Source organism: Leopardus geoffroyi, chromosome B2 (assembly GCF_018350155.1).
Source record: "Leopardus geoffroyi isolate Oge1 chromosome B2, O.geoffroyi_Oge1_pat1.0, whole genome shotgun sequence".
Taxonomy (NCBI): domain Eukaryota; kingdom Metazoa; phylum Chordata; class Mammalia; order Carnivora; family Felidae; genus Leopardus; species Leopardus geoffroyi.
The window spans coordinates 12231186-12375364 of NC_059332.1; the positions used below are offsets into that span (position 1 = coordinate 12231186).

The 144179-nt window shown below is 43.5% G+C and overlaps 2 protein-coding genes, 2 long non-coding RNA genes and 2 other non-coding genes across 15 annotated transcripts in view; 3 read left to right on the forward strand and 3 right to left on the reverse strand.

The window, feature by feature from the left end:
* Positions 1–49851: 49851 nt before the first annotated feature.
* Positions 49852–73686, reverse strand: LOC123608000. Its single transcript, XR_006717030.1, has 3 exons — positions 72578–73686; positions 65703–65837; positions 49852–50812 (listed from the first exon to the last, which is right to left on the reverse strand). It is a non-coding gene; the product is annotated as an uncharacterized LOC123608000 (long non-coding RNA).
* LOC123607999 lies at positions 68520–70602 on the forward strand. The gene is made up of 3 exons (XR_006717029.1): positions 68520–68762; positions 68879–69016; positions 70369–70602. It is a non-coding gene; the product is annotated as an uncharacterized LOC123607999 (long non-coding RNA).
* Positions 73687–96865: 23179 nt separating the features above from the next.
* LOC123610048 lies at positions 96866–96928 on the reverse strand. Its single transcript, XR_006718075.1, has one exon. It is a non-coding gene; the product is annotated as a U7 small nuclear RNA (small nuclear RNA).
* Positions 96929–117862: 20934 nt separating this feature from the next.
* Positions 117863–117966, forward strand: LOC123610030. The gene has a single exon (XR_006718065.1). It is a non-coding gene; the product is annotated as a U6 spliceosomal RNA (small nuclear RNA).
* Positions 117967–136851: 18885 nt separating this feature from the next.
* The window catches only part of LOC123609610 (translation initiation factor IF-2-like), a 9950-nt gene continuing 2622 nt past the window's right edge, over positions 136852–144179 (reverse strand). The window contains exons 2-3 of the mRNA XM_045500734.1: positions 138743–139861; positions 136852–137521 (exon numbers count right to left, since the gene is read on the reverse strand). Of these exons, the coding sequence (XP_045356690.1) occupies positions 137444–137521; positions 138743–139861 (1197 nt within the window). The 3' untranslated portion in view covers positions 136852–137443. The remainder of the gene's footprint in view (positions 137522–138742; positions 139862–144179) is intronic.
* Positions 138412–144179, forward strand: part of ATXN1 (ataxin 1) — a 424117-nt gene continuing 418349 nt past the window's right edge. For 6 of the 10 annotated variants that reach the window (XR_006717031.1, XM_045497312.1, XM_045497308.1 and 3 more), the window contains exon 1: positions 138412–138654. The gene's annotated coding sequence lies outside the window, so the exon portion shown is untranslated. Of the gene's footprint in view, positions 138655–139590; positions 139920–144179 lie in introns of those variants that run through there. The other 4 variants (XM_045497313.1, XM_045497311.1, XM_045497314.1 and 1 more) reach the window with 2 other exon arrangements.

The following is a 144179-nucleotide window of genomic DNA, read 5'->3' on the forward strand; positions in this document are numbered from 1 at the left end:
TCCAGCTTTGTTCTTCTTTCTTAGGATTGCCCTGACTATTTGAGGTCTTTGGTGGTTCCATATGAATTTCAGGACTATTCTTTCTATTTCTGTAAAAAATGGTATAGAGATTTTTTTAATGTTTTTATTTTTGACGGGGGGGTGGGGGAGAGAGAGAGCACATGCATGAGCCTGGAAGGGGCAGAGACAGAGAAGGAGACACAGAATCGGAAGCAGGCTCCAGGCTCAGAGCTGTCAGCACAGAGCCTGATGCAGGGCTCAAACTCACAAACTATGAGATCATGACCTGAGCCGAAGTCTGACACTTAACCACTCAGGTGCCACTGCCCTAGGGATTCTGATAGGGATGGCACTGAATCTGTAGACTGCTTTGGGTAGTATGGATATTTTAAAGATATTAAGTCTTCTGGGGCACTTGGAATGAACATAGAATATCTTCCCACTTATTTGTACTTTTAAAAAAATTCTTTCACCCTTGTACATTGCTAGTGGAAATGTAAAATGGTGCAGTCACTATAGAAACTAGTATAAAGGTTTTTTTCAAAAAATAAAAAATAGAACAAAAATCTCACTTCTGGATTTTTACCAAAAGCATTGAAATCAGAACTACCTGTACTCTGATGTTCATTGCAACATTATTCACAATAGCCAGGATAGGGAAACAACCCAAATGTACATCAATAGAGAAGTGGAAAAAGAAAATGTGGTGTATATATATACAATGGAATATTATTTAGCCTTTAAAAAGAAGGAAACCCTGCCATACGTGACAAAATGAATAAAACTAAAGGACATTACACTAAATGAAATAGGCCCGTGATAAGACACGTACTGCATGATTCCATTCATACGAGGCATCTAAGATCCTCAAGACTGACAGAAGCAGAGAGGAGAATGTTGTTTGTCAGCAGTTGGGTGGAGAGGAGCTGGGATTTTGTTCAACAGGTATAAAGTTTCAATTATGCAAAATGAATGGTTTCTGGAGATCTGCTGCACAACTTGGTGCCTGTAGGGAACAAACTGGCATTGTACACTTAGGAATTTGCTAGAGCGTAGATCGAATGATAAATTTCTTATCAAAATTTTTTCAATGAAAAAATAGTATTGAGATACTTTACCTCGTTTTTCTTGTTTGTTTTCTTTTGTTTTGTTTTTTTCTACAAGGACTTCAAAATCCAGGGTATAGCACATCTCAGTTTGGACTAGTACATTTCCAGTGCTCGAGAGCACATGTGACTAGTGTCTCTAACATTAAACAGTACATACCTAGGTGAGTATATACGTGTGTGTGCGTGCAATCCTATGTTTGGATATTAGTTTCAAATATTTCTGTTATTAAGGGTGATTTAGCAGTTCTTTCAAACTATATAGTTATATAGTTATGCATATTATATAGAGTTTATAGTTATAACTATACAGTTATATATGTACATATATAATATGAATATAGTTTCATGAATTTGGAGGAAATCATGACATAACTTTTAATTTAATTTTTATTTTCTACTCAGCTCCACTAACCCCCACTTGTGAGTTCTGCTGTCTTGTGGAGATAACTACTTTCAACTCTTCTGTTTCTTTTTATATTTACCACAATATTTTTATTATGTATTTTTTTAAGAGAGAGAGAGAAAGAAAGAGACAGAAAGAGACAGAAAAAGAGATAGCACGCACACATGAACCAGGAAGGGGCAGAAAGAGAGGGAGACAAAGAATCCCAAGCAGGTTCCATGCTCAGCTTGGAGCCCAACGTGGGGCTATGAGATCATGAGTGAGTAGCAATCAAGAGTCGGATGCTTGGGGCGCCTGGGTGGCTCAGTCGGTTAAGCGGCCGACTTCGGCTCGGGTCATGATCTCGCAGTCCGTGAGTTCGAGCCCCGTGTCGGGCTCTGTGCTGACGGCTCAGAGCCTGGAGCCTGTTTCAGATTCTGTGTCTCCCTCTCTCTCTGCCCCTCCCCTACTCACACTCTGTGTGTGTGTCTCTCTCTCTCCCAAAAATAAATAAACATAAAAAAAAAAAAAAAAAAAGAGTCGGATGCTCATCTGACTGAGCCACCCAGGCAGCCCCAAAATATTTTTAAACAATAGGTGCATACTATTATTTTATGTTTTTTACATTGAACTACTAATTGTTGTCTTTCTTTTCTGGAGATGAAAATTTAGCTCTCTTACACTTTCTCTCTTATACACGTACACATACATACTTTCCTTTTCTTCATGTTCCCAGTAATCACGATTATGTTTGTATTTAAATTATTCAAATTGAGATTCAAAATGTGATTTATTTACTTTCTTACACAAAGTTTTAGTTTTCTAAAATTTATCATTGTCTTAGTATTTTCCTGTACTTTTCTATCTACCATGACTTTTTCGCCCTTAGTGTTCCTCTATCGATGCAAAATAAGTGATCTTAGCATGAGCAAAACATAAGGAATCGTAATGGTTTTATTTTTTCCTCATCAGTATCTCTCCTGGAACTTTCTAACTTCCTGATATCAATGTGAAGTCTGGGCCCCTAGGCCTCAAATGTAGCTTTCATCCTGGATCTTCTTTTCATCACCACACTAGGAAGTCCCTTTGATCCTGTTTTCATCTCCTGTTGCCCAGATCTACTAGTGTCTTCCTCTTTATTGGTTTACTCTCTTGCTTGGGTGGAGCATATCCTTCCGTCGCTTCATGAGAAAGGATATGTGGAAAGTAGACTTTTGAGATCTTGTGGTCAGAAAGCATTTTTTTTTTCTTCTGATACTTGATTAATAATAGCTTTGTTGTGTGGAATTCTAGGTTGGACCAATTTTTTCCTCAGAATTTTCAAAGCACCATTTTGTTGTTATAGCTGCTGATTTTGCTGTTCAAAAGCCCAGCTCCATATGATTAGTAATCCTTGGTCTTTCCCTCTCTTTCCCATAGCAGTCTTTATGCTTACCTCCAATTCCAGGTTCTAAAATTTCACTATTACATGAGTCGATGTGAACTTTTTCTTCACTCGTTTTAGCTGTCAGTTGGGCCCTTTAAAGCTATAAACACATGTTTTTCAGGTCTTGAAAGTTTTCTTGAATAATTTGGTTCATAATATCCCCCTTTCATTTATTTTTCTTGATTACTAGAACTTTTATTAATCTATTTAGATCCGTTAATTTACTTTTCTATTTTCCGTATCAATGTCTCCTTATTATACTTCCTGAGAAATTTCCTCAAATTTACCTTTCAAGCCTTATATTGAATATTTAACTTCTGTTACTGAACGCTACACTTTCAAAGAAATCAGCTCCACTAACATTTGCGGGAGTGTTTCTTATATGTAAGTTACTGTATTGGGGGCTGGTTGTGGGGAAAAATAAGAATAAAAATATCTCAAAAATCTTATGATATATACATATATCATATTATATATATATATAATATATAATATATATATAATATATATAAATATATATATATATATTATATATATATATATATAATAAAAGCTACATTGATTGGATTCAACAAATCTGAAGTAGAGAAGGAAGAAATGTCATCAGGTTCTCATTTTTAAACCAGAAGTGCAACTAATGAGCATATCAGCAAGTTAATTAAAATATGTTACTCGTAACCACATGAAGGAAGTGGACAAATTTTCCATTCAGATAGACGCTACTCAAGATAAAACTTTGACATTAGTTCAGTAATTCTAATATATGTCTCGTAGCCCATAATAGATATAATGAACATAAAGTTAAATTCTGAAGAAAATATATTCCATCCTGTTACGGAATATTTTAAGATCAAATAGTAAAGCTCTTTAAAAGTATGTAGGATATTCAACTACTTGCACACCCTACATGAAGAGATCACTCAATTGGTTTTTGTCCTGGTTAAAAAAAGAATCCTCTAACCAAGGTCACATATGGGATTATTCACAAGTCTTAAATCTAGTAATAGAATGGATAATGGGAAGGCAAGAAGGGATACTTCACAGTTTTGACTCAAAATGTCTGAGCGGCATTTATAATGGAGCAACTTAAAAGAACTGCTGTTTGACACCAACAGCAGGGGACTCCAATCCACTTTCCAAGCACTATGGGAGCAAGACAGGGTTCTAGAAAAGGAAGTTGGAAGACAGTGCTGTATTGCTCTGAGAGAACCCACTCAGATAAACAGTAGCTTTTCTTCACCGTATTCCCAGCCTTATTAACACATACTTGACATATAACATTGTGTAGGTTTAAGGTGTGTGGTGTGTTGATTTAATACACTTACATATTGCAAAAGGATTACCAGCGTAAAGTAGCTAACACCCCCATCCTGTCACATAATTGCCATTCCTTTTTTGTGTTGAGCGCATTTAAGATCTATCCTCTAAACAACTATCAATACTACCTATAATGCAGTATTATTAACTATAATCACCATGCTGTACATTAGATCCCCAGAACTTATTCATCTTATCACTGGAAGTTTGTACCCATTGGCCAACATCTCCCCATTCCCTCCCACCTTCCACGGCTCCATTTTACTCTCTGGTTCTATGAGTTGAGCTGTTTAATTCATGTATAAGTTATACAGTATTTGTCTTTCTCTGACTTATTTCACTTAACATAGTGCCTATATATATATAATCTTCTTTATCCAATCATCCGCTGATGGATACTTCGGTTGTTTCCATATTTGGTTATTGCGAATAATGCTGCAATGAACATGGGAATGTGGATATCTCTTCAGTATCCTGTTTTCATTTCCTTTGGATAGATACCCAGAAGTAGGATTGCTGGATCATATGGTAGTTCTATTTTTAACTTTCTAAAGAACCTCCATAATGTTTTTGACTGTGACTGCACCAGTTTACATTCCTATCAACAGCGCAGAAAGGTTCCCTTTGCTCCACATCCTTGCTAACACTTTCTTCTCTTGTCTTCTGGGTAATAGCTATTCTAACAAGTGTGAGGTGATATTTCACTGTGGTTTTGATTTGCATTTCCCTGGTAAGTAGTAATGTTGGGCACCTTTTCATATACATGTGGAACGTTTGTATGTTTTCTTTGGAAAAACGTCTTTTAAAAAAATTTTTTTAATGTTTATTTATTTTTGAGGGGGGTGGGGAGAAGCAGAGAGAGAGAGAGAGGAGACACAGAATCCAAAACAGGCTCCAGGCTCTGAGCTGTCGGCACAGAGCCCAACACGGGGCTCGAGGCCACAGACCACAAGATCATGACCTGAGCAGAAGTCAGACACTTAACCAATTGAGCACCCAGGCAACCCTCTTTGGAAAAATGTCTCATCAAGACGTTTGCCCACTTTTAAATTGGATTATTTGGATTTTTTTGTTATTAAGTCGTACAAGTTCTTGTTATATTTTAGATATTAACCCCTTATCAGAGATATGATTTGCAGCCATTTTCTCCCTTTCCATAGATTGCCTTTTCATTTTATTGATTCTGTCTTTTGCTGTACACAAGCAAAAGATGTAGTTTTGATGTAATTTTTCCTGTGTGTGTGTGTGCGTGTGTGTGTGTATGTGTGCGTGTGTGTGCCTTTGCTGTCATATCCAAAAAATCATTGCCATGACCAAGGTCAGGGAGCTTTGTCCCTGTTTTCTTCTAGAAGTTCTATGTATATGTATATATATGTATATGAATATATATATATATATATACATATATATATATATATATATATATATATATCTTATATTTAAGTCTTTCCAGGTGTGTGTGTGTGTGTGTGTGTGTGTGTGTGTGTGTGTGTTCCACACCACCAAGCAATTTTCTGACACCAGCTGGGTATCCTACAATTCAACTCAATTTAATTCTGACACTGTCTACTTGGAGGTAACTCACAGGTTGAGAGGTCAGCCCTCTAACACGGTCCCTCTCCTACTACACCCTTCAGGGACCAATCCCAGACCCAGGTTGTCCCCTCAGCTTCTGACCAACTGTCTGTAGATCAAAGATTCCAGCAACCCCTTCCTTGGGTTAAAGTAATTTGCTAGAGTAGCTCCCAAAACTTGGAGAAATATTTTACTTACTAGCTTACTGGGTTATTCTAAAAACACACAACTCAGGAACAGCCCGGGAAGAGATGCTCAGGGCAAGGTATGGCTCACAGCTCCATACCCTCTCCAGGTGTGCCGTTCTCTGAGCTCCCCCACCTGTCCACCAACCTGGAAGCTCTCTGAACCCTCTCTCTTTAGGTTTTCATGGAGGATCTGTCACATAGAATTGATTACATTGACTATTCAAGACAACTCAATCTATAGCCTGTCTCCCCTCCCCAGATCTAGGGGTGGGACTGAAAATTCCAGCTCTCTAACCATGTGGTTGGGCCCTTTGACAACCAGCCTTCATTTTTAGGCTAGCTAAGGGGCTTTCCAAAGGCCAGCATTTACATCACAGTGGACACCTGTATGTCTCTCCTAAGGAAATTTCAAGGGTTTTTGGAGCTGTAGGCTAGAGACAGGACAAAGGTCAAATATGTATTTCTTATTATAAGTCACAATATCAGAGCTTTTAATCCATTTCAAGTTAATTTTCATGGATGGTGTAAGATAAGGGTCCAATTTCATTCTTTTGCCTGTGGTTGTCCTGTTTTCCCAACACCATTTATTGAAGAGACTATCCTTTCCCCATTGAATATTCTTGGCTCCTAAATAACAGTTTTTCAGGCCATGAGGCCCAGAAGGGAAAGCCAACTGAAGTTGGTGGATGGGGACATTGTTTCGTCTGCAAATATAAAAGATGCTTCCCAAGGGATGTGCCGGCATTTGACATTGCTACAGAAAGCTTAACTGTTCTGTGTACTGTTTTTCTTACTTGGACCCTTCATGTGCAAGGACCCTTCATTACTGGGCCCAGGTCTTGGGACTAGCTGTGAGTAAGTGATTCAGCATCTAACATAACTTTATACAACTCGTGTGGCCATGACCCATAGCACTGCGTCTGTATTACAGCAAACCCAAGTTCTGTCCAGGAATAAACCTGCAATAGGGCTGTAGACAGCAAAAGGAAGGGTGTTCCTGCATGCCTGAAATAAACAGATTGTAACAACCCATTTCATTGGTATAACAGATTCAGACATCTATAAGGCTGATCCAATCTGCTGTGTGGTGTTAAAAAAAAAAATTCCATTTGAGGATCTAATTGGCTTTATTAAACGATTCATGAATCAGAAGTATCACATCTAGTGAGTAGGGGTGAGCTCCAAAGGGCTATAGAAAGGGAAAGGTTTTTTAAAGGCAGGTCAAGGAAGTCATAAACAGAAAAAGGGATTATTTCAGGTGAGGCTGCCTTCATTTGGGGACCGAAGGGTCTTAGTAGGTGGATTACCTCATCGTCCTTTGGGGGATGGAGAAGGCCCAGGTGGCCGGTTACATTATTGGCATTGACCAGAAAATTCCTGACTGATCAGTAAAGGCTACACAGTTCTTGGCGAGGTTGAAAGTGCCATCAGTTTTCTGCATTAAGCCTTGGTTTGGTGACTTGGCCTATACCATTTTGGGCCCGTGGCATTCTTTTTAATCGTGTCAATTGGCTGGTTGCATGCCATGAAAAACCAAGTGGTTCATGTGCTTAATAGGTCTCTTCCTTGAAAATGTTATCTTTGCATCTCAAGAGCCTGACACAGTGTTTGGCATAGCATGGGTGCTCCGTAAATATTTGTTGAATGAATGCGCTCTAAGAAGTCTTAGACTAAGCGATTTCGTTCTCTCCTCACTGCCTGCTGTGCCAAAAATCTCCTTGGCTGAGTCTATATGACACTTAGCAGACCTTTCTTGTTTTTGTTTTTTTTTTTTTTTTTGTATTTCATTTCAATAGTTTCTATTTGACTCAAAGAAAAAAGTTGAACAGTACTTGAGCAAATATTGATGGAACACCTACCATGTTCAAGGCACCGCTGGGGAAGCAAAATTCTAAGGCAATGTTTTCCCTGCCATAGCTTAAAGCCTCGAAGAAGAAAGGAGATAGGTATACACAAATATTCTCAGAATTACATATTTATAACTAATAAATGCATCTGTATGCAATTGGTATGCCCCAAATATTATATATGGGGTACAAAATAAGTCCCCCTTGCGTTAAATACTTAACATTGTTGAACGTTTGAGACTAACACTGAGCCATCCCCGGCCATGAGCAACAGTCTTTTTTTTTTTTTTCCAGGATTTTCCTTACTAGACACAGGTATCCCCCACTCTTCGAAAGTTTGCATTCCACCGCTTTGCTCTTACAACAGACCTACACTGGTATCTGCTTCCACTAACCAAAAGAAATCTGAAGAATGTCTCGCTTATATGAAAAAAGGCAAAAAGTGAAAATAGCATTTGGCATCTTTTGCAGGGAGCCATTATGGACGCAGTGTGCCCTGGGAGCAACAAGAATGGGCCCACTAAGCAACTTCTCCTCCTACCCTCCGCATCTCAGCATCAAACCTCCATAGCTTTCAACTGTGTCTGTGAACATCTACCTTTATCTCCATCTATTCTGCGCATCTATTAGCAAGATGCGTCCTAAGATATCAGGAAAGGATAAGAGATATTATTTGGGAGGCCTAGAAATGCTTGAATTTTTTTACATATAAATTAATGGCAATTGCGTCTTCATTTTATGCCATTTTAGCTTTCAAAAGTTTTCATGGAAACTCTACTTTCAGACAGCAGGGGAAACCTTTACTTCCAAAAAAAAAAAAAAAATCTGTGACATTGCCGAGTCTGGAAATCTCCATTTGCCCCTCCCCCCAAACTATTCTCTTTTGTCTGCCTGCTCTGAGCCCCAGGAGGCTGACCTCTCTCCAGAGCACTGACTCAGATTCCATGGTCCATGGGCTTTTGGTTGGGTTGGGCCATTGGGAGGCGCTGGCAGAGGATGAGGGGTACAGAGAGAAAGATCAGGGTGTTCATTCACCTCTCTTCTTCCCTGCCTGGGAGTTGTTCTGATAGAAGCTGGATATCTCTCTCGATTCCAGATCCTTTCTTGAGGCCTGCTACACCAGCTCACAACAGTAACACTATTCGTCCTTTGCCCCTGTGATGGGTAATTGCATATGCCAACTTGACTGGCCCATGGGGTGCCCAAACATTTGATTAACGTTATTTCTGAGTGCGTCCATGAGGATGTTTATAGATGAGATAGACATTTGACACAGTAGACTGTGTAAAGGAGATTGTTCACCCCACTGTGGGTGGGTCTCATCCAATCAGTTGAAGGGCCTGAGTAAACTAAAAGAATGAATAAAAAAGAATTCTTTCTCTCTACCTGACTGCCTTCGAGCCAAGACTTCAGTCTTCTCCTACTTTTGGACACAGACTAGGACTGGAATGACACCATCAGCTCTCTGGCTTCTCAAGCCTTCAGTCTCAGACTGACTCAGATGAAAACCCATTGGTTCTTCTGGGTATCCAGGTCGCCAACTGTAGATCTTAGGACTTCTTGGCCTCCAAAACTGCATGAACCAATATTCCTTATAATACATGTATAAGTGCATCCATCCATCCATCCATCCATCCACACGTACATACATATTTTACTGGTTCTTTTCCTCTGGAGAACCCTGACTAATACTCCCTTGCAGACCCAGATATGTAATAGCTTCCCAGTACTGTCAGCCTCTGAGTGCCTCAACATTGCTTGTTGGTTCCTGTAGCCCTGCTCACACCTCTGTAAATAGTTTCTTCTATAACGTTTCTCAAAATCCCAGTGGACCGTGCCATCTGTCTCCCGCCAGAAGGCTGACTGAAGCAGTTTCCCATAACCATCTTCTTGTTTACTATACCAGCTGGGATGACGCTGGAGTTCACATACTCTGAGCTCAGAGGTACCCTGACACCCACTTCCAAAACTGCCAGCCTCCAGACACTCCCACTCGAGGATCTAGGTTTGCTCAACAAAGGCCAGTTTCCCTCACTCAAGCAAAGGCTGGGCGCCACCTGGAAAATAATTTGCACAGCTCATTTATTACAATGGAGTCCTCCAATACGGAAGCGCTGGAGAAGCAAGTGATATGTACAGATTTTATTTTATTTAAATATAGAATGATAACAGATTACTCATGCTTAGGACTGCCTACTTTGCCTTAATCTTTTGTGAAGACGAGAGAGTAAGATAAAAGTAAGATGTAGCTGAAATAATCCCTTTTCACCGTGGTTTAGATACGTTATGGATCAGACAGGCTTTGGCCCATCGGTTTTATATTCCAGCCATTTTTAATAACTTTATTTATTAAGGAACGCATGTTCTTTGTTCCAAACAACTGACTTTCATACTTTTGTTATGAGATCTCTCTTGTATCACATTTATTTGTTTATATATCAGGAGTAGTATACCTGTTCTCATGGCAAGACCTTTATCTTATTTATCATTTTACCTCCAAAGCTGTAACCATGCTAGTATACGAGGCAATATAAGCACTTATTAGAGGAATAAATGGCAATGAACTTGAAGTGTGACTCATTTATAAATTGAGAATCATTGAAACGAATCAATGTTTCTCCCATGGCACAGAGGAGTCCTCTCTCCTTCTGTAAAGACTCCTGCCCCTCACCTCTTTCCAGTCTTCTTATCCATTGTATGTTGCAGTCCTTTGAAATTGATTATCAGCCTGTGAAATTGCCCCCCAATTCCCTAGTAAGCTGTTCCTTCCCTTCCTATGGCCTGCAGACTGCCTTTTACCAACATAAATAAAAGTAAATAAAAGTCGGCAGCTTTCTTTCTTTTTTTAAGTTTATTTATTTTGAGAGAGAGAGAGCAGAGTAGGGGCAGAGAGAGAGGAAGAGAGAATCCCAAGCAGGCTTCTTCTGAGCTGAAATCCAGAGTTGGACACTTAAATGAGCCACCCAGGCGCCCCAAAGTTGGCAGTTTTCCAACCCTTACTTACAAACACATGAATCACAATACATCCCCTCAATTCTTCAAACTGGCTTGTCTACACAGAATAATTAACAGTTTCTGTAACCACAGAGAAATCAGAGGGTTTTTTTTCTCACTCTGATGATTTATTATTTAGCAAATGGGTGACTCAGTGGTAAACCTAAGAATTTTAAACTCACAAGCAAATTTTCAAAATGGTCTTCATTACTCTTTGCAATGCAGTGCTACTCCTGCAAAAAACACATATATTGTATATAATATATATATAGTATATAACATATATTGTATATAATATATATAGTATGCAATTATTATATTATATTATATTATATTATATTATATTATATATAATATATTATATATGCTATATAGTACATTATATATATAATTTATTCCTTTGTTTTGGAGGGAAGCATGGAGGCAACTTCTTTCCTGATTTTTGTGTTTCCCTAGGAACAAGGATCACAGTAATTAACCCTGCTGAACAAAGTATACACAATCATTTGCCACTCCATTGGCGTATAGAGTTCAGCAGAAATGGATGTTCCTTCTTGGGTGGAGACACAGGGAATTCTAACAATTCTCTGAAGCTTGCATTAGAAGAATTTTGAAGTATTAGTAGTCATAAGTGAATTATAAAACATCAGTGGCTTAGCACAACAGGAGTTAATTTATAGTCATTTAACAATCCAGTGAAGGTTTCCCGGTGGGTGGGCAGATTTCCTCCAGTGGTGATGAAGGGTCCCAGGCTCCTTCCATATCATAGTCCTTCCGTAAAGTAGGGCCTGAATCCTTGGAAACCAACAGCCAACTGGAGAAGAGCGTGGAGTGTCCCATGAGAAGTTCTAATTGACCTCATCCATTCACATTTCATTATGGAGAGCCCGGCCATGTGGCTGCACCTAAATCCAAAGAAGCTGGAAAACTTGGGCAGTTACCAGGTGAGCAGCTACTTCCCAGTCATGATGTAGCCTGGAAAAAAACCACAGATTTCTCTTTGAGCAGAAGGTGACTCTACCACAGGAAGCATGGGCACGAGGGGTATAATCCCCAGTAGAATTAGCATCAGAAGAGGCAGGAGTTGAATCTGAAACGAGGAATGTGGAGATATATCTTCAGCACCTGGCCCTTTTATTCTACACCACAAGACCTGGTGTTGGTGTTGTTCTCTCTCATTTGAGTGGGAAGTCCAGATGTCCTCCTCCCAAGATATGGAAGACATCTACTGGGGAATACCAGTCCTTTCCTCCCTGCACCCACACTTCCTTCTTAGGGAACTACCCACCCCTTCCTTCTAACGGTCTCACCATATAGACCCAGCTGAGTGCAATGGATCCCCAAGCCTTATTCCTTTCACTCTTGGTCACAGTTGAGTAGAACAGAGTTAGACACCAACCCAGGCTGAGGCAGTCAGGCACTGTCTCCCAGAAACCAAGAGTTGGGATTCAAAGATACCCAGTTGGTCTGTGTTGAACTCCCAGGTGAGAAAAAGCTGGTATTAGCCATTTGTGTCTCAGCCTGTGTTACAGCTGCTCAGAAAGTCAATCTGGGGTCAGGGCACAGAGAAACTGAGAGACAGAGAGACGGTAACATTGAACCCGAACATAGTCCCTGGTTCTCTCAGGGTAGCAGTTTCCATAAGTGTCTTTCCAAAAGATATCCTGAGTTCGAGCTAGCTTGGATGAGCCTAACTCCTTGTAGTCAATTAGTCCCTAATATTCTTTCCTACTTGGTTGCAGAACTTTACCTCCGTGGTGACAAGAATGGAGTATAACCATAAGGTAAAGCCCATCCGTGGAACTTACCACTACACCACGGAAATAGGACCCATTCTATGCCCAAACCTTCAGAACATTTCAGGGAAGGCATAGAAAAATAGAGGCAAAGACAAGCACAGTGCCAGTTCCAAGCCAAATACCGAGTCCTGTGAGCTTTCTCTGGATGATATGGAAAACCAGATAAAGTGAAATTACGGATTCCCAGAAAAGACTGAAAAGCCTAGAATGCTCTTCATCCTAGTGTGTTTAGACAGAAAATGACCCCCAAAGATGTATGCGTCTTAATCCTCACACCTGTGAATGCTACTTTATGTAGCAAAAGGCATTTTGAAGATGCAATTAAGTTAAGGATTGTGATGCTGTCGGGTTATTCTGGATTATCTGAGTGGTCCTGATATAATTACAAAAGTCTTTATAAGAGGGAGGCAGGAGGCAAAGAATAAGAAAGAGATAGGACTTAAGACCCATTTCAGGGGCACCTGAGGGGCTCTGTTTGTTAAGCAGCCAACTCTTGATTTTGGCTCAGGTCATGATCTCATGGTTTTTGGGATCAAGGCCCACATCAGGCTCTGCACTGACTGAGTGGAGGCTACTTAGGATTCTCTCTCCCTCTCTCTCTGCCCCTCTCTGGCTCTGTCTCTCTCTCTCTCTCTCTCTCAAAACAAATAAATAAAAATTTAAAAACAAAATTTAAAGGCCAATTTCAAACCTCTGACCTTGAGAAATGTAAGAGATTAAATTTGTGTTGTTTTAAGCAATTAAAACTGTGGTAACTCTAGTTTTTGTAGCACCAATAGGAAACTAGTACATCTAGTCAGTAGCTCCTTGAATACCGTTTTAGAATGAGCTCAGCAAAGGTATGAAAGAATGGACCCTACTTTTGCTGGCATTTCATAGAGGAAGGAGAGAAAGCTCCCTTACCAAATGGTTCTTTCAGAAACAGGTTGGAGGGGTGGTTTAAGCAGGAAGATAGAGAGGAGGTCTCTATCTGCAAATCCAAAAACATGGAGTCAGGAAGAGAAGTAGGTCTCACAGAGATCGTTCATTTTTTACAGACAAGTGGGTTTAGAGGCAGGCATGACCTCTTAATCGGGTGTATCAACCATCTAGAATAAACAAAGCTCTCCCCTTGAGCTCTTTAACCACTTTTGTAGAGCACATATATGGGTTACTATTCCTGTCTTTATCTCCTTCTCTTTGATGACAAAATCCACTTCTTGACACCCAGTTGTTGGTAGGGGCTCATGCTTGGAGAAGACGTGATTACTATCTTTCATAACTTTTTGGTTGACCTATTAGAACTTTTTTAGTTTCTGAGCATCTAAGCTTTGAAAATTGAGATGAAAGAAAGAAAAGGAAGGAAGGAAGGAAGGAAGGAAGGAAGGAAGGAAGGAAAGGAGGGAGGGAGGGAGGGAGGGAGGGAAGGAAGGAAGGAAGGAAGGAAGGAAGGAAGGAAGGAAGGAAGGAAAGAAGGAAGGAAGGAAGGAAAGGAGGAAGGGAAGGAGAAAAATATTCGGATCAACCATAGCTTCTCTTTCAGACAATTCTCTTGCGGTAGACACTGGTAATTATTGGTTTCTAACCTCCCAACAAGATATCCCCCCTCATTCTCTTCCTCTCAGAGCCTGCCTACCCACTACAGGGGTAGCCATGTGAACAAAGCTTGGCAAATCGGAGTCCCTTGCTGGGCCCGATACACAGACATTGGAATTGCTGAACAAGACAATACCAATGTGGGGCTATTTTCCCACCACAATGGTGGCACTGTCCTTAGAATGATTCTAAGCAGAGTGCAGTGTATATGAGAGAAAGAATGGGGCAAAGGTCTATGACATCAAGGCCTAAATGTTAATCCCTATGTTCCTGTCGTATAGATTTCTCTTCAGCTTTGTGAGCTACCCCAAACTTCTTTTCAGCCACATAAGCCAATTCATTCCCTTTTTGCTTCAGTTAGTTTGAATTGTGTTTCTGATTTTTTTGACAACTAAATGAGTAGTTTGGGTTATATTAGAAAATATGTCAGTATATAAAGGTTAAATTTTATTTCAGTGAATTCCAAAATCTATTTTGTAGTCAGAGGACATATTTTGTATGATTCCAATCTTTTTAAGATTTAATAAGAGTTGTGTGATAGCCCAGACTATGGTATATCTTGATGAATGTTCCCTATGCCGTCTATAGGAATGTTGATTCTGCTCATGTAGAATCACATATTCCATAAATGTCAATTAGGTCAATCTGGTTAATAGTGTTGTTCAAGTTTTCTAAACTCTTACAGATTTTCTGCTTAGTGGGTCTGTCATTGAGAGACAGGTGTTGGAAACACTGACTATAATTGTGGATTTGCCTATTTCCTCTTTCAGCTCTATCAATCTTAACTTTGTGTGTTTTGCTGTGTTGTGAAGTGCATACATATTTAGGATTCTTATGTCTTCCTCCTTGAAATGATCCATTTGCCATTATGAAATATTTCTCTTGGGGCGCCTGGGTGGCGCAGTCGGTTAAGTGTCTGACTTCAGCCAGGTCACGATCTCGCGGTCTGTGAGTTCGAGCCCCGCGTCGGGCTCTGGGCTGATGGCTCAGAGCCTGGAGCCTGCTTCTGATTCTGTGTCTCCCTCTCTCTCTGCCCCTGCCCCATTCATGCTCTGTCTCTCTCTGTCTCAAAAATAAATAAACGTTGAAAAAAAAATTTTTTTTTTAAAAAAGAAATATTTCTCTTTACCCTTCATAATATTTCTTGTTCCGAAGTCTACTGTTTGGACATTAATATAACTCATCAGTATAGCTTTCTTTAGTTGGTATTTTCATGATCTGTCCCATGCTTTCACTTTTAACCTATATGCATTTTTAAATTCAAAATGAGTTTTTCATACATAGTGTACAGTCAGGTCTTCCTTTGTGATCTAGTCTGACAATCTCTGCCTGTTAATTGGAATGTGTAGACCATTTGAATTTGATATAATTTCTTATTTTATTGGGATTAAATCTATCGCCTTGCTAGTTATTTTCTATTCCGTATATTCTTGGTAACCTTTCCCCTTTCCCGCCTTCTTTTGGATTAACTATTTTTCAGGATTCCATTTCATCTCCACTATTGCTACCTTCTCTTGTTTTATTTTCAGTGCTTTCCCCCAAGGTTTATAATATACATCTTTCATTCACCATAGTCTATCTTCAAGTAGAATTATATCACTTCATGTATAATGTAAGAGTTTCAAATTTTATTTCCACTCTCCTGTCTTTTATAATACTGTTGTCAAATATTTGACTTTGATATATGTTATCAACCCCAAAATAGATTTCTATTAATTTTGCTTTAAAAATTTGTCATCTCTTAAAGACACTTTAAAATAATGAGACATTGTCTTTTACCCACATATTTTTCTTGTACTGTTTGTTTCTTCATTTTTGAATATACATCCAAATTTCCATCTAAGTAATGTCCTCTACCTAAAGAATGTTATTTAAAATTCTTGTGGTGCAGTTCTGTTGGCAAAAAAGTCCCTCAGCTTTTATTTGTCTGAAAAGTCTTTATTTTGCCTTTATTTTTGAAGGATATTTTTCTGAGTATAGAATTCTAGGTTGACAGGTTTCCTCCCTGTCAACTTTAAAGATGTTGCCCCACTGTTGTCTAGCTTGAATTGTTTCTGACAGGAAGTCTGTTATCATCTTTATTTTGTTCTTCGGCACATAATGTTTCTCCCCCACCCATCCCCCCACCCCCACCCACTGCTTTCAGGGTTTCCTTTTTATTACTGGTTTTATTGTTTATTTTTTAAAAATTTTATGTTTGTTTTTTTTATTTGAGAAAGAGAGTGAGCACAAGTGGGGGAGAGGTAGAGAGAAGGAGGGATAGAATCCCAAGAAGGTTTTGCACCATCAGCACAGAGCTGGATGTGGGGCTTGAACTCACATTCTGGGAGATCATGACCTGAGCTGAGATCAAGAGTCAGATGCTTAACCAACTGAGCCACCCAGGCATCCCTTTGTTCCCGGTTTTAAACAACTTGTTTATAATGTGCTCTCATATAGTTGTCTCCATGCTTGGGTTCAGTAGGCTTCTTGGAGCTGTACGTTTGTACTTTTCATCAAGTTTAAAAAATATTTAGGCAAGGTTTCTTCAAATATTTTCTTATTCCTTCTTTCTTTCCTCTGTTTTGGGATTCCAATTATGTTTGTCAAACGTCTTGATATTTCTCACAGGGCACTGATTCTCTTTTCACTTTTTCTAGGCTTTAAAAAAATTCTGTTTTATTTTAGGAGTTTCTATTGCTGTGTTTCCAAGTTCACTGCAATATCCAATCTGCTGTTAATCCTATTCACTATAATTTTCATTTCAAGTACAGTGTTTTTCATTTCTAAAATTTCCATTTTGTTCTTTTTTTAATCTTTCCTTTCTCACCTCATCATGTGCATGTTTTCCTTAATATCCTTGACCATATTTATAAGATTTATAATAGCTGCCTCGATGTCCTTGTCTGTTGATCCCATCATCTCTATTATTTCTAGGTTGGTTCTATTGATTATTATTTTTTCTTGAGTCATATTCCCCTGCTACTTGGAATGCGTCTTAATATTTTTGTTAGATACTGGGCATTGTAAACATTATTGGGTGCTGCATTGTGTTGTGTTCACTTAGTGTGGGACTTTGTTCTGACATTGACATGTAGGTAAGTAGCTTCAGATCAGTTCATTCCTTTTAAGGCTTTTTTTTTTTTAACCTTTGCTAGGGCAAAGGCACAGAGGCTGTTAGTCTAGGGCTAATTTAGCTCCACTTCTAGGTACGGCAACCTCTGAGCTCTGTACCCAATGCCCACTTATTATTAGGTTTCTCCCTTCTGATTGGTGGGAATGTGGTCTATTCTCAGTCCTATGTGATCTTGGGAGTTGTTCAGCATTCTCTCTGATGGCTCTTTCCCAACATTTTTCTGCCAAAAAGTTGAAGGGATCTCTATGTACATATCTGGATCTCTCTTGCTCTTTTACTTTCTCTCTCTCCCTTTTCCACATACACACAAACATACACACATGTGCACACATCACTTTAAGACCGCAGAAATAGCCTGCTTCTCAAATTTTCCTATGAAATGTATCATTCAGTAATGCTTCTTGCCTGATTCAATTTTTACCATGATGCTTGCAAAATGACTTTTGAACTTTTACTAGTTGGTCTCTGGCATTCATCTGTAAGCAAGCGTCCTCTCTTCTTTCTGAATTATTTATTTATCTATTTATTACCAGCATGGATGCATGATTTCTTATTTTTTCAATGGTTTACATTTCATTACTATACTTAATTATTTTTTGTTTAACTTTTCCAAGACCAGACTATTGAGAGCCCCTTCAATTTGAGACGTATCTCTTGACATTCAACTGTTTATATTCAACAAGATTAAGATGCAGGGACTAAGATTCCTAAGCTCGACTCACCAGCCTGTCCTAGAAGCTACCATCATTTTCTCATTGTACTTTTCCCCATAGCCAGGATAGACATTAGACGTCAATCTATTGAGTTCATTCTATATTTTTTTCAAATCTTCCTGATGACATATTCTTTTCTATACTGATTGCTACAAGATTCTATATATATGCACCCATGTCTGAATTAAAGTAATCTGTGGATACAACTCACATTTGTTTGTTAGATCACAATAAAGCAAGATCTGACGTATTGTACATACGTTCCAATGTGCTTATGCAAGTATCCATCTAAAAGTATGAACCTCATGCCTGCATAGTCTGATGATGATGGTGGTGGTGTCCCTGTGTGTCCACTGTTGTTAAAAACTATCTTAGGAACAGGCTGTCACTTATTAAAACCACTGTGAAGGCAGTATTGGGTACAGTTGGTTATCAAAACCAGACTAACTTTGATGCTTGCAAGCAGTTGTTACTGAGATCGATGACATCCAGCAAAATGCAGATGAGGGTGGACGCTGGAATTAGCACTCCAGCCAAGTCCAAAGTACAGGCTTGTTGTGAGTCACAAAACAGAAGGCTCTGGTGTCCAGGTCAGGAAGAAGCAGAGGTGGAAGCAGCCTAGTACCCTGGATAGCTCCCTGAGCAGGACAATTTCACTAGGCAAACTGAGGCTTATCTTTAGAACGCCATTTTGATTCTTTGCTCTGTCTGAAATTCTCAAGTTTCTGAAAACTTTTATCCCTGCATGTTCCCACTCCTCATATGTCCAAAATTTTACTGGTTTTCTTTCTTGTGATGCTTGGTTTTTGTGTCAACTTGACTGGGCCATGGAGTGGCTACTTAGTCAAGCATTAGTCCAAGTGTTTCTGTGAGGATGTTTCTGGATGAAATTAACACTTGAATCTGTAGACTGAGTAAAGCAGATTGCCATCTCCAATGTGGATGAGAGTCATTCAGTCAGCTGGGGACCTGAATAGAACAAAATGACTAAGAGGGACAAACTAACTGCCTTCAGCTGGACATCAATTTTTTCCCTGCCTTCAGACTCAAACTGAAACATTGGCTCTTCTTGGGTCTTGAGCCTGCCAGCTTTTGGACTAGAACTTACACCATTGGCTCTCCTAGGTCCCCAGCTTGCTGATGGTAGATCTTGGGGCTTCTTTGCTTCTATGATTGCATGAGGCAATTCCTTATAATAAATCAATAGGTAGATAAATAACGAGATAGAAATAGATGATAGATAGATAGATAGCTTATTGGTTCTATTTCTCTGGAGAACGCGAGCTAATACAATCTTCCTAAGAGTTTTTGCAATTTTTACATGGAGTGGAGAGGCTTTAATGGAATATTCATACCTTTAGGCCTACAAAACCCAGAAACCCAAAATAAAGACCTTGGAACATAGCGTTAAACAAACCAACAAACAAAGGAATGGCGTTTCCCCCTTTACCTCTCTGTGAGTGTGTCGACTGAGTGTAGTCTCTTGAGACCTATTCCTGCATGTATGTGCAGCATGTGAATGCCTCAGAGGCCATGAGCCAAGAGCCCACAAACCCATCTTTTAACCCTTTCCTGCCATTCAGCCTATGACACACAGCATTCAGCTTGAGACAGCACTGAGTTCCACGGCTCTCTCTTCCCAGCAAAGCTGCCACATGTCACCAAGCACTGCAGTTCTCTCTCACACATTTTGCATAATCAGTTTCTATTCTGTCGTGTTCCCTCACACATGGTGTTCAGAGACTTTCTGGAAAATAGAGAATATTTTTCAGCTCAGATGAGTAGCATGATTTTACGTTGCTCAGACTGTTTGGTAAATGAAGTCAATTACTCATCTATCTGTCAGATGAAAAGAAAGACACATGGATGAGTAGAACCTACTTTTAGGTCTAGAGACCACCCCCTTTGCCTACATGGCTACTGCATGAGTCTCCGCAATGGTTTCTAAATATTTCCCTCCTTTTCATATATTTTACACTCTACAAGCCACTCTTTGATCAAACGTACCATTTAGTAAAAGTACCATTTACTATTTAGCCTGGAGACCCCATTTCATCATTGATTGGATACCTAATCTAGTCACATCACCTCTTCTCTAAGCCTCACCTTTCCAAAATGTAAAGGTGTGACAATAATGTTGTACCTTCCTTGAAGGATCGTTGGGAGCATTCCCTGAGAGACTGTACTTGAAGAGCTTTGTGAACGTGTGTATTTGTCTTAGCAGGTGTTCATTATTTTTCAAAATCTTCCTATGGCTTCTCATTACTTAAAGTTCAAACACTACCCTGGCATTTAAACAACTCTAAAACCAAATCCACCCAAACACCTTTTTATTGCTTTTACTTTCTATTACTCTCAGATATGAACCTTCTTTCCAAGCTAGACGTGTATACCCAAGTTCTCACTGGCTGTGCCTGATGTGGAATAATAAAGTCTGGAGAAATTCAGAACATTGAGGAAATGTGACAGAAACACCAGATGAGCTGGCAAAACTTAGATTTAAATAAACATTTAGACATAGGTGGTTTTTTTCCCCCGCCCATATCAGAATGGGAGAGTGCACCAATCAGTGTCCTTAACTTGGCAAAAATGACCAGGGTTTGATTTCTGGCTGTGCTCTTTTCCAAGTGTGTGTGTGGCCTTAGGATGTTTGCTTTAGCTTCTTCAGATTTCCTTTTTTTCCCTGTTAAAAAGTTTGAACCTTACCAGATTGTCAGGAGGAGTGGAGAGACAATGCATGAAAGAAAGAAAGAAGAAGAAAGAAAGAAAGAAAGAAAGAAAGAAAGAAAGAAAGAAGAAAGGAAGGAAGAAAGAAAGAAAGAAAGAGGAGAGAAAGTTTCAGAATGTTAAGGGATTATGCAAATGTTGGTTTGCCATTACGGGGTCAGTTTGAGGACTAGTGAATTCTTAGTGCTTGACACATTTCTGCAGAGCAATTCTATCGATCAACAAATCCTTGTATAATCCCTGTGGTACATGATTCCATTATTCCCTCAAGAGGTCTACCCTCAAATTTATAAGCAGTGCCACTCTAAGGGCAGAGGAAGAGCAGTTGAACAATCTAAAAGTACTAATTTTTCCTAAATTTAGAAAAGCAGATATTATCTGCACAGGCAGTCACCTTGCCTCAAAGCACTCATGGGTGATTCAAACCTCTTTCCATTTACAGCCAGTTTTTGATCATTCGGGGACTGTTGACACTTGGGGCTTTGTTTTTTCTTCCTCTTCCCGCCCACTGCCTCCTTCTCAATCATCCCCTACCCATTAGCACACCTCCCCGTTGGAGGACCAGGAAAGAAACTATTGATGAACTCAAATAAGTCAATATGCATACTTTTTAAGCAGGTTGAGCTGGTGAAAAAGCAGGTCAGATAAGATGTGGTTTGTGAGTACTCTGTGAACTTCATTCATCTATGACTATTCTCTCCTCTTAATATAACCACAAATAACTAGGGACAGGCTATCCTGGAGCTCCTGTGATAAAAATTCAGCTTGTAGGGGTGGTTTTGGGTGTTTGTGTGGTTTGGGGTTTTCTTTTTTCCTTTTACATATAATGAAATGCTCCTTGCCTACTTAGAGCTCCTTGGACATTTAAGGTCATCAGGCCAGGGCGCAAGATTCATCCAGAGTGTGGCTGCTCAGAGCAATTGCCTTCATAATAGGAGTGAGCAGGACTGAAGGGAACGTGTGAGCCTCCTTCGGCCAAATGCTGATAGAGAGAGTGTATTCCTCACCTGAGCTGCATTCAGTAAGCACATTTCCAAGACATATTCGCTCCCCTGAAAACAAGCTGCCTGAACATCTGTGGGGAGACAAAGGAAAACGTGGGGAAGGAACCCAGAGATGAATATTTCAGCAGAAACGTGGGAAGAAGTACATTGCAACTTGCAAACAGCCTTCTGTACTGCATGCCATAAATTAACACAATATAAATTTATACATATTTACACCACATAGTCTCTAACTATATAAATCCTCAATACTCAGACTTGTGGGGTAGGTGTAAGAGAACAGTCCATATGTTTATTCATGTTCTGTGGAGCTCTAGGGAACTCAGTAATTTTACACACACATGCGCGCACACACACACACAGACTATATGACTAAAGGTGATTCTAAATGTTTAAATCAACTTAGTGCCTAACAGCAAAACTCTATTTTTTAAAAATGCTGCCATTTTCAAAGATATGCACAGCCGAAGAGAATTTTAATTCTATTTAACTATTTATCTGGTTGCCTTATGTGTCCCAAAACTTCAGTAGTTACCGATGTACACACAAAGATGGTGTGAAGTAAACTTTTCACTAATGAAAAAGACAATATAAGTGATTTTCCCTGGGCTCTCCTATGGCATGAGAGGAAGCGGGATCAAAACACAAGATCTCATCATTTCTAGTGGCAAGCTCCTCGCCGGATGGGAGACATTATGATGTCTGGAGTAGGGGTGGGAAGCTGCTGAAATCGGAATCAGAAGAGCCGGGTGAATTTTGGTCCTGGCTCTGCCATTTGCCGGCATATTCTCCTTGGACAAGTCCCTCAACCTCTTGGAGACCCATATCCTTGGGACGATAGTAACATCCGCCCTGAGTACTCAAAAAATGGCAAAAGTCAAGACACAGAGTCAGTGTGAAAGTTCTTGGCAACTGCGACGGTTTTGCGTGCACGTCAAGTCATTGTTATGGGTTCTTTCATACTTTGCTGCTAAGCAAACAAAATGCATTCAGTTTCTTTTACATCTTTCTTGGAAGAAATCTACAGCTGAGTTGTTGTTGACACCCTTTGTTTCAGAAGAATGCCATCCGCAACGGTCAGAGAAGCATATCGCGGCACCGATTGCCAACTTTCTTTGGCACACGCACGTGTGTGGGCAGGGACTGTCCATGTGTTTGGACATCGCCCAATACCCAGTGGGCATTTATTAAATTTGGAATAACAGTGAGTATTTTAGGGGTAAATGGCTGTCTGACACAAACAAGACAGCAATTTCCCCACATGTCACTACTTAAAGGTGCAGCAGATGTAAAGCGGATGTCCTGGCTGGCGGGCACCGTCGAATAACAATGGAATAGAATTACGCTCATTATAGCCAGAGTCACAACTGCTACACAATGGAGGGTAGAAACTTCATCTCTGCTTTGCTTAGCACTGATGGTAAATAGAAGCCTTTTCAGAGTGCACCGTGTTTCTATTTCAGTATGGTTTGTTTCTCCCATTTTGCATCTGAGACTGTATTAGTAATACATCACTTGAAGACTAGAGAGCAGAAACCTTCTCTGCTGCTCCCTGCCCACATCCTTACAGGCATGGGAAAGGGCTACACGTCATATACTCTATGTAACAGCCAAGATGTCATCCGAAGGGCACACAGAGTCACTGAGTGATGCTCTGCTCCCACGGACACTTCTGTCCACACCACCATCGCCACCATTGCCACCGTGCCTGGCAGAGCGGTGAGGGGCACTGCAGAATCACCCAGCCCCTGCTCAGTGACGTCATTGATAGCTAGGGTTTCCTTCTGAGGGGTAGACTTTGGCTCGCGTGAGAAACAAGAGCGTCCCCTCCGGGACACGTGAGAGCGCCAGCCCAGAGAAAAACCCCACCAAGCCTCATCCCCAGGAGTGGAGGAAGGACCACCTACGAAGGAGCAAAGATATGTTAAGAGTTCTCTTCCTCACATTTTTCTTTTACTCCAGCCACAGCCTGCTGGGGGTTAAGATGTGAAGTCGGAACTGCCCAATCAAGGGCAACACTTAAAATTTTGAGCTCGCAGATCGCTTTGCTAATCTGAGGAAATCTATGGATTCCTTTCCCAGAGAAATGCACGTGACACCAAATTGTGAGTACAGTTTTGGAAGGCTGGCTGCCACTTCTAGCCCAGTTGCAGAGCTCTGCTCTGAAGCACCAAGGGGAAGATGGCAAGGAGTGATGGCTCATTAGGCTGATTCTTTCTGTAGGGCCAAAATGGGGAAGGAGCGTAATGTTCCTTTCTTATTGCTGCTGTAACAAATCATCATAAACGTGGTGCCTCAGCACAAAACAATTTAATTATCTGGAGATCAGAAGCCTAAAATGGTGCCACAGTGCTCTGTTCCTTCTAGAGGTTCTAGGGGAGGATCTATTTCCTTGACTATTCCAGCTTTTGGAGAGTGCTACAGTTCCTTGATTCACAGTCCCACTCCACTCCTACCTCACTTTTCATCATTGTATCTCCTTCTCTGACTCTACTGCACCCTGTCCCCATACCACCTCCTACAAAGACCCTGGGGTGATGGTGGACCCAGCCACCATCCATCCAAGATAATCCAAGATAATCTCATCTCAAAATCTTTACCTGAATCACATCTGCAAAGTTCCTTTCTCCATGGAAGATTACTTATTCACCTGTTCCCAGGTTGAAAGAATGGACATTTCTGGGGACTGTTAGCCCATCACAGGGTGCTTTGAATGTTTTACTTCACACACGACCATTTGATGTTTGGGCTTCAGGGCAGAAAAACTAGACAGCAATTGAAAATGGGCATGTAATTATTATGTTTTCTCTAATGTTTTATCCTCAGGAAAGTTACTGAATGGGGGCCAAATCTGGGCAATGGGAGGAAATTATTCTACCACGATGCTTGAGAAAGCAAAGATTCTCTTTCAAACCATAGCTTCAGAGAAAATCGCTTGGGCTCACTGTACCTTGAGTGAAATCTATGAAGACTAGATCACTGATCATTTTAATGGTAACAGCACAAAGAGAAAACAGAATGAGAAGGTGTTCAAGCTAAACTGAGATTGGGTACTTAAAATAATTTACATCACTCTCCCCTTAATTGTCCAGATCTTTGAAAGTCATTTTTCCCTAAATTTCTATCTTACTAGATAATCTCCACAACTATCCCCTTCATTTTGTTTAAGTAGATAGGATAATGCATAAGCTAGCGTCTGAATGTGTAGGAAAAGAAGTGAACACGGGCCATAATGTGTTAGGACTTCACAATTACCTGGAGAAACTTGTGCAGACGTCACGTAACACTGAGAGTGCTATTCTTAGCAAAATTCACACTTGGTACGCTCCGTTTCAATATGAACTCAATATTTGAGGAAAATGAAATTTAAAGCAGCATTTGGGTGGTTGTTTTCTTTTCTGATCTACACCAGACTGGTGTGTCTGGATCCTGTGATCAAGATAGATTTTCCTTATCCTGGGTTTTGTCTGTGACCTGTCAGAATGGACGATCGGGTTTGAACTGAAAGGCAGCACGTACGCTTCTGAAACGCTTAATTGTAGCAACACAGAAACATTGAATAAGCCTCCCATTGAAAGTGTTGTCGGTTCCCTTCCTAAGCCCCTCAGTGTTAAAACTGGGCAAAAAATAGATGGTTGAGCAAAGGCTGTTGTTTCCCTGATGTTCTCAGAAGCCAGTTCTCAGTTCTTGGCTTAGCCTCAGTGCCGAGTTTGAACTGAGGCTGGTGAGCAGAAAACTGCCATACAATCTCCCACAATGGAAATCAATCCTAGGCTTTGCATCTTTCTGGGGCATTTGCACTACAGCGCTGTCGATCTGGTTCTTTTGCTTTAAATGGAAAACCCTCCAGGGAAGTTTTGTGTACTCTAAACAAGGTCTCTGTAGGATCAGATAATAGGATCTGTGTGAATGTAATACAAAAGAGAGAGGGAGGCGCATGCTAATACAGATTAGAAATTATTCAGCTGAGACTTTCATTTACCGAGGCACATAATATAAAAATGCCACTCTCTCAACTGCTATTTTATTGTGATTTCTCAAAAGCTTTGGGGAAGATTATTTTTTAAACAAAACCAACTTAACTCTCAAGAAGTCAGGTTGAAAAACAGAACTTAGTATGTGTTGCCCACTTGTCTACACTATTTATATTTTAATATAAATTACACATGCTTTGAAAGTAACACTTGAAATAAACACCAATAATGGATATGATTATCACTGATTTCTTTTGGGTAATCGAGGAGTAATTGATTTGGAAAGGGGTCTTTTTTTTTTTTTTAAAGAGAAATATAATTAGATATCCTAACTTAATGATCCAAAGGAAATAATGCATATAGTGAAGATGCTACTTTTAGTACTATGATAACCAAAGAGACTGTGTCATGAAATTCCATAAGTGCCAAGAATGTTAATCTTGGCATATCTAAATATGTCAAAAAATGTTAGTTCTTGGCATATTCCTTCCTGAATTAGTCAGGGTTCTCCAGAGATACAGACTAATGGGAGATGGATAGACAGAGAGATACATAGATAAAGGATGGATGGATGGATGGATAGATAAAGTTTACTATAAAAAATTGGCTCATGCAGTTATGGAGGCAGACTAGTCCTAAGATCTGAAATCAGCAAGCTAGAAGTCCAGGAAAGCCAGCTGCCATCAACAGCTTGAGTTGGAAAGCCTAAGAACAAGGATAGATAATGGAGTTCCAGTCTGAAGATGGGTAGGCTCAAGACCCAGGAAGAGCCCATGTTTCAGTTTCAATTAGAAGGCAGAAAAAAGCAATATCCCAGTTCAAAGACAGATAGACAGGGAGAACTCCCTCTTACTTGACAAAGGGTCAACTTTTGTGTTCTACTCAGGACTCCAACTGATTGTATGAGGCCCGCCACGTTAGGCATCTGTTGACTGACTCAAATGTTAATCTCATCCAGAAACACATTTACAGATACACAAAGATACACATACAATTAACAATCCCACTTCCTGGTTATCATCACTCATCCACCTATCCATCTATCCATCCATCCATTTGTTCAATATACAGTGTAAGCACATACTATATGCCAAATTCAGGGGTAGGGACTAGGGATCTGTTTTTGGCATGAGAACACAAAGAGCTCTATGAACCTGCTCCCCAATGAAACTGGTCAAAGTTATTTTAAACAATAAAATAAAAACAACAAAAGAATCACTGAAAGTCTTTGGAAAGCGTTGTAAGGGTTTACAGCAAACCAAGAAACATTAAGGCAGAAAATCTAATAAACTCAGTGAAAACAGTGACAGTCTGATCTGTGAACCAACATCACTTCCTCCTCCCCTCTTCCCAAGCTCAGTGAGATGAAAACTGTGCTGTAGACAGGTGCAGCCAAGAACACAAGGATCCCTCTCTCCCCAGTTCCTAGTCAGAGGGGGATGCCAGCATCTCTCATCCTGTCCCCACCTCCCTATTGCTGAGGTTGAGAAGTGAGGGTAGCCAAGAGGTGGGAGAAGTCCTTTCTTCCAGCCAGCCTGCACTTTGGGGATGGAGTCTCCACCTTGGGTATACAGTGCTACTGAGTGGACCACATCCCTGATCACCCTTGTAACAATTCATAAGGTCTAAGGCTACTGGCCCCATCATCCTTCACCAATCACTCAACCCCCAAAATGGGTGAGGTGTCACTCAAAAAGAAGCACATCATTCTTCCCGTTTCTATCCCCAGAGATTTTAGCCAGATAGAGAAGCAGACCACAAAGCAAGAAGCTCCAATCTCTTCCTAAAGGAGCAGATTTCTTTTGCAACAGAGTGTGGGGAAGTTTAAGCCTAAGAACATTCTCAAAAACAATGGATTTTTGGTGAAAGGCAGTTGAGAGACCATTGGTAGTTTCTCTAAAGATAGAGAGTTAACTCCAGACCTGTTAGTTTGCTGAAGAGAACTAGGGAGAGAATCCTGGAAGTTGGTGGGGCTTAAAAGCTGGCTGTGTCTAGTGAAAGAGATAGCTAAAGAAAACCCTGCCACTTTGCCAAAACCACTTTCATTTCAAAGTGACCGTAGGCTTACCCAAAGCTACATCCTGTGAAGAACACTAGAGTCTTAACATTGGGGACAGAGAGGAGAATAGACTTTACTGAAAGAATCAAGCCGTTGCTAAACAAATAAACAAGAATTAGCCAGCCTGGGAGGATGAGAAGTACAATATGCAGAATTGCCACAACATATTGCTTAAAATGTCCAGTTTCAAACAAAAGATTATGAGGCCTGAAGAGAAACAGGAAAGTGTAAACCATGCGTTGGAAAAACAATGAGGCAACAGAAACTGCCTATGAGAGCAACACGATGTTGGATTTCACAAAGGCCTCAAAGTAACCATTACAAATGTGTTCAGAAAACTAAAGGAAACCATAGTTAAAGAAGTAAAGGAAGGTATGATGATAATGTCACATCAAATATTAGTAAAGAGATAGAAATTACAAAAAAGGAACCAAGCACAAATGATGGAAGTTGAAAACTACAATGGACCAACATGAAATTTCACTAGAGGGACTCAAGAGTAGATTTGAACTGACAGAAGAAAGAATTACCTAACTTGAAGATAGAGCAATAGAGAGTATGTAATTCAAAGAACAGAGAGGGGGAAAAACGAAGACAAGTGAACAGAGCCTCTGAGAAATAGGGAACACTACTAAGGGCACCAACATATGTGCAATGGGAGTACTAGAGAAAGAGAAAAGAAAGGAGAAGAAAAAATATCTGGAAAATAATGTCCCCCCAACTCCCCAAATTTATTGAAAAACATTAATCAGTACATTCAGAAAGTTCAGTGAAGTCTAAGTAGTTAAAACGAAAAAAAAAAAAATTCACAGACAGACACATTATAGTAAAAATGCTGAAGACCAAAGACCGAAGACACAAATCTTGAAAGCAGCAAGAGAAAAATTGTCTTGTCACTTTCAAGGGAACCTCAACAAGATTTATAGTTAACTTCTCATCAGAAACAGCAAAGGTTAAAAGGTAATGAAGTAATATATGCAAAGTGCTCAAAGAAAAAAATTGTCAATCAAGAATCCAATATCTAGCCACGCTATCTTTCAAAAATGAATGTGAAATAAAGAAATTCCCAGATAAATAAAATCAAAAAAGTTTAGCTGGAAGACAGAATACTAAGGGGAATTTAGTATTTTGTTAATACTAAAAAAACAAACAAAAAAACCCAAGTAACTTCAGGCTGAAAGCAAGTACCCAGATGGTAATTTGAAACCACACAAATAAACAAAGAGCACCAATAAATATCATTGTGTAATTATAAAAGACCATCTCCTCCTTTCCAATGTCTGCAAATGTCTTCTCCTTTCTTCTCTGTACTGATTTTAAAAGCAATTTTTTTGGTTTACACATAATATGTATATGATGTATTGTTGGCCCTATAACACATAGAAATGTAACATCTTTGCCAATAAAAGCACAAAGGAAGTGGGTGGAAACAAAGCTGTGTTGAACTAAAGGAAGTGAGTCCAGATGGTAATTTGAATTCATAAGAACAAATGAAAAGAATCAGAAGTAATAAATAAGAATGCTAATATTTTTAAAAGCTATAACTATGTAATTTTCTCTCCTTTATTTTCCTTTTAAAAAGATATAAAATTTTTTAAAGTAATCATTATAATAATGTATTTGGTGGGTTGTAACATTTACCTATGTAATATGTATAGCAATAATACCACAAAAGCAGGCATGGGAAAAGAGCAGGCATGGGAAAATATAGGAGTAATATTTGTATATCTCACTGGAATTTAGTATAAACCTGGAAACTGATTCTGATGAGTTAAGGTGTATAGAGTAAGTTGTAGAGCAATCACAAGGAAAAAACTCAAAAAGTATGGTGAAAAAAATCATTACAGGAATTAAATGGTACATTAGGAAATAGTCAGTTAATACAAGAGAAAACAAGAAAGGCAAAACAGAGGCACAACAAAGATATACGAATATATGGCAAATAAACAGTGAAAGGGCAGATGATAATATTCAATGTGAAAGAATTAAACAATGTAGTCCAAAGGTGGAGATCGTCAGACTGGATGAAAATACAAGATACAACTATATGCAATCTACAGGAAACACAATTTAAATTCAAGGATGCAAATAGATCTAAAACGAAGGATAGAAAAAGATAGTCCACGAAAATAGTAAACAAAAGAGAGCTGGGATGGCTGTACTAATATCAGACAAAATGGACTTTAGTTAAGAAAAAAAATTGTTACAAGAGCCAAAAAAAGATATATATTGCCATAAAGGTTAATCCATCAAGGAGCTGTAACAACTGTAAACATATCAGTACATCACAACAGAGCTCCAAATTACATAAAGCAAATGTTGACTGGATTGAGAGAGGAATATACAATTCTATAGCAATAGTCGAAAACTTCAATACCCCGTTTTCAATAATGGATAAAACAACCAAGCAGAAGGTCAATAGGAAATAACCGTCATGAACAACAGCATAAACCAACTCAAGTTAACAGACATTTATGGAACATTCCATCCGCAAACAGGAGCATACACATTTTCACAAGTACACATGTAATCCTCTATAGTATAGACTGTATCTTAGGCCATAAGACTAGCCTTCGTTAATGTCAAAAGATTGACAAAAAAAAAAAAAAAAAAATACAAAGTCTCAACTCCAACCACAATGGACTGAAACTAGAAATGAAAACAAGAGATCAATAACAAAAGGAAAATTTAGGAGTATATTACAGAAAAAAGGAACCTCTTGAGGCTTGCGAAATATGGAAATTAGAGAACTAAAGTTAAGTATTAAAAGTCCTTGAAGAAGGAGAGGAGCCCAAGGTGGACTCCTCTTTATGTCTCCGGCACCATCAACAACCCCTTCTTAACTCAGGCATTTAGTATCCAATGCAGGTAATTGCACTCATTGTGCTATTTCCCACCTCCATGACATTGCTACAGCTACCCCTCTCTGTCTGGAAGGCCCTTCTTTCCTCTTCCACTGCCCATACACACGCCCGAGCTTTCCCGGACTTTCCTCTCCTACTTATCCGCAATCGGCCCGTTGTTACCATGTTTTCTTTCACTATTGGGCATCAAATACTCTGTTATGAGTGGTGACCCGGCATTAAACTAAGCAGACAAGATCCCTACCTTCACAAAACACACTCGGACGGAGGGAACCAATGTAACAAGAAAGGAAATCAATAAACTAGATGATGGCAGGTCTGAAGCAAGGGCCACAGAGGGAATGGTGAGATGATGTGACGTGAGTTAATGGGGAGGGGTACACAGTAGCATTCACACAACTGCCCTAACAGGTCTTCACGTGTCTCTTTTCCTCTTTTTCCTATGCACACAACTAGACTACATTTCTCAGCCTCTTTTCACATCCAGGCCTGGCCATTTTAGGCAATAGAATACAACTGGAAGAGATACGTGTCATTTCTGGGTCAAAGTTTTCAAGACATGGGTATGTCCCCTCCATTCTGCCAGGTGGATGAGGCTCAAGGAGATAGCATGGCCACAAGATGGCTCTTTGAATCCTTGCATCAGGAGAGCCACTTGCCAGCTATGAACACCCACCTTGGATTATTGCAGAAGTGACAATTAAACTTCACTGTACTTAAGCCAGTCTACACTTTGGAGTTTATTTGTGACCACAGCCTGACCAATCTGAACAAACGCACAACACTTTAGCTAGGGTGCTGGGGAAAGGCCTGTCCAAGGAGGTGGTGCTGGATGTGAATACATAATGGGAAGGAAACAGTCAAGCCAAGGGCAGGAAGAGTCCTAGAAAAGGGAACAGCAAGGGGAAGGATGCTGAGCTGGGAAAGAGCATAGCATGTTCGAAGAACAAAAAGAGAAGCCATTAGGGCTGCAGTGTAGTGAATAGGGAAAGAATGGAATTGGATGAATTGAAGAAGTAAACAGGCGTCAGGTCGTTCTTAGCTCTCTTCTCCTCCTGGAAACCATCATCTCGTTCACCAGGATCACTACCAGCTCAGTTGAGTGATCTTTTTGGAGCTCCCACAGTAACCAAAAGTCTGCCTCTTTCACCACCTTTTATCCCTTTATGATTATCTGTTTATGTGTTGGTTACCCTCTAGACAATGAGCTTCTTTGGAAAAAAAAAAAAGTCATTCATCTTTTTATCTCCAGCAGTCGTGTCAACATGTATCGGGAGACAATAAATGTTTCTGGTATACATGGATTGAACAATTGCAGCTCTCCCCATGACAATTACTGGGACTCATGTGACGACAGTTGCGTTAGGGAGCGAAGAAAGATTCTGAGGGACAACTCATCTCCATACTGCTAGTTTTACCAGTGTGATTTGACCTCCTTTCTCGAAGTTCTTCCCTCCTCCCACCCACCCCTCCTTCAGATTCTTTCTAAGGATGACCCATTTCTAACTAAGATTTCTTCGAGATAACAGGTTGTTGGGAGCCTTCATTAAAGAGGAAGGTTTCCCCTTCAATGAAAATGACTGGGAACAGTGAAAAGACACAGTTTGAAACTGAAGGCCCCCTGCCAATACAATGACCCAGTTAGGAACCAAAACAAAGAACAGATAAATCGAGGGAATAAAAGTCTCCCCATCGCACGCTTCCATCTTCTACTCACTGCAGTGGTTTCTATGAAGTTTGAAACTTGAGGAGCTAATTTGATTCCCCAGAATTGGAAAACGCCATCCCCTACCTTAAAAGTTCTTCCCAGAGAAGTAGAGATGTAATTTTACTCACTCTAATGATGTGAGGAGGTCAGTGTTTATTCACACTGCTCGGAGGGCACAGTTCCCTCCATTATTTCACATTCTTTCCCCTTCTCCTGCCCTGTCCCCTCATACACCTTGCAAAACTCATCTTCACCTTGTGGCTCTCAAAACAACTCAGCAACAACTCTCCACTTACTAATATTGGGGTGGGTGGAGTGTTTGAGGGTATAGCAGAGGGCTGGTATGGTGGGGGGAAGCAAATTATATTCTTTTGGGAAGTGGGTTTTAAATATTTCTACTGAAGTATCCCCTAATGGCAAAGAAGAATGAACGAATACATCTTAGGGTCCGAGATCAGAACTTGAAGCAGTCACAGGTAAGCCTGAAACATTTTTAAGTTTCTTGTTTTATCTTTAAAATTGCTACAAGATTTTTATCGCACATGGGCATGTACGTGCATGTGCGCGCGCGCGCACACACACACACACACACACACACACACACACTATGTTTGTATTAAAATTAAAATATTCTGTCAATCAGGGGCGCCTGGGTGGCTTACTTCGTTGAACGTCTGACTTCGGCTCAGGTCATGATCTCGCAGCTCGTGGGTTCGAGCCCCGCGTCGGGCTCTGTGCTGACAGCTCAGAGCCTGGAGCCTGCTTCAGATTCTGTGTTTCCCCCCCCCCCCCGCCTCTTTCTGCCCCTAACCCACTTGCATTCTGTCTCTGTCTCTCTCAAAAATAAATAAACATTTAAAAATATATATTTTGTCAATCAAATCTTTGGAGAAAACTGGCAAAACAAACACCATGAAGTTTATCCCGCGCCTTCAGATGCTAATATCTCCTAGGACCATCATTACCCCTTGAATGTTGCCCTAGTTTACAGGTTTGTGCCCAGGGCATTCATCTTCGCAAATTCCAGACAGGCATGCGTAGGGGGTTGAGGATACCTGTAGGTTTTGATGAGACAATGGAACAACGGATTCTCAAACACCTGTATGTTAATGAAATGACAGTTGAGCATTTTTAGAAATCTGTTAGGAAAGATGCCAGAGGTAGAAGAGGACAGAATTTACCCTGATGCCACTGTTTGTAGCCACTGATGGCTAAGCATAAATTTACAGAAGTGTTATTGCTTATTTCCCTGTGATCCATGGTAGGTAGTTAAGATATGAGCACAGAAAACTGACAGCTTGGCAGAGGTTGTTCAAGATGGCTCCTAGCTCGCTGGGCTTAATTTCTTGTGAGCCTCACTCATTGCCTCTATTCTACTGCCTTATTTGTTTCCTCCTTCTTGCCCTCAGGACTCCAGAATGGGACACGACTAGTTATTCTTACATCACCTGAAATTCCTGGGTGTGACAGACCACAGGATAAGTGTAGCTTGGGTTATATATTTTTTTCCAACTGAAATGTGATTTTGTCTTTTCGTTGCTCTAGCAAGTTGTCATTTTCATTGCAAAAAAAATGTTATGCAATAGATATTTTTCCTGTCTTGTCAATGCATTAATGAAACAAAAGCCTTATAGCACAGTAGGGCTCCATGCTATAGAAAAATATTTTATAATTTCCATATTTCTTTTGATTTTATTTTCTTCCATTATATTTACCCAAAGACCTGCCAACCTGTTGACACTCAGCCTTGAGTTCAATGATTTTTCTTTTCTAGGAAACAGCAGGGAGAGCGTCCTCTATGTCCTATATGGTGACAAGTGCTAAAGAGAATGCTCCTGGCCGAGAAATACATATCTTTGTTATTAAATGACAGCAAAGTTGCTTTTTTACTTCTCAGGAGTGTCACATCGATTTTATCCTGAGGACTACCACTCAACAGCTCTCTATCTTGTTTTCACTTTATATACAGAAAGACTGAAGTTCCTGCAGCTTATAGACTTTTAGCAATCTAAGGAATACAATTTATCGGTCCAATATTGTATCCATTAGAACGGTTTCCAAAATGGGGGTGCCTGGATGGTTCAGTCAGTAGAACATATGACGCTTGATCTCAGGGTCGTGAGTTCAAGCCTCACGTTAGGCATGGAGCTTACCTTAAAAAAGAGAAAGGTTTTCAAAATGCGTGATAGAATCCCAATGTTCTAAAACCATTTGCCTTGAAATTTTTTAACAATAGTGTCCATTTCTGACCCATCTTTATGTCTTCACAGCAGAAGGTGGAGAGTCTAACCATGCTGCCATGTAGTATATTTTTAATGAATGCAAGAATAAAAATCCATCAGTACATGAAACCGTTAGCTTTGTCCTTTCATCACAGAGCTATGGCGATATCATGGAATAACATTCTTAGGAAATGATGACAAGAAGTTACCACTATATTTGTAACTTCCAAGGTTGAAGATGTTCCTGAAAACATTCTTTTGGTAACCTATTGAGTTTCGTCTTCAGTGAATCCAGCTAAATCTCTTAAAATCATATAAAATAATATCCTGGATTTTCTGTTGAATGAAACTGTTACCATATTTGTCGCATTTCCTATTCAAAGGTACCCTAAACCAAGGTCATCCATCCACCATTCAAGTGATGTGAGTTTGTACCTCTCTTGGGAACAGTGGCCACCCCTGGGAGGTGATCTATATGCACGTTCATGTCTCCTCTGGGGGCAAGGCACTATAAAGAGGACTTGGAAGGAGTTACTTACTGCGTTAGAGTCAGATAAAGGAGGGGGGGAGGGAGGGAAGAGGACGCAGAAGGAATGGAACATCCTGAGATGTCACCCAGACCTGCTTTTCAACTGCAGCTCTCAGGATGTTTTATAATCCTGAGATTATAATTTCTGGTTATAATTTCTGGTCAATAATTTCTGGTTGACCAGCTAATGAGGGATTCCGGGAAGAAGAAGTGAGGCAGCATTTCTTGAACATTTTCTTTGCCAGGCACTTTACTAGATATTTTGCATATGCTGTCAAGGTAGTACTCACAACTGTATAGAGTATTATTCCCAACTTACTGGTATAGAAATTGAGGCTCAAAGAGGGTAAAATAACTTGCTTAAGTTCACACCATGTGTCAATGATAGACGTGGAACTCAAGCTCCAGGCTCTTTCATTCCAAGGTTTGTGTTCTTTCTACCACAGTTGGCATTGTCCGCAGGCAACCTTTGGGGTGTGGCCAACAGCAGCAAGAGCTGTGAAGATCTCAAGGAAAGAAAGGCATTCCATCTGGAAGTTGCCCTGTGGAGTCCCCATGGTCAGAGCCATCACAAATAGGAGATGCTGTGGAGAGTCCTCCATGTTGGATATTGTGGTGGGTAGAGATGCGGGGGTCTTCACAGACCCTTGGAGCCCTGCTGCGAACTGGCTAGGTACATTCTCAGAGACCTCCCACCACCCTGCGTCCTTTAAGGAGCGTGGGGTAGGCAATCAGTGACCACAGTCCACTTATTCTCTACCCTAGGCAGAGAAAGTGCAAAGAGGTTAAGAATTTCTCTCCAGAAAACCCATAACCCCAAATCCAGAAACCCAGATTTTAAGCTGGAGCACGTTGCAAGGCCATCCACAGTGTCCTAGCCCTCAGATTCTCAGTTACAGGGGAAAGTTAAATTTCTTTTCTGTTTATTTGTCTTAAGTTTTCCTATTTTGAGCTTAAAGAATTGTTTTTAGGGAAAAAAAAAAAAAGATGAGTAATTGGTCTGCGTTTACTTTCCTCATGTAAATCTTATTTCTCCCTGACTTCATCTGTTCAGACCAAAACAGTCCTGATGGTGTCTTAGTCTGCCTCAGACAGACACATCAAGAACACCGTCTAGCTCAGTCCCCATTCTGTTAACCATTGGTCAGGTTGGTTGCTCTGGACGGAGTGGAACCACCACAGACTCCAAGCTCCATGGCCATGGGAACCATGTGTCAATGTTCTATTCCTGGTGCCTGAGAAAATGCCTGAAATATAAGTGCTTTTACCAGTACTGTTGAATTTGATGAATTTTTATAAAGAAATTGTTTCGAGCTGGGAAGAATCTACTGAAGATGTAACTCAAACACCTCATTCTACAGAAGACAAGCAGAAGAATCAGATGGACTGTCACGTACAGGTAGTTGGTGGCAGAACCAGGGCTAGAAGCCACATCTGGTCCATGGTTCTGTGCCACATAGCCTCCAAATTGAAGCAGTCTCAATATTTTTAAACGGACTCTTTTCAATAGCTTGTTTCTGCTTTTAGAATCCTATAGAATCAAATGTGATTTGTAAACTAGCTTGCAGATAAGGAAATCGCCCCCACTTGAAGGACTATATTAAATAAAATGCTTTTGGCTGCAAGCGACAGAAAATCCAAGGTAACTGGCTTAATAAAGAATTTTATTGGCTCCCTTGATTGGAAGTCTAGAGGTCAGCCAGGTCTGACATATGACTTGTTGCAGATCCTAGCCTATCTCCTTATGATCCCACAGCTCTGTCCTGCTCCCTGCTCCTTATGCTGAAGCAGGCAGTAAAATGGTTATAATAGTATCAGTTCTCATGTCAGTGCACTACAAGACCAGAGGGAAGGAACGGTAGCTCTTCTGCACATCTCTGTTAGAGGCAAGGAAACTTATACGAAGCTCCTAGTAAACTTTCTCTTACCACTTGTGATGGGTCATTTATTGTCAATTTGAATGGGCTAAGGGATGCCCAGGTAGCTGGAAGAATGTTCTTTCTGAGTTTGTCTGTGGGGGTGTTTCTAGAAGACATTATTTTTTTTAATATGAAATTTATTGTCAAATTGGTTTCCATACAACACCCAGTGCTCATCCCAAAAGGTGCCCTCCTCAATACCCATCACCCACCCTCCCCTCCCGCCCCCCCACCTCAACCCTCAGTTTGTTCTCAGTTTTAAAGAGTCTCTTATGTTTTGGCTCCCTCCCTCTCTAACCTTTTTTTTTTTTTCTCCCCCTGCCCCATGGTCTTCTGTTAAGTTTCTCAGGATCCACATGAGAGTGAAAACATATGGTATCTGTCTTTCTCTGTATGGCTTATCTCACTTAGCATAACACTCTCCAGTTCCATCCACATTGCTACAAAGGGCCATATTTCATTCTTTCTCATTGCCATGTAGTATTCCATTCTGTATATAAACCACAATTTCTTTATCCATTTATCAGTTGGTGGACATTTAGGGTCTTTCCATAATTTGGCTATTGTTGAAAGTGCTGCTATAAACATTGGGGTACAAATGCCCCTATTCATCAGCACTCCTGTATCCCTTGGGTAAATTCCTAGCAGTGCTGTTGCTGGGTCGTAGGGTAGATCTATTTTTAATTTTTTGAGGAAATTCCACACTGTTTTCCAGAGCGGCTGCACCAGTTTGCATTCCCACCAACAGTGCAAGAGGGTTCCCATTTCTCCACATCCTCTCCAGCATCTATAGTCTCCTGATTTGTTCATTTTAGCCACTCCTACTGGTGTGAGGTGGTATCTCAGTGTGGTTTTGATTTGTATTTCCCTGATGAGGAGTGACGTTGAGCATCTTTTCATGTGCCTGTTGGCCATCTGGATGTCTTCTTTAGAGAAGTGTCTATTCATGTTTTCTGCCCATTTCTTCATTGGATTATTTGTTTTTCGGGTGTGGAGTTTGGTGAGTTCTTTATAGATTTTGGATACTAGCCCTTTGTCCGATATGTCATTTGCAAATATCTTTTCCCATTCTGTCGGTTGTCTTTTAGTTTTGTTGATTGTTTCCTTTGCAGTGCAGAAGGTTTTTATCTTCATGAGGTCCCAATAGTTCATTTTTGCTTTTAATTCCCTCGTCTTTGGAGATGTGTCAAGTAAGAAATTGCTGCGGCTGGGGTCAGAGAGGTTTTTTTCCTGCTTTCTCCTCTAGGGTTTTGATGGTTTCCTCTCTCACATTCAGGTCCTCTATCCATTTTGAGTTTATTTTTGTGAATGGTGTAAGTTGTCTAGTTTCATTCTTCTGCATGTTGCTGTCAGTTCTCCCAGCACCATTTGTTAAAAAGACTGTCTTTTTTCCATGGGATATTCTTTTCTGCTTTGTCAAAGATTAGTTGGCCATACTTTTGTGGGTCTAATTCTGGAGTTTCTATTCTATTCCATTGGTCTATGTGTCTGTTTTTGTGCCAATATCATGCTGTCTTGATGATTACAGCTTTGTAGTAGAGGCTAAAGTCTGGGATTGTGATGCCTCCTGCTTTGGTTTTCTTCAAAATTACTTTGGCTATTCGGGGTGTTTTGTGGTTCCATACAAATTTCAGGATTGTTTTTTCGAGCTTCGAGAAGAATGCTGGTGCAATTTTGATTGGGATTGCATTGAATGTGTAGATAGCTTTGGGTAATATTGACATTTTAACAATATTTATTCTTCCAATCCATGAGCATGGAATATTTTCCCATTTCTTTATATCTTCTTCAATTTCCTTCATAAGCTTTCTATAGTTTTCAACATACAGATCTTTTACATCTTTGATTAGGTTTATTCCTAGGTATTTTATGACTCTTGGTGCAATTGTGCATGGGATCAGTTTCTTTATTTGTCTTTCTGTTGCTTCATTATTAGTGTATAAGAATGCAACTGATTTCCGTACATTGATTTTTTATCCTGTGATTTTGCTGAATTCACGTATCAGTTCTAGCAGACTTTTGTGGAGTCTATCGGGTTTTCCATGTATAATATCATGTCATCTGCAAAAAGTGAAAGCTTGACTTCATCTTTGCCAATTTTGATGCCTTTGATTTCCTTTTGTTGTCTGATTGCTGATGCTAGAACTTCCAACACTATGTTAAACCACAGCAGTGAGAGTGGACATCCCTGCCGTGTTCCTGATCTCGGGGGGAAAGCTCTCAGTTTTTTCTCATTGAGGATGATATTTGCTGTGGGATTTTCATAAATGGCTTTTATGATGTTTAAGTATGTTCTTTCTATCCCGACTTTCTTGAGGGTTTTTATTAAGAAAGGATGCTGGATTTTGTCAAAGGCTTTTTCTGCATCGATTGACAGGATCATATGGTTCTTTTTTTTTTATTAATGTGATGCATCACATTGATTGATTTGTGAATGTTGAACCAGCCCCACGGCCCAGGAATGAATCCCACTTGATCATGGTGAATAATTCTTTTTACATACTGTTGAATTCGATTTGCTAGTATCTTATTGAGAATTTTTGCATCCATATTCATCAGGGATACTGGCCTGTAGTTCTCTTTTTTTTGCTGGGTCTCTGTCTGGTTTAGGAATCAAAGTAATGCTGGCTTCATAGAATGAGTCCAGAAGTTTTCCTTCCATTTCAATTTTTTGGAAAAGCTTGAGAAGGATAGGTATTATCTCTGCTTTAAATGTCTGGTAGAATTCCCTAGGGAAGCCATCTGGTCCTGGACTCTTATTTGTTTGGAGATTTTTGATAACTGATTCAATTTCTTCACTGGTTATGGGTCTGTTCAAATTTTCTATTTCTTCCTGTTTGAGTTTTGGAAGTGTGTAAGTGCTTAGGAATTTGTCCGTTTCTTCCATGTTGTCCAGTTTGTTGGCATATAATTTTTCATAGTATTCCCTGATAATTGCTTGTATTTCTGAAGGATTGGTTGTAATAATTCCATTTTCATTAATGATTTTATCTATTTGGGTCCTCTCTCTTTTCTTTTTGAGAAGCCTGGCTAGAGGTTTATCAATTTTGTTTATTTTTCAAAAAACCAACTCTTGGTTTCATTGATCTGCTCTACAGTTTCTTTAGATTCTATATTGTTTATTTCTGCTCTGATCTTTATTGTCTCTCTTCTTCTGCTGGGTTTGGTGTATCTTTGCTGTTCTGCTTCTATTTCCTTTAGGTGTGCTATTAGAATTTGTATTTGGGATTTTTCTTGTTTCTTGAGATAGGCCTGGATTGCAATGTGTTTTCCTCTCAGGACTGCCTTTGCTGCATCCCAAAGTATTTTCATTGTTGTATTTTCATTTTCACTGGCTTCCATATATTTTATAATTTCTTCTCTAATTGCCTGTTGACCCATTCATTATTTAGTAGGGTGTTCTTTAACCTCCCTCCCTTTGGAGGTTTTCCAGACTTTTTCCTGTGGTTGATTTCAAGTTTCATAGCATTGTGGTCTGAAAGTGTGCATGGTATGATCTCAATTCTTGTATACTTACGAAGGCTGTTTTGTGACCCACTATGTGATCTATCATGGAGAATGTTCTATGTGCACTTGAGAAAAAATTATATTATGTTGCTTTGGGATGCAGAGTTCTAAATATATCTGTCAAGTCCATCTGATCCAATGTATCATTCAGGGCCCTTGTTTCTTTATTGATCCTGTGTCTAGATGATCTATCCATTGCTATAAGTGGAGTATTAAAGTCCCCTGCAATTACCACATTCTTGTCAATAAGGTTGCTTATGTTTGTGATTAATTGTTTTATATATTTGGAGGCTCCTGTATTTGGTGCATAGACATTCATAACTGTTAGCTCTTCCTGAGGGATAGACCCTGTAATTATTATATAATGCCTTTCTTCATCTCTTGTTTTAGCCTTTAACTTAAAGTCTAGTTCGTCTGATATAAGTATGGCTACTCCAGCTTTCTTTTGATTTCCAGTAGCATGATAGATAGTTTTCTATCCCCTCACTTTCAATCTAAAGGTGTCCTCAGGTCTAAAAGGAGTCTCTTGTAGACAGCAAATAGATGGATCTTGTTTTTTTATCCATTCTGATACCCCATGTCTTTTGGTTGGAGCATTTAGCCCATTTACATTCAGTGTTATTATAGAAAGATATGGGTTTAGAGTCATTGTGATGTCTGTAGGTTTCATGCTTGCAATGATGTCTCTGGTCCTTTGTGGTACTTGCAACATTTCACTCACAGACCCCCTTAGGGTCTCTTGTAGGGCTGGTTTAGTGGTGATGAATTCCTTCAGTTTTTGTTCGTTTGGGAAGACCTTTATCTCTCCTTCTATTCTGAATGACAGACTTGCTGGATAAAGGACTCTCGGCTGCATATTTTTTTCTGTTCATCACATTGAAGATTTCCTGCCATTCTTTCCTGGTCTGCCAAGTTTCAGTAGATAGGTCTGCCACTAGTCTTATGGGTCTCCCTTTGTAAGTTAGAACCTGTTTATCCCTAGCTGCTTTCAGAATTTTCTCTTATCCTTGTATTTTGCCAGTTTCACTATGCTATGTTGTGCAGAAGACCAACTCAAGTTACATCTGAAGGGAGTTCTCAGCTATGATTTGTTCAAGTACACCTTCAGCCCCTTTCTCTCTCTCTTCCTCTTCTGGAATTCCTATTATACAGATATTGTTCCATTTCATTGTATCACTTAGTTCTCTAATTGTCCCCTCATACTCCTGGATTTTTTTTATCTCTTTTTCTCAGCTTCCTCTTTTTCCATAATTTTACCTTCTAACTCACCTATTCTTTCCTCTGTCTCTTCAATCCGAGCTGTGGTCGCCTCCGTTTTATTTTGCACCTCATTTATAGCATTTTTTAGCTCCTCATGACTGTTTCTTAGTCCCCTGATCTCTGTAGCAATAGATTCTCTGCTGTCCTCTATACTTTTTTCAAGCCCAGCGATTAATTTTATGACTATTATTTTAAATTCATTTTCTGTTACATTGCTTAAATCGTTTTTGATCAATTCATTAGCTGTCTCTACTTCCTGGAGCTTCTTTTGAGGAGAGTTCTTCCATTTCGTCATTTTGGGTAGTTCCTGGGGTGGCGTGGAACTGCAGGGCACTTCCCCTGTGCTGTTCGGAGTAACTTGTGTTGGTGGGCAGGGTCACAGTCAGGCCCAATGTCTGTCCCCAGCCCACCGCTGGGGCCACAGTCAGACTGGTGTGTACCTCATCTTTCCCTCTCCCAGGCACAGGACTCACTGTGAGTGGTGTGGCCCCTGTCTGGGCTGCTTGCACACTTCCAGGCTGGTGGTGCTGCTTTGATGGGATCTGGCGTATTAGCCCGGGTGGATCCACAAGGTGCACAGGGGCGGGAGGGGCAGGCTCAGCTTGCTTTGCCATCGGTGGTCCCCTGTGGGAGGGGCCCTGCAGCACCGGGAGGGAGGTAGACCCATCAGAGGGATGGATCCACAGAAGCACAGCATTGGGTGTTTGCGCGGTCCAAGCAAATTTGGTGATGGGAACTGGTTCCCTTTGGGATTTCGGCTGGGGGGTGGGAGAGGGAGATGGCGCTGGCCAGTGCCTTTGTTGCCTGCCGAGCTGAGCTCTGGCTTCCAGGGCTCAGCACCTCTCCCCCCGGTGTCCTCTCACCCTCCCACTCTCTGAGCAGAGCTGTTGACTTTTAACATTCCAGATGTTAAGTCCCGCTGGCTGTCAGATCTCATGCAGTCCGCCCCCTCTGCTTTTGCAAGTCAGACTCGGGGGCTCTACCTTGCCAGGCAGGCTGCCCCGCCACAGCCCCGGTTCCCTCCCGCCAGCCCATGGAGCACGCACCACCTCTCCACCCCTCCGCCCTTCCTACCTTCTTCCGTGGGCCTCTTGTCTACACTTGGCTCCGGAGAGTCCGTTCGGCTAGTCTTCTGGCAGTTTTCTGGGCTGTTTAGGCACATGTGGGTGGAATCAAAGCGATCAGCAGGACGAGGTGAGCCCAGCATCCTCCTATGCTGCCATCTTTCATCCCAACCACCTAGAAGATGTTAGCATCTGGACTGGTACATTGAGTAAAGAACGTTGCCTTCATCCATGGGGATGGGTATCATCCAATCCATTGAGGGCCCAAATAGGATAAAAAGGAGGAAGAAGGGTAAATTTTCTCTCTCTGCCTGAGATGGGACATCTATTTTCTTCTGCCTTCAGGCATTGGCTTTCCTGGTTCTCAGGCCTTTGGACTTGGACTGAATTATACTACCAGCTTCCCTGGTTCTCCAGTTTGCCAATTCCTATAATCTCTCTCAATCTCTCCCCCCCACTCTCCCATCTGCTGCCTCGTGTGTGCGTGCGCGTGTGCATGTCCGTGTGTAGCGGGGCCGGGGGGGCGGGGCACGAAGCCCCTTTCAGAAGCTGTAAGCTTTTTTCTTTTTCTGATAACCTTCTTCCATATCAGTTACTTGTCTGCTCTGTCTTGCTTGTCTGTGTCTCCCGCTCTGAATTTTTGACGCAGAGTTGGCCAATTATTGGGGTGCTTGGCCATCTCTTTTTGGATTCCCCACTCACAACTACTTGCCTGGATGGTGAGCTTCATTTTCCAACCCCACTCCCTGACCCCACATGGAGACCCAGTGCTGCCTCCTGTTAACCCTTACTGTCTCTACCACAAAGTTTGTAAGGATCATGACCCATTCCTGATATGATCAATCTGTTCATTAGTCAATAATTTCTTAAGACAGAAAGTCAGAAAGAGTAAAATTGTCTTCCTAGTCAAGACAATGTTGGTATAGCATTATAAAGCTCAGAAAGACCTTACAAGATGTTCAAGCTTCTAAACTCCTATTGTACTTGGTTTTGCCACTCTATAATCTGACTTTGTAAATATCTTCTCTCTCCCTCTTAGAGGCTAGTAACTTCAAGTTCCAAGAGCACTGGGTCTCTGTCTCATGAATCCTCTATCCAGACTGGTGCCTTGAACACCCTACTAAATTCTGATGGACTGAATGAGCCAGATGAGGAACACATAAAGTCCAGGGTCACACAGCTAGTCAACGGGTGGCAGCCAGAACTCAGGTTTTTGGGTTCCTCGGATTTTCTGTGTTTCAAAAGCCAGTATATAATATTGGCTTTACACTACCTGTATGTGGTTTTTTTTATTGTAACTTCCTTCAAAGCATTCTAAAGGATTTTGCAGATTTCTCCCTTCCATTCATATTCCAGTGGGAAAAAAAATCACTATTTAAAAAAAAAAAAAAAAGTACTTCCCAAAGGACTCACTGAGGTAAAGAAATCACCTCTTCACACAGCTATATTCAATTTCAAACATTTGTCCCACCTGCTTTTCAGATTAGTAGTTAGATTTCCTTAGTCCCACTCCAAGGCAAAGAAAATGCTGCGGGCTTTGTCATCAGCAAAGAAAACACAGGTGACTACTTCACAGGCAGTTGGTGTGCTTATCTTTCGGCATCTATTATGAATCTATTATGAATCAAGCTATACTGGGCATATCTGTGAAAGAGCGTGTGAAGCTTTCTTGCAGAACAAAAAACAATAACACCCATATTCATGGATTGTGATATTCTGGGATAGCCATATGTGACTTTTGTGTCTTCAAAATATTTTATTCTGTTGATACATAAAAGGTTTGAAAATGTTGTTTGCTCGGCCTCTGCTGTTCGGGGAGGCTAGCTGGCAGGCTGGATTTTTTTTTTTTTTTCTGCTTCATATGCAATAGCTATATGGGAAACCCCCTTCCTACATAAGTTAATCATCTCTTTGAGAGGGAAAATGTGTGTGCCCTGCTTTCTAGGGCCACAAAAGGCACGGGGCTTTAACAGAAAGTGACTGTTCGGAAATTACAAACCTAACAGGGCTTTGCCAGTGCCCAGTGAGTGACTTTTAATGGCACCATTGAATCGAAGAGGGTTCTCCTGCCTCTGCCCTGAGTCTTGCATATCAACATAAGAATATGTTGTATCATAAAGAGAAGGAAGAGGGGTGCCTGGGTGGCTCAGTCGGTTGAGCGTCCGACTTCGGCTCGGGTCATGATCTCGAGGTTCGTGAGTTCGAGCCCCGCATCTGGCTCTGTGCTGACACCTCGGAGCCTGGAGCCTGCTTCCGATTCTGTGTCTCGCTCTCTCTGCTCCTCCCCCACTCATGCTCTGTCTCTCTCTGTCTCAAAAATAAATAAAACATTCAAAAAATTTTAAAAAAATAAAGAGAAGGAAGATAAATGGTTATATTTTGTTTAGTAATATCTCATCTAGACACAGAAAGGATTTAGGGCACGTTATACAGAGGCTTACAGTATAAGGAGAGAAAAAGTAAAACAGGTGAAATGAATGGGAAAAGTGATGTGAAAGGAAAATGAGGGCGGTATATGAAATTTATATGGAATTTGAGACGCAAAGTCTTAAGTCAGTGCCAGATTTTTTCAACTAAGAAATATGCATAGCTATGGCTTACTTTTGGAGTACCAAACACACACAAACCCAGGCTTTTAAGCCAGAGAACTTATGAAGCTAATATTAACATTTCAAAAGCACTTTTCAGTTTACCAAAGAATTCATCGCTACAGACATACCTCCTTTTATTGCATTTGGGTTTATTGTGCTTTACAGACAGTGGGTTGTTGTTGTTGTGGTTGTTTACAGATTAAAGGTTTGTGACAACCCTGCATCAAGCAAGTCTTTTTGTGTCATTTTTCCAACAAGATTCGCTCACTTTGTGTCTCTGTGTCACATTTGTGCAACTCTCACAATATTTCAAACTGTTTCATTATTATTATATTTGTTATCATCATCTCTGATCAGCGATCCTTGAAGTGACTATTGGTAATTGTTTGGGGGCCCATGAACCACACCCATACAAGATGGCGGACTTAAAACATGTCGTGTGCACTCTGACGGCTCCACTGACTGGTTGTTTCCCCATCTCTCTCCCTCTCCTGGAACGTCCCTATCTTCTAAGACATGAAAATATTGAAATGAGGCCAATTAATAACATTATGATGGTCTCTAAGTGTTCAAGTGGAAGAAAGGGCCACTCATCTCTCACACTAAATCAAAGGCTAGAAGTGGTTACACTCAGTGAGGAAGGCGTGTCTAAAGCCAAGATGGGCCAGGGGCGCCTGGGTGGCTCAGTCGGCTGAGGGTCCGACCGCGGCTCAAGTCATGATCTCACAGCTCGTGGGTTTGAGCCCCACGTCGGACTCTATGCTGACAGCTCGGAGCCTGGAGCCCGCTTGCAATTCTGTGTTCCCTCTCCCTCTCTGCCCCTCTCTTGCTCGCACTCTGTCTGTCTGTCTCTCTCTCAAAATAAACATTAAAAAAACTTTTTTTAATAAAAAATAAAGCCAACATGGGCCAAAAGCTAGGCTTCTTGTGCCAAACAGTCAGCCAAGTTGTGTGTGGAGAGGAAAAGTTCTTAAAAGTGCCACTCCAGTGAACACACAAATGATAAGAGAGCAAAATAGACCCTGTTGCTCATACGGAGAAGGTTCGAGTGGTCTGGACAGATAATCAAACCAGCCACAACATTCCCTTGAGTCAAAGCCTAACCCAGAGCAAGGCCCTCACTGTCTTCACTTCTATGAAAGCTGAGACAGGTAAGGAAGCTGCGGAAGGAACGTTTGAAGCCAGCAGAGGTTGGTTCATGAGGTTTAAGAAAGAAGCCGTCTCCACGACATCAAAGTACAAGGTGAAGCAGCCAGTGCTGATGTGGAAGCTACGGCAAATTATCCAGAAGATCCAGCTAAGGTGGTTAATGAAGGTGGCTACACTGAACAGATTTTCAATGTAAACAAAACAGCCTTTTATTGGCAGAAGATGCCATGGAGGCTTTCCTGACTAGAGAGGAGTAATTGGCTGGTTTCAAAGCTTCAAAGCCCAGGCTGAGGCTGACTCTCTCGTTAGGGGCTAATGAGCTGGTGACTTAAAGTTGACGCCAATGCTTATTTACCATAACAAACATCCTAGGGCCCTTAAGAATGGTGCTAAATTTACTCTGCCTGTGCTCTAGAAACGGAACAACAAGGCCGGATGACAGCACATCTGTTTACAACATGGTTTGCTGAATAGTTTAAGCCCATTGCTGAGACCTACTGCTCAGGAAAAAAGAATCCTTTCAAAAGATCACTGCTCATTGACAGGGTGCCTGGTCACCCAAGAACTCAGATGGAGGTGGACAAGGAGATTAATGTGCCTATTAACACAACATCCATTCTGCAGCCCAAGGATCAGGGAGCCATTTTGACTCGCAAGTCTCATTATTTAAGAAATACATTTTGTAAGGCTCCAGCTACCATAGACAGTGAGTGCTCTGATGTATCTGGCAAAGTCCATTGAAAACCTTCCGGAAAGGATTCACCATGCTAGATGTCATTCAGAACACTCATCATTCATTGGAAGAGGTTAAAATATCAACATGAACAGGAATTTTGGAAGAAGTTGATTCCAACCCTCATGGATGACTTTGAGGGGTTTGGGGCTTCAGGGGAGGAAGTGGCTGAATTCAGTGAATTCAGTGACCTGAATTCAGCTCAACACCTTGAATAGAGTAGGCAGATGTGGTGGAAACAGCAAGAAAACTAGAGTTAGAAGTGAAGCCTGACGATGGGGCGGAATGGCAGCCACCTCATGATCAAACTTGAAGGGATGCGGATGTGCTTCTTGGGGATGAAAAAGAATGTGATTTCTTGCAATTGAATCTACTCCTGGTGACGATGCTGCGAAGACTGTTGCAAGGACAACAAGGGATTAGACTATTCCATAAACTCGGTTGGAGAAAGCAGCAACAGGGTCTGAGAGGATGAACTCCAATTCCGAAAGAAGTTCTACCGTAGGTACGATGCTATCAAACGGCATCACAAGCTACAGAGAGATTGTGAAAGGAAAAGTAAAGAATGGACGTGGCACACTTCACTGTTGTCTTATTTTAAGAACTCGGAACAGCCACCCTGACCAGTCAGTACCCGTCAACACTGAGGCAAGACCTCTCACCGGCAGAGAGATTGTGACCTGCTGAAAGTTCAGATGATATTTAGCATTTTTTAGCAGTAAAGTATTTTTTAATACGTACATTTTTTAGAGACGATGCTATTGCACACTTAATAGACTACAGTATAGTGTGAACAGAACTTTTATGTGCACTGGGAAACCAAAAAGTTCATCCCACTTGCTTTACTGCAATATTGGCTTCATTGCAGTGGTCTGGAACCCAACCCACAGTATCTCTGAGGCGTGCCTGTATATTCCTATTTAGTGGTGCTTTTGCATTTATAATACGTTCATGTTGGGGGCCTGGGTGGCTAAATCGGTTGGGTGCCTGACTCTTGATTTTAGCTCGGGTCACGATCTCAGGGTTCGTGGGATGGAACACCATGTCAGGCTCTGCACTGACGCGTGGAGCCTGCCTGGGATTCTCTCTCTCTCCCTCTCTCTCTCTCTACCTGTCCCCTCCCCAAAATAAATAAATAAACATTAAAAAAATGCATTCATGTCGATGTAGATAAAAGTTCAGTTTATCTGTATATGCCATTTCGAATCCTTTCTAGGACAAATGTGAGTAAATCATTTCTATTGCAAAGGACACGAGTGTACCATATGTATCCACAACTACCTTAGAGATATTTAACCAAAAACATGTATGATATGCAAGCAACAGTGATAACAACAGCATATACCTCACGCGTAAGGCCAGGATCCCGTGTTCCAATCGACTTCAAGAGGAAATCACACATCTGTAGGTTCTCATCTTAGCTCCTTTATCATCCCCTAAAAAATTCCCATTATATTGCTTACTAAGCTATAACCTCCTAGAGGTTTCAAGGAGCCATTATTATCTATTTATCTGTTTGACCAGATAGCACCCAGCTCAACACCTTGAATAGAGTAGGCACCTAAAATATGTCCTGAATGTCGCATGGGGGAAGGAGGGAACAAATTTCTTACTGATTTCTCAAGCCACAGTCCTTACAGATCAGAACAAGATTCAGATTCTTTCACACATTTCAGCCCAGCGGTAGATTCATGTCGGGCTCCTGCTCTGGGGCAGCTCGGCTGTGGCTTGTAAGGGCAGGGACAGGTGAAAAGGGTAGGGAGATGGGGCAAAAAAAAAGAGGCAGTGGCTGGGTAAGAAAGAGGTGACACAGCCGGTCCTGAACTAAAAAAGAGAAGAGGGTCAGATACAAACAATAAACCATAGTCACTGCCACGAATGGTCTCAAGGCAAGTGGGAGCTGCTGCCCTTTGACCCTTCCATCTTTATATCTCCAGAAGCCATACTCTGTGGGGTTTCTCCCCCTTCAGGACTGCTGTTGACATTCATTCTAATCATGAATTTCAGAGCTGTTGCCAAAGATTGATTAAAGAGACCTAACACAGAAGTTTCCAGAATCGTCCTGGATACTAAAACCCCCTGAGGTCAGTCCTCCTATGTATTCCCTTCTAGCTATTTTTTACCATCTGATTTGCCAGTCATTTCCTTGACGCTGTGTGTGTGTGTGTGTGTGTGTGTGTGTCTGTGTGCGTGTGAAAACAACCTTCTTCAACTAAAAGAAAGCTTCCTTTTTGAGTTTTTACAAAGTCCAAATAAATTCTGAATTTGAGAGTCAGATCTTTAAGAACGCTCTGGGCTATTCTTCAAAGGTAGTTCTTAAAATAGACTGAAAATAATGTGGTCAAGTTGAAAGGAAAGCACTAACGTTTTGCTTTTAAAATAACTAGCATGCTCTTGAGTCACTTCTTAGTTTTCATGTAAAATCCTTGAACGGCTAAATCCAAAAAAAAAAAAAAAAAAAAAAACCAAACAAACAAAAACCTGTGCCTTTAAATTTTTTCCTGCTTGAAGTTTGGGTTGTTTTTTTTTTTTTTTTTTTGTAATTTATTTTTGCATTTATTGTTGGATAATGATGTACTACAGAAATATATAAAACACAAGCTGTCTCTTATTCTGTTTGGTGATAAAATGCTCAATTAAAAACAGGTTATGTTGCTTGCCCTTGGCATCCTGCGCTGATATCGTATTGTTCAGAATAGCACATGTCACCCTAAATAATTTCACATGCATCTGTTTTATTAGTAGGTGCTAATTAAACATGCATCTTGTGGAGTGACTTTACATAAGATCATTTTGCAGTTTCCTGTGTTATTTATGCAACACTTTGGGATCTGTGGGTCACAAATCCTACTATAAACTTTTTCTCCTAAAATTATTAATGAAAAGTAAAGTCCCTCTCTAATAGTATTCTTCCAGACATGCTTGGAAATATATTCCAGCGCAAAATTTAAAACAAACAAAAGCGTGTTACTAATAGACACCGTGTTATCTATCTCCCAGAAGATTTACAAGCCACCACAAATGTTCATTATTAGAGAATAACGCTCTCTTTTCAGTGAAGGTCCACGACTCCTTCCTGATATCCATCCAGTCTTCTCGTTGGGGCCAAAATATCCACGCAAGTCATGGTCAATACGAAGATGGCCGAAGGTGAGCTTGTGTGGTGCGGGAGCTGCTTCGGCCAGGGCTCTGCGTCAGCCGACAGATCATATGCACTGATCCAGTCTGGCCAGCATACTTCCTCTGTCTCTGGCCTCTTTCCAGATGTGTGTCAAAACTTCAAATCCGTAGCCATTAATTTTTTCAGAAATGGTCACCGTCTTTGTCCTTCTGTTTTCCAATATGTGTGACACCTCCATGGTGGTCTATCATTCGAGTGAATCATTCTAGAGCTATTTGCATGTAGGAGGGTTTGAGAACTTTAGGCAAAGCCCTGGACCGCTCTGGGGCTTGCTGGCTTTTCTGAAAAGAAAACAAATCAGCCTCTCTCAGAACTCTATGTCCATAAACTGGAAAAAAAAAAATGTGTCAGGGACATGTGCCTGTGACCCTCTTGATTCATAACCTGTATTAGTATATAAAAGGTTCTAAGAAGTCCTACAGCAAAGAAACCCTTTTGGCTTTGCTTACTTAACGTCCCACAAATCATTCGGTCTCAGAACCTTTCTTCTGATAATACGTGTGCCAGCTTCAGAACCAGCGAGAAAACGTGTTGAGAATGCCACGCGAGGCCATCTTTAGAAGACTGTTCTAACCGTAAGGAACACTCTATGATTCCCTTCTGTTATTCGGCTCTTCCTCTTACAAAAGATTTGAATGCTTAGGTCTCAGCTCAATTAAACTAAATGTTAACTCTGTAGAGCCAGCAGTGGGAAAAAAAAAAATGTTTTTAAGTGGCTTGAGCTTGAATCTGGGCAATGGATCTGCCCACCAGTCCTATAGTTCACAGCATTGACCATACTCACATTGCAGAATACAGCGCGTTAAATCTCTCAAAGAGTGACTAATACGCCACTGTGATAGGACAGACGCTTGGGGTTTTAGCCAAATCTTGTAAATTTCGCGAAGAATATCAGAGCAACTCCTTCTGTTACCCTAAATGTCACGGACTCTTACATTTTCATGAAGAACACGCAGGTCTTGGTTTTAAAGGTCTTACATGAGCACTTTCATTGAAAATCATAAGGTCTGCCTACATTGAGGAAATGAATACTGTAGTTAGCCTATCCAGAAAGTTCCAGCAGGCACTGGGTATTTCAGCGGGGGATAAGGGGGGCTGATTAGATCAAACCTCAGCACTCTGAGACCTCCAGTTTGCAGATTTCAGAACCAATATGACTTCTTTCCCCCACAACCAATTTTTAAATATAACATGTATTTTCTTGCTCTGCTGTTTGGAATTGACCTCCGTAAACTATGAGACCCCAAAAGCACAACCGAGCGTGAAGGTTGTTCTCCATGTTTTGCCCCAAATACTTCACTACACCAGCATCATCTAATTACTTCCTCTTCTAAGTAATCATTCCCTATTTCGGAATCGAGACTATTTAATTCTTGCCATAGTTTTATTCCAATGTTAAGTCCGTGAGACAGTTCTGCGGAAGGCGAACTTCGTTTTGAGGAGTCCATATGCCTAGCACCTCATGTCTCCCTGATTGTTGGTGCCTTGATCCACCTGGTTCCAGTTTATTCGTTGAGTTCTATCCTCTTGCCTTTGTTTTGATTTCTAACTGTGTTGTGCTCCTGGCAACTCAACTCTTTTCAGAGAAACAAGCTTCCATGATTGTTTCTCCCTTGCCTCGGCTCACCTAGATCTGGCCTCCCATCCTGAATCCAACTACAGTGACAGCACAATACTATACCAATGGGTCCATTTAGGTGCTCTGGGGCATAGACAGAGAACAAAGAGTGTTGAGTGCCCACAAATAACTAAGTATGTAGCAGCTGGGCTGCGTCATTTTGCAATTAAATGGCCACATTTGAGTAACACTTGTGCAAGCCTCTTGGGTACAGTTTCATGAACTTGCCTTCAGTGTGAACTTGAGCCACCATGGATTGCTCAGCTCAGTGCTCATCTTCAGGAAGCCTTGCCTGACTGCCGGAGCCCAAAGAGGCTCTCTTTTTTTGAATTTATACAGCTCTAATGGTCTGCGCCAAGTGCCGGGAACTTACCATTGTCTGGCACTGAATTATCTGCTCGTCTCTTTGGCTCTCCCTTTACACAGGTATAGGCTTCTTAACTGGATGAGGAGTGTATCGAAAAAATTTTTATATCTCCCACATTACGTCGTATAAAAGAACGAGATAATCCCATAGTTCCATCAATTAGTGCGATATGGGGCAATGAGATATCTATCTGAGTAAACTGGAAGTTGAGAAAGAACATGTCTGTTGCGCGGGATTAATGGAAAAGGAAGAAGAAGGCATTTAGAGGCAGAGTGAAGAAGCTAAAAGGGAAGTTCCACTTTCTGTTCCTGAGAGTCTTGTTTAAATTTTTTTTTTTTCAATGTTTATTTATTTTTGGGACAGAGAGAGACAGAGCATGAACGGGGTAGGGGCAGAGAGAGAGGGAGACACAGAATCGGAAACAGGCTCCAGGCTCTGAGCCATCAGCCCAGAGCCTGACACGGGGCTCGAACTCCCGGACTGCGAGATCGTGACCTGGCTGAAGTCGGACGCTTAACCGACTGCGCCACCCAGGCGCCCCCTGAGAGTCTTGTTTAAACTGAACTTTCCATTGTCTTTGTCCCACAAGGTTTTCAGAATTGCCTTCCTCTTTACATAATTACCTATACTAAACAGATTAAACAATAACAGACTTCCAAGACTTCCTAACGCCCCCATAAAACAAGCACAACAGGGGTCCCCGGAATTAAGATTTAGAGCCTCCTTCCCCTCTGACAGCTCATGAAATGCTCAACTAAGGTGAGAAGAAAACTTTGCCAAAAAAATCCTGCCTCGTTTCCCTAATTCAACGCAAGCCTCAACAGTCTTTGGGAAGCAAAGACTCGTGTTCCAAGGAGCACAATGCCCCACTTAGAATGGTTGCAAAGTCAGGGGTGCCTGGGTGGCTCAGTCGGCTTAGCGTCCGACTTCAGCTCAGGTCACCATCTCATGGTTCGTGAGTTTGGGCCCCGCGTCGGGCTCTGTGCTGACAGTGTGGAGCCTGCTTGGGATTCTCTCCCTCTCAAAATAAATAAATTCACTTAAGAAAAAAAAAAAGAGGGGCGCCTGGGTGGCTCAGTCGGTTAAGCATCTGATTTCAGCTCAGGTCATGATCTCATGGTTCGTGAGTTTGAGCCCCGCGTCAGGCTCTGTGCTGACAGCTCAGGACCTGGACCCTGCTTCGGATTCTGGGTCTCCCTCTCTCTCTGCCCCTTCCCTGTTCATGCTCTGTCTCTCTCTGTCTCAAAAATAAATAAATATTAGAAAAAAAAAAAAAGAATGGCTGCAAAGTCAAAAATGCTCTTCTCATTATCACACACAGTCATTTGGTTTTTCTTTGAAATAATTTATGCCTCGGAGTGATTAGTTTGCCTTCTTTACATATTCATATCTTTTTGTTAATCTATTATTGTGTAGCTCTGCCTTTACCGGTTTGAAAAAAAAATCATTTTTAGGAGGACAAGTGCTGGTTTCTTAGTGGCAATATTTGATTAACCGCAATAAATGATTCAGCAGATTGTTTGCCTTTCAAGATAGAAATGTAAATGTGGGGGAGAGTTTTCTTTCCAAAATAATTACAGTGGTGCCCAGGCAATTTAGTAAGCCAAAATACTCCCAAACAGCCAGGCCCAGCCTCCATTGGGGATCTGGTTGCGGACTAATAAAGAACTCATCAGCTTACTTTTAGACTGATAGCTGTATGCTGTCTAATTGCAAATGAGTAACTGTAAATGTCCCACTCCTCAGAAGCTAGGACAATTTCCTTTAGTCTGTAATTATAAACAGGGGCAAATGAAGGTCCATCTAATATGATATTAAGAAAGAATCCAAGAAAAGAGCTGGCAGCAAGACGAACTCAACTCAAAACCGTATCAGATAGGTAGGCCTACGGGGGTCGGAGGGGAGGGGGGATCCAAAGACCTCTAAGGATTTACAGTTACCTATGGCAGCAGAAATTATCGAATTCAACACAAGAGGATGCCCCGGAGGTAAGATACATTTTTCTGTAATTGTTGGTCTGCTATCTGTGTCCTCACACCTACTGCAGAATAATTGTACATTATTCTGAGGTTCTTATTCTGAACAACACAAGTGTGTTCCCCGTCCACCCAGAAACATAGCCGTGAGGAGGACGTGTGATAATGTTGCAACTGTCTCTGGGTCCCGAAGAGCTGTCTGCCATTGACAAGACAAGTCTAAGGAAGACCTCCCTCAAGGTTTCCTGCCTCTGTTCACACACGTTGCCGTAGACTTCTGTCCGTCCCTGCATTCCACGCTAGCCGTGTGCCGCCCAAACCCAGTTACAGACTCTGCTTCTGATGAGGCCCTCCCCCTGTCCTTTCAACATGATCTTTTCCAGAGTACTTTGGAACTCCCCAAGATGGCCTTCGTCCGAAATGTAGTGTCCAGTTCCTTTTCGAACCACGCCCAGGAGTCCTAGACTAGACCAGTACAACGCATGCTCGACCCCTCGTCCTAAAACTCTGACAAGGACACAGCCTCAGGCTTTGGCTTGCCTAGAAGGGAGTTAAGAGCCGGTGATATGTAAAGGGGATGAAGACCGTATGATTCTAATCTGTTGTAAAGTAGCCACTGCCAAGGTCATTTTCCTTGATTATCCATGCGGTCCTTATGGCTTGTGCAATAATGGAGTATTCACTGAACCTTCTGAGGCAACCTGTTCTAACTTTGGATAGCTCCATTGATTGAACTAGAACGTGAGTCCCAATGTGGCCCAAGTGCTACTCCATGCTGCCATACAGAAGTCTCAACACTGTTCTGCATAATAATTATATATATATTTAAAGACATTTCCAGGGTGCCTGGGTGTCTCAGTTGGTTGAGTGTCCAACTCTTGATTTCAGCTCAGGTCATGATCCCAGGGTCGTGGGATCAAAGATTCCCTCTCTCTCCCTCTACCCTTCTCCCCACTCACATTCTCCCTCTCTCTCTGTCTTTAAAATAAAATTAAAAAAAATAAAGACATTTCCTGTTCTGCCACAAAAAATCTGCTTTGCCCTATTGTTTCTTGTAGATATATTGCCTAATTCTGCACTGCCTGGTTTTCTTCTCTCTAAATACGTTCAGTTTTCTTGGCTTGATTGTAATACGAATAATAATGGCTAATATCAATATTCAGCTAATAATCTGCCAACTCCTCAACAAGATTATGATGAGTGATTTTGTGAAGGTCCAAATACAGACTAAGAATGAAAGTCCAAAAGTCTATCTTATTTCCTTATCTGCAAGCCTAATACATTATCAACGAGAGAAATCAATGGTCTTTGCCATGATTTGTTCTCGGTGAATCAGTGCTAGTTCCTGGTGATCACAGCTTCTTCTGTAAATAACCTATTTTAGCATCTTGGCCAGAATTCACTTTCATTCCCTTTCTGGAAATCAGAACGGCTTCCCAGTCTTTGAACATTCCTTGTTCTCTCTAATTCTTCACGGATTAATGACAATGTCCCAGCGATCTCTTTCACAACATTGCTCATTTAAATCTCTCGATAAGACATGAAGGGAGGAACACCACTTGGGTTGAAGAATACATTCATCTAACTATGTCCAGTCTGGCATAGGCACTTCTTTCTGTGTGTGCACACCTGCTATTTCTGAGGTCCCAGAATTCTCTCCAGAGGGAGGCCGGTGAGTTGAGACAGTAGCTTCTACTCTCATGGAAAAGCCAGAATCCACAACCCTCTTTGTTCATGCAAGGTCCAAAAGAGCGTGCACTATTTCCTGGTAGACTCGGGTCCACAGCAGGTGTAGAAGGGGAAAAAAATCATGGGCAGAATCAAGAGGGATAAGCAAGTAAACGGGGGATGAAATGAATGAAAATTAGAACCTGTGCTTTAAAAATTTCCCACTGTGCCTCTAAAAAGAGAACTGTATTTGTCTCCGTATTTCTCCACTTCGGTTTGGCGTAACCTGCAACATCTCTTCTCCGAGGGAGAAGACAAGTGTCTGCTTGTCTGGATTAAGACGCATTAACAGGGGAAGCATATGGTCATTTACACAGTGCTCGTTCCCACACCGTGCCAAGGTTAACAAATTAATAAAGAGGAACCGCGCTGCATGAATGTTGAACCTTATTAAGCATGAGATCATCCCTCCGAGCCATCTTTATTTTACAAGAATCTCAGCGAAAGAAATTCAAGCCCCGCTTCCATACATACGCACTGAAAATCATTCCTATAATAGCTGATCATACTTTTGTGGACACACAGCAACAGTTTTGTTTGGGGGTGGGGGGTTGTTTTTTTTGTTTTGTTTTGTTGGTTTTTTTTTTGGTTTTTTTTTTTTTTGTTTTTTGTTTTTTTTTTTTTTACTGGGCGGTTGGAAAGACAGATTCTGTTCTCAAAGAGTTTTATTGAGATGGTATTGGAAGGAACAGTGTTATTTATTTAAGTACTGCATTGCATTTTCCTTTGTTCTTCCAACAGGTTAGTAATTACAGAAATAGCGATTAGCGTTGACAGAGAGTACACAAAACGATAAATGGATACTGTGCGCGGTGGAGGGGCTCTGTGGTGGCAAGCTTATAATTTTCAGTCGGAGCTAATTATCTTTATTATACTGCATGACTCTCTTTTCGTGAATTATGAGTGGAAAAGTGCTGAATAGAAATTTTTTTCCAAAGTGCCCCGAACTGTTCAGGGAAATGGAAATCGCAAACAATGAAAAGCTTGTTAGACAATGAGGGCGATCATCTATAAAGGGATTCTGAAGGAACTTCCCTTTTCCTGCACTATAGAAATGTAAAGTGCTTATCAGAAAATGATCTGGGGTTTGTTGTTGTTGTCGTTGTTGTTGTTGTTCCCGTTTTGCCAAGGGGACGATAAAAGAGAATGAGGGGGACTCGGTCCCAGCCTCAAGCAAACCAGCAGGAAGGAAGAAAGATGGAAAGGCTTGAATATTTGCACAGGACCAGGAAAGGGGTAGGTAGGAGGCTGTGTGTAGACGCACAGGGGCACAATGAATTTGAGGTAACCTGCCTATCCAGGCAGTTCAGTCCCCAGAGGCCGGAGGGCTCAGCGTGAGGAAAGGCACAGAGATTCTGCCTGGTCCCAGCGCCACCTGGGAACAGACCTGAGCCGAGAGACTTTTAATTTTCAATGCAGTTACTACAATCCTTTCTCTGTTTTCCCTTCTCCATTGCCCCCCTCCATTATAGGGATGCATATGAGCAAAATTCCACAGATGGTGCATGCTTTTATGAGCTCAGTCCTGAAATTTGGTTTGAAATTTCCCCAGTGTCCTCTGTGCTTCTGTCTTTGCAACAGATGCACTTAAATGTTAGCAATTTATTTGTGGCCTGTGCTACAACCAGAGCTGAAGAGGGGAGAAAGGACTGTCACAGGAGGAGAAGCTGAGGGACCAGCACGGCGTGGTGATCCGTAGCCCAACTGCCGCAGAGGCAGGAGGAGGGCTTGGTTTCTGCGGGCACAGCCAGTAAGCCACACAAAAATCAATTTCGTCTTCCCCTCCGCTTCGAGTCTGTTCTATGAATAAGACGTTCAATCCAATTATTCTCGAGGAAGTTCTCTGCTTTCTTTAGTCTATCTTGCTTCATTTTCCCACATGACAACGTCTCATTTTCTGTTGTTACCATTTAGCATGCCTCCAGATTTCAGACGGACAGGATGGAGAGAAGTTCATGGGAGTCCAGGAGGAGGCAGATTCTTTTTAAGGACAACGGGAGCTCTGTAAGGTGACACCATCTAAGAATACAACGCTGGTTCCAGGGTAACATGTGAGTCAACCCTTTTATTTAGTATGTCAACAGTTCTATGCTCATTTAGCGGCACTGAAATATTCTCCAGCAGAAAGTTATGGGCTTTCTGTGTGGGTTTAGAAATGTCAGCCCAGATAAGCAGGCAATTAACAAGAGCATAATGTTATCTTCCGCTAAAGCAATCATCTCACATGTGGTTAGGAAGGTGATACACAATCTCCCAAATAGGAACATGCACTAGTAAAACGTAATTAAGGCTGGTAGAATATACTGCGGAAGAAGCCACTTCCGTTGTGTCACTGGGATAAAATTCCACGTATGCTTGTTATACTATTACATAGGTCAGATATGCCACCGGCCGAACTGGCCAGATTCCGTTCCCGGTCGAACGGTAGTGGGAAAGCCGCTCACCACCTGCCATCCCCGATACAAAGCGAATCTTGTCACCCTCTTTGTAGGTTTAGTTCACCTTTTCCAAAAGGCTCTTCACTAAAATGAAGACATTCCGATGTCCCGAAGTCCACGTTTTTAATTCTCGTTCCCTCTGATGAGCTAGGTTGGGTGGGACGTTCCTCTAATTTAACAGCCGGCGCTGCGACTTTGCCCCTGCCCTTGGCTTCTCTGATGACCTACGAGAGTGATTTAAATCTAACCCTCCACACCCTCCTCCATAAAACGGGGACACGAATAGGACTTCATTTAAAGTTCCTGAAACCACCGGGCTGAAATGTGGCACACACGCCTTCAGCAAGAAACGACACTGGCATCCAGTGTCTACGTACAACAAACTAGGCGGCCTTAGTTGCCTGACATGTCTGGCCTCCAGTGGCCCGGTTGCTAAGCACGAAGTTTTAGAGCACGCACGCACTCACTCGATCAAGCTGGAGAAAATTACTTTCCAAAGGAATTCCATTAGATAATTAATAAAAAGCTTAGTCGCTGGCATTCTAAGAGCTCCTAATAAATGTTATTTATACTATGGATAATAATTTGTATTATTATCACTATTGTTTTACATAACTAATAACATTTATACTTAAATAACTAATATATATTCAGCGAATGTGTATTTAAATAATTACGTAATAAATAATTATATGCAAAGAATCAAATATATGCTTAAATAGTAATTTAATCATGTTATTTATAATTATTATGGTTTTATATGCACCACGGTCATTTACAGCATAACAACGTGCATTACGGAATCATGCCAATATTACACTCCCGTACTATAAGAAGATAATGCACCCAGCTCTAGTCCTCATCGTCTGCAAAATGTTAAGTAGAGAGCGTCGATAGGACCATCCGCATGCAGTAAGTTCCACACGGAGAATGACTTTTCTAAAATCCAGATCTGAACAGATCACTCAGCTGCTTAAAACCTTCAATGGCTCCCACCGTTCTTTCGTTAAACCCCAAACCTCCCAGTGAGACTTCAGGAGGCCCTTGTGACTAACCGCTAACCGGGCCTTGCCTCCAAGCATGGGCTCCCTGAGCGCAACATCCTTCCTTCCCCTCGGACACCCCAACAGCTAACACCCACACAGCCTTCTGATAGGACTTTTCTCCCGGCAGTCTTCCCAGTTCTGCACACCAGAGTTGGGTATACCTCTGGTCTGATCTTACAGCACTGTGGAAGGTTTTTAGGTTTGCGTTTGCTGTTTGCGGTCAAAGAATTCTGTAGAATCGCCTCTTCTCCCTCACTAGCCTTAGAGCTCTGTGAGGGACTGTGAGCATTGAGTTCACCACCGTGTGCGGGCTGTGCACTTACATTTCATTTACATAACAAATTTTCTTGAGTCTCTACATATGCAACGCTAAATCCTGCCTCCCCTGTAATGTGAGCTGTGTGGCTCAACTGGATTAGTAATTTAAAATTAGATTTAGCCTAATACACATACATACCATTCTGCTCGGACTGGCTTATTCTATTACCTTATGGCATTAGGAAATTCTAGGTGGAGGTCAAGGTTTGGGACATCTGCCAATAACTTCACACAAGTCAGTTTCTACCATGAGCCGCAACGTGCCTTTGTGGGTGGGGCCAATGAGACACAATCTGGTGAGGGCTGTGGGAGTCATCCTAATGCTCATTAATTCATTGGGGCGCTATGGGAGGAGAATGAAACCCCTCCCACCAAGCCACCGGGCTGGGGCCTTCTGCCCCGGCGGGGGGGGGGGGGGGTGGGGGGTGGGGGGTGGGATATCTCTGACCGGCTTTGCGGGTTGACAGGTGTCAGCTTTAAGCTTCCACGCTGGCCCCCCCCAGACATCCCACCCTCACTTCCCAGTTAAGTGTGGGAAGCCAGCTTCCTGGAAATTCCAGAACGCAGGAGCAAAGAGAGCTGGGCCTCCATACAGATTTTGCAAGGCTGCTGATCCTCAGAGGGTGTTCTGGGTTGTCAGGCAGTTCTGGCAGATGGGTGCCGTTCCCCACTACATTTCAACACCTGAAGTTCAGATTTTCTGATCAAGGGAAGGAGGCTTTGTGTTACTTGTTGACAGTTATGAGCTATAATCGTATTTAAATCTCCCTGCAAACTGTATCTGTTATGCCAAAATAACTCTGCAAAGGTTTACAGCCTGCTCTTGAAGAGTAACTCCTGACGTTACTAGATTTTTAAACAGCTGTGATGTGGTGCTCATAGATGTAGGGCACATAAATCCGCAGACATTCATAGATTTTGCTAAGTATGCACCTCAACTGTGAAAATGAGAGGGACCAATCTTGTTTATGCTCCTAGCTTATTGTTTGCTTGGCTAAAAGTCAGGTTGCCATCAACCGAGAGGACAGAACATGAGTCAATGACTAAGAAAACTTAAAAGGCTTAGATATAGCTGCTTTTAGCTTTCTAAATTGCTGGCGCCCACTTAAAATAACAGATACGCTAATATTTCCCCTGTGTTCCACAAATGCTAAGGGCAGTGGAAAGCTGATCTTCTCATATTTCTTAACAGTTTTAGTTCAATTATGACCCTGCCTTGCAAATGCTAAGGTCTGCTGGAGCTTTTTACTATAATTATTTTGCTACTGGTCGAAACAGACACGAAATCAGTCAATGGAAGAAGCCTGCCCTCCGTTTCCAAGACTGGGAGGCGTCTGCTAATTTCTCCAACAGGGCAGATTAATTATATTAATGTGTCAACGTAATTATGATAAGGATATGAATAAAATGAATGTATAGGAATAAAATGTATTTGCCTGTGTAACTGTTGAATTCTGCCCTCGGGGAAAAGAAGTCTGGTGTTTATGTTTAGTGATTTTTTTAAACTCCAATCTGTCAGAAGCAATGATCATACTGTTACAGTTAAAATGCTATTCCCTTTCAGACAGACAAGCAGAAAAGCCATGTATGCCCCAGAATATCTCCACCAGGGGCGTGTCCACGTTGGCAGGAAAGGTCAAAGAGATAGCGTTAAGGTCATTAGTAGGGTTATAAAATCACAAGCTTCTCCAGATCTTCTCCATGATCTTACTCTTCGGGCAAGTGCCCGATCAATGCCCCATGGTGAGACAGCCACACAGGACTGGAAGAGTGTGGTTAGATTGTAAACTTGGCTGCCTCTGGGTAGTAGCAAAGGCGAGCAAAGGTCTGCCTGCTGGAGGAGTGAGTGCCCCGCCTTGTAGATCCCCCCAGTGACTTGAGTGACTTTAGCTCTCTGAATGGAGTCATTACTCTCAGGCAATGCCCTGATACCTGCCTTGAACGTTCTTTTTTACGTCCTTTTAGTTACTGGTCTTCCTGACATTTTTCCTATTCGATCTGCTCTCACGTCCCTTTTTAAAAAAGATTTTTATTTTACTGTGATAAGAATACTCAACGTGAGACCTACCCTCTTGACAGATTTTTAAGTGTATGATGCTCACACTGCTAGGCACAGAGTCATAGGGCAAATCTCCACAATTCATTCACCTTGCATTACTGAAGCTTTACGCCCACCGATTACCACCTTCCCGTGTCCTTCTCCACTTCGCCCCCAGCATCCACACTTCGCTCTCTGCTTCTCCGGGTTGGACCAGCTCATTTTATTTTTATTTATTTATTGTTTTCACTCTTTCACTTTGATAGAGAGCGTGAGCGGGGATGGGGCAAGATAGAGGGAGGTGGGGGAACTGAGGGGGGCTCCACGCTGACAGCAGCGAGCCCGACGCGGGGCTCGAACTCACGGATGCCGAGATCGTGACCTGAGCTGAAGTCGGACGCTCAACTGACTGAGCCACCCCAGGCGCCCCTGGGTTTGACTATTTTAGTTACCTTATATGAGTGCAATTACACAGTATTTGTCCTCCTTGGTGGCTTTCCTCCTCCTTCTGACCCAACAATCTTAAGTCCGTAGTTGAGAGAGGTAGCAGACAGTAAGGTGAGCTCCAAAGTCTGAGAGGCACTCGAGCAGTGATTTGCTGTGGGGAGCTGGGTTCTACATTCCTCTCTGAAACACGCGTCACCATCTCCTGAAGCAGCTATTCCAGTGAGCACCGGCTTTTGCTGACCCAGGATTCTGCGTGACCAAAGGGTCTTTGAACCTTAAAACCAGGGTTGTCTATGGAACTATTAAAGACTTCCGAGACTTCTTTACAAGACCGAAATTACATCCTTGGTTCTCTAAATTGCTCTGTTTTGTTGGCTAGAAAATAGTTCCGTGATGGATCTGTTGTTGGGATCAAACACAGGTCTCTTCCTAGCAAAACTCTGGTTCCATTACAGGGGGACTTCATTATGTATCTCCATATTCTGGAAATAGAGGGCTTAGTTTTGTTTGTTGGTCTTGCTGTGTTTTGACTGAGTGATAGCCTTTTACCTGAAGTTCCAGATTTACTTGAAGATTTTGAAATAAAATTAAAATAAATTTGCATGAGACTTTTGGTTTGGTTTTGTAATTTTCGGTCTGGTGAATTTTTTTTTTTTTCTAACTTGCCATGACCAACAGCCTCAGTCAATTATGGCTGTTGGTTTGTGTGGTGGGGTGTGGTTTGGGAGTGAGTCCTTTGGACTTTTACTTTACATACATCTCACTAAAACCATGACAAATAAGCCATTGGTTAAGTTATAAACATCTTGAACCACAATATTCTGAAATTAATAAAATACTAATTCATAAAAATGTATATTACAAACATCAAATTAACTTTTTTTATATAGCACCATAGATTTATTAACTTGGAAAAAGCACCTAAGCGTTGTTTTGTTTTTATTGAGGTACAACTGACATAGAACATAATATTAGTACAATATAATGATTTGATATTTGTATTTGATATTATATTGCAGATGTAATGAATCAATATTATATTACCAAATAATTACCACAATAAGTCCAGCTGACATTTATCACCATACATAGTTACCAAAAAAAAAAAAAAATCTTTTTCTTGTAATGAGGACTTTAAAGATCTACTCTCTTAGTGACTTTCAAAAACGCAGGGGAACATTATTTCCCACAGAAATGGGTAAATGCTGGCCATTTCAAAGTGATCCCAGTTGAAGAAATAGATTCAGTAAATGGGATACTGTTTATCCTGTAATAATATTAACGTAATACTTATGTGTATTTTAAGCACTGAGTAAAATAATCTTCTGGTCTCTCATCATCACAGAAAATCAGCTGAGTCCCTGAGGGGAAAGTATTATAACCACCGCACCCCACCCCCACCGCCCGACACACACACACACACACACACACACACACACACACAGTGCATCTCTGGACAGTAGCCCAAAGGCATCTCTAAAGGTACTTAGCGCTAATTAGCAGTTTCTATAAAGATCCTTATTTATGGAATTACTTACAGGGAGTCAGGCGTGTCTTAAAAGGGTGCTGAGTATTCTTTAGTAGCTCATAGAGAAATGTTAGCTGCCTTTTAAAGATAACTGCTATTTTAAAAGAAACAAACAGGTATACCTGGGTGGCTCAGGCAGTTACGTGTGGGACTGTTGGTTTCGGCTCAAGTCGTAATCTCACTGTTCTGTGAGTTCAAGCCCTGCGTCTGGCTCTGTGCTGGCAGCGTGGAGCATGCTGGGGATTCTCTCTCTCTCTCTCTCTCTCTCTCTCTCTCTCCTTTTCTCTGCCCCTCCCCCACTTGTGTGTGTTCTCTCTCTCTCTCTCTCTGTCTCTCTCAAAATAAATAAGATAAAAAAAAGTAAAAGAAGAAACAAACAACAGTGGGAATATTTACAAAAATTTCTGAAAAATATGTATATATTTAAAAACCCAACATGTAAGTTTATTAATAGCAGTGGCATAAGAATGGGACTCAGATTAAAGAGAACTATACTCTGTCCTTGTCCCGTCAGGAACTGTTGTGACATGTGCACTCAATCTCAGTTCTTTGAGCCTCATTTTCTTTCCTGGAAAAGGGAGATAACATTTTCCGGCCTCCTGGGGTTATTAGAAGGCCAAAATGTGAGGATTGATATGAAGCACTTTGAAAAGTTGAGGTCGCCGAGTAAATGCAATATCTCATTATAAAAATAATCCATACTCAGTAGTGTCTGAAGTCATTGAAGAATAAACAGATTATTTGTAAAAATACTACGCCTAGAAAGGTCAGGCAATAAGTTCTACGGCTGTACATGTTCTTTAAAAATACAGATTCTCTGCCATTTTTTGATATGAGAGAGTTGGGCATCTCTCCAATTCCACCATGACCTCTTGAAAAATGCCTGGCGTTCCCAGCATTCACTGCAGTAAATGGTTTAAATCGCACAGGCCTGAGAGCTGAAGCACTACTTTTTCTGGAACTTCAACGCAATGAGACACTTTCCCATCCTAGAATGGTTTTCTAGTCTTGCCTTTTCTTTCCTTTTAGTTTTTTTCCCCAATTATATAAGCAACATATGATTATTTTAGAAATGTGGAAAATAGAGAAAAGCAGAGAAAAAGAAAAGAAAATCACCTGTAGTCTCATCATGTCTCTTAAAAGTTGCCTAAATGAAGAAGTACAAGGTCCCTCTTCACGCCCCCAGTCCCACACCGGACATAATCACTGTTGTGCCCAAGATCATATATACCCTCTCGTACTCACCCAAACGTTGCCAGCCCATCAGCAGAACATCCTTAGATGAACGACGATAATTGAATCCAACTGCTTTAGAGGCTTCCAACTCTCTACCATATGAAACCATAGCTTTACACGTGTCTTTTCGGCTTTGTCCATCTGAAGCTATATTTTAGTTAAGAGCGTATTAACCTGATTTACACCTTTTATATACTGCCACAGATGGAAAGTGGCTTCCATCTGTGCTCTGGAGATGCTCTGGCCCCGGGCTCCCCCAAGCACGGGGCAAGGCTGCACCACACAGCGTGTGCTCCCTCGTCTCCTGGCTCTGGCTGGCCCTACAGAACCCCTCAGCCGCCATCTTGTACTTCACATCAACCCCAGTCTCCAGGCCTCTCCTATAGTCCTAAGAATTAGGATACTGTGTTATCAAAGCTTTTTTTACTTACCCATTCCTGCACGAGACTGCGAGCTTATGAGGACACCGACTGGGTCACGTTCCAGGTACGGAACAGGCACTGACAAACAATATGTTGAAGCAGCGAAACCAGGGACTGAACAGAACCAGCGAGGGTGCTGAAACCCTGAGGTGGAAACAGAGAATTACTCACCGTTCTCCTCAACTGACAATTCTGAAAGCCAACCTCTAAAACGATATGAGTAAGGGGCCTTCGGCCACCTCATTTCAGATGCGTATCTCCCAGTATGTTTGTGAAAATATCGGTGTCCTTAGCCTATAGTCAAATGTGATGTTTTCACCCTAAAGACGACCACTAACATGAAGTGCTCTACAGGGGGGGTTGTAACAGCTTTTAAAAATTAATGCATCATGCGTATAGCTGAGCTAAAACTTTTGTTTTGGATACTGTGGCTGTATTATCAAACTCAACTGTTTCTTCTTGAGTGTGGTTGCATATCAGAAAGAACTGTGATTTTTGACCCTGGGAAGTAATAATGCAAGAAGGAATCGGAAGACAGCAAATTGTAGGTAAGGGTCTGTTCGTGCCTGTTAAAGGCAGGTAAATAAAATTTTTTTTTTCAACGTTTATTTATTTTTGGGACAGAGAGAGACAGAGCATGAATGGGGGAGGGGCAGAGAGAGAAGGAGACACAGAATCGGAAACAGGCTCCAGGCTCTGAGCCATCAGCCCAGAGCCTGATGCGGGGCTCGAACTCACGGACCCGCGAGATCGTGACCTGGCTGAAGTCGGACGCTTAACCGACTGCGCCACCCAGGCGCCCCAAAGGCAGGTAAATAAAGCAAGTTGTGTCAGGCGAATTCAGAGTCAAGTTGCTAGTGTGGATAAAATGGCAGCCAAAAATCTAGGAGAGCTTTCTGCTGGTAGACCCAGAATGACCATTTTTATCTCTCGGATCAATGTTTACACAATATAAAGGAAATCATAAAGCAAAGCCACAAGCGTTGCTGAAATACATGGGTCCATTTCTCAGCCTGCCTTTTGCAATCGTAGTATTGGCCATGGGCTTGGATTTTCATACCTATAATCTGGCAATTCTATATTTAGGGAATGTATTCTGAGGAAAAAATCAGTAAGATGCACAGATACACAAAGATGCTCATCACAGCATTGCTTATATTAGTGAAACGCTGAAAACAATGTTAATGTCCTACTCTAGGCGCGTGGATACATCAAATGCTGTGCATTCATAGGGTGACAGATTATAAAACCGTTAAAAATCTTGGAGTAGGAGGACATGAAATTGTGAGGGGAAAATAACCGTGGTATACGCCACAGCATGTTGTTACATGAACAGTTTGTAAAACAGTCTACAATGTGATCCTACTGTCGTTTTCACATTCCTAGGTATGCATAGAAAACTGAGTAGAATGACCTATAGCAACATTTGACAGTGGTTATCGCTGGGCAATGTCAGAGGAATTTTTACTTCCATATTTGGGCCTTTCTCTAGTTTATAGATTGCCTACAATGAACTTGTGATCAAAAAAATATATTTTAAATTTTTTTTTAAACGTTTATTTATTTTTGAGACAGAGAGAGACAGAGCGTGAACAGGGGAGGGGCAGAGAGAGAGGGAGACACAGAATCCGAAACAGGCTCCAGGCTCTGAGCCGTCAGCACAGAGCCCGACGAGGGGCTCGAACTCACAGACCGTGAGATCATGACCTGAGCCGAAGTCAGACGCTTAACCGACTGAGCCACCCAGGCGCCCCAAAAAAATATATTTTAAAAAAGGATTCCCTGGGGCGCCTGGGTGGCTCAGTCGATTAAGTGTCCAACTTCAGCTCAGGTCACGACCTCGTGCTCTGTGGGTTCGAGCCCCACGTCGCGATCGGTACAGACAGCTTGGAACTTGGAGCCAGTTCAGATTCTGTGTCTCTGTCTCTCTCTGCCTTCCCTCCCTCTCTCTCTCCCTCTCTCTCTCTCTCAAAAATAAATAAACATTAAAAAAAATTTTTTTAATAAATAAAAAAAGATTCTCTGATTCCAGTATTTCAGTCTGGACGTTGAAGATGATCGCATTCTACACTTGACTCCCATTCTGCGAAGTGCCCCACCCAATGCCCTCTTTGCCCACTTTGTGTTGTTGGGATGTCTGTTCACCTTACTCGCTAGATTGTTCGGTCTTCCGATGGCTGAGTTTGCGTCTCATTCATTTTCATGGTCCCAAGAGGAAATAAATAAAAACGCATAAAACGATCATAGGTTTTCTCAGAGATGCAGACACAATTAACCAGGAGAAATCCTGAAGTCCATGCCACCATGGAACATGGAGGCATCCTCCTTTCCGGGGCACGAAGCAGCCACTTAGGTTAAAACGTCATAGCAAACACAGTGCGATAGGCTCCCCCGGTATCTGTCTAATTTACATACACTTTTGTAAGCATTTTCCTATTCACTGGAAAGGCATATCACCCAGGTTTACATAAATAGTTGATTAAACATGGTATTGGGGGCCATTTCAATAAAACACTGAGGATTAGTCCCTTGTTCACAACATAATCCTCATCAGTGCATTATTTCAAAGAGAAATCACATCTTTTTCATCTTTTTCCAGGAACAGTCCCCCTCAGTGAGTGAGAGAGATGCTCTCCCACCAGGGGTTCTGTGTTCTCCGCAGGGGTGGGGAGAGGGAGGGGGTGCCCATCACTCTACCTGAGCCCTTGACTGGCCCTGGTTGTAAAGATGCCATTAGGAGATTTATGAGATCCAACTGGAGTCACAGGGACCAAGGGCGTTCCCTGGAATGTCTGTGGCAAGTTTAGACGCTGGTGTACATGGCAGGTAATTAGGGACAAAGCAACTAGTCCAGACGGGACCTTTCTGGTTCCAGCCCACCCAGCCAATCAATATGCATTAATCATTACACGCTTATTGTTAACGTGATTCAGCTTCAGTGACTCACTGGGATCACACACAGGACAGTCTGTTGTGACTCGAGACGGGCCAGAGAGCTTAAGGAATTGAGAAACATGTTTTGCCTTAAAGGTGCAGAACACTCCGGTGATGAGCCAGAAGAGCCCATTGGTAAGGCAGAGAGCAAGGCAAGCTAATGAAGGATTTGGGGAAGCGGGCGGTGTCTGCATGGCCAAGTCAGCACGGGGCACGCGCTGCTTAGCACTGTAATAATTTTTCATTTCCAGATGCCTCATCCTTCCAGCTCGGGTTGTACACTCCAGAAGGGCAGGGGCCGCATTGCTTCCGCCTGGGTCTCCAGCACCTACGGCGGAGCCTCGGGGAGGCTGGCTGCGGACAAAGTGTGTGATGTTGACCAAATAAAGGTAAAACTCTCAGAGGTGCTGTCAAGCTTGATTGCCCAGTGAAACTTCTTTGGCCTGCTCATCACTGAAAAACAGGCTCTCTCACTCATATGAGATTTCCCCTCCTTCCTGTTCTCAGCTAGAAATACCATGAGAACAGACTGTCTCACAGTGTCTTCAGATTTCCACTTCTAGTCCCTGCCAAAAGCAGGAAGTGCAGAAGTGGGCGATAATTCTTTTTTTCTTTTTAGAACACTTTATTAAAGAGTTTTGGTTGTTACTTGTTTTTCCCCTTGAACCTCATTAGAATTAATTTGAGCAATGCTTTGAATTTGCATAATGATTTTCGCATAAGGTACACAAAGGGTTTTGCTTATCAATGCCACTCCCCCGGAAAGGGAAGGTAGGAAGGTATATTAGAGATCCAGGGCACCTCGGGGATTTTCTACTTTTTCTACTCGAGCTTTTTTTTTTTTTTTTTTTTTAACTAATGAGAAACTTGAGACCCAGAGTTATCACTTGGGAAATTTCTCGCTCTCTGCTGGCGCCCACCCCTCCAGCCTCACACCCCCATGCCATGACACCCTTGTTTGTCTTGTCTTGCACTCACATCACCCGACCTCGCACCTCCTCCTTCCCCCATCTATTCTGCCCTCTCTGCTCTCCTGCTCCTTGCTCTTCGTCGTAAGTCAACTCTTTCATTTTGGGGAAATCAAAAGCAGATAACCATCGCTAAAAGTGCCAAGGACCACCGTGTCTGACTATAATATTGAAAATGGAAGGAGAAGGGAAGAAAAGGAAAACAGGAAGGAAGGAAGGAAGGAAGGAAGGAAGGAAGGAAGGAAGGAAGAAAAAAGAGACAATGAGCAGGAAGGGAAAGAACCAAAGTTTCATCACGAACCAAGGAAATCGTATCTCTGTGACCAGCCTGGTAGCTCCTTTCAAAATCTTACACGGTCTCAACATGCCCGTTGGGATTGTTGTTCTAGGCAAGGTGCCATTTTGGTTCTATCTCCTAGAGATAATTATTCTCCCCCACCTTGCTCTGATATTATCCCCATATCTGATGAGTATATTAGAGCCCAAAGAGGTGAGTTCTCAAATGAGAGCTAAGGTGAAGCCAGAAGCAGGCCTCACAAGTGCCATGGGCTAACTTGTGTACCCTACCAAATTCCTAAGTGAAGCCCTAACCCCCAATAGGATTGTATTTGGGAGTAACATTTTTAGGAGGTAATTAAAGTTAAATGAGATCATATGGGTGGAGCTCTACCCCAGTAGGTCTGATGGCCTTCTAGAAAAAAAAGAATTCTATCTCTCTCTCTCTCTTCCTCTCTCTTTCTTCTCTCTCTCTCTCTCTCTCTGAGAATTCACAGAAGAAAAGACATATGAAGACACAGTGAAAAGGGGACCATCTAAACGCCAGGAAGAGGGCTCTCACCAGAAACCAAGTTAGCCAGTGCCTTGATCTTGGACTTCTCAGCCTTCAGAACTATGAGAAATACTTTTCTGTTGTTTGAGCCAACCAGTCTGTGGTATTTTGTTATGGTAACCCAAGCAGACGAATACATAGGTTATTGATAAAAGCCAGATTCTAAATTTTTTTATGAGACTCTGGCCTCATGTCTGTTCATCCACACCACCTCAACATACGTACCTTGTGGGTATAATGACTTTCCATCATTAGCCTGCCCCTCAAGTAACAGACCTAAACTAAATTGTCATAGGACCAAAGCAAGGCAACGGCACAGTATAAGGTCACAAAAAGGCAGGCGCTCATTCATGAGTGCTCAGGACCACGTTCACCTCTTTGGACAAAGGTAAATTTTCCGTGAAGCCTTCTAAGCTTTAGCTTTAGGTGCCACACTTGCACGAGCCCCTTCCTAAGCCCTGAACCTGATTCTACATTTATATATTTTTAACTTTTTAAAATAGAGCCTCCGCCTAATTGTATGTGCCCCATGCCCCACATCTCGCCCTTGCCTCTGACAAGTATTTATTATGCTAGACCCTGAGTATACAGTAGGGAACAAGACAAGGCCATCACAGCACAAGCGAATGCATTTCATAAACAGATTATCTGTGCCACTTAGGTAAAAGCAATCCACATACGTACTAGTGGGATGAGACAAGAGGAGGGAATTTGTGTCCACTCCACACGACCTCAGTGGATGCAACCTGGATCGAGCTCGCCCCTTCACGGCCGCGAAGGTGCCAAGGATGGGCACATTTCAACGGGAGGAAAGCGAATTCATTGAGGACTTGCTGTGCTCCAGGGAAAGTACTGAGTATTTTGCAAATACTACCCCAATCATTTCTGGCATCCATGTGGTGTGAGCATTTATCACTTCCATTTGGTGAGGACACCGAAGCTCAGAGTTGTTAAATGATCTGCCCCACGGTGGGACCACCTTTATATACAGTTCTACCTGACTCTAAAGCTTACGAGCCTTCCAGTTGGCCAAACCTACGGACGAGCCCCCATGGCTGAGGTGAGGGGGCTGACAGTGAGGGAAGAGATGATGGAGAGAGGGCAGGCAAGGGATACTCAAGCTTTCTGAGTCATCACTCCACAATTCTTCAACGGGCACTCTTTCCACGTTGCTCTTACGTGGGGTCCAACTTCTGAGTGCCGTGCGTGGTGGCTGAGAATGAACACCGGCTTCAGGCATCACCATGCCTTTGAGCGTCGTGTTCCAGAACTTCCTCTGCTCTTTGTAGGACTTTGAGCTCTGTAACTCTGGGGATTTTTAAACTATGAACCCCCTGATTTATGTCGGTCCATCCTTTGAACCCTTAATTCTACGAAAAAAGGAACTCATTCGAATTTTGAAAAATTTGGAACTGAATTCGTCATGCCTCACTATAAAATCTTCACCCCACATAGCCCTTATGTAAGCTCTTTTGAGGATGTTTCCTGTGCAGACAAAAAAGAAAAAAAAAATGTGTCAAATGATCATAAGCCACCTCTCCTCTGGCTGTGAGTATAACAAGAAGTATTAGTATGACATGTAGTTTTTCTCCTTTTATCTTCTTAAAAGACCAACCAGAAATCCAATGTGAAAAAAGCTAATGTGATACTAAGTTTGCAAATTTAAACTAGGAGTTCTGCAGTCAAGACATGTAAAAGTTTCCATAGCAACATTAACTCTCATCTTTAGGATTTTCAGTTCTATTAAAGCCATTAAAACCCTACTTTTGTATATATATCAAGTGTGCATACAGTGTGGTCCAATTGAAGCTTGAGGCTTGTTTTCCGTATTTCGAGTCTAAAGGATTCCCGTCATGGGTCCCTGTGTCTGTTTTGTTCAGTGTGCCTTTTGTAAATGGGTACTATTAAGCAGCGGGCTGATGTCTTTTGTTCTTCCCCTAATTTTTTTGCATTTTATGCTCCATTCTCTCAATACCTTGAGTGCAGAGAGGGGGGAACATAACAGCCAGGCTGCTCCAAGCCACGCGAGGAACCCACCTTACCATAATCATGGCACCACCTTCAGGCACAATGCAAATCCAATTTCCTCTGGGAGGCAAGAAAGAGAAGGGCAGGGGCTAAGTGTCTGTTCTCCCAGCTTCCCCCAGACTGACCTGCTCACATAGGCTGCCTCCCCATTGTGTTTCCGGATCACTTTTTAAAGCTGCAAAGGAAACTGACTTTGCCAGTGGTCGCAGTCAGCCAGCTCCAGAAGGAAAAAAAAAAAAAAATGTCTCCACAAACTGAATCTGAGCTGGAAAGGGTAGTTGTAGTCAAGATTCCATGAGCTATCCATAGAACATCACGCATGTAATGAACATTTCACGGAAGAAGAAAAAAAAAATCCTAATAACGGTAATTTCTTGCTCTCGGTGTGGATGGTGTTTATTTTTCCAAAAACGGGTGAGGCAGATGGGGGTGGCAGGGATGCCGGAAGATTCCCGTGAGTTCCCCTAATATGAAACAGCGTGGACAGTCGAGGACATCTGGAGTGAACGTGGGGGAGGGAAAGGAAACGTTTCTTCAATGCACTTTTCGTCTGAAATAGTATCACGGTGTCATAGCCACGCAGAAGCCCTGAATGAAGCAGGCAAGTGGATGTGGCAGAAGGCTTAAAGTGAAACCAGCCTGCAATGATTGGGGCTATTTTTAGTTTTCTAATGAAGAAAGCAGCTGTATTCAGAAAGGCTGTCACTTGTTGCTTATGAGACCGATTTGTTCTGTTCCGGGGTTCCCGCATTCATCGCCAGTGAAGCTCCCCCGGGATCCTCAGAGAGGGGTCCAGACCGGCCATCATCACGGGCTTGGGGTTTTTAAAGGAATATGGGGAAGATTCGTATGGATCTGCGTTTATGGCCTATTAGAACCGGCGACCGATAAGCTAAATAACAAGCTATGCCGACGCCTTTCTGGTACAAACCTGGTCCCATACAAATCCGTTTCAAAGCCTGAAGGAGCAAAGGACAAAAATCCCAGCTTACTCTTTTGATGACCTAAGTGGCGAGGCTCTGTCTCTTTCATTCTCTTTGGCCTGAGCTGCTAAACAAGAGGATAGAAGACAGTAGACATTTCCCAGAAACTGAAAGGCAAGCACTGAAGACTGACCCACTTTTAGAAATAAGAGCGAGCAAGACGGCGATTTACTGTCGTATAAAGGAGGAATTGAAGGAGTCTAGGTACCCTGAGTGAGAAAGCTGTTATCTGAGCTCCTGACAAAGTTGGTTTTCAGCGCAGAGCCTGTCACCCTCTGGGGGGAGCGGGGGCCGGGGTGGGCGGCGGGGTTCTCTGCACCGAAGTCTCTCCACACTGTAAATAACACGGATGCGTCAACTCTGCCCAGGGCTTTGTCCAACCCATGAGACCCCACATAGGACCTTCGTTAAAACCATGCTTCTTTGGCAATAGAGTATGTCCCTGATTTCTAAATATTTAACTTGCTGGCAGAAATTGCCCATTATGTGAGCAGGAACTTGGAAAATGACAACAGCCCTGCAGATGTGGGTCCTAAATCACACCCACAGGTCCAAACCCTCCTCTGCCTCGCTGAAATGGAGAGGAGGATGGCAAAGGGAATGGAGAGAGTTCCTCCCATGAGCAGAGATATGGATGGGAACCCCGCAGAGACCCCAGTCCCTCAACCTGTGTGCCCAGTGGCAGCGTCCAACGTTGACGTACCTGGATGCCACGTATGAGACGACAACCTGTAGCCACTCAGAAGTGGGTGGGGCTTTGAGAACCATCAACACTTACCTCCAGGTTCGACTCAAACAGAAAGGGGCTTGAAAATCTCACGCAGGCTGGGGCGCCTGGGTGGCGCAGTCGGTTAAGCGTCCGACTTCAGCCAGGTCACGATCTCGCGGTCCGTGAGTTCGAGCCCCGCGTCAGGCTCTGGGCTGATGGCTCAGAGCCTGGAGCCTGTTTCCGATTCTGTGTCTCCCTGTCTCTCTGCCCCTTCCCCGTTCATGCTCTGTCTCTCTCTGTCCCAAAAATAAATATAAACGTTGAAAAAAAAAATTTAAAAAAAATTAAAAAATAAAAAAAAAGAAAATCTCACGCGGGCTGAAAAAGAAAAAGGGAGAGGGAGGTGTTGCGGATGTAAACAAATAAGCAAGCAAGCCAACAAAATCACCAATAAGCACCAAAGGGGGATACCCAAGGCTGGCCTTCCATCATTTGTCAAACAAGAGGTAGACTCCATGGTAATCTTACAGTTTCCTTCTGGTTCTTAAATTTGGACACAAGAGATGGTGGAAATTCCCTCCCTACTGCAGCTTTCGTTTGAATGTGTAAGTGCCAGGGCACCTGGGTGGTTTCGTTGGTTAAGTGTCCAACTTCGGCTCGGGTCATGAACCCACGCTCATGGGTTTGAGCCCTGCGTCGGCCTGTGTGCTGACGACTCAGCCTGGAGCCTGCTTCGGATTCTGTGTCTCCCTCTCTCTCTGCCCCTTCCCTGTTCATTCCCTGCCCATTCTCTGTCTCTCTCTGTCTCTCAAAAATAAATTAATGTTAAAAAAAAACATTACATGTGTAAGTGTTCTCATGTGGTGGAAATTCTTCCCCTACCCCAGTGGGTCTCAGTCCTGACCACGCATTAGAATTGCTAGGGGAACTTTTAAAAACTAGTAATGCCCTGGCCCCCGCCAGACCAATTAAGCCAGAATTTCCAAGATGGTGGCACCCAGGCCTCCATATTTTTATAGCCACTTTCATCTGCCCAACTTAAACTCCATGGGGTTTCCTCCTCAAGGATACTCAGAACAGCCATCCGGGCCACTCATCACCCTAGACATGAACTGTCCGTCACATAGTCACTTAGCCACAGGCGACCACTGGAGCCGGGAAATGGGGCTTGTCCAAGCTGAAATGCCTGATTATAAAATAAACACACTGCCTTCTTAAGACTTAGTGTGAAGAATGTAAAATATCTGATTAAAATAAATTCATATGGATTACATATTGAAATAATATTTCAGATACATTGAGTTAAAGAAAATACATCATTAAAATTATGTTTACCTATTTTTTTTTTTTTTTTTTACTTTGTGTAATGTGGTGACGAGGAAACTCAACATGACTTAACCAGCTCGCATATATTTCTATTGGACAGCACCGCATTGGTCATATTTTAAACTACTGTTCATCTTTCTCTCTAGTATTCTCTCTTCCCCACCCTGAGAGTCCCAAGTCTTCCCATTTTTTCTCCTAAATTGTTTTTCCAGTACGAAGGGCTATTGCTTTTCTCCGAACCTCTTTCACGGTAGAGCTGGGAATAGATAAAACACACTTAGGCTTAGGATTTGGGAAACATTGTGGAGGTTCCTCAAGAAATTAAAATAGAACTACCCTATGACCCAGCAATTGCACTACTAGGAATTTATCCAAAGGATACAAAATGCTGATTCAAAGGGACACATGCACCCCCATGTTTATAGCAGCGCTATCAACAGTGACCAAAGTATGGAAAGAGCCCAAATGTCCATCGACAGATGAATGGATAAAGAAGATGTGGTATCGATAGATAGATAGATAGATAGATAGACTTGGAAATATTACTTGGCTATCAAAAAGAATGAAATCGTGCCATTTGCAACAACGTGGACGGAACTAGAGTGTATTATGCTCAGCAAAATAAGTCAGCCAGAGAAAGACAAATACCACATAACTTCACTCATGTGGAATTGAAGATACAAAACAGATTAACATAAGGGAAGGGAAGCAAAAAGAATAGAGAAACAGAGAGGGAGAGAAACCGTAAGAGACTCTTACATACAGAGACCAAACTGAGGGTTGCTGGAGGGGTTTTGGGTGGGGGGATGGGCTAAATGGCTGATGGGCATTAAGGAGGATGCTTGTTGGGATGAGCACTGGGTGCTACATGTAAGTGATGAATTACTAAATTCCATTCCTGAAATCATTATTACACTGTATGTTAGTTAACTAACTTGGATTTAAATTTTTTTAAAAATTGGGGCACCTCAGTTAGTTGAGCATCCAACTTCAGCTCAGGTCATGATCTCACGGTTTGTGAGTTTGAGTCCCTCGTCAGGCTCTGTGCTGATGGCTCAGAGACTGGAACCTGCTTCGGATTCTGTGTCTGCCTCTCTCTCTCTGCCCCTCCCCTGCTCACACTCTGTTTCTCTCTCTCTCTCTCAAAAATAAATAAACATTAAAAATATTTTTAAAAAAATAAAAAATTGGGGAGCTGGTGGGTGAGCAGGGGTGGGGCAGAGAAAGAGGGAGACACAGAATCCCAAGCAGGCTTCAGGCTCCGAGCTGTCAGCACAGAGCCCGACACGGGGCTGGAACTCATGAACTGGGGGATCATGACCTGAGCCAAAGTTGGATGCTTAACCGACTGAGCCACTCAAGCGCCCCCCAAAAAATCTTTTTTTAATTTAATCCTTAAAAACAGGTAAAATAGGATGTGATTACTCATTTCACAGGAGAATTCCTCCTTTAGATAAGATTGGCTATCTTTTGCCTTCAAATAGTAACTCCCCTAGACAGAGTGTTCAAAGGATTCTATTTACAAAAAATCCCACTTAGTCGTATCCACAGCAGAGAATGAAGCACCTTGTATCCCAGAAAAGATCAGCAAATTGTTGAAAGTAATGAAAGGATCCTCATCTTTCTGTCTTCTGCACGCATCTCAGGATGTTGCCTAATTTGTCACCACCTGGTGACAGACCCGTGGTGGCTTTTCCACACCCATGTCTCAGGTCAGCCCCTCCCCCGCTCCTGGGTCCTTGGCAACACTTCCCAGGGTGTCCTTTCAGAGGGCTGGATTTTCTTGGTTTCTGACATCACCTTCAACAGCCCCAAGGCATTTTTAGGTGCTGGGGCCACCCCGAGAGTTACCTCCTCGGCTGGGGGCCAGCTGCGGTCTCTGTTTTCATATGCGAGCCACCGTGGAACATGCGAGCAGAGCAGCGTAGAGGGGTGAGACCACATGGTGGGGACAGACCCGGGCAAAGGAAGGGCAGTTCCAGCTTCTGAGCTCTTCCCTTACTTAAGAGAACCCTTCCCCCCATTCCGTGGTGAGCCCTCCTTCTCCTACTCCCAAACCCCACTCTGTGGCTGTGCCCCTGACCCTGAGGTCCCTCCTCCCATTTCACACTTCTATCTGGAACCCCTTCCCCTCTTAACCCTTTAAATTCCACTTGAAACCCCTTCCGACTTGCAAATTTTGCATGATCCCCGCAGAGAACACTGCTGCTAGGGACCGATTCTCTGTCCTTTTGCCTGGGCTATCGTCCCTGCTTTTAGAAATCAATCTTGTATCGCCAAACAGTAATGATTAGAAACCTGCAAGGTCAAGTCCAGGGGAAAGGAAGGGCTCGACAACCTCAGCCAGGGCCGAGAGTTGAATTGCACCCTCCAGCCCCATATCACACCGTCATATCTGGCACATGGTTCTATTTTGGCCCGGTCATGGTGAACTGGAGTTTGTGGTGCAAGCCTATCTCCACTACTGCTCCTGGGGGGAAGGAAATGTGTCTTATTTCTCTCCTTATCTTTTTTTTTTTTCAAGGTTTATTTATTTTTGGGACAGAGAGAGACAGAGCATGAACGGGGGAGGGGCAGAGAGAGAGGGAGACACAGAATCGGAAACAGGCTCCAGGCTCTGAGCCATCAGCCCAGAGCCCGACGCGGGGCTCGAACTCACAGACCGCGAGATCGTGACCTGGCTGAAGTCGGACGCTTAACCGACTGCGCCACCCAGGCGCCCCTCTCTCCTTATCTTTAATGTTTATTTGTTTTTGACAGAGAGAGAGAGAGACAGAGTGTGAGCGGGGGAGGGGCAGAGAGAGAGGGAGACACAGAATCGGAAGCCGGCTCCAGGCTCTGAGCTGTCAGCAGAGAGCCTGACACGGGGCTCAAACTCACAAACCGGGAGACCATGACCTGAGCCGAAGTCGGTCAATCAACCGACGGAGCCACCCAGGCGCCCCTCTCTCCTTATCGTTAAATGTAGGATAGTGCCAGTCACACTAGGCACTCAATAAATGTTCGCCAAATGGGTGAATGAATTAAGTAAGCTCATCAGCTCTGTTCAGCAAACGGACTGGAAAAGAGATAGCTCTCAGACCCAAATATGAACTCTGGTTAGTGACTCCCCATAGGGAATCTGGATGTTTGAAGCAGAAACGATCAAGATTAGATTAGCCCCCATAAGGAAAGCACACAGGACGCAAAAAGACCTAGCCACCGGCCGGTGAATATTGTCAACAAATAACACAGGGCGGGAAGGCTAGGACAGGGCTGGGAGATGGGCACGCCCCCTGCAGGGCCACCCAGCCACGGGATGTGAAGGGAGGCGTCAGTTAGGGGTGGGCAGCACAGCACACAGCCCGAGGGTGTGCGGGAGGGTCCTTGGATGTCCAGCCACCAGGAGTATGGCAGAGCCCTGGGAAAAAGGGCACGAGATGAAGGGCGGTGTTGAGGCCAAAGACTGAGAAGTTGCTGAAGGAGACGGAGGGTCCTCTAGTCCAGCACCCTTCCTGTCGGTCAGCTGCGGGGAACATGAAGCTCTCCCCGCGGGCCAGAGCTCCTGGGTCACCGACCAGAGACTTCTGGAGCATTTTGAAGTGGGCCAAGGATCACCGACTCACCTCCGAGCCAGAATCTCTTGCGAACTCACCAGTAAAGGCATTCGCCACCACCGATGGTTCCCACGGCGGGGCCCCACACTCTCAGCCTCAGTATCAGCTTCCCCGGAAACGGGTTACAGGCGCACGTTCTCTGATCCACCCAGACCTCCTGATCAGGGGAGGCCCAGCCATCTGTATTTTCACCCAGACTCCAGAAGCTTCTGAAATGAATTCCGAGCAGGTTAGTTTCAAGAAGCACAATCCTTAGAGATTCTGATTGCTCTGGAAGCTTCATCCCCAGGTGATGCTCATTCCCAGCCACGGTTAAGAACAGTAGCTTATGGCTTCTTTGAATTCGTGTAAGTGAAAGCCAGTTTCCTTTTCTCCCTGGGCTTGTTATCTCTTCTATAAAATTGGGATAACACTATCTTATTGACCTCAACGCAAGGTGCCAAATTGGATGAGTTCTTGAAGCACCTTTCAGCTCTAGAGAAAAGATCCCCTGGGTCCTTGAAAAAAGAGAAGAAAGAAAGAAAGAAAGAAAGAAAGAAAGGAGGAAAGAAAGAAAGGAAGAAATGAGGGAAGAAAGAAAGAAAGAAAGAAAGAAAGAAAGAAGAGGGAGAGAGGGAGGAAGAAAGAAAAAGAGAGGGAAGGAGGGAGAGAAAAAGGACGAAGGAAGGAAAGAAGGAAGAAGGAAGGAAAGAAAAAAAAGGAGAGAGAGAAAGGGAGTAAGAAAGGAAAAAAGAGAGAGGGAAGGAGGGAGGGAAGAAGGACAAAGGAAGGAAGGAAGGAGAGAGAGAGAGACAGAGAAAGGGAGGGAGGGAGGAAGGAAGGGAGGAAAGGACCAGAAAAGGCTGTTGTGGTGAACAGCTCCACAGGACAAAGCGAGACTTCTAGAGGTGGCCAAAGAATATTTGTAGCTGAATCAAATACATTGATATCTCTATTGGCAAGTGGATTTCAATGAAAGGACCATTTCAAAACACTTTTATATAAAGACAAAAGACAGGCACTCCAGTTTCCATAATGAAAACTATATGAAGGTCAGACCAGTATCAGACAGGGCAGGCCAGAATGGGCCCAGGTTTGGGTCTTTTGGAGACAACTTTAGTATTTCCTTCTTCTTTCCTCTTTTCTGTACCTCCACCTTCTACATAGAGGAAAATTCTGGAAACCCTTCTCCTGTTTCCACAGACATTCCCGGGACAAAGTGGGACTGACAGCAAAGCCTAGGGTCTGGGGATAGGGACACAACTGGAAATAAAAGCATAAGCAAGAGATTCCTTGAGGGCCCAAGATGCTGAGTCCTGGCTGGGAGCCAGGTCTGCCCTGAGAAGTCACTAGGCATTGCCAGGAGCATAGCGAGTGTCCAAGTTTCTGTGTTCAGAGTGGGGCAAACCTAGCAGAGGAGTTGTTGTGGGGATGGGCCTCCAGGTGGCTGGCTGTGCCAGAGTTGGATGATAGCTAGAGTGGCTAAAAGAGGACTGAGAATAGATCACAGCTAGGGAGGAGGGTAGGGAGCCCGGAGTCAGAATAAATGTCCGTTGTTGAGTCCATACACACAGATTATGAGTTGTGCAGTGCTCAGAGTGAACAACTGTGCATGGCAGCATCTCATGATAAGTATGATCAAGAGATATCATTGGGAGTGGCCCTCTATTTCTTTCAAATGTCTTTTCTCAGTCTTTCAACTGTTATGTTGAAGACACGGCATAAAGGGCATGAATGTAATCTATCTTCTAATTCCTTTTCCGTCCTGTTGTTTCCCTCACCTTCTTTATTAACTGGCCCCTTAGCTTCTCAAAGACTGACAGGGTAGCTGGGATCAGAACTAGGGCGAAGCATTAGCAAGAGCCATTTGAGATTCAATTAGATAACCCTTTCAAAAATACGTTAACTTTGAATCAATTTGGCACAAATTTAAACGAGAAAGCTTGAATCTTTTCTGTTAATTTAATTATTTTGAGCTAAGAAAAAAAAAAAGAAAGAAAGAAAGTAAAGCAGATGACAAGATCATTATATTTTGCAAACTTCTTTCCAGAGAGGTTATGCAAGATCCCCCAAGTGTGTCCTAAATAAAATCTTGGAGAAAAATGAAATCTATATCCTCGCCGTGAGAGTTACCCGTGAGCTCTGAGAGAAGAGAGTCGTTTCATGGAAGACAGAAACATCAGCAGCGAATGGGTGGCCCGGAAGGTGTCTTGGCTCGAGGTGGCCAAGATAGAAAGAAAATGAGAGACGTACCTGGCGTCTTGGCCACATTCCCTCCTTAGAACAGAACTTCATTTTATGGAAGACACAATTATGTCCCAACTCCTCCAATGCTGGCTGGCTGGCCAATTCTATAGAGACAGTCTATTTAAATGTTCTAGGAATGGCTTTGCTGACAGTGCTTGCATATGAAATGCAAGGCCTCCCAAAGATTTTACAGAGCGGTAGAGATTGTGGTGCCTAATTCCACGGAGTGACTAGCTTGTCAGGCCTAAAAGTAGGTACCTTTTACTTTTCTGTAATTCCGTGCATATTTTAGAGACGCTATACATTGGCTCGTTCTACTTGTGGCTATAACTTGCGGTTAAGACAGGACTCAGGCTTCCGTCTGAAGCAAGGAATAACTAAGTTGACTCATGGGGTGAGTGTCTTATTGTGGGACCTGCAGCACCGGCCCTTCAGGAGCAAAGGGGACTGGGGGCAAATGACCGTGTGTAGGCACCACGGGGCTATGGCAATGTCAGCTCCCGAGACAGCGGAGGGCTTCCGTTGGGGGTGCTTCTGATTTTCTAGATCACTCAAGGCTACAGCCCATGTCCCAGTTGCCCCAGTGCATGGGAGACACAGAAAAATGCACACGTTCTCAGGGCAAACTACATTTGGACCGGTTCCTGTGAATGGGATCCATGATTGTTTGTGGACAATCACAGCATGAGCAGAACTCCCCAGACGGTCACCAGCTAACGTCACGTTCATAAAGGGAGGGTGAGTAACCTCGGGGTTATGCCTTTGTGAGGCCTGGGAAGATATATAAGTGATAGAGACATCTCTCCTCTGTTCCTGAACTCAATAAAGTACCCTCCCCTACTCAGACAGGGGAGTCACCCTGGCGGGGTTTTTGTGGTCCTGCTCTTACGCTGTAAGAACCCCAGGAGGGGCCTTCCAATTTTAGAAAAAAAGAAAAAAAAACCTTGTTGTAGGAAAGGCAACAATATTCTGGGGCTGGGGAGAAGGAATTCAGGGGCTATCAGAAGAAAACGGAAGAACACAGCAGTTAGGGTCTTGGGAATCCCCAAGACAGTGATGGAGGAATAAACTCTACAGGGGCTCCTTGCTCCTTGCGGTTTCTTCTCTCTGACAAAACGAATCAGGGCTTCTATTTTTTTTTCCCCCACCGAGTTTCAGAGCCTCCCCCACGGATCAGCATTAGCAGAGGCATTAGACACATCCACGTCTGCGAAGCAGCTTAATTACAGTGAAGCTGGGAGCGTGGTTCGGAGATTGCGTCCCCCTCCAACGGGGGAGTCTGTCTGAGCGCAGGAAGCAAGAGACAGAGCAAGCCTCGTCCTCTCTTGCAGGAGGGTGTTCGTTAGGGCTAAAAATAGGCCCAGCACACACCGGGCCAGCAGGGCGTGACCCCTTCCCAGGGGGATTCCCTCCTCTCCAACCTGCTTGGACGTGACCCCCACACCCCACCGTCTGTTCCAGTGTAGAGCAGTGGGGAAGAGTGTGTGCCCGGTTGGCTGTGACTCATTAAATCCCAGTACCGTGCCTTTTATCCCCGAATTTTGGCCAGGTTACTCAACCAGCAGCCTCCATCTGTAAAATGGGGCTAATACCCATGCTTCCTGCATAGCGTTATTATGGGAACGGGTAGATGTAATCCATATGCACTGCTTAGGGCCCTGCAGGGCGAGTGGCTCAGTAAATGTCGGTGGTTCCTTTGTTATTATAATTTCCTGTTTTTCTCAGCATTAGTGATGACCCTTGTCTTCATAGGAAGCAAACTGGCTAGTGAAGGATCTTAACGGATGACCAGGATGAGGGTAAATAAATGTGTTCTTCCAAAAGAAAAATTTCCAGGCTTGAAAAATAAATGTTATCCTAGGACAGGGGTTGGCAAACGTTTTCCAGAAAGGGCCGGATAGTAAATATTTCAGACTTTGCTGGCCATTCTGCCTCCGTTGCAATGACTCAACTCTGCTGTTTTAGTGCAAAGTTGGCCACAGGCAATATGGGAGTGGATGAGCGTGGCTATGTGCCAATAAAACTTTATTTACACCAACAGGCAGCTGTTGGCCCTCAGCTAGAGTCGGCCAACCCCTGTCCCAGGCTATAAACTCCATGACAGAGGGACCAAACCCGTAACGTTCACCTCCGTGTCCTGCTGGTTAACATTGTGCCCAGCTGCTCACATTCTGATTATTTCTGAGTGAATGAATAGAAACCCCAGAGGGGTGGGTTTTCCATTTTTAGTTTTTCAACGTTGGCCTTCAGCACACCTATCTGGACTGGGACACACACGCTTCTAAGTTCTGCCAACAGACATGCTTATTCTGGGAATAAGCACCATGCCTATCCAAGGGCTTTAGGCTCTCTGCAAATACGTGTTACGCCCAAAAAAATAAATAAATAAAATTTTAAAAAAAAAAAGTGAAAATAATGACACAGACTCCAACAATCCCCAGAGCTGACACTCAGAAAGCTTTATCTGGTGGCCCGTTATGGACTCAGATCTGGCACAAATGGTCGGCCATCTACTTCTGGGCAACCCCAAGCCCAGAAATTTCCGCTGCTCTGTTCCCGCTCCCCTACCTGGGTTCCCGGGACAGGCAGCCTGGTCATGAGTCAGACGAGCTCATGGACCCTGTGAGCTTAAGCAAATGACTTCCTGGCTTTATGCTTTGGCTTCCTCACCTGCAGAAAGGAAGTGGTGATACCACTGACTTCCGTGGTTCAGGTTAAGATGGTACAAGACGGCGTTCCGCCCGCTGCCTGATTAGCACGCCCTCCACAAAAATCAGCTTTATTGTTTCCGGACCGGCACCTCGCTCCTGTCAAAGTAGTTGCTAAGGGCAGCCTTGTCCTGCTTTTGCACGGACAGGTGCCTGAGAGGCAGCGCTTCCTGAGTCCCTCCCATCCTTCTGGAGCTTTCTTCCTGCTCTTTCCCTCTCCCACCTGGCAGTTTCCACCTCTGCAGGGGGTGGCGGTGTTCTGAGCCCCTTGGGAACCAGGACATCCTCTCGAGGCTGGAGGACATACTCCCAAGGGCTCAAAGGGGAGAGAAGAGTCGTGCTTCGTAACACACTCGAACGGCCAAACAGGACGGGGTGGTGTGTCTCGTGCTCCTTCTTCTCTTTCGCTGGGCTGCGAAAGGCAAGGGTTGTGTAAATCCCATCAGAGGTTCTCACTGTGCCTCAGGCTCCCCAGTTGAAAACAGGAAATTGAGGGGCACCTGGGTGGCTCCGTCGGTTAAGCGTCCGACTTCGGCTCAGGTCATGATCTCATGGTCCGTGAGTTCGAGCCCCGCGTCGGGCTCTGGGCTGACGGCTCAGAGCCTGGAGCCTGTTTCCGATTCTGTGTCTCCCTCTCTCTCTGCCCCTCGCCCGTTCATGCTCTGTCTCTCTCTGTCTCAAAAATAAATAAACGTTAAAAAAAATTAAAAAAAAGAAAACAGGAAATTGTAATTTCAGGACTGCCTAGGGAATAATAAAAATGAGGGTTTTAAAGCACTTTGCAAAAATAAAACGCTGTTGACATACGGTGACATCATTTCATCGTAATGGTTTTACAGATAGCAGGATAATGATACAAGCCACCAAAGGTCTAAAATAGTTTTAGGGACAGCTCTGCCTGGAGGCTAAATGACCTCAAATCACCTTCTAACTGGTTCTCTATGACGACGATACACCTTCACCAATTTCAGAATGGTGCAGCAGGGGTGGGGAGCAAAACCCATCGGAATTATTGAAGAAATATGCTTTATTGCAATCGGTCCACCAAAGTTAGCTCTTTTAAATTTTTTTTCTTTCTTAACGTTCATTTATTATTGAGAGACAGAGAGAGACAAAGCATGAGCATGGGAGGGGCAGAGAGAGGAGGAGACACAGAATCCGAAGCAGCCTCCAGGCTCTGAGCTGTCACCGCAGAGCCCGACGCGGGGCTCGAACTCAAGAACCGCGAGATCATGACCTGAGCCGAAGTCAGACACTCAGCCGACGGAGCCACCCAGGCGCCCCAAAGCTAGCCCTTTTAGAAATAAGAAGTGGACAGGAAATAACCAAATGTTCCCACAAGGTGTTTGCCTAGTAACAGATAAAAGTTATTTATAGTTGCTTGTACCTGAAGAGGTGTTTACAGAGAGTTCCAGGGTACTTAAAAACTGTTTATTCTCTTAGTATAAATTTTTGTCTGCATTCTCTGGCCCCCAGCCTGGGGGTGTTGTTGTTTTGCTTTGAGTTTGGTGTAAAAAAAAAAAGATAGGAATTCCTTTAATTTGCTTAGCAAGCCCTATCTCCGTAGACATTGTCAATATAATCTAAATATTTCCTGTATAAATCACACAATTTCACACGTATGGCATCTGCATCCCTAAGGGCTTGGGCCATGCGAACAGCTCAAATCGCCGTGCAAAGTCACAGGAGTGCTGAAGGGCCCCGTCTGTGGCCTTTCCAGAGCAAGTGTTGGTGAACACCTAGGGACCTCTCACTCACCACTCCACCCTGACCACAGTATTTTTGGCCCCTGACCTGCATATGAATGCTTGTAATCTCTGACTGGCTAGGAGAAAAAAAACAAATAAAGTTAAATGACCTACTAACCAGTCTATGGATCCAGGGCCTCAAGAACTTTCGTCAGGGTCCAGAACTTTTGTTCCTGGGTCGACTGCCAAAGGGCTGTGAGCGAGCTCACGTAGCTTATGGGTTCAACTGGGGTTGCCCCTTGGTGACCCTTTATTGACTGGACTGAGGTTTATAGACAGCAGAAGCAAGTTCAGAGCAGAGGTACAAATTCCACAGAGCAACCCCGTCTGCCCCAGGGTTGGGTGTGGGGGAGGAAGGGGTCCTGGAGGGAGCCGGCCAATGCACGTTGAAGAGAAGTTCAGCCAAGAATCAAGAGAGGACAAGTGCCTGGCCAGTGACAGCAGGGACGGTCCAGGCTCCACCAGAAGTTTGCTGACTATCACGATCCTGTGTCCCTAGCTCCAAGCCCAGAGCTTGTCACATAGTAGGCCCCCAATAAAATGAATAAGTATTTGTTTCTTGGTTGAATGAATAGAACTGTCCAGGCCACACAAAGCTACGCGTGGGGAAGTCTGGGGCAAAGCGCATTTACAAGGGTAGGAACAAAGCTAATGAGGCAGGATGCGTCCTGTCTGAAATTGCTTGCCTAGGACCCCAGGTTCCAAATGTCCAGCTTCCACCCGTGGTTCATAGGAGAGCCCACCATGTGGCCTCTTCTGAGACACATCCCTATAATTTTCTCAGGGTCTCGCATCTTGCCAGTGGGAATTATCATTTATTAAGTTGGTGATACACCCAGGACAGTGCAGTTTTCGTGAAAAGTCATTCATTTTTTTTTTTATTTTTTTTTCAACGTTTATTTATTTTGGGGACAGAGAGAGGCAGAGCATGAACGGGGGAGGGGCAGAGAGAGAGGGAGACACAGAATCGGAAACAGGCTCCAGGCTCTGAGCCATCAGCCCAGAGCCTAACGCAGGGCTCGAACTCACGGACCGCGAGATCGTGACCTGGCTGAAGTCGGACACTTAACCGACTGCGCCACCCAGGCGCCCCTAAAAGTCATTCATTTTTTAAGGATCAGGCAAATATTAGCTTTGCATCCAGTGGCTAGCACTTTGGTAACAAAAGCTCCCGAATGCCCTGTGGAGTTTGATAACGGCTTGGTCAAATTCATGTAGACTCCTAACAGATGATGAATCCAGCCACAGTCCGTAAGTGTAGTTATGGATGGTCAGTGTGTGGATAGACATAACACCATCACTCTCTGAAGACCCCTGATTTCAGTCCGAGATTCAGGAAGAGGAAAAACTTTCTGTGAAAATCTAAGGCAGGCAAAATTATTCTCAATCCTGAAGAATCCTGAAAGAAATAAGGTCACAGGGCCTTCCCGGGTGCTATGATGATGTGCAGTGAGTTCTTTCTCTCCTATTACGTGTGCCATCTGGAAGCAAGCTTACCATCTGGGAGGACGTTAAGTGGATTCCAGATGGATCTCCCTTTGATCCAGTCGATATAGACAGGAGAGCACCCAGAACAAACCCTATTCTCTATTGCGAGTTGGCTGCTATATCTCAGCACATGAGCTAAAAAACCAACCCCACCCTGGTAAGAGCCACAGGGAACAGAAACACCTGCAGAGAAGGGCCAGGAGGGACAAGTCAGGGTCTGAGGACACGCGAAGTACTTGCAACACTGTAGGTCACTGCCTCGGAGGACTGTGCCATCATTTCAGGCTCCACCTCCTTTTAACCGAAAGGTCACGGTCAATTTTCATTGTCTGGCACATTTGAGAAGAGTGGAAGAAAACAAAGTTAACGATTAACTCAACGCTTTCTCCCGCTGGCTGTGCCAAGCTGCTACGCACACGGTGCCACGCAATAGGGGAGATAAAGTCAAGTGCAAGGTGCCTGGGGTTTCTTCTCAGCAACCCAGCAGCCCCAGAGCCGAAAGTGGAGAACGGAGATGACACTACCTGGCAACAAGAAGGCAAAGAAAGGCTTGGGAGATGTGAGCGACAATTCTGTCCTAATACGTGAATAAGGATACTTACCGCATGGGGTTGTGGGAAGAAACAAAAGCATGCAAAACACCTGGTAAGATGCTGGGCATGTAGGAAATGCTCAATAAACTGTAGAGCTGGTTTTCTTTCTTTTTTATTTTTAAAGTTAAATCCAGTAAAACCTGGCTTGGCGAGCATAACTCGTTCCGGAAACGCGCTTGTAACCCAAAGCACTTGTAGATCAAAGCGAATGTCAAGAACCATTGGCTCAGTTGCGATCCTGTGACGTTCGGCGTCACGTACAACTTGTACGACGAGAGGTCGCTCGTTTATCCAGTTAAAATTTATGAGACCTGTTTGCGCGTCTTGCGGAACACGCGCAGAACAAGTTACTCGCGAGCCACGGTTTTACCATAATGCCTGCCGTTCATGGTTTACAACGAACTTTTATAACAGTCATATATTTGAAACTTTTGTGAGAAAGGACCAACCATGGTCTCGGGACTGTTTTGCTCCTGAAGAAATTGCGGCTGGGAGTTTTAGTGAATGGTTGGAAGTCGAACGTCTGATAAATAGAGATCTTGGACTATGGAAGCGACGGGACTGGATTCTCACTTCACATGGCCACTCACTTCCCTCTGCATCATCCTTTTTATGGCTTCAGTGCTCTTCCTTCCTTTTCCCCTGGATTATTTTAGAGTTCTGCATCGACGATCCTAGAAAGATGGTACAAATACTGAGAATTGGTAGTCTTTTTTCAGAGATGCCTCATTTCAGGTTGTTCTCAATAGTTGTTTATAACATCGAGTAAACCCTTCTGATAATTTGGAGACACAGTTATCTGTGTGTGAGTGGCTATGTTTCTACTCTGGGCTAAAGTACAGGCACTTAGCCCTGATATTATCCAGAAAGGGAATCATTGCTGTAATTCTCCGCTACACAGAAAATTTAGTATATTGTACATTTGGTAAATTGCACATAAAGCAAAATACTTGTGGCATTTAGTGTAGACAAATAATGGTGGTACATAATCCGAATTAAAGAAGGATAAAAGAAAATATCCAAAAAAAAAAAAAGATAGCTTTTTCATGTTTTATGATTAGCCCATATTGGGTTATATGGTTCTAATTTGTTTCTACAACTTTACTAAAGACTTCTGGATATTCTCCTCATAAAGCTCTATTTGTGGAGAGCTTAAAAAAAATCAGAAAGTAAACCCTTTACGAGGGAGAATTTTCTATGTGGTTGGTCATAGTCTAATTTTTGCCCAAACGAAGGCTCTTTTTCCCGGCCTATTTAGCTATTGGAACAAACGTGGGTGCCTCAGCCGTAGACATTTATTTTGTCTAATAAAAACATTGTGGAACTAGCCTAACATATTTCAATACCCAGGAGATTTTCAGTTATTTATTTATTTGTGTGTTTATTTATCCACTCCTATTTCTGAAAAACGTAATAAAAACCCCAGAAGATAACACCAGAGAAGCATATGTTGAAATCGTCCCATCTCATGGTCCTTGGTATGTGTACCAAGGAACAAATGTGCCCGGTCTTTCTCTGCATGTGATGCACCAGAGGCTCCTTGAAAAGTTGAGAGACGCAGAGATCGGTGGCTTCTGGTGGGAAAACTACGGTTTGGCACCCATGGCCTCTTCTTCCCTGGGAGTAGTGGTTTAACTCATGGTGTTGGGAAAGTGAGCTAAACACAGACACTGCTGAGTAGGAGGGGGTGGCCTAAAGGTCCAACCTAGGGTTTGGGGCCTTAACCCAATAGGAATTCAAAAGACAAATGGTGCGGCTGCCCAGCTCCTTTGGTGCTTTCTCTTCTCTTGTGAGTTAAGATTAGTTACAAGTGCTTCTCAATCTCTTGTCCTCTCACAACACATTGCAAATGCTATTTGAATAAGAACACTGAGGAGTATGAATGCAGGTCCTTAGACCAGAGGTACTAGTTCAAAGAGCTCAATCCTTCCTTCCCTCCTCCCCATTCACAATGGCTAACGAGATCCATTGTCTCTCTCTCTCTCTCTCTTTCTTTCTCTTTCTTTCTTTCTTTCTTTCCTTCTCTTCCTTCCTCTCTTCCTTTCTTCCTCTCTTCTTTCCTTCTTTCCTCTCTCTTTCTTTCTCTTTCTTTCCTTCCTCTTTCCCTTTCTTTTTCTTTTCTTTCTTTCCTTCGCTTTCTTTCTTTCTTTCTTTCTCCTTTTTTTCCAGCCTAATTAACATACAGTGTCACACTAGTTTCAGGTGTGCAATATAATGGTTCAACAATTCTGTACGTTATTCATCAAGACAAGTGCACTGTTGATCCTTGTCACCTATTTCACCCATTCCCCCCACTCACCTCCTCTCTGGGAACCACCAGTTTGTTCTCTACAGTTAAGAGTCTGGTATGCTTTTGTTTGTCTCTCTTTTGTTGTTCTGGTTCATTTTTTTTTCTTAAATTCCACATAGGAGTGAAATCATATGCTATTTGTCTTTCTCTGACCAACTAATTTTCCTGGTGGTCATGTGACCCATTCCTGGTGCATTGGGAGGACAACTTAATTTGGGTCCCAGGGAAGAAGGAAGAGAAGATAGCAGAATATATAAATGTCTAACTACAGTGCAGGTTAGTATTAGAAATAATATCGATAAATCCCCATCTTTATCGTGTTTTAGTGATTCCTTTCGACTTAAAAGACAGTACCAGTCTTGGGCTGAAGTTAGAGAGAAGAGACACAAAACTGCCTCTGGCTACCCAGTCCTTGGCAGTTTCCTACAGTAAGCAAGGCATGCCAAAGTCTGGTCTTCAGCTTCAGCAGATCTGGACATGTTAGGGTTTTTTCAGCATACCCAGATGCAGGAGTTCTGGTTCACATTAACCAACCTCATAAGAGACTGATGGATAAACCATAACATCACTTTAAAAGTTTCTAATAGAAGCTATTTTTTTTTCTTATGGTTGGAAATTTAGAGTTTATCATCTACGTTGCCCACTTCTCAACATCAGGAAAGTCCATTTGGAACCAGAAGATTGTTTGAGATGCACAGAATCAACACACAGAGGGATGGCTGGATCGCCTCTAGAGAGACTTTAATTAGGCCATGAATGAACTCTCATTGCCGTACTGTGGAGTATATCCCTCTGTAGTGATCTCGATGCTCATAAATGCTAGATCCCATGTGTTAGGCCCTGGATAATACTGGATAAACACAATTCTTTCCCTCTACCTTAAAAGAATTTTAACAGGCCATATTCTATGATACGGTATAACTGACCAGCTTAGTAAAATCACATTCTGGTCACATCCCTGAAATTCTAAGCAAGTTATTTCAAGTGGTATGGATGGTCTTTCAGACCTTTTTTTTTTTTTTTTTTTAAGTTTATTTATTTTGACAGAGGTGTGGGGGTGGGGGGGCATGAGCAGGGGAAGGGAAGAGAGAGAGAGGAAAAGAGAGAGAATCCCAAGCAAGCTCTGAACTGTCAGCATGCAGCCCCATGTGGGGCTTGAACCATGAGCCCTGAGATCATGACCTGAGCCAAAATAGAGTCGGAAGGCTTAACCGACTGAGCCGCCCAGGCACCCCTGGACCTTCCTTCTCAAGTGACTCATACAGCTGGTGCTACCAGTTATGTATGCATTCTGAGTGTTGTGAAGTCAATATTTTCAAGTTCAAGGGGAGTATCTTATTTCACTTTACTTTACCAGCATCCTCCGGTGATAGGTAATGAGAACAGACAATAAGGTCCGTTCTCACCTGACTATATGTGGGTCAGTACTTTCTAATAAAAACTGTGCAGGTTGAAAAAAAATCAGCTATAACTATAGCTCCTTAATTCAGCTTACTTGGGGAAAAGACTAACTTGAATTAGCAAAAGTCTTAATCACAGCTTTTGTTTTTTTAAGCTCTGACTTAATGAAAAAGAGTCTGAATTAGAATGAATTCTCGATTCTGCTTCTCTCCTCCATTCACTTTGGCCAAGACCATTAACCTCTCCGGGTCCCATCTCTTCATCTGTTTTATAATGAGAATATTGAGCCAACTTGCGTCCAGGGACCCTCCCTGTGTTTACTTCCTTTAATGTGTGTATCTGAAGCCTTCAGGCAGAAGGATTGCCATTTTCAGGCCAGCAAGAGTACTAATTAGAGGATCCTGCCCCAGTGCAACACAACTTTTCATCCCTGAAACTCTCAGAAGTGTAATGACAACAAAAACAACAGACACTAAGTTCCTAAATTAATTCTATGTTTTCCTTTAAGAATATACAGCATCTCAGGACGCCTGGGTGGTTCAGTCAGTTGTGCATCTGACTCTTGATTTCAGCTCAGGTCATAATCCCAAGATTGTGGGATCGAGCCCCATTTGGGCTCCACCCTGAATGTAGAGCCTACTTAAGGTTCTCTCTCTCTCCCTCTGCCTCTCTCGCTCCCCCCCCCTTCCCACACCATCTCAAATTAGGCTTGCATGAATGCCAATTATTCAAAAACCTTTATTGACCACATATTACTTATTTGGGTTTGGGAGGTGAAGGGGGGTCACAGAGGTGAAAGCCCCATGGTCTCTGCCCTCAGAGCTCAGACGCAGCAGGGAATATAGAAGGTCACATCTGCTCTGTAATATGGTACCACGTGGGTCTTGTTATATGAAACCCCCTGACAAAGCACCCAAAAATGGAGCGATCTACTCTGCCTAAAAAGGAAAAGGAAAAAGAAGACTTCCTGGAGGCGGTGACATCAAACCAGCTCTGAAGGATAAAGTAGAGAACAATAGGGGCTGCAACAGGGGGCAGGGTAATCCAGAGGGTGAACTGGGAGCGGGAAGGATTGCCATCAGATGAAGCCGGAAACGAGAATAGGAATGCGAGGGGGCTTTGAATGATACACAAAAGCATTTGGACTTCACCTTTAACCGGGAGAGTTCAATGATCAGATTAGTAGGTTGAGGAGGTCAAAGTGTTGTGGTGAGAGGTTTTGAACAGGGAAAATCTGGAGGCAAGAAGAACAGCCTGGAGACTATTATAATAGGCCAGGTGGCAAGGGATGGGGGCCTGTGCTAAGATGGTACCTGAAGAGATGGATTTGGAAGACATCCCAGAGGAAGAAGAACCCACAGGAATGTGGCAGCTAATTGAATGTGAGAGATAACAGATAAGGGGAGCATGCAAATAAGACTCTCGTGGGTTTTTATTAGATTGGTGGGGTCTGGTGGGCAGTGGTCTCCTCTACGCTAACAGACATGGATAAGCTGTGCTATACAGACCGTGGGGCTTACGAAAGGTGAGTGATCTGTAGACTGGCTGCATTTGGAAAATCACAAAGGCACTGTAAATAGAACCCACAAACAAAAGGCTTTACGTGGCATAGACTTTACATGGCAGTGAGATATTAATGACGTAAGAAAATTACCATGACTCAAAGGAATGTTGAGCTTTGGGGAAAATGTGTTTTTGAGAGTTTGAAGTTATAGCTTGTTTAGAGTTATGTTTGCTTGCTTGTGTGTGCCATTTTGGTATGTGGTGGTGTGTATGGGTGTGCTTAGTGTTTTCTGCATGCTTCTTGTTTGCATAAGACCGTCTTTAACCGTAAAATGGAAATGATGTAATAACGACACAATGGTGTGACAAAGGGAGGAGAAGCAACCAAAGTTGGCAAGCCAGCTTCATTCACCATTGTGCCTTCTTGCCCCCACGGAAAATGACTACAGAGCAAGTACACTGTAGCATGCACTAAAATATTTTGCATTTGTATACACAAACAAGATGCAAAATAGATTATTTTATTTTATTTTTAAACGTTTGTTTATTTTTTTTTTTATTTTTTATTTTTTTAAAATTTTTTTTTTTTCAATGTTTATTTATTTTTGGGACAGAGAGAGACAGAGCATGAACGGGGTAGGGGCAGAGAGAGAGGGAGACACAGAATCGGAAACAGGCTCCAGGCTCTGAGCCATCAGCCCAGAGCCTGACGCGGGGCTCGAACTCCCGGACCGCGAGATCGTGACCTGGCTGAAGTCGGACGCTTAACCGACTGCGCCACCCAGGCGCCCCAAACGTTTGTTTATTTTTAAGAAAGAGCATGAGCAGGAGAGGGAGCGGGGCAGAGAGAGCGAGGGACAGCATATCTGAAGCAGGCTCTGTGCTGATAACACAGAGCCCAATGAGGGCCTCAAACTCATGAATCCTGAGATCATGACCTGAGCTGAAGTTGGATGCTCAACCAACTGAGCCACCCGGCTGCCTCACAAAATAGATTCTTTTAAAATTAATTTTGCCAGAGACATGTAATGAATGATTCCATAAGCCACTGTTCTAAGTGATTGTTCTAATAATCGTGATTATCGTACTCAATCTCACATCAGTGAGGATTATTGTTTCTATTTAAGAGGTGAGAAACTGAGGCATAGAGAGGTGACAGAAGTTAACCAAGATCATGTAGCTTATAAGCAGAAAGACTAGGGTTTGAGCCAGGCAATCTAACCCCAGAATTTATGAACCTAGCCTCTCCGCTATGTTATCTCCATTTAAATATGACTACATATTTTGCAATATTTGCAATTAATAACAGTATTAAATATAGAACCTTTCCTGACATGGGGAAGTATAGAGCCTGTAATTTTGTGAGTAAAGAAAGCTGTGAAACTATGTATAGACTAATTCTTCTAAAAACTATGTTCCATATATTACACCTGCATACCCATAGGCATAGGAAAAAAATATCTACCCATAGTTTACCGTGAGTATCTCTGTGTAGTGGAATTATTGGAGATTTTTATTTTCTACTTAATAATTTTCTGCCTTTTTCAGGTTTTCTAAGATAAACTTGAAAAGTTGTATTTGAACTTCCCGTTTCCAGGCCAACCTGCAAAGAGCTGGAAAATGGTCACCCCTGTCCGCCCAACGAGAAGACAGTGGAACAAGCTAGAATCCAGTGACTCTTCTGGGATCCACCAGAGAATTGAGGTCACAGAGCAAACTGCTGTCCCCAAAACTGGAGAGACAGACAGACAGACACAGAGAATCACAGCTGGCATGGAACAGAAGTGCACAGCCGGAGCCAGCATCTGTAGGAACACTTAGACTATAATGGACCAATTACTGGAGGCTCTGAGTGTTCTAGACTGGGGGTTAAGAACTTCTGCGGGGCCTGGTCCCAAAGGCCTCCCACCCGCTTTCCTGAGCCCTACCAGGTTCCCACAGTGAAGATGGGTGGAAAATCCCCTCCTGCTTCCGGTTGGGGAGTGGGAGTGAAGGAGTAAACATTTTTAAAGAAGCCCAAAGCATTCTATTCTCAGGAAAGCCCGCCCTCGAGAGAAACTGTAACTGGATGTAACCGAGGGGGCTTTTGCCAGAACGTAACCAACCAGGGGAAGGGAAATACCCAACTCTGGCTCCCTGGAAGGAAGACCTAAGGGCAGGACTGAAAAACACTTTCCCTGCCCCCACACCTTCCCACCACATCAATCAGGGCTTCTGTATAATAACGGTGATTACAGACCTGCAGGCCTGTGACCCCATTTAAGGAGTCTCTAGGAAAACCCAGAGACAATGGGGCACACAAAAACAGTGACCCCAGAGGGAATTTCACCCTCTGATGCCGTAGATACAGCAAAGGGTAAACACAGCCTCACTGCGGGCCAGATTCACACAAAACCTCATGTCAAAAGTCTAACTATCTGTTTCTTTCACCCCATATATCATGTCCAGCTTTCGACGACAACAACGAAATACAAGGCGTAATTTAAGGCACAAGCCACGGTCTGAAGTGACAAAGCAAGCCTCAGAACCAGACTCCAACGTGACAGAGTTGAGAATTATCAGAATAGGAATTTAGAAATAACAGTGGTCAATATGTTAAGGGCTCTAACAGGAAAAGGAGACAACACAGAAGGTGGGTGATGTAAACAGAGAGATGGAAACTCAAAGAAAGAGCCAAAAGTAAACGCCAGAAAGCTAAAACACTGTAACAAAAATGAAGAATGTCTTTGATGGGCTCCTCAGGGAACTGGACACAGCTAAGGAAAGAATCGGTGAGCTTGAAGATACGTCAGTAAAAACTTCCAAAGCTGTAATGCAAGGAGAAAAAAAAATTGAAAAGGCAGAACAGACTATCCAAGAACTGGGTGACAATTGAAAAAAAATTTTAAGTAATAGCGAGAGAATTTTCCAAAATTAATGACATCAAACCACAGATGCAGGGAGCTGAGAGAACACCAAGTAAGATAAATACCCAAACTTCGACACCTACGCATATCATATTCAAACTGTAGGAAATCAAAAACAAAGAGGAAATCTTGAAAGAAGCCAGAGATTTATTTTTTGTTAACTTACCTGCAGAGGAACAAGGACAAGAATTATATCAGACTTCCTGTCAGAAACCATGCAAGAGGAGAGTGGAGTGAAAAATTTTCAATGTTGAAAGAAAAATCCACCAAACTAGAATTCTCTACCGCATGAAATGATCCTTCCAACGTAAAGTCATGACTTTCTCAGACAAATAAAAATTAAGGAAATTTGTCACAAGTAGACCTGCCTTGCAAGAAAGGTTACAAGAAATCCTTTGAAAAGATGGACAACGATCTAGGTCAGAAACTCAGATCTGCGTAAAGCAAGGGAGAACATCGGAGAAGGAATGGAAGAAGTAAGCCAAGAGCCCCTACTCACACTAAAGAGGCAGGAGCCCACGGTTACCTACCATTGTCACCACCACTGCCAAGGTCAGAGCTCTGTGAGGGCAGGGCACACTCTGCTGCTACAAGTGCTAGAACTGCCCTGACCGAGTAGGCACCCAGGAGCTTCTGGAAGCTCCATCAGAAGCAGGAGACAAAAAATGGCTTCTTTTCTCTTTCGTTCAACCCCCATCAGTCTCCCACGGATAACTGGGATGGTCTACCCTTTGGTTACCAGGCACTCCCCTCACCACTCTACCGCGTAACAAGGACAGGGACAGCATCACGCATCTGCCCAACGGCATGCAACTATTCCAGCTAAGACGAAGACACCCTCACCCTCTTCCTAAGAAGGGAAAGTGCAAAATCCTATCCGCTACCATAGCCACCTCTGGGAGATACAACTTCTTTTTTGGGGGTGGGGGGGTGGGGGGGGGTCTTCCGGTAAAGACCGGAAAACCTGCTAGACAAATTCTAAAAGCGCTGTTAACACTAACACTGGGAGATACTACTTCTGCTTCCAGTTCAGCCACAGTCTTGACTTATTATATTCTATAATCGAAAGACTGAATTGTAAAGTTAACAGCCACCAACGAAAATGACAGACCTGGAGCCTGATGGACCGAAACAGAAGAGAGAAAGGATGCCAACAAGCGCCAACATTTTCTATATAAAACAGAAGGAAGGAGGGAAGAAATCGGTTTTATACGTTTAGGGCTTGTGCGTTGAATTGCGTCGCCCCCAAAGCTGTGTTCAGGTCCTAGCCTCCAGGCCCTGTGAATGTGAGCCGACTTGGGAACGAGGTCTTTGAAGACGTAATCAAGTTAAGATGAGGCGGTTCTGCGTGAGCATTGGTTCCCACCATCAGGGAAGGCTTTTCTGAGAAAGTGATGTTCAAGCTGAAATCTGCGGGATGCAGAGGGTTTCCAGCTACAGGAGTGGGCAGGGAGGGATGCGTGTGACCTCATGCGAACAGTGCTTCGGAGACTCTGTCATTGGAAAAAAAAATGGCGCATCAAAGTTTCCAAGATAAACCTCATATCGTTGAAACTCACCCCCAGGAGGGTGAGGGGAGAGACGTGGAGCTGGAAAATGGGGAGGAACCAAATCATGCAGGGTCTCCAAGATTGGGTTGTGGATTTGGAACCGTATGAGGAGAGAAAAAGAAAAAAAAAGGATTGTAAATGGGGATGGGATGCCAGGATCTGTGTGCAGTTCTAAAAGATTCCTGGGGTGTCTGGTTGGCTCAGTGGGTTAATGGCTCAGGTCATGATCTCCTGGTTCATTTTGTTAGTTGGAGTCCCTCATCGGGCTCTGTGCTGACAGCTCAGAGCCTGGAGCCTGCTTCGGATTCTGTGTTCCCCTCTCTCTCTGCCCCTCCTCTGCTCGTGTTCTGTCTCTTTCTGTCTCTCAAAAATGAATAAACATTAAAAAAAAAAAAATGTTGTGTTTTTTTTTTTTTTTTTTTTTTGGTCCTAAAGACAAGGGCTGTATTTTCTAATCCCGTGTGGTAACCTTACACGAATTGATGCTTAACATATTTATTGAACTGCATTTCAATTCTGTAAGAATGGTGTTTTGGGAATTGTGTTTAGTAGTAAAAACTAAAGGAGGGAGTATGGAATTAAATTTGGGACTGAGCAATACTTACTTCCTTCTGGAAATCTATTTTCTCTGATTACTGTATGTCATGGTCACATAAAATGAAAAAAGATACAATTTCTGAAAACAGCATAATAACATCAGCATGGAGAAAACAGTATTTCTAACGGATAGTGGTGAAAACCATCAGCTATGAAACCAGACCGAATGAGTTTGAATTCCGGTTTGCTTGCTGTGGGTCCTTGAGCAAGTTACTTAGCCCCTCTGTGCCTCAGTTGTCTTATCTGTGAAAAGAGATTACAATAGTAACTAGTTCATCTTTTTGTGGTAAGATTACAAGAGAATGCATTAAGAGCTTGTCAAAGACTGCCAGGCGGGTTAAGTGCTCAATGAAAGTCACCGATTACTAATGGCATACAAATTTCATGGTGTGTATAAAAAGTGGCTTTCCCTGACTATAAAATACCTAGCTCTTTAAAATGCTCCTGTTCCTTGATTCCTAACAGTAGCTATTGTTTATGTGCTCATAATAATTACACAATGGCAATATGACTTTTACAAAATGTTTAATGCATCAGGGTTGGTTGGGCTCATAACAAGTAATAAGATCCCTCCCCAATATTAAATTGTTTTCAGATACGTTCTGGATAATGCATTTTAAGAAATGCTAAACCTAACAACACATAAGCCCACGGCACGTCATTTTCCTTGATTTCCAGGTGATAAGAAGTGTTACTAACCATGTCTGGGGTTCACAAAGAGTCATGGTCTTTATCCTTTTTCCCTCTTGCCCATCTCTCAACTGCCAGGCAGCTGTGCATTTTCATACTGTTTCTTCCCCAATCTCTCCCCATGTATTTGTAAGTGAAAATATGCACATCAGTGCTTGAACATACACACAAATTGATTACTGAGGCTCATGAAGGTTAAAAGCTATCCTTTAGCTCAGTAGACAAGATACTCTCCTTCTTCTACCTACAAAACAAGATTTCTAGTCTGTCAGTTTCATAGATCACTCTCCAACCAGTGCATGACAGATAAAGATCAAAGAACAAGTTAGCGCTGAACTGGTTACAGATTGGAAATCAGGTGACAGCAGGCTCTATTGTTTCTTCTGTAATGTACCCCAAATGGGGATGCTTTTGTGCACGGGTGAGCACAGCCCATACTTGTTGACAGAATTATTTTTAGAAAGTAATGCTTTCCCATTTATAAAACCCAGAAAGAGGCAGCATAGTGTGTAGGCGGTAGTTCTCAACCCCGGCTGCCGATGAAAATTACCTGTGGAGCTTTATAAAATGTGCAGATCCCATGACCTCACTCTAAACCAATGGTTCTCAGCCTGGGCTGCACATGTGAATCGCCTGGGGAGTTTTTGAAAACCAGGATACCTGCCAGGCGGCCCCACCCGGGACCAATTGCATCAGAATCTCTGGGGGAAGGGCCTGGAGACAGGCATTGCTTAATCAGCTCTCCAGGTGATTTCTAATATGCCTGGCCTGAATACCACCGTTCTAGATGTTTTGAATTCACTTATTCATCTAACAAACATGTACTGACTGCTACTATAGACAAGGCATTGCTGGCCTCAGAGCAGTTAAGGACATAAACACTTCCCTGCTCTCCTGGGATTGCAAATCTGAATCAAAACCTTCAGACGGGGGGGCCTAGGCATCTGAAATATCTAGAAGCTAATCAGCCAAGATTGAGAATCATCAGGGGGGTAGCAGAGAGAGCAGGGAGTCTGATGGCTGTGTTTGAATCTTGGCTCCTCTGTTCATTGGCTGTTTGATCCTGGGTAAGTTATGTAACTGTTCTAAGCCTCTGCTTCCTTATCTTTAAAATGGTGGAAAGCAAATCTTCTGTTCTAAGGCTGTTAACGTGTTCTAAATAATAATTTCTGAAAATTGATAGAAATCTCAGTGCAGTAGCTGGTACCTAGGAGGCATTCAATAGATGTTAGTGTTCTCCCTTTGTCTTGAAAGCGATATGTATGCTAAGTACCTATGATGTACTATTGAAATACCAGATATTGGCCCTGGCTTTCCAGGAGTTACGGTGTAATAAACAATTAGCCACATCATACATAAGCTATTCCTAGGTGTGTGTTGTGGGTTTCTTTCATTGCTGCAAGGGTTCCGAATGGAGAGAAATAATCACTGAAAATCAGGAGCCAGAGAGTTCCTAAAGAGGAAGAATTTGAGAGGGGTTGTAGAGGTGGGTATGTTTTGCCAGAAGAGGAGAGGGGGGTTAGCACAAGCTGAGGAAACAGCACAGCAAAGGAAACTTGTAGATGATACCTGAAGGCAGGTCATGTTTAAAAAAGACATATACCTTTTCACCATTATTGGACACGTGTCTATGCATGTCATTGATCAAGAAAGTGGAGTTTACCTTTTTTTCAGTATCTGCATGAATTACAGTGTAAGGGTTTTATGTACTTAAGAGCATGTATGAGGTTTATGTTTGGAATGATACATCCATTTGTTTTATATGCATATTCCTCAATATGTTATTTCGGAAAATGCTGCATGCATCTATTTATTTCTACTTGCGTTCTCCTTGGGGGTACCAGTGTCTTCGTAGACACTGAAACTCGCTAGCCTCATAAATAACAATGAATTTTCCCAACACGAAGAACAAAGAGCTGAATCAAGATGACATCATCCTTCTCACAGCGAATTTTCATTCAGGTTAGGAGCGAAGTCCTGCTAGAGATTTGTCCAGAGTATTAGTCCCTGACCAATTGTAAACGGCCGAGAGAGTGGATTTGTTTAAAAGCAAGCCTGTCTGGCGGCTGTTCGAGGAAGGCGAGGAAGCACCTCGCAGTAGCCGCCTCCTACCAGGCGGACCAGCGTCACGTTCCAGCCTCCACTGCAAGGTCTGGACCTCCTCGCAGGCTCTGCGGACTGTGGTTGACGGCGTATCCCTCCTCTGCTGGGATTACTTGGAATGACCTACTTTGAAAATGGTGTGAACTCGGCCGAGCGCCAAGGAGTTGGGGTGCAAACAGGCCTGCCCAGAGGGCTTCCAGCAGGAGAGAGCAGTCTCAGTCTCTCTCTCTCTCTCTCTCTCTCTCTCTCTCTCCTCCAGGAGCCTTGTGTACCGTTTTGATTGGGGGCGGGGGTTGGGGAGGGGTTGCTCTTTTTTTTTTTTTTTTTTTTTTTTTAATTCCCAGGGCCTTGGCTGTTACAATTCATCTTTCTGCTCTTGGAGTGCGGGCTATTGATTGGCTGAGCCTGCTGTTTACGTCAGAGAAAGGCAGCCAATCAGAGCAGGACTCTGCCTGTCTCCCTGCAGCAAACAGCTGAAGTAGTAATAAACAGGAACGCGAGGTAGAGCCCGAGCCCAGCTGCAGCCGGCTGTGTGCTTTCCAGGCCAAGGCCAGGAGAGAGCACGGGGACTCAAAGCTGAACGACAGATCAGGGGCCTCCCGAGGCCGGGACCTTGGCCCCCCACGTGGAGCGTTGGCTAAGCCTCCCTTCCACCCAGGTTCATTTTACTCTGAGCATCTGGCTTTGGAAACCACCATAGATGGTTCTGGGGCGTGGGAAAGGAAGAAACCGGGGGCGGGGGAAGGGAACAGAAATGTTGGCGATTACCTTACCTCCACCACTTGCACTGATGACTCTAGATAATCCTCTTCTCCCCCTGCCCTCAGGACTGCCCACCAAAAAAGGAAGGCAGCGTTCAATCTAAGGGATTTATCAGTACTCATAAATCAGCTGAAAAATGACTTCTTTATTTTCCAAAGCAGCTGCCCTGAATTCAGAATAGGTAAATTCCAAGTGCTTACCATCTGATAAGATTTTTTTTTAAGTGAAGTATTTGTTTATACACATATGAAGAGAATAGAGTCTGGCTTATCAACTTTTCCCTCAGGATACTTACAGCATAGTCATTTATTTGTGTTGAATCAGCTTGGGCTGTTATGAAATACGAAGGAAGGGAGAAATTCTACTTTACCTCTTATATTTGAACTTGAAATGGAATACTCGGGATTTATCTGTAAAGTCCATTTAAAAGGACATACAGTTGACCCTTGAACAAAACGGGGATGGGGGTTAGGGGCGCTGACCCCTATAAAGTTGAAAATCCTCCTATAACTTTTGATTCCCTAGAACCTTAGCTGATAGCCTACTGTTCACGAGAAGCCTTACCCATAACATAAACACTGAATTAACATGGATTATGTATGTTATATGTATTATATGCTGTGTTCTAACAATAAAGTAAGCTAGAGAAAAGAAAATGTTATTAAGAAAATCATAAGGAAGACAAAATACATTTAAGTACTCTACTATGGGGTGCCTGGATGGCTCAGTTGGTTGAGTATCTGAGTCGGTTCTAGTTCAGGTCATAATCTCACTGTTGTGGTATCGCGCCCTGCATTGGGCTTCACGCGGAGTGTGAAGCCTGCTTGATCTTCTCTCCCTCGCTCCCTCTCTGCCCCTTTCCCACTTGCTCTCTCTCTCTCTCTCTCAAAATAAATAAACTTTCTAAAAAAATGCTTTTACGTACGGTACTATAAAAAATCCACACGTACATGGACCTGTGCAGTTCAAACCTGTGATGTTCTAGGGCAGTTCTGACCTGCTGCTCAGAGCGCTTCTCTCCCTGTTTATTTGGATTTTTTAAAAGCGTAAAGACATCCCCCCCACCCGCCCTGCCCCCACGATTCTCCACTCCGAAGTCCCCTCAGTTGCCAAGGGCTCCTGTGAAACCCACTACCTTAAGTTTCCTGCGGGCATTCCGGTCTTTTTCAGACCTTGGTTTATGGACTGCAATCAGTTGAGGGCTGGAGAAACTTTCCTGAAAGAAAGACCGAGCAAAATGTTAAAAATGGAATCATCACCCCGAAATGCTAAGCATGATTCTTCACATAAATTCACAGTTGGTAGCACGCTGGTAAATGTTGGCAAAAATGCGCTCTAAGGGTTTTAAAACAGGAAACGATGAGCAAATTTTGTACCTATCCTGAAGTGTGTTCTGAATCTCTTCCATGCATCTTAGGCTTGCTGTTGCTGGCACTGGCCCCCTCCCACTTGCTCTGAGGGCAAAGTGCATGGCGGGGGGGGGGGGTGAGAAAGAGGGGGAAAGCAATAGAATTACAACAGGAGTTCGACACACAACAGTTACTGACTATACTCACCATATGGGCCAGGCCGGATCCTTACGTTATCTTTGGCAGACTATTGTCTCTTTCTTCAATCTAATTCCTTGGGGCCTTTTAGCTGACAGATATAAGAATAGAAGCTACAATGAAGCTGACAATTTATATCAGCAGGAACACTCACACAAGCCTCACCCTGGCAGTTTTAATTTAAAATGCTGAATGGAGATGGCTGTGCCTGAGACTTGATGGCTTCCAGGCAAAAAAAAAAAAAAAGACCCACACTCCTCTGGTGGGACAGTAGGCATGTCTGCTGGGCCACCAAGCCCTGCACTGAGAATGTCCTCTTGGATGCAGGAGTGGAGCCAACTAGAGGAGAGGAGAGGAGAGGAGAGGAGAGGAGAGCCAAGGGCTGAGAAAGAGAGAAGGGCCAGTAAAGGAAGACAGAGTCAGGAGGCCACGTGTCTGTTAGTGTCTGAACCTGGGGAAGAGTCCTAATGATGGAGACAGGGCTCTGCAGGCAGCTTAGCCATGGGGGATGGACGCGTCTAATGTGGTTGAGTAGACACGTTCGTATTTTTTTCCCCCAAAAGAGTGGAAGTGGTTTCTGTTTTCATTTTACAGACCAAGTGAAATGTCGTAGGCTTTGTGAGGTTCTCTCTCATCAGTCGCTAATATTCATTAATGTATTAAACACCTGCATGCATGTGGTGCTATGTGACGTGTCACTCAAGAGCGGGGCAGCCCTAAAGGAATATGGAGGTGCAAACAAAGACAAGAGAGTGTCTTCACGCCCTTGACTGTAGTGCCACATCTTCCTCCTCTTTCCCCCCCTTGAAGTTTTGTAAATGTTTCTATTTAGAACATCTGCTTAACTTTCACTAGATCAGCCACAAGAATAATGAATACACAGAGGGGAAGGAAAAAGAGTAAAGAAGGGGTGAAGGTTTGGATGCTCAGACAAGCCATAAGACGCTTGAACATTTCACGTGGACTAAGCCATCCTTTGCCTGACGAAGAGACCGCTCACCTACTGCTAAAAATTCCCGAGCTTCTATTTTCCCTCCGTCCTGAAGTTTTTCAAGTTTTTGAGCAAAGACCATAGAACCAGAAATTCACAAAGGGTCCCTCTCCTGTCCAGGTGGTCTGGAGTACGTGGTGACCCTTCTTCCCTTCTTCTCTTTCTTCCTCTCTGTCCTACATATCACCTGTTTAAAGAACCACATTGAATTCAGTGGTCGTAAAAGGAAATACTATCAGACAGACCTAGAAGAAAGAAGATATATCATCAGTAGCTATAGTAGAGATGGTAATGACTGGGCAAGAGCAGGGAAGGAACATTCCATCACCTCTAGGGGGAGGGACATACCATGATGAGGAAGGAGAGAATTCTAATTCAATATCAAGGGTGAAAATTTTTGAAGCCTTCCAAAGATGTAGGCAAACAAACCTGAAGTGTGTTTGGGGACATAGCTGTGATTAGATTTTGCTTTATCATCTTCCATACAAGGAAGATCATTCGTAAGCAGACAATAGAGTGTTGTCAGCTTTTCAGTGGGGAATCCAAGTATAGCATCTCCTAATGCCCAGATCCCAGGAAGATGCCGAAAGGAAAGCAGGAAGCTATATTCGATGCATAGAAATAAGAAAAACACGGTGTTACGAGGTCTCAGTCACAAAGAGAAGGAAGAAGTGAGGGTACAAATATCAATTAATGCTTAGTAGGGGCTTCGTGTTCGCTGGTGACAGAACTATGGTTTAGCAAGGAATTCTCTTTCATTCCATGATTGCCAGTGGGGAGGATGGTCCGTGTGTTGGAAATATCTATACTGCATCATTGTGGGAAGGATGTTCATTTCATCTAGGAGATGGCAAAAAATAAGCTCAAGCCGGTCACCGGGTGTCAGAGCGGCAGGAAAGTGATTTTCTTCTTTAGATTCTGCGCTGAGGTCTGCTGGCACCCTGCATTAATATGAAATTAACAACACATCACTCACATGGAACTTAGCATCTAAAAAAAGCTCACATTGTGCTTTAAGCCTTTTATTACCAAATAATAGAAGTCATGAGGTTAAAGTTTGTTCCTGCAGCGTTCCCTGAGACATCCGTACAATTTTACGTGGGGGATGAATGTCTACACCGTGTGCATCTTTGTCACTTGAAGATGGGATCAAAGAGCTGGTGGTTCAATATTAAGGCTCAGTCCCTCACGCCACCCCACCCCAATCACATATATATGATTTCCTGCTTGCAAGGCACTCCAGAAAAAAAAATTTTTTTTTTTCAAATAAGAAATACCTTTTATGTTCCCGTTCATTGTCATTATTATTATTTGCTGTGTCTCAACGGTATGACTCATTCCAACTAAAAGCCCCCAGGAGAATAGAGGAGAAAGGCTAAGAAGCAAATTTCATTCAATAAATTACTATTGGGCTCTTACTATGTTTGCCACCAGGCGGCTAGAGTCCCCGCAGGGTTCGCAATCCAGTGAGTGGGCTATGTCAGGCGGAAATGCAAATAACTCTAAATCAGGGCAGAGTAGGCTAAGTATCTTACCAAAGTTGGTAAAAATGTGGAAAAGGGGATAGGTCACCATATGAAAAGTCTCAGCCAAGGTTTCCTAGAGAAAGTGGTAAATAGAAAAGGGTAAGTAAGCCAGATATCAGCCGGGATCCTCACCCCCGCCCCCTCCTCCCCTGGCGGGGGTCAGATGGAGGTCAGACTGGCCTGTATCCGGCCTCAAGGTCCAGCCCTCCGCGTCACGGCCTCCCCGTTCCTGCCTCCACTTGGCATCGTTCACCAGTCCTTGGTTTTAATACTCCTCCAGGTGTCCTGCCTTGTTGTCCCTTCATTCTCCTCTTTGCTGCCTCCCTGCCTTTTTCCTCCGGGGAGAGAGGCAGAAAAACCCAAATTACCTTCATTTGCTTAAACACCATAATTCATTCTATATTTTATCCTCCACTCTTCCTTCCGATGAAGGACTGGGGCCTACTTTTCCCAACAAAGCGATCCACCGATGTACTGTTTTCTTACCCAAAGACTTGCTTCCCACCACCCCCCCCCGCCCCCCAAATAAATTCTGGTTTGATACAGTTTTATTTTTAACTCGCTGCAATGACAGTTTTGCAAGGCAGCGCTGGAAGATAAGGCCATTCCTAGGGTCAGAAGTTTTAAGACCCGGAAGAATTCTTAGAGATTTTTCAAATACCTGTGTCTCGTTTTACATATAAGAAAACAGGCTCAGGGCTGCTCAGGGAGGTGTATTTAATGGGGTAAGAACTCTGCCAGGTCAGTGCTATGAAGGTATAGAATTAGAGAACAAGGCCTTCATTATGGCAGGCGGAGTTAGGAATGTTGTAGGGTTGCAAGGATGCTCAGTCTTCACTGTGATGTGCATAGTAAAGGTAGCTTCTTTATTTGCTTGTAAGTGACCTCATAAGCCGCCTATCCCACCTCACCGGGCCAGTGGAAACAACCTAGACGTTTTACATAACAATATCTCAGTCTCTACCGGTTTAGCTTCCTTCAAGTTCAAACACTGCCGATTCAAAGTTCAACTCCCCGTTAATGTGGGCTGACTCAGACTCTATAAAGTAAACATTCAGTCATATGGAAGACACAGCAGGTTCTATGGCAGAAGAGAAAGGTCCTCTGAACTATTGCTGGAACTCTCCCGGAACATGGTAAAACTGGGGTGCTTTACGCACTGGTGACCACAAAGGAGCAGCTGGTCCAGTCTGACCTGAGGGTGGTATGCTGGTCCCTGCCCCTAATAGCATCTGAGCCTTGGTGGAAATCTTCAACCATAAAGGCCTCTTTTTTCTTCCCCCCAAACCTAGGGCATCGGGGCCTTTGAGACATCCAGATAATGGAGAATACGAAGGACTAAACGGCCAGGAGATGTTTCCCTGGGGCAGAGTGTCAAGGTGACCTCAGGTCTTTAGGAAAACTCCAGCTTTGGGCTCAGCGCCCTTTGGAAAACAGTACTAGCTTGGAGGTGGTGGCAGAAAGTGGGTAAGAGATGACTCCCAGGCAGCATTTCTGGTTCCATCCAAGTCCTCCCATAGTCCTGGTGATTCAGTATCTGTTGGGGTGATCTATGCAGCACTTCACTTTTTAGACTAATTTTTTTTTTAATGTTTATTTATCTTTGAGAGAAAGAGCATGAGTGGGGAAGGGGCAGAGAGAGAGGGAGACCCAGAATCCAAAGCAGGCTCCAGGCCCCGAGCTGTCCGCACAGAGCCCAACACGGGGCTCGAATCCACGGACCGTGAGATCGTGACCTGAGCCAAAGTCGGACGCTCACCCGACTGAGCCACCCAGACGGGCCTAGACTAATTATTTTTGTTTTGAGATAATTGTAGATTCACGTGAGGTTGTAAGAAACAATACAGAGATCCCATGTGCCCCTCAGCCAGTTCACTCCCATTTTGCAAGACAATACTGTGCTATCACAACCAGGTTGTTAACTGATACAATCAGGCAAAGAATATCTGTCACTGCAGGGACTCCTCATCGCGGCCTCTTATAACCACACCAGCTTCTCTATACCTCCATCCCCTCCTTGAGCCTAGCAATCTAGGGTCCCTAACTGTTTCTCCATTTCTGTAATCTTGCCAGTTTAGATATATTATATAAACCGACCCATACAGCATGTAACCTTTTGGGATTGTCTCTTCTAACTCAGCATAATTCTCTGGACGTTCATCCAGATTGCTGCCTACATCAATAGTTCATTCTTATTACTGCTGAGTAGGGTTCCACGGCATGGATGAACTATGGTTTGGGTTAGCCATTCACCCGTCGAAGGACATCCAGGTTGCTTACGGTTCGGGACTATTTCAAGTAAGGTTGTTGTAAATATTCACAGACAGGTTTTTGTGTGAATTTAACTTTTCGTTTCTCTGGGAGGAATGCTCAAGAGGGCACTATCTCTGTCCTACGGTGGTTATATGTTAATTGTTTAAAGCAACCATAAACTGTTTTCTAGAATGGCTGGACTATTCGCGGTTATCAAATGTACAAGGGATCCAATTTCTTCACCTCCTCAGCAGCATTTGGAAGTGTCACTGTTTTTTGTTCTGATAGAGGTGCAGGGACATTGCGTGGCTTTAATTTGTATTTTCCTAATGGCTAATCGTGCCGAACATATTTTCATATGCTTGTTTGCCATTTGTATGGACCCTTTGGTGAAGTGTTGATTCATGCCTTTTGCCCATTTTCTTTTCTTTTTTTTTTTATTTTTTTTTTTAATGTTTATTTTTTGAGAGAGAGAGAGGGAGAGAGAGAGACAGAGTGTGAGCGGGGGAGGGGCAGGGAGAGAGAGGGAGACACAGAATCCGAAGCAGACTCCAGGCTCCGAGCTGTCAGCACAGAGCCCAATGCGGGGCTCGAACTCACAGACCGCAAAATCATGACCTGAGACAAAGTCAGACGCTCAACTGACTGAGCCACCCAGGTGCCCCCGCCTTTTGCCCATTTTCTAATTGGATTGTTTATTTGTTACAGTTGAGTTCTTGGAGTTCTTTATATATTCCAGATTCCAGTCCTTTGTTGAATATGTGGTTTGCAAATATTTTCTCATCATCTGTACCATGTCTTTTCATCTTCCTAACAGGGTCTTTGCACAGTGAACTTTTAAAATGTGATGAAGTCTACTTTATCCACTTTTCGTTTTGTGGATCATACTTTTGGTATCAAGTCTAAGAGTTCTTTGCTTAGCCCTAGATTCCAAAGATGTTCTATTTTTTTTTTCAGAAGTATATAGGTTTATGGATTATTTTGTTTACATATGTGTTTCCATTTTGAATTGATTATTGTATAAGTTCGAGGCTGTTCTTTTTGTTTTTGTTTTTGTTTTTAAGAGAGAGAAAGAGAGTAGGAGAGAGGGGCAGAGGGAGAGAGAAAGAATCTTAAGCAGGCTCCATGCTCAGTGTGGAGCCTGATGCAGGGCTCGATCCCATGACCCTGGGATCATGACCTGAGCTGAAACCAAGAGTCAGACGCTCAACCTACTGAGCCACCCAGGCGCCCCAAGACTTGTTTGTTTGTTTGTTTGTTTTTTCTCAGCAAGTGCCCAACTGTTCCAGCACTACTTTGGACAGCTACCGATGTTCTTGCAGCGTCAGAATCTAAACTGTAAAGTACTTTGTGAAGTGATGGCATCTAAGGACCTACAAAAGCAAGGGAGCATCTGGATGTTCTCTGTGTCTGACCATGTCTGCGCACAGCTTTTCTTTGTATATGAGGATGGCCAGGCAGGCGACGCCAACATTAATACTGGGATCCCAAGATACGGAGGGCAATCACGCATGTGATCAGAATCATGCACATGAAATCATGCAGGTTTTCACAAACTGAGGGGGCCCCAGCCCTTGTATGACCCCTGTGCCCATCAGAATCCATCTGCCCTCACAAAAGGCAGGCTTCCTTGAGGAATCAAGGAATCATTACCAAGGGACAGCAAAAAAAAAAAAAAAAAAAAAAAAATGGAAGAGGCATCCTTCATGATCCAGACTGACCCAGAGATTACTCCACATTTCGATGGTCCAGACTGACCTCCTCCCCCTGATTCTCCCAGTTGGCTTCACACTGTTTGTAAATAAAACAATAAAGACACGCTGTGCTCTACCCTACTTCCTTCTTTCAGCTCTCTCGCTCTCTCTCCCTCCCCTTTCCCACAACAGTTATTGAAGCCACCTCCTCCAGTCCCCTGTCCTGATATGTCCCCACGTAGCTCACTCTCATCTGCTACTTCATGGGGAAAACAGAAGCCAGAATGAAGGAATGACTCTATACCTACAATTTTGCAGGTGTCTGTGCCCATTCTTACTACCTTCCCATGATGAAAGGAGGAAGTCCCTCCTTCGAAAGCCAGTCCCTGCATCCGAGCTACATGGTTCATCGTGGCCGGCACACTCGGTGACCTTACTCATCAATCATCGCCTCTCCCCTGCTTCCTCCTCAACACTATCGCTCCTAAAAACCTTGTCTTTGAGCGTAACACAAAATTCTCCTTGCTTCCCTTCTCATTGCCTCTCCACCTCTCTCCCTCACTTCAAAGCCAGGATTCTTGAATGTGCTTTCCGTGCTGGCTGCTTATGCGTCCCGACAACCCATTCCCTCCTTCAAGTGCAGCCTGGTCTCTGTCCTCACAATGTTTAAGCAGTTCTCTCCAACATCTCCAAAGGCATTTCATTGCTGAAGCCAGCGGACATCTTTCAGCCTTATCTTACTTGACATCTTTAGCGTATTTGCACAATTGAACATCTCTTCTTTTTGAAAACATGCCCTTCTCTCGGCCTCTTTTGCTTTCCCTTAATGTCTCTGCCTACTCGCCGGTCTCTAGTCATTTCCTCCTGCCTCTGCCACTTCTCACTGTTTCAGGCCCACTTCTCTGCTCTCTTTACACACTAAGCCTGGACACCCATCCCATCCTTGACGCTCCTTCTCCTTATTCTCTATAAGGAATACATTTCCACATCCTTCATCCTACTTCCGTGGTGTGTCAGCCAGCCCTGGCTGCCATAACACAATACCACGAACTGGGCGGTTTGAACACAGAAATTTATTTTTTCACAATTCTGAAGGCGAGAAGTCCCAAATCGGTCATGGTCAGTTTCTGGTGAGGACTCCCTTACAGGCTTATAGAGGGTTGCCTTCTTACAGTGTCCTCACCTGGTAGAGATTGAGTGCAACCTCTCCGGGGTCTCTTCTTATACGGACACAGATCTCCTCGTGAGGGCCCCACCCCCCCCCCCCCGACCTCATCTAAACCTAATCATCTCCCAAGGCCCCACCTCCAAATACCATCATATTGGGCCTTAGGGCGTCAATGCATTGTGGGGGAAGGGTACATAATTCAGTCAATAGCGTGATGCTCTGAAATTCTTCTGCCTTTCCCATCTCTGCAGCCATTTTTCTTATCTAGATTATTTCAATAGTTTCTCAGCTGGGCTCTCTGCCTATGTTATCTCCTTTAAAACCATTCTCTGTCCTGGAGCTAGACTGATGGTTTTGAGTCAGAAATCAGGTCTCATTAGTTCCTTGCAAAAGATTTTAGTAGTTTCTGATAGACTTCCTGTAAACTCTACACACCTTGAGGGAGCACAGAAATCCCTTCATGCTTGGACACCAGCTTATCTCTCTGGTTTGACCCCTCTCTCCCTTCCCCCTTGTACTCAGTGATACCTCCATAGCACTTAGGGTTCTGTGGACACACCCTGCTTATTAAATTTCCACATTTTTTTTTAACATTTGTTGATTTTTGAGAGAGAGAGACAGAGACAGAGCACGAGTGGAGGAGGGGCAGAGAGAGAGGGAGACACAGAATCCAAAGCAGGCTCCAGGCTCCGAGCTGTCAGCACAGAGCCCGTCTTGGGGCTCGAACCCACGAACCAGGAGATCATGACCTGAGCCGAAGTGGGATGCTTAACCGGCTGAGCCCCCTACTTGTCCCAAATTGTCCACATTTTCAAGACTCAGCTTAGATGTCGCCTCCTTTCTAGCAAGCTTTCCGTGACCCTTTGGCTAGATTAGGTGTTTTTCCTAAATATCTCCACAGTGTTCACCTGTTTCTCCACCCTTAGCCAACATGGTCAGAGGTCATGGTTTTTTACTGGTCTGTCTCCTTGACGTGGCTATAAGCTTTTCAAGGGCAGCAGCTCATTCCCAACTCCTCACTCAATGCCAAGTTTATGGTGCAGCCCTGAGCACAAGCAGATACTTTGTGTTTGCTTATTACGTGAAAGCAATTTGGTGCAACTTCTTTTATTGATGAGAAAACTAACAAAGAGAATATAAGCTCTCACTCAGAACAAAGCCCAGCTGGCAAAGGAGCTCAGGAACAAAGGCTGTCGCTATCCATGAGTCAGCTATCAGCTGTTCCAGGGCCGGTATTGACACCCCTGGAAAAAGTGATTAGAATCGAATTATCTTGCTTCTTTGGGCCTTTGTCTGTAAAATGAAGAGGTTGCACTAAATCGTCTCCCAAACTTCCTTCTAGGAAGGAAGGCTAAGGTTTTATCATTTCTTATATGGTGACCATACATGTCTGGTTGGAACTTTTCAGAAGTCACCGACTTAGGATCTTTCTTACTCTACCAGAAAAGAATTTGGGGATAGCCTGGGTTTATAAAGACCCTAGGCAATCTCTTCCCTGCCCATTCGTTTTTGTCATTAATTCAACATTTATTGAGCACCTGATGTGTACCAAGCCTATCATGCTTTTCAGCTTAGACATTTCACAAGTGCTGAGAAACAACAAGTTCCAAGGACACAATTCTCTGTGAAGACCATTTCCTGTCTAATTTTCCACACTCCAGATAGAAATGCAGTGGCTTCATAGGGGAAAACTGTATAGAAGGCACTAAGAACCGTTCTATTCAGTTGCATTTAGAAATGGTTATGTAACTACTACATTGAACAAGCATGACTCATAGGATGTAATCAATCATAAAGCAAGACTTCAAATGTATTCCCCGGAGTGAACACTTTCTCTGCTCTTAGATGAAATTTAGACCAACATTTTATTCTCTAGTCACTTCCGGGTCATAAAATGTCCTTTGGCCAGTCATCGGCATGTCTAGCTTCGGGTCGCAGTAGCAACATCAATTTGTTTTCACACTTAGACTTCTCCCTTCCTCGGCTCAGCCGCCTACAAAAGGCTGCAACCCGGTGACAAGAGCAGCCCGTGGCCTCACTTTTCCCCAGCCCTGCATCTTTCATCTTTCTAACGGGGATTTCACTCCTCTCTCGGGTTGGAGCAGTGGGAGGAAGCTGGGGAAGGCAGAGAAGCAAATCTCTCACTTGTCTTCTCTGGCCTCGACAAGCATTCAGAGTTGCCTCTCTCTAGTTGGGGTTTCAAGACACTGCAGGGTAGGGTTTTTCTAACCCTGTCGACAGATGGAGATGTCTTCATATGGCTGATCAGTTACTCTTCCCTCAGACCGCGGGAGTCTGGCACCAACGCCAGTCTTTTTTTTTTTTTTTTTTTTTCTTCTTCTGGTCCCCCATCCAGATGACCCTCTTAGAAAGGACACAAGATAACCTCTTGCCTGCTTTCTCTCATGGGTGGTGCACGTCTTATCCAAGGGAATCACTCACACTTTCTTTGCTCCCGAAGCCTTGGAAGGGCGAGGGGGGCAAACACCCAACACACAAGACTACTCTGTGCAAACCAACCCTTTCCTTGCACCCCTCGTTCTCCTTCTTAATGTACTTTCTGATTTATGTAAGAAGCTGCAAAGTCACGTAATCAGCTTTTGACAACCTCCTTTGCAAATTTTGCAAATGAAGGTCTCCCACCTCCCTTAAAAATGTGATATCGACGCCTCGGTGCTTTAGCTGAAACGTTTCATTCTTTTACATTTTACCTGCCTTGCAATGTTGCAATGGCCAATCCCTCATCACATTTTTGGTCTGCATTCACTGGGTCACTGTGACAAGTAGCCTTGTCCTCCCCCTGGTTTCCTTACCTAAGAGAAAGTTCACATGAATTTTCGTATGACATTATTTGCATAATCTGGAAACGGGGCCTCGTCTGAGCTTCTTGGAGCTGCCATGATAAAATACCACCAACAGGGTGTTGGAAGCAACAGCACTTATATGTCACAGTCCCGGAGGCCACAGTCTGAAATTAAAGCGTTAACAAGGCCACATCCCTCCAAAGGCTCTGAGATAGAATCTGCTCTAAGTCTCTCTCTTAGCTTTTGGTGGTTACTGGCAATCTTTGGCTTGTGGCTGCACTGCCTCAATCTCTGCCTCTGTCTTCACATGAGGATTCCCCTGTATGTCTGTGTCTCTGCGTGGCCTTCTTCTCTTTTTTTTTTTTTTTCAGAGAGAGAGAGAGGATCCCAAATAGACTCCACATTCAGCTCAGAGCCTGGCATGGGACTCAAACCCATGACCTTCGCTGGAATCAGGAGTCGCATGCTCAACGTACTGGGCCACCCAGGTGCCCCCCTCTGCATGGCCTTCTTATAAGGACACCAGTCATTGGATTTAGGGCCCATCCTAACCCACTATGACATCATTGTAACTTGATTACTTCTGCAAAGACCTTATTTCCAAATAAGGTCATAATCACAGGTTCTGGGTGGGCTTGGGTTTGGGGAGGGGAGGGGGTACACTCTACAGTCCAATACCGATACTGAAATATATTCTGTAGAAAGGTTCAAAATCAGTGCATATACCATGTGGCACGTTTCTCCCCCTGGTAATTTTTTTTGATGGAGGGATTACATTAATTTCCGAAAGGCCCATGGAAATAGTACCTCTGGGTTTCACCGCATAGCAATAGTCATGTTCATAGAGGAATATGACAAAAGCGGCATTCAAACAGCTTAATAAGCATGGTTATGTATCGTATGGGAGAATCGATGCAAACTAATAGTAGCTACCCTCGAGATGGGCGAGCGGATGCTTTTTCCGCAGCTGCATCGGGAGTGGTACGACGTAGTATTTTTTGATTTTTGCCACGTGACTTGTGAACCAAAAGAGATTCGAAAAAGACAAATGACGTTGTAATTTTGAGTGGTTTGACTCTAACTACGCATGCCGAAGTTGTAGCAGCACTCGTAGTGATATGTCGTTCTAGATAATTATCCATTTCGAGGCCTCTGCAACATCTGAGATATTTTTCCTGGGACTGCCTCCTCCCCAACCCCGTACCGGATTTCCCTTTTCCCAAAAGTTCAAGCGGTCGGTTGGAATTTCGTTCGAATGATGACGTAACGGCAGACATGCAACGGAAAGCAAGTAAAGGAGAACCTTCCTCATAATATCCATCAAAGTTGGTTTTTCTTTTTTTAGCAGAAACTTCAAATACAATTTCTTCATGATTCGTCAACTGAAATCTATGCTGAGGAAAGGTGGACCTTTAGAAGGGTGCAATGAGCGGTTAATGCATATGTATATTCTATTTCCTGCCCATTTGTTTTTTTCTAGTCGTGAGTAACTTCTTCCCAGGACCTTTGAGTTTGGTTGGCCAAGAACGCCTTCTGAAAAATCATGAACTTCTCCATCCCGGCTAACTTAATGAGATTGTGATGGACATTTGGAAATTGGGAGTGACTTCATTACATTGCAAGTATTTCTCAGAATGCTTTTAGACCTTTCCTATGACTACTTTCACCTGCATTTGATGTGCAACTTCTTCTCTGGACGTGGCGAACACAGGTACCTGCTACCTTTGCACGTGCAAACGGGGTCACTGGACGACTACCCATTCTTTCCGTGCCAACGATTTATGCCAAATTAAATCTTCCTTTGGGTAATTGTTTTCCTTATGTCTTACTGTGTGGCTGCATCTTTATTGCAATTTGTATTGTATTTTCTTCTGTACGACATTTGGATTCTTGTGGAAGTGTTGTGTATGTAAATAATGGAAACAACACCCACACCATAACTTAGCTACTGTGGGTGCTGCCACACTTTTTTCTTCCTGTTTTCTTCCTTTCTTTTTTAAATCGCCGTAAGAATAGTTCTTTGGAATAAAGAGGATGCAACAGCCTTAAAGATACAGTCGGCGCCCTCTGGTATTAACGGAGAGTAGCGTTTACTGAGAAACTGTCCTCTATAACCGATAGCCAGCACGACTGGTTCGAACTGCATGGCATTCTGAATCTGCGCTGGCTTAAAACGCAGAGGCAGGTCGGGGGTGGGGGGGCTGTGTGGCTCAGTCGCCTGAGCATCTGACTTCGGCTCAGGTCATGTTCTGGTGGTTTGTGAGTTCGAGCCCCGCGTCGGGCTCTGTGCCGACAGCTCGGAGCCCGGAGCCTGCTTCGGATTCTGTGTCTCCTCCTCTCTCTGCCCCTCCCCTGCTCATGCTCTGTCTCTCTCTGTCTCTCAATAATAAATAAACGTTGAAACACAGCAGCAGGTATGACACACATTGTATAATGTTCCGCCATAAATTGAGCATGGCAGGAGGTATACAACTCTCAAAGTGAAATGGTTACATGGTAACCAGACAAATGATTGAGCTTCTGTCTGGGTTGGCCTGTTTCTATAAAATAAGTCAGGCCGCAAAGAAGATTTTTTTTCTCCGCTCTGGAGAAAGGACCGTAAGTTCAAGTTACACAAAAGCGCTGAGCACAGTTGTACTCAGTAGTCTTTTAGGACTTTCAGAATATCTGTTACCTAACGGGCTCCAAGGGCACTGTTTGAACTATCGAGGTGCACTTGGAAACAGGTCCGTGGAGCCCTGGTCATAAATGCTAAGAGAGAGAAGGGACTGAAGCCTGCTTCCCTTGGTCTCTGCTGGCCTCCTTGGGTGCAGGACAGGCTGTGACCGCATCGGCACAGACCACGGGAAGGAGGAAGAAGCCAGGATCCAGTGGGGGGACAGGGTCCAGAGCCTGTCTTCAGAAGCTGGCCCGTCCCCAGGAGGCAGCGAGGCGGGCCGGTGAGCGGCGGTCAAAGGGCACGACCAGCTCAGATCGGGCCAGGCTATTTGGATATCTGAGTGAGTCCTCTCTGCCAGCAGAACACAGTTCTGGAAGAAGTCCAGGTGACGATCCTCAAAATCAGGCACAGTTCCAGGTGATTGGTCCAGTCGCAGCAGGCCCCCCGCCAGAAACTGAGAAGAGACTAGGAAATCGCATCCTGCTTCTGAAGAGAAGGGGAAGAGAGCAAGGGTTTGGCAGAGCAGAGGAAGCAGGGGTCCAGGGCAAGCATCCAACCGCTGCACAGAGCTAAAATGCCTAGCAGAGAAACTGAGGCCGACTCAGGTCACAAGGCTTTGGCCAAAATGATCAAAGAACTCTGAGACTCCCGAGTCGACACCAGGAACCAGATTTCCAGGTCTCTAGGCAACCAAAGCCATTCCGTCTATTAATAGGTCTCAGGCTGATGACACTGATCAGGACTGGCTCTGACTGCTTGGGGGCGACTAAGAGCTTCTGGAGCTTGAACGTGCAGAAGAATTACCTGGGATCTTGTTAAAATGCAAATTCTGATTGGATAGGTGCGATTGGGGCCAATAGTCTGAATTTCTAACAAGAGCCCAAGTGATGCTGCTGATTTATTTGCTAGAGCAGCAAAACTGAGAGTCCAAACTTGCTGTGAATTCGCTTCCCTCCCCGCCACCGCTCCCATCCATGACACCTGCGAGAGCAACACGTCCCTCTTCCCCCACCCTCCTCATTGTCAAGTCTGACCATCTTCTTTTCCTGGCTTTCCTTCCCCCCAACCCCCCATGCTCCCAACTCCTTTGTCTTAGTGCATTTCTTTCTTTTTTTTTTTTTAATTTTTAAATTATTTATTGATGTATTTTAATGTTTTTATTTCTGAGAAAGAGAGACAGAATGAGAGCGGGGGAGGGGCAGAGAGAGAGGGAGACACAGAATCCTAAGCAGGCTCCAGGCTCTGAGCTGTCAGACGTGGGGCTCGAATGTATGAACCACGAGATCACGGCCCGAGCCAAAGTCCAACGCTTAACCGACTGAGCCCCCGGGCACCCTTGTCCTGGTGCATTTCTTCTGTCGAGACCACCAACGGAAAAAGAGCTTTTGCTTAGAAAATAGACCAAGGTAACAAAAGCCAAAATCATTGTTCCCATTGTCAACACACAACTAAATGCTTGTATGTTTGATAAACACAATCAATCCAGATTAACGTCTTTTTCAGTCACCGTTTCCTATAGAGAGTAAGGAGCATGTGACCTCTTCCCTTTCCCCCCTGATATCCTCAGGCAGTGAAGAAGTGTCTTCTGAGTGGTCACTTCAACAGCACATATACTAAAATTGGAATGATAGAGAGATTATCACGAACCCTGCGCAAAGATCACAGGCAAATTCCTGAAGCGTGCCATATTTTTAAGAAGACATTAAAACAGACCCAAATTAAGGAGAACTGTACCATGTTTATGAAAGAAAGCAAGCGATGGAGTAAAAAAAATTTAATTCTACTCTAATTAATCCATAAAAACAATGCCAATCCAACAGAAATCTCAACTGATTTTTAATACAACCTAATTCTAAAATTTCAGTAACAAAGCAAATGGCCAAGAATAACTAAGAAAATTTTGGAGCTAAAGAATACAGTGTGGGAAAAAGGAGAAAAAAAAAAAAAGACTAGGGTGTGGGAGGGGAGTTTTCACTCTACAAGAGCTTAAGACTTAATACATAGTTATTAAAATGGCGTAACAATAGTTATAGCTCTGTTTAACGTGATCATAAGTGATTTCAATTTTATTTGTGCTCTTTTGATTTTCTACACCAAATATGTACTTGTTTCGTGATTAAAAAGTAAGCCAAAACTTGGGGCACCTGGGTGGCTCAGTTGGTTAAGCGTCCGACTTCAGCTCAGGTCTCGATCTCGTGGTCTGTGAGTTCGAGCCCCGCGTCGGGCTCTGGGCTGATGGCTCAGAGCCTGGAGCCTGCTTCCGATTCTGTGTCTCCCTCTCTCTCTGTCCCTCCCCCGTTCATGCTCTGTCTCTCTCTGTCTCAAAAATAAATAAACGTTAAAAAAAAAAAAAAAATAAGCCAGGGCGCCTGGGTGGCGCAGTCGGTTAAGCGTCCGACTTCAGCCAGGTCACGATCTCGCGGTCCGTGAGTTCGAGCCCCGCGTCGGGCTCTGGGCTGATGGCTCAGAGCCTGGAGCCTGTTTCCGATTCTGTGTCTCCCTCTCTCTCTGCCCCTCCCCCGTTCATGCTCTGTCTCTCTCTGTCCCAAAAATAAATAAATGTTGAAAAAAAAAAAAAAATAAGCCAAAACAAACAAAAAGCCAAAAAACACCTAATGCTTTGAAAAAAGGGAAATATCTACTAAAAGGTTTTAAAAAATCAGAATGGCCTCACATATTTATTTTATATCCTTATTCCCTAAAAATAGATCTGTATATAGTCTCCACTGGATAGTTTCCACTTCCAGCAATAAGGGGTCACTATTTCTTGGCTTACACTGGAAACTAATCATATAATATAGGGCTGGTTATTTAAGCTCTCCCAGTGTTTCAACCTACCAAATGGTGAGAGTAATAGCTTCCCAGCTCACCTTGGAGGATTTGTTGTTAGAATCGTACAAGATAGAGGCGCCTGGGTGGCTCAGTGGGTTAAGCATCCCGCTTCGGCTCAGGTCATAATCTCCTGGTTCGTGGGTTTTTGAGCCCCAAGACAGGCTCTGTGCTGACAGCTCAAATCCTGAAGCCTGCTTCAGATTCTGTGTCTCCCTCACTCTCTGCTCCTTCCTTGCTCTCTTTCCGTCTCTCCCAAAAATAAATAAACATTAAAAAAAAATTTTTTTTTAAGGAATTGTACAAGATAGTAAGTGAACATGCTTAACCAAGTATCGAAACCTATACACATGCATACCGCTCTTTGGTCAGTATTTGAAACGGAGCAGTTACAGATTTTAGAACTTTGTACCAACCCATGTTAGTGTGGCTGGATTACTGAAGCCACTTGTACTCAACAGGTAAAGAGAGCATGCCTCCTTTATATCACCGCTGCACTCTCCGTGGCCCATCTCCTTACACACTGTTTCCCATGTATTCACTGACTACACTTACTGAGCGCCAATAGCACCAGGGCCAGAGCCACGATGGTGAAAGAGGCACTGTCCTTGTGCTCATGAAGCTTACAGATAAGCAGAGGATTTGTGGACAAGAAAAGAGGAAATTTCAACATAGGGTGACAAATGCTGGGACGTGGTGAGTCCAGAGTGCCATGAGCTCTCGTGGGGCCACTACCCAGGTTCGGATGGTCACAGAATGGTTCTTTAGCCACGTAACAGGTAAAATAATGAAAACAGTGAAGAATGGTGGAGGGGACTGGAGACGGGGGGGGGGGGGGGGGGGGGGGGAAGGGGGGAGGGAAACACGTTCCAGGCACAGGGTAGAGCCCTTGAACTGCCCCCAGAGGGCGAGGAAAAGCAACGGAACTACTTTGGGCTTAAAACAAAACACACCCTAGATCATTTTGAAAATCTGCTTCCTAATGTTGCTTAGGCCAGGCTCAGCATGGGCTCAGCATGACATGTTTTGTGGTAAGTTGTAGGATGACCCCTCCTCTGCCTCAAGCCTCCAGACCACTCCCCTGCTGGCCTTTAACCCCCACCCCCCCTCCACTGCCTGCCCTTTCCTTTTGAAAAGATAGCACTCTGAAGAGGTGGAAAGAGGCTTTTCTCTTTTGAAGCAGCAGCATTATTAACAGAGAAGGAAAAGTCTCCCATGAGCTACAGCAAAATCCTGCAGATTGGTTTATGAATCAATGTAGCTTAGGCTAAAGCAACCTAATTTCCTGAAAGCCACTCCGTGGCTTTAGGCTTCCAAAGGGGCATAAAGCTTGTATGATATTTACTCTTAGTCAAAATTAAGTGGAAATGGCCAAAAACAAAACAAAACAAAACAAAACAAAACAAAAAAACAACACTGAAAAGGAATTCTTCTGGGAGGTCATATCATTAAAAAAAAAAATAAGGCCTACAAAGAAATATGGGAAAAAACTCATATATTGGATTAAAGAAGGTTTGGCATTATACACATTAAAATGTTAAATTATTAACTATCTCAGAGTAATTGGGTTTCACGTGACTTTTATATCTTTTTTTTATTGTGAAATATAACACACATTTGGGAAAGTGCATGATATATAAAAGTTTAATTTAGGGGCGCCTGGGTGGCTCAGTCGGTTGAGCGCCCGACTTCAGCTCAGGTCATGATCTCACAGTTTGTGAGTTCGAGCCCCGCATTAGGCTCTGCGCTGGCAGCTCAGAGCCTGGAGCCTGCTTGGGATTCTGCGTCTCCCTCTCTCTCTGCCCCTTCCCCTCTCATGCTCTGTCTCTCTCTGTCTCTCAAAAATAAATAAACATTAAAAAAATTTTTTTTTAAAGTTTAATTAATAAATTCTTGTAAAGTGAACGCTCACATGACTGCTACTCAGGTTAAGAAATAGAACATAGCCCAGAAGCCCTCTCTCCATTGCTTCCCAATCTCAACCTGCCCTCTTCCCAAGAGGCCACTGTTGCCCTTAGGTTTATGATAATCTCTTTTTTTGTGTGTCTTTTTTTTTAGTTTCACCACCTAAGTATATATCACTCAATACTATAAATACTGGGAGAACATATATATCTATATATCTATATATCTATATATATATATATATCTCAACACTGTTTCAACTTGTGGAATGTACTGACTATATATATATTTTTTTTAATTTTTTTTTATTATTATTATTTTTTGCCTCTGGCTTCTATCTCTTAACCTTAAGTTTCTCAATTTTATCCATGCTGCTGACAGTACTGTGGTGAACCCATCTTCAATGCTATTTGGTATTCCAAGGTTAGATGTACACATTGTATTTGTTCACTCTACTGTTGACGGGCAGTCTGGCTTGTTTTCAGTTTGGAGCTATTAGGAATAGGGAATTGCTATTCTTTTCTTTTTTTTTAATTTTTTTTTTCAATGTTTATTTATTTTTGGGACAGAGAGAGACAGAGCATGAACAGGGGAGGGTCAGAGAGAGAGGGAGACACAGAATCGGAAACAGGCTCCAGGCTCTGAGCCATCAACCCAGAGCCTGACGCGGGGCTTGAACTCACAGACCGCGAGATCGTGACCTGGCTGAAGTCGGACGCTTAACCGACTGCGCCACCCAGGCGCCCTGGGAATTGCTATTCTTCAGGTATCCACGTGCCCGTGTTACTATTGGGTATACATCCATGGGTGGGAATCTGGGTCACCAGATATGCATATCGCTAACTTTCATAGATAATGCCGAACAGTTATCCAAGAGCAGCAGCAGCAATCAACCTTCCCAGTAGCAGTGTGTGAGAGTTCCTCCTGCCCTGCACTCAAGTTTTATGTAATTTTTTCCTTCAGCTTATCTGAATTTTCTCTTTTTCTCTATAATAAATATCTATATGTGTTTAATTAGCAAAATGGCTTAATTAGGCAAAATGCTATTCTAATATCTGTTAAACTTGGGCTTCCCAATGAGGGTGTTATTTTTCTAACGTGATAGATAAGATTTGTGTGTGTTCTTTTTATCTTTTCAACGTTTTTATTTTATTTTTGAGAGAGAGACAGAGTGCAAATGGGGGAGGGACAGAGGGAGAGGGAGACACAGAATCTGAAGCAGGTTCCAGGCTGAGCCGTCAGCACAGAGCCTGGTGTGGGGCTCGAACTCATGGAGTGTGAGATCATGACCTGAGCTAAAGTCAGACGCTTAATGACTGAGCCACCCAGGCGCCCCTCAGTTCTGTGTGTTTTTGACCATCGTGCGAATGGAACAATCCAGTATACATTATTTTCTGTCTAGCCTCTTTTTTCCCCCCGTCATTGTGAAATTCATCCATGCCGCTATGTGTAAGCGTAATAACTTTGTTCATTTTCTTCCTTTCTCATCACAAGGAAGAGATACTGACTTAAAGGATCTGATCTTTCAACACTTTCAACTTGTGGAATGTACTGACCAATGCCACACATGGATTAGAACACTTTAGGGCCGTTTGTATTTTTGTTGTTTCCACAAACAAAGATTATAGAAAGGTTATAGGTTAGAAAGATTATATGGAGGGTGAGTGTGATACCTGTAGAGCTACGCTGATCTCTGTAATAATGACTCCACTGGGAATCGTCTCTCAGTGATAATGAACGTGTTCTCTCCCTTCTTGTCCACCGAAAATGCAAAACTGCATCACATCCCCAGGCTCCACACTTTTATGTAAAATAGAGCTGTCACAGGATTTTACTGAAAAGTTGATTTATTTCCAAGGATCATGAGAGTCCAAGGATGAAACTGGCATGTGGCCACAGGGAGAGCCCTTGACCTAAAAGCAGGGACAACTTCAAAGCTGTGTTGGTACATAATGGAACACGGCACTTTTAGCATGAATCATAGCCTCAAAACTTTCTAGGGGAAAAAAATCCCAAAACTGTCCTCCAAAAGGAAAGGTGAAATCAACAGTTTATATTTTTTTACTCTTTCAAATAAGCAATGCTAAACCCTTCTACAAAAGCAATTGCTCAAATCTAGCTTCCAGGACCCCACTTTCTTCCTTTCTTTCTCTCTTCCTTCCTTCCCTCCCTCCTTCCTTCCTTCCTTCCTTCCTTCCTTCTTTCCTTCCTTCCTTCCTTCTTTCCTTTTCTTTCCTTCCTTCTTTCTTTTCTTTTCCTTTCCTTTCTTCTTTCTTTCTTTCTTTCTTTCTTTCTTTCTTTCTTTCTTCCAGAGCAAAGTGTCAGCTGAGCTTGAACTCTTAGAGTGGGATCTTGATATGAATCTATGTTTTCAAGATAGCCAAACAGGCTCTCTGACAGTAGCTCTCTGAAAGGCTGTGTGTGAATGCGTAGTAAATGTAATTTTTCTTCTTCTTTTTTTTTCTTCAGGCCTTGAGATGTAATTATTACAGCTTCAAATGTCCCTAGTGATATTAGCTAGATAATCAAATTTGGATCACAGGAATGAAACCACCTACGTGTGCTTTCATTACTGCTCTCCTCAAAATAATTCACTGAAGGGGTGCCTGGGTGGCTCGGTCGGTTAAGCGTCCGACTTCGGCTCAGGTCACGATCTCACGGTCCGTGAGTTCGAGCCCCGCGTCGGGCTCTGTGCTGACAGCTCAGAACCTGGAGCCTGCTTCAGATTCTGTGTCTCCCTCTCGCTCTGCTCCTCCCCTGTTCACGCTCTGTCTCTCTCTCTGTCTCAAAAATAAATAAACGTTAAAAAAAAATAATAATTCACTGAAGATAATTCTGCCCTCCCCCACCCACAAATATGTCAGTAGACCATGGACATAGCCAACAAATTTAGCAAGAAAGTTCAAAATGGTCGAACTGAATCTCAAAACAAAGAATGCCATGTTTGAACACAACAGGTAAAACATTTTTCCATCACAAAAGTCGAACAAAACATTGCTGAAATCAGGTGCAAAATATGACATACCAAGAATGCTGAGTAGAACTGCAAAATTTAGGAGACCTCGTTGCCAACCCCGATAATGACGAGCTTACTGATTAACTTTCTAAAAGAACAGGGGAGGATAACATTTCTTCAATAGTTGATTGAGAACTACGTTTTTATCAGTGAACTACATAGGTACCCATTGGTAAAAATACCTATGAGCGTATAAGTCATTTTTAATAAGAATACGGTTAATCTTGTAGAAACTTAAACTATTTGAAATCAAGATTTCATCAAATTGAACAGTGCTAACATGCATTTTTATGCTTGCCTTCACGAAGGAGATAAAAAAAACCCTTTCCTACTCTTGCCCCCACCCCTACTTCCCATTCCTTTCTCCAGTTGAGGCTACGAGAGAAATTCTTAGACCAGGAAGGCACTGGGTAGGAAGTTATTGTTCTCTTTTGCCAATGCTTTTTAATCCCTATCAACCAATCTCCTCTGCTATTTCATAAAAAGAGGATCCCAGCTGTGCCAAATCATGTGATGGCTATATCATCTCAACACAATCCACGGGGGTTTAAGGACAGAAATTAACAAATATATTTCAGCTTGAAACCTTACCCAGAAAGAATATCAGCTAGTTTCCCAAACATAAATAGACCAGGGATTCCATCGTCTTGCTTTATGAGAACCCAAGAGTGAGGATTACCATGAGAAAGGTTTTCTAGAATTGGATTTTGCTTGTCACAGAAACGTCCACCTTCTGTGGCTGCTCAAGTAGAACGAGCATTGAACTGAGAAATAAATGTCTCAGGTTCCAGTACTGCATTTGCCACCAACTAGTTGTGTAATCTTTGCCAATTTCCTGCAATTCTTTGGCCCAGATTCCTGTCTATAAAATGAAAAAATTGAACTAGATTCTGTAAGTATCCTTCCAGCTCTAATAATATGGTATTGTATAAGTTGTATTTCTAGACTATGATTAAGTAATAGAACACTCTTTCCACATTATTCTACATCCAGTTGGGCTCATCAACACTTTTTCTTTCTTGCGGATGCACTGAGAGACGGTGCTGAGATTGGAAACCTAACTCAGTCCTGGTACCCACTCTCCGGTCCCTTCTCAGATGCAGAGTCAACTGAATATGTTCAGCATCAGATCGATCTCCTTACGTTCCTCTTAGAGCAATCCGTTATCCTAACGGGTCCTTCCTCAGGCATTGGAATTCCCCTGATGTTCTAGGGGCACATTATAATATCAACGTGAAGAGTTTGAGAAAGGCTAGGTGTGGAACTCTGGGCTGCCATCTATGTTTGTGTGGCTCCCTGGAGGACTTGGGATCCCTAAATAAATGGATCTCACTCCTTTCAACCTTTGAGAGTTAGCATAGGGCTAATGTCACCTCTAAGCATTGTAACTAGAGCTCAGAGGACAATTTGAAATGGTAAGTTTTAAAGCATTAGCCCTGAGACCCGACACGCGAGAGGATTTTCCCGCACTCTGAACCACAGCGGATGCCCCGTGCGGAGCTGCAAACGGGGAGCAAATCCACTCAATCCCTACTCAGAGCCCTTCCTGTTTTGTCAGCCAGCATGGTTTCCTAAATCTCAAATTACAGCAGAACTGTTCTGCAATTCCATGCCTAGCTATTTCGGGAGCCTAACACAGCAGGACAAATGTGCACAAGTCCACACAGTATGACAGAAGAATTAAAAATGTATTTACCATCTGTTGGTAGTTTCCTTGCGGGGCTTTTTTTCTTTTCCTCTACTGCAGCCACAAATAGGGTCTTCCTTCCTTCCATGCTCAGAGAGCAGAGTTCTCTCTTCACATGTTTGGAAAGGCAAGGCTTTTTTTTTTTTTTTTTTTTTTTCTTCCCTTCTTTCAAATTCCCCCGGAGTGTTGAACTCTGGGACTATTTCAGGCTCTAGAGCATTTCTTTTCCTTCATATAGAAAGTGGAATGAGTCTGGGAAGAGTTCATAGTGTTTCACACCCTTTATTTTATTTTATTTATTTATTTTTTTATGGCCAGGTCACTTTCAGATCCGACCCTTGAGTTCTGGGCATGAGCTAGAAAGCTCTGAGGTGGAACACGTAAAATCAAACATGGGCTAACTGAAAGGAAGCTAAGTCCTTACATTAAGCTTGGGAAGTCATGGTGGTCCTTTACAATCTATTAATCCTGATCATGACAGGATGTGCCGGATGGGAACCAACATTTCTAATAGGACCTAGGAATGTGACCATGGACTTCAGTGAGATCCATTTGCGGCCATGTGGTAGCATAGGTAAACATCGTAAGCTGGAGTATCGTTTTGTTAGTTGGGAAACTAGCTAGCTTTGATCCGAAGCCATTTGTTAATGTAGGAACGCTCAATTCTCAATAAAAATCACTAGCTTTAATTTCTGAGGTATACATATTATTCGCTCAAAAATAAAATCTAATAAATAGAGATTGGGGAGCGCCTGGGTGGCTCAGTCGGTTAAGCCTTCGACTCTTGGTTTTGGCTCAGGTCATGACCTCACGGTTCCGTGGGTTCAAGCCCCACATTGGGCTCTGCACTGACAGTGTGGAGTCTGCTTGGGATTCTTTCTCCCTCTCTCTCTGCCTTTCTCTCTTGCTCTCTGTCTCCCTCTCTCAAAATAAATAAACTTCAAAAATAAATAAATAGAGATTGGTATTAAAAGTGTGGTCTTAGTCAAAATATTGCAATGAGGTATTATGACTCTAACTGTTCTATTTCACTCAGGTAGTGATTTGTTAAAAATTCTCAGGCTGCATAGGTGGGCAACTTCACCTTGAAACTGGTGCTAGGTGACCTTGGACCTTGGGCAGGTCCCTTAAACTTCGAGCCTCAGTTTAATCACCTACAAAATGAGAATCATGGGGCGCCTGGGTGGCTCAGTCGGTTGAGCATCCGACTTCGGTTCAGGTCATGATCTCACGGCTTGTGAGTTCAAGCCCCACGTCGGGCTCTGTGCTGACATCTCAGAGTCTGGAGCCTGCTTCGGATTCTGTGTCTCTCTCTCTCTCTCTCTCTGCCCCTCCCCCACTCATGCTCTGTCTCTCTCACTCTCAAAAATAAATAAACGTTTAAAAAAAATTTTAAAAAAGAAAACAAAACAAACAAACAAAACAAAATGGGAATCATGATCTTTACCTGATGGGATTAGATGAGATGACATTTACAAAGCTCTCACCTTGTTGCCCAGCGTAGAATAAGAACTTGATAAATGGTCATTTTTATTATGATTATTAGAAACCATAGCTATGCTACTATTTTTCTCAAAATAGTTTCTCAAAACTTGCTGTCAGGTTCATACGTTCTCTTCAGTTCTGTTTTTGAATTTTTTTATTTTTTGAATTTCTTCATGAATCCAAGCCTGATTTTGAAATTCAGCTCATTCTGACTCGGCTTTATGGGCTATATCAGATATAATTAAGTCAAAGATCAAGTAAATAGAATATGTACCGTAGCTTGGCATTTGTTTTGGGTTAGCTTCTAATGACATAATTGTTTTTGTTGGGCCTTATACGGCTTTGTATGTAGTAGGTCTTGAAAAATATTGCTTCATTAATTCACTTAACAGCTGATACATCTTTGATGAACATCTATGGTGTGCCAGGCACTGTTCTGGGCACGTGGGTTTTATCAGTGAATAAGACAGACAAAAATCCCTGATCTCCTGACAGTGAACAAAAATAAAAAATTTTAAAAAAAGGAAATGACACAGACTGTTTTAAGGTGATGCTTTTATGGGACAATAGAGGAGGCAAAATGGACCAGGAAAGTCAGAGGGTATAATTTTAAGTCGGGTGGGTCACATTAGGCTTCTCCGGACGCTTGTGTTTTTCTTTAAGAGAAAAGCACTGAAGAAGGTGAAGAAGTAAGCCATGTGGAGATTCAAGGAAAAGCATCTCAAGCAGAGGGACCAGCAAGCCGAAAGGCCCCGAGGCAGGAGAGTGCCTGGCTTACTTGAGGACCAGTGAAGACGACAATGAGGGTGGAGCCCTGGGAGCAAGGAGAGAGTGATAGGATACAGGATCTGAAAGATTGAGGGCGTCCTGATTGTGTGGGGGCATCGTGGGGGAGGACTTTGGCTGCAAGGGGAGTAGAGTAGAGCCATTGGACGCTTCTGGGCCGCATCGTGGCGTTGCGTGGCGCAATCAGCTATGGTGCAGGCTTGTAATGGCAGAAGCAGACGGACAACTTAGTGCAATAATTCTAATGAAGTTTGGTGGTGTTTTAGCTTGAAGGGTAGCAGTCCGAGTGGTGAGAAATGATTAGATTCTGGATATATTTTGAAGGTAGAGCCAGTTGGATTTGGGGGCAGATTAGAAGCGGGGTATGAAAGAAAGACGGGAGTCAAGATGCTTTTTGACCCCAAAAGGCGGAAGGATGCAGTTGACCATTCACTGAGGTTTGGATGCAAGAACCGTAGCCTACACCTCGTGGCGACTCTGAGAATAGATAACTCCGGATTCTGGGCTTATGCTTCGGGCCTCCTATCTGCTGGGGAAAACTGCTTGAAATAAATGAGCTTCCAGTCTTTCTTTGAAAAGATGAGAATCAGAAAGACTGAGGTTTTCATAAGCGCTTTTATAACACTCCAATGAACAGTCAAAAAAAAAAAAAAGCAGTCAAAAAAAAAAAAAGCAAGTAACAGTGTTTTGGTCGTATTTACTTAAAGCCAATTAATTACTTATTTAATTAATGTGAATTAACAATTAATTTGGTTTTTTAAACTTCTCACCCTACTCCACACACAGGAATACACTTTTTTTTTTTTTTTTTTTTTTTTGAGAGAGAGAGAGACAGAGAGACAGAGAGAGCAGGAGGGGCAGAGAGAGAGGGAGGGAGAGAGAATCTCAAGCAGGTTCCGCACTGTCAGCACAGAGCCTGATGTGGGGCTCCTTCCCAGGAATGGTGAGATCATGATCTGAGCCACAATCAAGAGTCGGACGCTTAACAGACTGAAATAACCCTTCTGTAGCAGGAAGCTGTTGGTACATTCTGGAACCTGGCAGAGCGAGCTAAGGAAGCCCGTGGAAGACTTTTGAGCAGAGGCCCACTGGGGAGCACACTGTGCTGCCTCAGACCTCCGGGGACCTCTGTGCCTGGGGCCAAGAGCCAGCCTTCTCTGCGATGATGGGCAGGTCGTTCTGGAACTCTCCTGACAACTCTCCTATCCCATTGGACCCTCTGTTTATTGGTACAGTCATGAGCAAAAGACCAAAACTGATTACCTGTATCTACACAAGAAAGAGATACGACCACAGAGGTAAATAAAGAGAAGAAAAAGAACATAACAAACCTGGAATCATGGATCTCAGAAAGCGGATGTCTTAGTTTCCTGTGGGTGCTGTAACAAATACTACACATTGGGTGGCATGAAACAAGAGAAATTGATTCTCTCATAGTTCTGGAAGCTCGATGTCCAAAGTCAAGGTATCTGCAGGGCGATGCTCCCCCCTGGGGCTCTAGGGAAGGGTCCTTCCTTGTCTCTTCTAGCTTCTGGTGTTTGCTGGCAATTCTTGCCTTTCCTTGGCTTATGGCGGTCTAACACCAGTCTCCACCTCTGTCTTTGCTTGGCCTTCTTCTCTGTGTCTACTCTGTGTGCCCGCGTTTCTCCTACTCTTATGAGGACAGCAGTCTTACTGGATTTAGGGATCACCCTAACCCAGCAAGACCTCATTTAAACTAATTACATCCGCGACCCCATTTGCAAATAAAGCCACATTCACAGACCCTGGGGTGAGGACTTCAGTACATCTTTTTGGGGGGATATAATCCAACCTGCAACAGAGGGCAATGGGAGCTCACATAAAGAACTGACCCGCGGGGAGATGTCACATTAGTGGAGGAATGAACAAAAAGAAAACAGTTGCATGCTGAAAATTATAAGCAGAGGTCAGATGGGTTTGGGAGTAACAGGAAGTGTTCGGATAAGAGACGCTCTCACTTAGGATACTCTTTCCATCTGTGCATATGGCCCTGGTGGGGTTTTTTTTTTGTTGTTTTTTTTTTTTTTCCTCTGTCAGAGTTTTAAAAAAATATTGTATAAATAAAAAGAATAAGAAAATAGCACTTCTCTGACTCACACATTGGGCAGAACACAGACTCTTGTGATAATCAGGAAAGACTTCACAGAAGTGTTGATGCTTGGGCAGGATCTCAGTGTATGTGGATAAATCACCATGCAAAGAAGGGGTGCAGGGAGGAGAGAGGGCCTCCCATGCAGACATAAAGCACATGCAAAAGCACAATGTGATTTCAGTGTTCCTCTCTTTACCTCCGTAAGCAGGGTGAAAAGCCTTTAAAGGCAAGGCTGCGAGTGTCTACTTAATCTGCATTACTCAGAAACAGTATTAAAAAAATGAAGGGGTAAAATGCTTCTGGTTTTAATAAATGCACAAATAAACACCCGATAACCTGGAAGAACACTAGGAGAATATAGAGGGAGGAGTCGATTATTGGGCACATTTGCCAAAACACAAATATGGAAACCCCACCCTCAGCCAGATCTGGAGAAATCAAAGGGCTGAATGTGGTATAAATTCCTCTGCCCTGATTGCATAAGGAGATCTGCCAACATTTTTTTCTCTGATATATTCCTTTCTGCAGAAAGGGCTGAACCGGGTTCTTAAAAACCTGATCATGAACTGAGATAGGCAATTCTGAATCACCACCATGATCTAGGAAATTTAACTCCTCGCTGATCTTCCCAGATAAGCACCCAAGCTCCTTGCTTCTGACATCTGCATCGGGATCTGGCTGGGATTCTGTCATAGAGCGACTCCCCTTTTTTGGCATAAGAATGTACAGGATGCCAGGAAAGTTCACACGGGGTCACCTAAGTCTCTTTAAATGCATGATGATTCATGGCTGGGGGTGGGGGAGAGAGGACAGTGAGGGGGAAGGAAGTGCTGAGCCGGGAGGCGGAGCGCCGTAATTATGAAATTGACTGCAGAAAACGCTAGCTCTGGGAGTGATGGGATCACGTGTTCTTACTATTGGTATTGAGGCTACAACTTTTAAGCCAGGGGCTGGGGGGAAGGGCCGCGAAACAGATCAGGTCACCTGCTTGGCGTTCAGGAGAGAAGCATCAGATGCCTGGCATGTTTATTAGAACTACAATGTATTAATTTCTCTTTCTCTCTGACAGAGAAGAAAGGCTCTCTGATGACAGTACAGTTAGCAGAATAAAAATCTGGCTGTAGTGGGATGAGGGAACAATTTGTCTTCTTGTACTTGATTTACTCGCACTCTGGCTGACAGGGCCTTCCATTCTGTGCATTCGTTTCGTACTTAAAAAGGGATTGTTTGTAATTTACAGTTGAAGGTTGAGTGCTATTATTCTGCCCTGTCAGGAAGCGTCTGTGGCAGTAGTTTTCCTTCTATGTCTGTGCCACAGACAACAAGCAAATCTGCGTCTTCAGGCTCCGGTCTTGAGAGCACCCCGAAATCTGCCAACAGTGAGACTTGCGGAGGGCCTGGCAGAAAAGGGTTCTGCAGACAGCAGACAGCCCTGGTCGAAATCCCCCGCGCTGGCAGGCCAGTTTCCTCCGCGAACTCTGGTTATTTGTGTCAAAAAGCAAAGTTTGCCAAAGCAGTCTTCTCTAACCCTGCCTTTCTGCAAGGGGGTGAACTTGGTAAGACCCTCATAAAAGAATTTTCTTAAACTCGGACCCTCATTTGGTCCGTTTCCCGTTGCCCGTATTGACTCAAAAATAGAGCGAGAGAACTTAATAGCTAGTGTATTTTGATGTCGTGACGTTGGAATACCAGAGAGCTTCCATAACAATTTGATGTTTATTTTTTTTAGCCTGTTGCCCATGATCTTATTTTGAAGGCATTCTAACTAAGCTTAACATGTACAACCCATCAACTGGCACTACCTTAAATTCAAACAGTGGCGGTTTGGGGCTTTGATTTTAATTTGGAAAATGTATTTCTTTTGAGGAAACAAGATGCCAAGTGGTTAATGAAATGCTTTTAATAGATTTCCAAGTGCTCCCAGCCAATAGCAAACAAAGTTCAACTCACTCACTGCAAGTCTTAAAATGTTCATTTTCTTTTCATATTACAAGAGCTGTGTTCTTTCGATGATTAAAGACCATAAATTCTGATTTTTCGTAGGTCACTGCGTTACATTCAATCTTGGTCAGAGTTACAGTGGTGAAAATTTATCTAGGTCTTGCTTGCAAAATAAATAATAGTGGCTAAAAATCATCTCCTTTCCTTTTGACATACTCTATTGTGCTGAATGTATTAGAAAGTGTTTTTTTTTGTTTTTTTTATGAAATAGATTTCCTTTTGGTGGCCTTGATTTTTTTTTTCAAGTTAAGCAACAATTATATAATTGTCATTATCAATACCCATCTGTCACTAGAAGGTATCAACCCCGTTTAGCGAAACCATCTAGCCTCCACAGCAAAACCAGCTATAACTCTAGAATTCTTGTATTTTCTAAACCAGAGCATAAGCTTCTCCCATGGTGGCAAAGTAACTGAGATCTTCCCAGAAAAGACCAAAGACCTAGTCACAGGTGAGCCTAACAAATTTTGGTCTTGCAGGCCCATACTAGGTCGGTCTACCAGTGAGATCACGGCTTGCTCTCAGGGGTCATTTTAACCAGGGATAAGATCCGTGTGTTATATAATATAGTGCAAGGGGGACACCTCTGGAAGGTAGAAAATAATTATTGACTACACTACTACCGAGAGTCATGCCAGAATCCTAATGTCTCCAATTGTGGGTTCTTAGAACTAATTCCTGTACCTCTGTAGTCCCATTATCTCTTACTCGTGCTGTCCATTTGGAAGTACAATATGCACTCCATCCACATGCGTAATTTCAAATTTTATGGTGACTACATTACAAAGAAAAAAAGAAACATGTAAAGTTAATTATAACGCTATATTTTATTTAATCTAATATATACAGAATATTTTCATTCCAACATTTAATCAACACGTAAGTATTGAGGTGTATGTATGCGCGTGCATGCATGTATATGCATGTGTATGTGCGCGTACATACTAAGGCTTTTAAACCCAAGGTATATTTCATACTTACAACATATCTCGATTTGAACTATTCAAGTCCTGAATAGCCACGCTGGATAGTGGTTACAATTTGGAGGGCGGACCCGTACTGGGGCATTTGTTTTTATTTCTAATTGGAGACAGAATCTTATTTAAAATTGCCTAATGTGTGTACTGTTAAGTTACAAACTGCCGGCAGATGTGTAATACAGAGGGCTTAATTTCCCTCTTGACTATTGGTGATGTCATCTGCATTGCCCCAAACCAGTCCTGCTACAGTTTGGTGGAAAGTCAAAAAAGATGATTCAGGATCTTTCAGAGTCTCTGCTATGCACAGAGCCCAGTGACTTTAGTTTGGGTGTGGTGAGCTGACCTCAGAGTCTATTGTGTGAGCAGTTTTCACTTTTGTTTTTAGTTTATTTTACTTTTCCGGTCGCCCCAGCTTTTTGTTTCGGAGTGCAATCTAAGGAAGGCGTGTTCGTTCTGCAAGTATACTCTGATTTGCTCAGATTTTAACATGACACATGTAGGATCACACCCCCCCATAATAGCATGGTCAAAGGTCTGTCAGTGTTTCCATTAAAAAGTCAAACTTTCCAGGATTTATTACATAGCCATAACAAATGGCTCCAGGCAGAAACTTGGCAAATCCTTCTTTAACGTAGGAGGAGAGGCTTTTTAACAATTTTTGAAAAGGAAAAAAATAAATGTTTACCATTTGTATTTACTCATGTGAGTTTTTGACAGGAAAGACATTCGGATAAAATGCACATCGTATCTTTGTTTATACAAATTTGAAATGTTAATATTAGCTTGTAAGTCAGATTTTGCTGAAGAGTTACGCAAACTGCCCTCCCCCTTTGCCAAATTTTTAAGACTTTAGTATTTGATTCTCACGTTTGTAAGTCTGACGAGTATAATGATGTGGGGAGGTGGTGGACCAGTTGACTCTGAGACTTGACGTTTCGTCGTGGTAAAAATGGACAGTTTCAAAAGATAAGATTTGTCATGGTGGGAATTCCTTGCAGACAGAGATTTCTTACTCATCTATATTCTCATATATAGGGCCTGATTATTATAGATGTGCAATAAATCACTGCCAGGCAAATGAATGATAAATACATAAAAAGCAGCTAGAGAATTAAGACAGAGTCTCTGTTCATAAGTGTCTTATTTAAATATTCACCTATTAAATATTCACTATCTAGTAACTTGGGAAAATCTTTAAAACTACAAAAAACATGCTGCCAGATCTTTAATGTCTCTGTGTTCTCCCTTATTTCTGAACACCTCAGTGGATCATTATAGCAATTAAATGACCAACGCCACGAAAGCACAAGCTGTTTCCACAACTTTTTTGAGGCTTGGCTTTCTCATGTCTTATCCACCGCCCAGGAGTGTTTGAAGATGCGACACAGAAGGCTGTGGGACATATGAAATGCTGTTTAGATGTAATTGAAATGTAAGTACTCACCAGTGCAAACATTAAGGATAGTCCCCTCCCCAAATTACTGCGAAAGTAAAACATGGTGAAAAGCGCACATCCTTTTACCAACATATTTGCCTCCGGGATGAAACCGATTTATCTGAAGTAGTGTTGGGTTAACGGACGTTTTTAAAACAAATAGGAGCTATTCTTAGAGTTACCTTATTCTGTATTGCACTATTTTTTTCCCTAGTTTTACGGAGAAGTAATTGACATACATCAGTGTGTAAGTTTAAGGGGTATCACATGATGGTTTGAGTTGCATATATTGTGAAATGGTCATGTTTATCTTTATTTTTGACTGGAGGACAGCTAGGGGAATTTTTCGAGGTATGACTTTTGAAGTCCACTTTTTTAAAAACGAAGTCTCAAACTCAAAATAAGTGTATCTGTATTCTATTTAACTTCCCGCCTGTTCAATTATTTTGTTGTTATAACCTGGTAAGCTGTTTGCGTTTGCTTGGCTTTGTTTTGTTTTGTTATGAACTATGGAAGAGGCTACTTCTGATGAAAACATATACTACGCTTTAAAATCCTTTACCATTTGGAGGGCTTGTGTGCTTGTTTTATTAAGCACTCTTGTGCTCCCTCTGCTGCCGTGAAGAAAACCTTCATATTCAAGACCCCAGGACACTCCTCAGAGTATCCACTTGGCAATGATCATGCAGACGTTTGCATTCAATTGGGGCTTTTCTGAAATACGGTACCATTTGGCCAAAGCATTAAATGTAATAATGTTTCGTTAAAAAGTGCAAATTAGTTAAAAGGGGAGGGAACAAAAGAGGAATAAATAGAAGAATTATGTTCTGCGTCCGTGGGCCAATTCACCTAGACAGAGCCCTGTGGTACAGACAGCGTTCTTCATACTACACTGTGCTTAGGAATCACCAGGGTTGCTGGTTAAAAGGCAGATTGCAATTCAGTAGGTCTGGGGTGGAACTCTCATACTGAATTTCCAAAAAGCTCCCGGATGCTGCCACGGCTCTGAAGATGAGGCTTTTCGAAGCAAAATGTAATACATAATTATAGGATATCGTATTTACCCAATAGCCTACTTTAAGCCCTCAAAAGTAGATACTATCAAAACAATGAAGTAGATATAGGGGATAAAAATGATTTTCCACGGTGTTTGAGCAATGCAGAACACAGAGTAGGGGTAAGGCTCAGCAGGCCTTATCTCACGATTTCCTTTAATTCTGAAATGTGACTTAAGCTTATATGACTACAATAGCAGGTAGATGAATAGGACCATAGTAGCATATACTTGCTACTAACTTCTTGAAAGCCCTGCTCTTTCCCTGAGGCTTTATCTCCATCAGAAAATCTTGTTTATAAAGAGTCAGTTATTTGTGATTGTTGGCCGTCCGAAAAGAAAACATTTCAACACTAAAGGTAATGAAACTGTATCGCGAGAATACCATTTAAGCGAGACCTTGCAGGCAGGAACGGTTACAGACTTTCATGGCAGTTTATGGCTTTAATCTTAATGGCTAAGAAAGGAAATGACACATTTCTTATTAATTGTCTTTACTGTTTGGGTAATATACATATTTAGCCTCCTTAAGGGAACATTTAAATTAATTGACTAACTCTAATCTGAGTTATGTGTTTTAATTTGTTTAAGGTTGTTAAAATAACTTAAATTAACTGCCTGTGTCAATGTAATAATTAAAATATTAGCTGTTTTTGGCTGAAAATACTCTCAATGGAAGATGTCTAAAAATAGAGTGGAGGTGGATTGGGCAGTCAGAATAAAAACACCTCGGGTAAGCCAAAAACATGGCAACCAATATTTTCTGTTACAAAAATATTTTAGATGAAGTTAGTTTTTATGAAAGCTGTCTCAAACAGAAACCAGGAGCAGAAGCTCTCTGTTTATTCGCAGGCCAGTAATAATAATATACCTGCAGCACAAAGCATACGTCTCTTCCGTGCTGAACCAACTGCTTCTGATCCTTTCAGGGGCCCACTCTGCCAAGCAGGGGGAGGGAGGAGCTACTCCCCACTTACGTTCTGAGATGTTAGCCTTCACCTTGACAATGCTTGTCAACAACAAAACACCAGGAAGAGCCTTTTCAGGAAACTGATTTTAACTGTCCACTAGAGGCTGTAATGAGACCAACAATGCCACTTTAGACCAACCTGGGGTTTAAACTGTAACAAGCATTGCTTTTTAAATGGAAAAAAAAAAAAAAAAAAAAAAAGAAAAAGTTGTAGAAACGAGTAAGAGTGAACAGTAGTCTTATTTAAATAGCCACGTATATGTGCATGACATTTCAAAATGCGAGAAAAAAATTATTTCCGGGGCTCCACACCTTCCTAGTTGTTAACAGGCTTATTTTTATTTCTGGAGCACGTTGGCTCTACGATACAGTTGTTTCAAAGCTGACACATTTCTCTGGGTGATTCTGTACCCTGCTTCGGTTGGTGACTAACCGTTAGGTCATAAGCAAACTCAGCCAAAGGTTTCTCAGATACAGCTTACAGTCAATAGTGGTGGCTTGCAGAGAGAAACTTACGTGGGAAGATCGTGTTTCTAGACACTTGGTTCTAAGCACCTGAAAGAGGTCAAATGCTGCCCCGACACCTACTGGTCTTCCAGAATTATCTGCAGCAGGGAGAACGCCGCACCGAGCTCCCTTCCGCATGGATGTGCCTTCTCTTCCTCCAGGTGCCACACCTGTTGGCAAGGTGCACCCTTCCACATAAGATTTCCTCCCCAGGATGCTAGCACCCAGCGGTGGTACACGCGGAGGGGGCGGGGTGGTGGGCAGTTGAGAACCGCGCTTGAAAATTGAGCGCAGAGGAAGTTCTTCAGCGTGGATTCACCAGAACTGCCATTTGATGCTCGGTTTGCTTTCTGTATCTCCTGCACTGGTTACCTCATTTCCGATTAAATTAATGATCCCGAATTAGCTGCGAGTGGAGCGCGCGGGTCGTCTTCCAAGGCGGGAGCTGGGTACTCCAGTACCCAAGGCAGATTTGCAGACCTGCAGAAAACGAAAAGGAGGTGGCGGGGGGGTGGGGGCAGGGAGGGCACCCGCTTTCCCTGGCAGGGAAGGTGACGGTGCACATGCGGGGGAGGGGACCCTTCAAACTTTCCTGAGTTGCACGCCGAGGCAATCCCCGCAGCCCCGTGGTCCTGGTTCCGGAACGAAACCGGCTTGGAGAGCTAACGTGCACGGCGATCCGAGTTAGTCCTCTTGGACGATTCTCGGCGCGCCTGGGACGAAGGGCACGTCGGGATCAGACTCGCCCCCCCCCCCCATTCCTCCCCCTGGGGTACTTCGCTGGCTCGGAGCTGAAGCCCGACACCCCTCGGAGAGTCCTCCAGGGCGCCCCGAGTTGCACCCCGCGGTCGCTCGGTGCCCTCCAACTAGGTGCAGGGGCCCGGGGAGGCGCGCGAGGACCGACCGGTCACCGCTAAAATTACCTCATCGCTTCAGCTCCCCGCCCCTTTCCCAAACCTGGAAGAAGCGTCCCCTCCGGCCTGAGTCGCCCCCCCCCCCGCCCCCCTTCCCCTCCCCCCGAGCTGCCGAGCCGGTTCGGGCCACGCGCCGCCTCCCGGGGGGCCGCGGAGCCCCGGCAGCGCGCAGCCAAGGGTTAAGGGCGCCGGCCGGCCGGCCGCCGCGCCGTGCGCTCTCGGTGCTCCGAGCGGCTCGCCCTGCCGCCCGCCAGAGGGTGCCCCCCCCCACCCCCAAGTCGGATCCTTGAGCTGCGGCGGCGGCAGCCAACTGCTCCATATTTGGCTTCTATTACACATTTACATACTGGAGCGAGCGAGCGAGCGAGCGCGAGAGAGCGCGAGGGAGGGAGGGCGGACGGGCGGAGGGAGGAGGGAGGGGAGGGGAGCAGGGGGGGGAGGAGGAGGAGGAGGAGGACGAGGAGGAGGAGGACGAGGAGGAGGAGGAGGAGGAGGAGGAGGAGGAGGAGGAGAGAGCAGAGTATACCGCAGACATCATTTCTACTACAGTGGCGGAGCCGTACAGGACCTGTTTCACTGCAGGGGGATCCAAAACGAGCCCCGCGGAGCAGCCACCAGAGCTACAGCAGCCGCAAGACACTGTTTCTCTCCCTCTGCCCCCCCTTCCCCACGCAACCCCAGATCCATTTACACTTTACAGTAAGTGGCTATTTTTTTCTCCTCTGATTCTTTCTCCCCCCTCCCCCATCCCCTTCGCCCCTTATTTAGATTAAAATTTTACCCCTACCGCTGCTCTCCCGAGAGGGGCAAAAGCAACAACCAGCAAACAAACCCCAAACCCCAGTCGCCGGCACAGAAAACAGCTGGAAGAGGAGCGAAGGGAAATCGACGCGTCGTGTTGTGTTGTGTTGTGTGTGTGTGTGTGTGTGTGTGTGTGTGTACATACAACCTTCTCCCGCTCCAGCCTCCCGGGCCGACACCCCCGCTCGGGGCGCAGGGACGGACGGCAGGGGGCTGCCGGGCCGGTGGGCGCCCGCCAGGCGAGGGGGCGCGCCCGGGTTGGGGGTGCGGGCGCGGGCGCGGGCGCGGGCGGGGAGAGCGGCGGCGGCGCCCCGCTCCGGCGGCTGCTGGTCCGGCCGCGAGTGCGGAGAACCGTGTCCCCCTCCCTCGAGGTGGCGTAGGGGTAGGCGGCGGCGGCGGCGGCGGCGGCGGCGGCCGGGGGTCGCGCTGCCCTCCTCTTCCGCCGCACCCTCCCCAGCCCTCTCCCCTCGGAGGGCGGCGGAGCGAGTGGGTCTGCAGGAGGGTTGGGCTCCCCCCTCCCCCGCCGCGGGTGGCCGCCTGGGCCTCGGAGCCCGGGGCGGGGGGTCTCCCTGGCGGAGGCTGGCCTCGCCGGGTGCGCGGCTACGGGCCGGGACTCTGCGCGCGGCCGGGCGCCGGGCGGTGGGAGCGCGGGGGGCGCGGAGGGGTGGGCGCGGGGGGAAGCCGACGCGCGGGTGCCGGGCGCGCGGCTGGAGTGGCGGCGGCGGCCCTGCTGCCGCCGCCGCCGCCGCCACCGCCGCCCTGTTGGTGCGGCCGCTTCCTGATCATGTGCGGCGGCCGCCGCCCGGAGCCGCGAGCCCGCGAGCGCCCCAGCCCGGAGCCGGCGCCCCCGCCAGCGCCCGCGCGGCAGGAGCGGAGGAGCGGCGGCGGGCGCTGCCCCGCCGGCGCCGGGAGTGAGCGGCTGCGCGGCTGCTGGGAGGGTGAATGAAGCCAGGAGGAGGGGAAGGAGGAGGCGGCGGCGGCGGAGGAGGCGCTGCGGGGATTGGGATGCGCCCTGGAGCCCCGCTGCTCGCTCACTCTGGGCCGGGCCGGAGACTCCGCCACTCCCGCGGCCGCCGCCGCCGCCGCCTCCTACGTGGTTCCAGCGCTGCGAGCAGGCCGGTCCCGCAGGGGGCAGGGAAGGGGCCGGCCGGGCGGAGCGAGAGGTGAGGCGGCGGCGGAGCGCGGCGTGAGTGTGAGTGAGTGAGTGCGTGCGTGTGTGAGTGAGTGTGTCTGTGTGTGTGTGTGTGTGTGTGTGTGTGTGTGTGTGTGCGTGCGCGCGCGCGGAAGGGGGGCGGCGAGGCCCGTCGGGGTGGGGAGCCCTTGGTGGCCACTTGGCTGACTCTGCGGCGCCCCGACCCCTCCCCAGCCCTATCCCCACCCCACCCCACCCCACCCCCAGCCCTCAGGCCTCCTTCCTAAACTCCGGGGCTTGTGCTTTCATTTTATTTCCGACCACGTAGGGGGCTGACTGGGAGCGATGGAACAATTCAGGTTTTTCTAGGGAGACTGAGCGAGGACCTTAGTGGGGGGTGGAAGTAGGGTGGTGGTGGAGATCTTGCCAGAAAGCAAAACAAAACCAAAAAAAAAAAAAAAAAATTCAGTGTCCAAGGACCGTGGGGTCCGGTTCAACCCCGTGGCCGTTCTGTTTTGTTTTGCTTTCTTAGTATATAATCCTGCAGATAAGAGGGTAATATAAATACTTCGGGAGATTGAGAAATTGCTGAAGAGTAGTAAGGGCAAAGAAAAAAAAAAAAAAGCCAGTCGGAAGCTGGTTATATAATGCGCGATGTGGCTAACGAGAACGGCAAGCTATTTTTATTTTGTTTACCGTATGCTGTGCAGTAGGGACTCCTCCAAACTGGTGCCGTCCCCGAAGAGATTCTGAGCTTCCCTGTGCGAGCCACAAGATACAATTAGCAAAAATTGGAAGACCCTATTGCGCCCACAGAATAAAAACTACTGGCTTAGAGTGGCATACGCCCTGCACATCCTTTCCTACGTGCACGGGAATGTGTATATGCAAATAAGTTCCTCCTTTGGCAATCTAGTAGTCACATCTCAATGACATTTGTGTTTTGTAATGCAGGCTGTTCTTAATATTTAAACATTGTCGTTACATATCGTACAGAGCAGTGGGTAGTTACTTGATGGTTATTTTTAGGCACAGCTCCTTACTTTTTCGACGGTGTTGGTTAAGCCTTTTCTGTTTGGAAGGAGCCCTGCAGTTCCTAGAAGCCCCTGTTAAGCCCACCCTGTGGTGTATTTGTAGTTTGATACTTGGGCTTTTTTTTTTTTTTTTTTTTTTTTTTTTGAGTGTGGCATGAAGCCTATGTTTGAGGAAACCACCCAAGAGAAGGTTGAGAAAATCCTGCACATGAACTCTTGGAAGGGGATTGCACCACAAGAGCTAATGCTGTGGCATTTAATCTCCTCTGATTGCCCTCCAACTGTGCATGCATCAGTCAATATTTTAGCAGCTCCGCAGACAAATGGGCTTGAAAGCCACCTTCTAGGACCGGCAGAGGTTGAAGGGCTCCCCTGAACCTCCCGCCCGCCTGTCTTTCTCATCATGTAGATACGTGTCAGCGGTATAGGTTTTCCCTGCACTTAACTCCGGCCCTGATCACTCCTGTAATTAGATCGGGCTGCCATGGCAACAGACAGTGTTCCTCGTCCATTCAGGTGGGTTTGTCTTGTGCCTGGACTATACTCCAAGTGTTTTATGCCCAGTATTTGTGCTGCTCAAGTCAGAGGAGAGGCTTCACTATTTCAGTTGCTGCTGCTTTCAGTCCTTTGGACGGGCGACACTGAATGAGGCTTCTAAGCTACTCAACTTTTATAAAGGAGACCAACAAGCTGTTCTTGCCTGGTGCAGGATGGAAATGCATCTCCCCAGACAGTGAAAGGAACCTGGCACTCCTGCTGATGTTTATTGTGAACAGATCAACAAGTATTTGGTACTTGTGAGAAACCTTCCAGAGTTTCTAAAGCGACATTTCTTTTGCAGTCTGGTGCCTTTGGCCTTGTGGGCCCTTAACCCCTTCAGGTGTGAAAGCACCTACAGGACTGGTTTTCTGAAGGATTTAACTCTGCACAAGTGATTGATTTAGGAAGCATATCCACATTGTCACATTTCAGAAGTTTACTGTTAGAAGAGCCATTATAATAACAAGAAATGGTACTGACTGCAGGAGCCATTCTGAATGTATGCATTTTTTTTTTTGAATGTATACATTTTTAATTTGGACCTCTTAGCCATCCAGGATCTTTTACACGTGTGATAGTAAGTTCAAAGGTTTTTCTCTCCGGTGAGAGATGATACAGGTCTGTAGCTAGTAGACTGACCACGGGTGGTGCTTTTGCACAATAAACAGCTTGTACTGTATTTTGAGATATAATTTAATGAGCGTTTAATAATTCAGAGAGCAGTAGTTTACTCTTTGCATTAGGACACTACCTCATTAAGTCCGCTAGGCAGAGAAGAATAACAGAGAAAAAGGAAAGAAAAGTAGCTTTGGTTGCTGAAGCTTTCTGTTCCTCAGGAAATCCACCTAAGCGGGAATATTTTAATAACCCTGCTATTCGGAAGAAAAAGTAGTTGAGAATAATAGTGTCTTGATTTGGTTGTGATCCTGCCAGTGGTGGGTTTAGAGTTTTACAGCCCCATAGCTAAATTGGTAAACCCTTACTTTCCCCTGGGGTAGGATTCATTCCCCCGGCGGGGGGCGGGGGGGGGAGGTTTACGGCTCCCCCCCCCCCCGTTTAGTGGGTTTATGCCCTGGGTAACTTGATTGTGGCCTGTTCAGATCAAGTGTTGCTGTGGTTAAGTTAAAAGGAGCTATTTTTTTCTAGGCTGTAAATAGATGGGAAGCAAGGATATGAAATAAGGTCCAGAAGTTTGAGTTTTACATGCTTTGGAGGTCCTAGGTTGTATTTGCAGCATACAGAAGATCTCTTCACTTGCAGTAAAATGTGAATGCATTTTTGAATGCTAAAATAAGTATGAAAAATGTTGCTTGATTGGGAACTGTGAGAGTCAATATTTTCCTGTCCGGATTTCGTTTTAAGAGGGTTTGGGTAACAGAAGCGATACTTTGTCGGAAATATTATAGCTAGGCTCCCGGGCCTCTGAATTGTCTTTCAGTCTTGAAGAAAGATTCAAGACAAACTCTTTAACCACCAGATTATATATCAAGTGCCTGTAGATGGCCTTACATTTCAATGGCTGTGAGTCTTGGGCAAGGCCAGCCTTATGAGAGTAGCGAAACATTAGTAAACACATTTCAGTGAGTCCAGTATTTACTGTCATTGTAGAGTATAAGGACTCACATTCCTTTTGGGTAATATGCCTTTATTTATTTATTTATTTCCATTCTGAAATGTCAAGTGGATTTCACTTTTGCAGTTACCTTGAATGACAGTTGGCTGATTACTAACACACTGCAACAGCGGCTCATTTTGTTTCCTGTGAGAAGTTAGTCAATAAACATATTTTATGAAAACCCTGAAAATGAGTGTAGGGGTGAATGTTAATTCTTTCAACTACAGTTGTGTGTAAGTAACAACATGGTTTAGACTCTGAACAACTTAAAAATCTTGCGTATGTGATGGGGCATAGGGCGAGAGACAGGGTATCATTTTTGGGGTGGCCCTAACTCATTTGATTTCCATTGCTTTTTCTTTTCAGAGTTATTCAGTAATTTGAATGATTGGCTTCTGTGAGAGATTCAGATATGTACAAGCTTAACTGCTTCAAAGAATGGATTTAATTCCGGTCATACTTTCAAGGTTACCAGAAGCAGGCCCTCCTTATTTTGTTACAAGCATTGAAAATAAATGAATTGTAGAAATCTCAGCAGAGATCATAATTTCTGTCCTAGGGCATTACCCACAGGACTGCTCATTTTTAAGAATGAATTTTGCAGTCCGCAATTCTGCTGTTCACATTTTAGTTTCATCTAATTCAGTTCAATAAAATGCTCATTCAAAATTTCTTTAAGGGATGATATAATAGCGAGCATGCTGATTGCTGATTTAGAGAATTAAATTTTTTTTAAGTTTATTCATTTATTTTGAGAGAGAGGGAGAGAAAGAGAGACAGAGGGAGAGAGCACAAGCAGAGGAGGGGCAGTGAGAGAAGGAGAGGGAGAGAATTCCAAGCAGGCTGTGCACTAACAGTGCGGAGACCGATGCGGGGGTTGAACCCAGGAAGCGTGGGATAATGACATGAGCTGAAACCCGTAGTCCGACCCGTTACCAGCTGAGCCACCCTGGTGCCCCTGGAGAATATTTTTAAATGTTGGCTGAAAGAGTTGTAATTGGATCAGGGTTTTGAAGAAATATGTATAAGAAAAAGATTTTAGGTAAATAATCTTTATTTGTGGAGGCAGTTCGTAAAATCTTATCCCTGTTTCATAAATGAT